The sequence below is a fragment of the Bufo gargarizans genome, chromosome 2, assembly GCF_014858855.1.
Source record: "Bufo gargarizans isolate SCDJY-AF-19 chromosome 2, ASM1485885v1, whole genome shotgun sequence".
In the NCBI taxonomy this organism is placed as follows: Eukaryota; Metazoa; Chordata; class Amphibia; order Anura; family Bufonidae; genus Bufo; species Bufo gargarizans.
In genome coordinates this window covers 231,220,700-231,364,878 of record NC_058081.1, presented here as the reverse complement: position 1 = coordinate 231,364,878, position 144,179 = coordinate 231,220,700, and the positions used below count along the sequence as shown (strand labels likewise).

The following is a 144,179-nucleotide window of genomic DNA, read 5'->3' as shown; positions in this document are numbered from 1 at the left end:
AGCACTGGGTCATCGGCTAGTAGGAGTTGGTGCGCCCAGGTCTGGGGAGGCCCTGAGAGCAAGGAAATTGCCGTGCGTACCTTGACGAAGTCCGTGGCATATGTACGTGGCTTCAGGGAAAACAACAGCTCGCAGGAGATGATGAAGGAGCGGTACTTCCTCCGATCTCCTGAAAACCGCTCAGGGAGGCTGACTGACGGCTCGCTAGAGACCACTTCCAGGGTGCGCGCCGGCGTAGGGGGAGGCGAGGGTGGTAGCGCGGTGCGCTCTGCGATGCGCTGCTCCTGTGTGGCAACCCTCTGCAGCAGGTGCTCATGACTCGCTTGCATCTCCTGAAAGGCCTGCGTCATGAGGTTAAGTTGCTGGGTCATGGCCGTCATGGGATCCACTGCTTTTGCGGGTTCCATGGTGAAGGCTGAGTTATTATGTCACGAACCTCCCAGGGAGCCAGTAGTGGGATGAGGAACCCACTGGCAGTAAGCAGCTGACAGCCCAGAATGCGGTACAAGTTTAGGGATAATCCAAGAGGGGTAGTCAATGTCCAATCCGGGTCGAGGCAGGCAGCGAAGGTTCAAGGCGGAAGACAGTCCAGGGGTCAGTAGCCGGGAAGGATACAAAGAAACAACAGGCAATAGAAGGATCTGCAGGGAGGCTAGGTGTTCACCATAAGGTGGAATAACTCAGCAATGAACCAGAGCTCAGGCCAGGTCTTTATAGCCAGGGAAGGTAGGAACCACCCTCCCCAGGAACCAATGGCAGGCGAGGAAGGTGGAAGGTGTGTACTGGGAATCTCCCTCAGCAAGGCTCACACCTGACAGCCGGATAATGCAGGAACTCTATGCACCCGGAAATGTGCGAGCAGCCTGTGTACTGCGCACACGCCGTGCACCCGCACCTCGGGCACCAGGTGTTCTACCGAGCTGAAGGGGAACCCGTGCCCTGCGCCGTGCCCATGGTCCCAGAGTAGGGGTAACACCCCCTGCTTCCTGACAGACGCGCCCCCTTAGCTGCAGCAAAAGAAACTCCCCTTGAGCTTTCAGCTTGATTATAAATACACTTGAAACCAGAAGTTTACATACACTATATAAAAAGACACATATGCACGTTTTTCTCAATATCTGACATGAAATCAGAATAAACATTTCCTGTTTTTAGTTAATTAGCCATAATTATTATTATTTGCCAAATGCCAGAATAATGAGAGAGAATGTTTTAAGGCATTTTTATTACTTTCTGCAAAGTCAAAAGTTTATAAACATTTCATTAATATTTGGTACCATTGCCCTTAAACTGTATAACTTGGGTCAAACGTTTTGGATATCCTTCCACAAACTTCTCACTATAGTTTTTTTTTTAGAAGGCTTTATTTTTCAATTTTCACAGAAATAAAAAACTTTAAATAGGGTAACAACCCCCTCAACAAGGTACAACCTTGAACATCACATTCAATAGACAGGCAAAATAATAGGATTACATACAAAACTAAAATGTCCACAAATGCAAAGACTATAATGTAGTTCACCTCACATAGAGCAGCATCATTGTCATGAAGTCGAATTGTTCCATTAAGACCTTTCACCATCCACACACACGTTCATACTGGCAGTGACCTGGACATCTCAAAAAACTTCTCCAGACCCATTACACAGTGACCGAGTTTGCACTCCAAGTATCCCAGACTTTCCCAAATTTTCCCGGTACGCCCCTAGCTTCGTAAGTTAACTTGTATACTGATAATGTGGCGTTGATAAGCTGGATTCAATGAGACAATGTTGGTTTCTTGGGGGGATTCCAGTTTAGCAGAATTGACTTTCTCGCATAAAACATCAGCAACCTGTAAAGGTTTGGTATGCTTAGTTGGAATAATATCGTTAACAAGACCTAGCAGACTAGCTTCAGGTGCCACAACTGCCGGGAGCCCAAGACAAGCATCCAGATAGTCATGTACCTGCGTCCAAAATTCAGCAATAACCGGACACTCCCATACCATGTGCATTAGGGTCCCCCTGCCATTTCCACACCTTGTACACGTATCTGAAGCAAGTTTATGCATGCATACCAGTCTCACTGGTTTATAGTAGACTCTGTGTAACCATTTCGTCTGAATCAGCTGATCCCGTGCACAAATCGCCGCCCCTCTCCAAGAGGCCGACAGCTCCTTCTCATGACACTATTCCAATGCGGGAATATCAACTTCTCACTATAGCTGATTGGAATTTGGGCCCATTCCTCCTGTCAAAACTGGTGTAACTTGAGTCATGTTTGTTGGTCACCTTGCTCGCACCGGCCTTTTCAGCTTTGCCCATACATTTTCAATAGGATTGAGATCAGGGCTTTGTGATGGCCATTCCAAAACATTGACTTTGTTATCCTTAAGCCACAAGAAGAAAAACTACCACAAGAGGACACAGTTTTAAATTAGAGGGGCAAAGGTTTAAAAGTAATATAAGGAAGTATTACTTTACTGAGAGAGTAGTGGATGCATGGAATAGCCTTCCTGCAGAAGTGGTAGCGGCAAATACAGTGAAGGAGTTTAAGCATGCATGGGATAGGCATAAGGCTATCCTTCATATAAGATAGGGCCAGGGACTATTCATAGGATTCAGATATATTGGGCAGACTAGATGGGCCAAATGGTTCTTATCTGCCGACACATTCTATGTTTTTAACCAGTTTGGCAGTATGCTTCGGGTCATTGTCCCTTTGGAAGACCCATTTCCACCCAAGCTTTAACTTCCTGGCTGATGTCTTGAGATGTTGCTTCAGTATTTCCACATAATCTTCTTTCCTCAAGATGCCATCTATTTTGTGAAGTGCACCAGTCCCTCCTGCAGCAAAACAACCCCACAACATGATGCTGCCACCCCTGTGTTTCACAGTTGGGATGGTGTTCTTAGGCTTCCAAGCTTCTCCCTTTTCCCTCCAAACGTAACGATAGTCATTATGGCCAAAAAGTTCAGTCTTAGTTTTGTCAGACCACGGGACATGTCTCCAAAAATGTAGGTCTTTGTTCCTGTGTGCATTTGCAAACATTAATCTGGCTTTTTTATGTTTCTTTTGGAGTAATGGGTTCTTCCTGGCAGAGTGGCCTTTCAGCCCATGTTGGTACAGTACTCGTTTCACTGTGGATATTGACACAATCTTGCCAGCTTCCACCATCATCTTCACAAGGTCTTTTGCTTTTGTTCTTGGGGTTGATATGCACATATTGGACCAAAGCACGTTCATCTCTGGAGCACAGAACCCGTCTCCTTCCTGAGCGGTATGATGGCTGGACATTCCCATCTTGTTTGTACTTGCGTATAATTCTTTGTACAGATGAATGAGGCACCTGCAGGTATCTTGAAATTTCACCCAAGGTTGAGTCAGATTTGTGCAAGTCCACAATTGTCTTCCTTAAATCTTGGCTGATTTCTTTAGACTTTCCCATGATGCTACACAAATAAGCAGTGTGTTTCAGGTATGCATTTAAATATATCAATAGGTGTGTCTCTAATTAACTCAGATATTGCCAACAAACCTAACAGAAGCTTCCAAACACATGACAACATCATATGCGCAGTCCAGAATTGTTTAAAGGCATAGTAATCTTTTTTTGTTTCAATCATTTTTATTGGATTTTCAAAAGTCTTGCATGTTACAATAAAGATGCATTTCAGTAACATTTATAATATTTGAGTTATTACAAACATAATAACAGTACATTGACATAAACTTGACAATACATAACCCCACTGGATCTGATGGTCGCCATCCACATCTGGAACCCACATTTGAATACTTTATCATAAGCTTTAACAAGAACAAAAGCCTTACAAATCTGGTAAATAACAAAAAGGTATCCACCCACTCCTCTTTATTACCAAAATATATATTTATGCTAGGTGAATGCAGGCAGTCCAAAGCGCGAAGTATATGCAACTAGAACATAGTACAACATGCATCAAGCACCAAGCATACGTAACCCCACATATCTTGTCATCATCCCATTTTGCAATAAGGGGAATTTATCCACAGTTGCCATTTTCTCATGAATTTTTAGTAGGAACCATTACCTAGGGCAATGATTTTTTCATAGGCAAAAGTGGTGTTTATTGCGGATATCAGATCCTCTATTCTAGGCACTTCTTGAGATTTCCATCTCCGCAATAACAACAGTTTAGCCAAGACACAGAATATGCATACCAATTTCATGTCTTCTACTGGGAAATCCCTATTAAAAGTCCACCTAAACATCTGCAGAAGTATTAGGCCCAGCAATTCCCCACAAGCTTTTCAGTATCCTTTAATCAATGGACACTGCCAAAGAATGTGGAAAAGTGTCCCCCCACATCCACATCCCCTCCATTATTAACCAGACACTCCTGGGTACATGTATTTTAAAGTTTCCGGTCTGTAGTACCAGTGCAAAATTGTTTTTAGAGCCGATTCTACATGGGTGGAACAGTGTAGATGAGAGTGGATTGCTTTTATAGTCTTCTGCCAATCTAATATATGAATGTTCAGAGATCTCTCCCACTTACGCATGGGATGAGATTTCTTGAATTGTGCTGGCTGGAGTAATTCTTCATATAGCAATTTTAGCCCTTTAGTGTTATTAGACAAATAAATCATACCCACTTGGTTGTAGCTTAAGTTAGTAGGGCGTAATGTTTGCAGCAGGTGCCTAATTTGGAGGTATTTAAAAAATTCTGACTTTGGAAGATTAAATTGTTCCTTCAAAGATTGAAAGACTGTAGCCTCCCAATCTCATACAACATCTCCACTCTACCTGTATCTCCCAGGTGCCAAGTAGATAGATCTGTATGAGGAAGCAAAGCTCTAACCATAGAAAAGGGTAAAGAAGTTAATACTGGCTTGTTCCCCTCATTAGCAATGCTATGAAATTGTTTCCAGGCTGCTATGGATGCCCGAATTACTGGAGTAAAATTGCTTGGAATTGGGATATCCCAAAAGGGTAAGTGTAGTAAGTCTGTCAGATTAAAAGGCGCTGCCTGTGTTTTTTTCATCTGTACCCATGGAATCTCCACCCTTTTCTGCCTCCAATTTCTAAGCATAGAAACCAAAGAGGTTAAAGTAATACATTTTCATATCCGGTACTGCAAGACCCCCCCATTCTGCAAGTCCTATGGGTGATGCTTCTAGCTACTCTCGGTTTTGTGTTCTTCCAAATATATTTAGACATCATACTCTGCACCTTATTGAAGAAACTGTTCGGTAACAGCATTGGGATAGTGCGGTACATATAGAGGAAATGGGGGAGGATAAACATCTTAAAAGCTGCAATTCTGCCTAACCATGACGTTTCATGTTTGTGAAAGTTTTCCAGATCTTTACCAATCTCCAGAAGCAGAGATTCATAATTGAGCGTATATAGCTTTGACAGAGAGGGAGTCATATTAGTGCCCAAGTATTTTATGCTCTCCTTACACCAGTCAAAATCCCAGTTCTAACGAAAGGACATAGTTAAGGTTTCTGGGATATGAATTGGGAGTGCCTGTGTCTTGGAGGAGTTAAGATGATAATACGACAAGTCACCATATGTTTTTATCTGGTTCATAACCGCTTGCAGTGATATCTCTGGTCTTGTCAGTGACAAGAGAACATCATCTGCGTATGGTAAAATTTTATGTTCCTAACTCCCAATTTTTACTCCAGAGATCTGGGGATCCAGCCTAATTGCTTGAGCCATTGGTTCCATGGCTACAATTAATGGGGACAGTGGGCAACCCTGCCTGGTGCCGTTCGTCAGTTCAAACGCCTGTGACAGAGCCCCATTAACTATATGCTGGCCGTAAGGCTACTATACAGAGCCTCTATTGCAAGCATGATAGGACCACTAAATCCCATAATAGAAAGCACCGAAAAGGCGAACGACCATCTAATCCTGTCGAACGCCTTTTCGGCGTCCAGGGCCAGGACCAAGAGGGGACTCCTCCTTTGTGTGGTCTGTTGAAAAATACCCAACATTCTCCTAGTATTAAAATAGGACTGACGGGATGGAACAAAACCAGTTTGGTCCGTATTGATTATGGATGGAAGTATTGTAGCTAACCGAAGAGCCAAAAGTTTAGCGTATATTTTTACGTCTTGATTCAGCAAAGATATGGGCCTAAAATTTTGGGGCCTGTCAGAGGGTTTACCTGGTTTAGGCAGGGAAATAATCGTAGCCTGTAAGTTTTCTTTAGGAAAGGCTCCAGAGGAAAATGCGGTCTGGCAAAAATTACGCAAAAAGGGACTCGGTATGTGCGAAAACCATTTATAGTAATGACTAGCAAACCCGTCCCGACCTGGTGCCTTATCCCGGGGTAAGGAGGTTATTACCTTCTCAATTTCCTCGGTTATTTGGGCATTGAGGGCCTGGAGTTGTACACTTGTTAGGGTTGGCAGGTTTAAAGAGCTTAGGTACTTATACGTCAACTCGGACAGGTTTGGGGGAGTTGGTGTTGTTTCTTTAAGGTTGTACAGGTCATGGTAGTAGGACTGGAAACCCTCTGCAATGTCCGACGGTGAGTACATCTTGGTTTGTGTGCGGGCAGCCCACCATTTTGTCTGGCAAAGGACATCAGTTGCTCCTTAGTGGAGTAGAAATGAACCCTAGCAAGAACATCTCTTGGGATATTTTCCTCCAGATGTCTGGGGCGAGGGACTCTGTGAGCCCGATCGATTTCTAAGTCTCTGTCACTACAATGAGTCAGAGCACTTTTAATCAACGCTTTCACATAGGAAGGGATATCTTTGGCTGCCACAGCCTCTGGAATGCCTCGCAGCTTAATGTTGTTGTGCCTGCTGCGGTCTTCCAAATCCGCCATCTTGTTTTTAATTGCCTCAACTTCTGCTTCTAAGGCATAATGGGCGTCAATGAGATCATTATGAGAGCCCGCAAACTCTCCAAATTTGCGCTCCAAATGGTCTGTTCTGTCCCCAATGTCCTCCACCTCCCTCCGCAATGGAGCCACTAAGGAGCGCATGTCATGTAAAAGAGAGCGCCTCTGGATTAAGAGCATGTCCCTCATAACAGCGTCAGTCAGGGCCATATTATTAACTGGCAATGCCAGAATTTCTGCCTCACCCGTGTCCTGTGGGCCCCCTTGTGCTCCCAGAGTACCTGCAGTGGTAACATCTGTCTCGGACGATCGGGTGCCTTTCGGAGTATGTGGAGGGTCCGCTGGCCCCCCGGCCATCTCTCTCCCGGCATCTTGGATTGAAGCTGCCGCATCACTCACTTCCTCCTGGCCGGCATCTAAGCTGTCCTCGGGGAAACCCATACCTCTGACCCCTTCTTAGAGTCTGGGCTTGTAGTTGATTGCGGGCCTTCCGTATGCTCACGTATCATGGCATTTCTGTCCCCAGCGCCATCTTGAGATCTTCCCGCTTCATTGTTTTCTTTTTTCGTCCCGTCATGCTCCGATAAGGTTCCGGGACTGGTTCCTCCACTTTTGGGTGGTTCACCGTGGAGTTAGTCGCTATATAAGTCGCTGGTTTGTAGTGCTATCTCCGGAGCTGAAGCACACTACATCCGCGCGCCTCGGCAGCCAGACCACGCCCCCCAAGACATAGTAATCTTAGTGTATGTAAACTTTTGACATTGCAGAAAGTAATAAAAATGCCTTAAATGCTCAACCTGCAGCCCTACAGCTGTTGGAAAAACTACAACTCCCAGCATGCCTGAACAGCCTACAGCATAGCATTGTGGGAGTTGTAGTTTTACAACAGCTGGAGGGCCGCAGGTTGAGCATGCCTGCCTGCCTTAATACGTTCTTTCTCTCTTTATTCTGGCATTTGGCAAATAAAAATAATTATGGTAATCCTAATTGACCAAAAACAGGAAAGGTTTATTCTGATTTCATGTCAGATATTGAGAAAAACATGCATATGTGTCTATTTATATAGTGTATGTAAACTTCTGGTTTCAACTATATATCACAGCAATGAATTAGGGAGATCTCTGGATCCATGTGAGATACAGGGCTGGTTCTAGCATTTTTAGAAAGAGACTAGCAGAAGGACCTGGCTTCGCACTGGTATATTTAATCTATTTAATTTAATGTTTGTGTATGTCATTAAAGATATCGACAGTATCCCCCTTAACAGTGACCTCTACAGTACCCCGCCCCTTAACACTGACCTCCATAGAGGACTGTGACCTCCACAGTTCCCTGTCCCCTTAACACAGACCTCCACAGTCACCGCCCCCTTATCAGTGACCTCCACAGCAGCTTGCCCCTTTAAAAGTGACCTCCACAGCGGGCGCCCCTTCATTAGTGACCTCCACAGTACCCCATCTCCTTAACAGTGATTTCCACAACACCCCGTCCCCTTAACAGTGGCCTCTACAGCAGCCCGCCCCTAGGGTGGCCAGATGTTCGGTTTTAGGCCGGACAGTCCAGCTTTCAGACTCCCTGTCCTCCGTCCGGCGCAGGGCCTGGATGCATACAGGGATGTTCTTTTGAACCGCTCACTCTCAGACAGCAGCACTGTGCTGTCTGAGCGTGAGCTACAAGGAGAAAGTCACCGTCTCTCCCACCCCTGCAGCTGACAGAAGTTGATTTTAACCTTCATTTTTTCAGTCCCCTCGGCTGCGGACAGGGCGTGGTTTAGCAGGACCTGGGGGCGGGTTTGTTAAGTCTGCTTTTTTAGGGTGGCCTGAATGGCCACCTTTTCTGCCCCTGAACTGTGACCTTCACAGCAGTCCACTGTGTGTATGTGGAGACTAAAAGCCTGTGAGCTTCTATTGGCTGATAAGGGTCATGTGACCAGGCTTCTATTAGCTAATGCATTTTTTAGGAATGTCTCACGCAGGGATATATTCTTTTGAACAGCTCACTCTCAGACAGCAGCACTGTGCTGTCTAAGTGTGAGCTGCAGGGAGAAAGTCACCGTCCCTCCCACCCCTGCAGCTGACAGAAGTTGATTTTTACCTTCATTTTTTCAATCCCTGTCGATTGCGGAGTGGGAGGGAGTGTGGCCTATCCAGATTGGGGCGTGGCTTAGCAGAAACTGGGGGCAGGGTTTTTAAGTCCGTCTTTTGAGGGTGGCCTGAATGGCCACCCTACCTGCCCCCTGAACTGTCACCTCCACAGCACTCTGCTCCCTTAACAGTGTCATCCACAGCTCCCTGCCCCTTTAAAGCTGACCTGCAGCAGCGAAAAAAAATGGCTGGGTTGTTACGGAAACCTGTGTGTATGTGGAGACTAAGGGCGTGCGAGCTTCTATTGGGTGATAAGGGACATGTGACGACCATGTGTATGGCAGTCGGGATATGAAGAGGAAAAACCTGCAGGCTTCTATTGGCTAAAGTACGTCATGTGCCATATTTACATTTTTGGGGAATATCTCAGGAATGGTACGTCCTAGAGAGCTGTGACCCCCATAAGATTTCTTTCCAGGAAGCAAGGGATGTGTATACCAAGTTTCGTTGAAATCGATTGTTGCGTTTTTGAGTGATCGCGGAACATGCATATATACGCCCTTCTATATATATATATATAAAAAGAAAAATGTGTGGCAGCACCAATCTGTACCACAGAAGGAAATTAGGGTGCTAGGTCCAGGGAATTCACTGCTTACCCTTGTATTTAGACGAAAACGGACAGCAACTCCAGATAGTACAAAATTGTATAATTTATTGGGCCACAGTGGCACAGAGGCGACGTTTCGGCTCAAAATCCAGAGCCTTTCTCAAGCATATATATATTGTCATGTACTACATAATTTTCATTTTTTTTTTTTATTAGTCATGGGATAACCCCTTTTAAGAGGGGATATAATGTTTTACTTGTAAAATACTTTTGGTCAACAGGGTGTGTTAATATCTTTGGGTATGTAATGAGGGTGGTTCTACTCCTTTTTCTAGATTCTTCAGAACGAACAACTTGCAGACATCTCTCCTGCAGGCAATGATGAGGTGTCAGCAGTCAGTCGTGCCTGGTTCACCAGCAAAGAAGACAAAGATTCTCTCGCCAACAAAGGTGAGCCTTGTATTTACCTTCATTAAAGGGGCACACTTGATTCATTTTTCCATCACAGTATGCACTGCTCGTATCCACGTGGAAACGAGCAGTGTATAATGTGATGGAAAAATGAATCCAGCCAGCAAAGGAGGCAATATGGACACTCACAATACATTAGTAAGTGCCTTATATTAACTTTCTCTACATGATAAATGCTAATTGCTGACGGGTATTTTAATTACATACTGTCACAAAGATACAGTAACCTTCAGCGCACGAGACTTGAGCTTATACATTGCAGACATAACTTTCTCTACATGATTGATGCCAGTTTCTGAAGTGAGACAACCCCTTTAAGCTATGTTACACACTAAGGAAGTGATCTGGTGGTGAAACTGTTTCATGTTGCCTCGAGTTCACATTGTGCAGGTGTACAGTAACCTTCCCACATGCAGTTTCTGTGCCGTTTTTTTTAAAAACCATTATTGATCCAAAATAAAGTATTAAGGATGGACTTTTATACTTCTCTCTTTTTTATCAACACCTACTGTATGTGTTGCTGAAAAATCCACATGTAAATCTAGCCTTAGCTGGTGAAATCTGTAAAAATAAAGATAAAAAAAACATTCACATATGACTTGGATTTCCTCATGCCTTATCTTTTGCTCCAGCCGGCATATATGTTCATGGAGCCCTGCCATGTTTGCGAGGTTCTCCAGTTAAGTCCCCTTTTCCAGTTTCCATTAACATCTTTTAATAAATTAATTCATGAAGGTAGCTGTAATTTTGTGATGTATTTCTTTTACCGTTATTGCTCCTATCTTCCGTTCTGGGCTGTGGTCACATGACCATGTCCATGCTATTCTTTATTTCCTGTGATGTTATGTCCCTACAGGGGCAATGATAGGGCCATGTCTATGTCACTAGCTGGGTGGGGGGTGCTATAAACTGGCTGGGCGTTGTGAGGGACGGTGCTGGGGGTGTGGTAGAGAAAGGAGAAGCGCATTAAATGTGGCTGGGTGCCGGTGTCGGCCCGCTCCATTCTCCTTACACCACACCAAGATGTAACTGTATATTGTGGTGGGTCTAAGTTTATAAGGAACTTTGGCTCTGATTTATGAAACTAGAGAAAATTGCATCTTTTCTGGGGGGTTTTCACTTGTAAGACAAATTTATTAATAGGCCTAAAGCTATTTTTTGCTCCTGCTGACTCAGTTTCAGAAATTCATCGGTTTTTGGCCTTATTTATCATAGAGATTGTCTCGGCTCCCCTTCACTCCTGACCTGCCGTAGCTTTGGCAGAAGAAAATAAGTCAGGACATCATAGCTTCTCCGTGCTAAATTCAACAAGTGCCGTAATCCACTTTCAGCGCTTTGGCTAAACACAAAAATAGACAAATTTAATAGCTATTTACACCTTTTGAGGCAATTTTTTTATGATTGCATTTTACTCATTTTGGTTTTAAAATAATTTTTTCAGTAGGTCTATATTAAAAGCCGTTACTGAGATACAGGGTTAAATATTGCTCGGTTTGCAGATTGTCAGTTTCAGTTTTCTTTTAAGGGCTTTTTCACACCTGCGTTCTTGTCTTCCGGCATAGAGTTCCGTCGTCGGGGCTCTATGCCGGAAGAATCCTGATCAGTTTTATCCTAATGCATTCTGAATGGAGTGAAATCCGTTCAGGATGCATCAGGATGTCTTCAGTTCCGGAACGGAACGTTTTTTGGCCGGAGAAAATACCGCAGCATGCTGCGCTTTTTGCTTCAGCCAAAAATCCTGAAGACTTGCCGCAAGGCCGGATCCGGAATTAATGCCCATTGAAAGGCATTGATCCGGATCCGGCCTTAAGCTAAACGTCGTTTCGGCGCATTGCCGGATACAACGTTTAGCTTTTTTAGAGTGGTTACCATGGCTGCCGGGACGCTAAAGTCCTGGCAGCCATGGTAAAGTGTAGCGGGGAGCGGGGGAGCAGCATACTTACCGTCCGTGCAGCTCCCGGGGCGCTCCAGAATGACGTCAGGGTGCCCCAAGCGCATAGATCACGTGATCACATGGCATGTCATCCATGCGCATGGGGCACTCTGACGTCATTCTGGAGCGCCCCGGGAGCCGTATGGACTGTAAGTATGCCGCTCCCCTGCTCCCCACTACTACTATGGCAACCAGGACTATAATAGCATCCTGGGTGCCATAGTAACACTGAAAGCATTTTGAAGACGGATCCGTCTTCAAATGCTTTCAGTACACTTGCGTTTTTCCGGATCCGGCGTGTAATTCCGGCAAGTGGAGTACACGCCGGATCCGGACAAAGCAAGTGTGAAAGAGGCCTTATCCAGTCATCTGACAGAAGACTATGGCTTAAATATGTGTTTATGAGGTCAGGAGATCAGCAATAAGAGCTACACTTGAGTTTCCAGATGACTGGATTCAAAGAACTCAGAAACTGACAGCCTGCAAACAGACTGTTTTTTAAACCTGTATTTTAGAAAAGGCCAAATATTGAAAAATGATTTTTAGCACAAGATGAGTAAAATGCAGTCAGGTGTACAAAGCCAGGCAAACTTCAAATTGTCCCCTGTTGATAAATCAGGGCCTTCATTTCTCGACTTTTTTCTCCACTTTCCCACAGAATAAGTTTGACTACATAACAAGGAAGTAATCTTTTCCTTGTCACCCAACAAGGTACTGTGCATGGGCCTTGTGCCTTCCAGTAGATTGGCAGCTACTAGTTTGGTGCAAGTCCTTTGCGCCTGCCACTGTACCATTGTTTGTAGGATTTCTAATACTTTCAGACTGAGCTCCATGCTAGGAAAACCCGCCACAGACAGTTACCATTAACCTGCTATATCCAGGCTTTCCAGTCACCTCAGATAGATTTTGGAGAGGCCCAGCATTGTTCAATGGTAGTTGTAGCATGTCTTTAGATGTCTATTGCTTCCTTCATTTATTGACTTGTGTGATTTTTAAGGTCACAGATGGAAACAAGGCATGTGGTCTAAGGAGGAAATTTCAATTTTAATGAGCAACATTGAACGATACCTGAAGGTAAATTAATATGTGCCAATGTATGAATGCAAAACCAAAGGCACCTCATCCTGCCTGATAACCCTGATACATGATTATTTACTGAGTAAAGGTGTCTTTACATGGGACGATACAGGAAGCGTTCCTTCCCAGCAATCGCCTGCTCATCGGTGAAGGAGACCACTGCATTTCCATGCAGTGATCTCCTCCACAGTATGGACAGGAGTGATCGCTAATGCCATCACTTGTCCCCATACAGACTCGTTGTTTACACAGCATCTTCTGCTGCCAGCAACAAATGTTTTTTGGGTCCTGCATAAATGATCAATTACCCGATAAACGAGCGTTTAGGGCCCTAGCCTTATACCAATCCTTTACTGATTACTATCATTGTTAATTTAGTCTCACGGTATTAAAGATGCAACTGAAATCATTTTTGAGATGTCCAAGGACGAGAGGAAAGATTTCTACCGGACAATAGCATGGGGCTTGAACCGTCCTCTCTTTGCCGTGTACAGGAGAGTGCTTCGCATGTATGATGACCGGAACCATGTGGGAAAGTAAGACTTTTTTTCTTATTGTAAGTATATAGTTAGCATTGTACTTGGTATGACTTATCATTTTGTCACATTATTCTATTCTGTTGACAGATCTGTCAGCAGACTATGCTAGCCTACATAAAGCTGGGCATACACATAGGGTAACTGTAGGCCAAACAGTTATTTTGCCGACAACTCTCTCTCCTCTCCTGATCCTCCCATACATATGCTTGCATAGAGGGGAGAAAGCTGCTGCCCGACATTGCTAACAGTGACATATCTGATCAGAACAAAAGGATCCACAAACCGACCCTAATCAGCCCATTGTTGAGTGTCGGGAGGCCCCATACATATTACATGGTCATTGGAAATCAGTGGGTTCGACTGACATAGATCTAATGCATGTGGGAAAGGGCAGAGGGAGAACCAAATTATGTGTACGGGACAATACTTTTTGTGCGCCATGTTTGTTAATAGGAGAACGGACCTGTACCTTACATAGGGCAGTATAGACTGATGACAGATCCTCTTTAACGCTTTAATGACCAGACCTGAAAGGGCCATAATGACCAGACACTTTTTGCAATTGCGCACGTGTGGTGGATTAACACCTATACCGTTTTTATTTGTTGGGCTGCCAAATTTATTTATTTTTTTTGGCTGCAGAAAAAAAAAAAAACTTATTTTTTTCCGTGACACATAAAGCTGTTTAATAGTATGTTTTTTTTAACCACTTAAGGACCACAGGTTTATACCCCCCTAGTGACCAGGCCCTTTTTTACAAATCGGCACTCCACAACTTTAGCAGTTTATCGCTCGGTCATGCAACTTACCACCCAAATGAATTTTACCTCCTTTTCTTCTCACTAATAGAGCTTTCATTTGGTGGTATTTCATTGCTGCTGACATTTTTACTTTTTTTGTTATTAATTGAAATTTAACGATTTTTTTGCAAAAAAATGACATTTTTCACTTTCAGTTGTAAAATTTTGCAAAAAAAACCACATCCATATATAAATTTTTCGCTAAATTTATTGTTCTACATGTCTTTGATAAAAAAAAAATGTTTGGGTAAAAAAAAAATGGTTTGGGTAAAAGTTATAGCGTTTACAAACTATGGTACAAAAATGTGAATTTCCGCTTTTTGAAGCAGCTCTGACTTTCTGAGCACCTGTCATGTTTCCTGAGGTTCTACAATGCCCAAACAGTAGAAAACCCCCACAAATGACCCCATTTCGGAAAGTAGACACCCTAAGGTATTCGCTGATGGGCATAGTGAGTTCATAGAACTTTTTATTTTTTGTCACAAGTTAGCGGAAAATGATGATTTATTTTTTATTTTATTTTTTTCTTACAAGGTCTCATATTCCACTAACTTGCGACAAAAAATAAAAAATTCTAGGAACTCGCCATGCCCCTCATGGAATACCTTGGGGTGTCTTCTTTCCAAAATGGGGTCACTTGTGGGGTAGTTATACTGCCCTGGCAATTTAGGGGCCCAAATGCGTGAGAAGTACCTTGCAATCAAAATCTGTAAAAAATGGCTGGTGAAATCCGAAAGGTGCAATTTGGAATATGTGCCCTTTTGCCCACCTTGGCTGCAAAAAAGTGTCACACATCTGGTATCGCCGTACTCAGGAGAAGTTGGGGAATGTGTTTTGGGGTGTCATTTTACATATACCCATGCTGGGTGAGAAAAATATCTTGGTCAAATGCCAACTTTGTATAAAAAAATGGGAAATGTTGTCTTTTGCCAAGATATTTCTCTCACCCAGCATGGGTATATGTAAAATGACACCCCAAAACACATTCCCCAACTTCTCCTGAGTACGGCGATACCACATGTGTGACACTTTTTTGCTGCCAAGGTGGGCAAAGGGGCCCACATTCCAAAGTGCACCTTTCGGATTTCACCGGTCATTTTTTACACATTTTGATTGCAAAGTACTTCTCACACATTTGGGCCCCTAAATTGCCAGGGCAGTATAACTACCCCACAAGTGACCCCATTTTGGAAAGAAGACACCCCAAGGTATTCCATGAGGGGCATGGCGAGTTCCTCGAATTTTTTATTTTTTGTCGCAAGTTAGTGGAATATGAGACTTTGTAAGGAAAAAAATAAAAATAAAAAAAATCATCATTTTCCGCTAACTTGTGACAAAAAATAAAAAATTCTAGGAACTCGCAGTGCCCCTCACGGAATACCTTGGGATGTCTTCTTTCCAAAATGGGGTCACTTGTGGGGTAGTTATACTGCCCTGGCAATTTAGGGGCCCAAATGTATGAGAAGTACCTTGCAATCAAAATGTGTAAAAAATGGCTGGTGAAATCCGAAAGGTGCAATTTGGAATATGTGCCCTTTTGCCCACCTTGGCTGCAAAAAAGTGTCACACATCTGGTATCGCCGTACTCAGGAGAAGTTGGGGAATGTGTTTTGGGGTGTCATTTTACATATACCCATGCTGGGTGAGAAAAATATCTTGGTCAAATGCCAACTTTGTATAAAAAAATGGGAAATGTTGTCTTTTGCCAAGATATTTCTCTCACCCAGCATGGGTATATGTAAAATGACACCCCAAAACACATTCCCCAACTTCTCCTGAGTACGGCGATACCACATGTGTGACACTTTTTTGCTGCCAAGGTGGGCAAAGGGGCCCACATTCCAAAGTGCACCTTTCGGATTTCACCGGTCATTTTTTACACATTTTGATTGCAAAGTACTTCTCACACATATGGGCCCCTAAATTGCCAGGGCAGTATAACTACCCCACAAGTGACCCCATTTTGGAAAGAAGACACCCCAAGGTATTCCGTGAGGGGCACGGCGAGTTCCTAGAATTTTTTATTTTTTGTCGCAAGTTAGTGGAATATGAGACTTTGTAAGGAAAAAAATAAAAATAAAAAAATCATCATTTTCCGCTAACTTGTGACAAAAAATAAAAAATTCTAGGAACTCGCCGTGCCCCTCACGGAATACCTTGGGGTGTCTTCTTTCCAAAATGGGGTCACTTGTGGCGTAGTTATACTGCCCTGGCAATTTAGGGGACCATATGCGTGAGAAGTACCTTGCAATCAAAATGTGTAAAAAATGGCTGGTGAAATCCTAAAGGTGCTCTTTGGAATGTGTGCCCCTTTGCCCACCTTGGCTGCAAAAAAGTGTCACACATCTGGTATCGCCGTACTCAGGAGAAGTTGGGGAATGTGTTTTGGGGTGTCATTTTACATATACCCATGCTGGGTGAGAGAAATATCTTGGCAAAAGACAACATTTCCCATTTTTTTATACAAAGTTGGCATTTGACCAAGATATTTATCCCACCCAGCATGGGTATATGTAAAATGACACCCCAAAACACATTGCCCAACTTCTCCTGAGTACGGCGATACCACATGTGTGACACTTTTTTGCAGCCTAGATGCGCAAAGGTGCCCAAATTCCTTTTAGGAGGGCATTTTTAGACATTTCGGTCCCAGACTTCTTCTCACGCTTTAGGGCCCCTAAAAAGCCAGGGCAGTATAAATACCCCACATGTGACCCCATTTTGGAAAGAAGACACCCCAAGGTATTCAATGAGGGGCATGGCGAGTTCATAGAAAAAAACATTTTTGGCATAAGTTAGCGGAAATTGATTTTTTTTTTTTTTTTTTCTCACAAAGTCTCAATTTCCGCTAACTTGGGTCAAAAATTTAAAACTTTCATGGACTCAATATGCCCCTCATGGAATACCTGGGGGTGTCTTCTTTCCAAAATGGGGTCAGTTGTGGGGTGTTTGTACTGCCCTGGCATTTGAGGGTCTCCGCAATCATTACATGTATGGCCAGCATTAGGATTTTCTGCTATTCTCCTTGTATTGAGCATACAGGTAATGAGATTTTTTTTTCCCGTTCAGCCTCTGGGCTGAAAGAAAAAAATGAACGGCACAGATTTCTTCATTCGCATCGATCAATGTGGATGAAAAAATCTCTGCCCAAAAAAAAAAAAGGAGGGGAAAGGCGTCTGCCAGGACATAGGAGCTCCGCCCAACATCCATACCCACTTAGCTCGTATGCCCTGGCAAACCCGATTTCTCCATTCACATCAATCGATGTGGATGAATAAATCATTGCCGGGATTTTTTATATTTTTTTTATATATATACAAAGTGTTTGCCAAAGCATAGGAACGCCGCCTCCTCCTCAGCTCGTATGCCTCGGCAAACGTATCTGTCACTGCAGAGGAGAAAATCCCGTCTTGCAGCGCCGCATACACCGACTTTTGTGTAATCTGACAGCAGCGCAATGCTTCTGTCAGAATGCACATCAGTGCTGCAGCTGCTTGATCGCTTGGTCCACCTAGAAGGTAAAAAAAAAAAAAAAAAAAAAAAAAAAAACCAGGCCGCAACGCAATAAATTTATTAACATTAACTTTTATAAACTTTTGAAACAGAACAATAACTTTTTTGCTTACCGGTGATTTTTTTTTTTTTTTTTTTTTTTTACCTTTATTGAACAAACCTCTCCTTCCCCATGGGACAATGTGCAAAGCGCAAATCGCCCAGAGATGCGGCGAAGTACATTATGCACTTTGTCCCAGGTGAAAGGAGAGGTTTGTGGCAGCTCTGTGTGAAAGGGCCCTAAGACCCCTGTGTGCCTGTCCTGTGTACGCAATCCCTATGCTAATAGTGTACCTGAGTGTGGAACTTGCGAAAACACTCCCCTATGCATAGGGCAGGCTGGTCAGGACAGTCAGGACAAAAAAAGGTGGTGTCACGCCTTATTCCACCCCTGCTACAGACACGACATCTTTTTCTTGTGGAACGTTGAGTTGGGGTACCAGGATAGACAGACGGGAAGTGTCTGCCATGTAGCCGGCTCACTACATCAGGGCCTTGGGGCACGGACCCTCCTGGATACAGGATTTCCGAAATGATCTCTTCCTGGAATTTTAGGAAGGATCCTGTTCTCCCAGCCTTACTGTAGAGAACAAAACTATTGTACATCGCCAATTGGATCAAATAAACAGACACCTTCTTATACCAGCGTCTGGTGCGTCGGGACACTAAATAGGGAGCCAACATCTGGTCATTGAAGTCCACCCCTCCCATCTGAAGGTTATAGTCGTGGACAGAGAGGGGTTTCACAATGACTCCAGTTGCCCGTTCAATTTGGACAGTCGTGTCTGCGTGAATGGTGGACAGAAGGTAAACGTCCCTCTTGTCCCTCCACTTCACCGCGAGCAGTTCTTGGTCACACAAGGCAGCCCTCTCCCCCCGTGCAAGTCGGGTACTAACGAGCCGTTGGGGGAAGCCCCGGCGACTAGGTCGCGCGGTACCACAGCATTGAATTCCGACTATATGTAAGTGCCGAAAGAGGGCCACGCTTGAGTAAAAATTGTCCACGTATAAGTGGTACCCCTTGTGGAATAAGGGTGACACCAAGTCCCAGACAATCTTGCCACTGCTCCCCAGGTAGTCAGGACATCCGACCGGCTCCAGTTTTGAGTCTTTTCCCTCATAGACCCTAAAACGATATGTATAGCCTGTGGCCCTTTCACAGAGCTTATACAGTTTGACCCCATACCGGGCGCGCTTGCTGGGGATGTACTGTTTTATGCCAAGGCGCCCGGTAAAATGTACTAGGGACTCGTCTATGCAGATGTTTTGATTAGGGGTATACGCATCTGCAAATCTGGATGACAAATGGTCTATGAGGGGCCGAATTTTATGGAGCCGGTCATAAGCAGGGTGGCCTCTTGGATGACAGGTGCTATTGTCCGTAAAATGCATAAAGCACATGATAGCCTCAAAACGTGCCCTAGACATTGCAACAGAGAACATGGGCATGTAATGTATTGGGTCTTTAGACCAATATGACCGCAATACATTTTTTTTAGTTAGACCCATGCTGAGGATAAGGCCCAAAAAAATTTTAAACTCGGAAACAGTGACTGGTTTCCACCGGAAAGGCTGGGCATAGAAGCTTTCCGGATTGGCGGTAATAAACTGTGTGGCGTAGCGGTTGGTTTCTGCCACAACTAGGTCATAGAGATCCGCGGTGAAGAACAGCTCAAAAAACTGAAGGGCCGATCCTAAATGAGCCGTCTCCACGCGAACTCCAGACTGGGCGGTGAAAGGGGGCAATACGGGTGCGGCGGAATCAGGGGATTGCCAATTAGGATTTGCCAGCACCTCTGGGAGACTAAGGGTTCTACGGGCCTGTGAACGCGGTGGCTGCGACGGGGGAGTTATTGCACGTGCCACCGTACCAGCTGGAACTGCCCTTCTGGTGCTCGCCACTTCACCAGGGAATACGGCAGTGCTGGTAGAAGGTCCAGGCTGTGCTGCGCTGCTGGTGTATGCCGCACCATAAACAAGATCAGCGCTAGCACCACTCTGCTGCAAATGAGGATCATCATGCAGGGTAGGCAGAACTCTTACATGGGATCGGGTACGTCTGGCCGTAGCAGGGACCTCTACCTCGTCATCCTCACTAGCCGTTAGAGTGCCACTGCTGTCCACAGGTTCATATTCTGAACCACTGGATTCAGCGGATAAGGCGTCCCTATCGCTTTCATCCATCACGGTCAGAATCCTGTAGGCCTCTTCAGCGGAATACCCCTTGTTTGACATTTTGGGTTCACTAAATTTAGGGGGTATTCCTCTGAGACTACCCAGGAAAAAGAGCAAACCTGCTTAGTAAAAAGGAGTGCTTGCGAAGTAAAGCTGCGATCGCTAATAAAGATCCAAAAAGCTCAAAAGTGATCTTTTATAGCGGCGCAGCGATTTTACGTTTTTTGCAGTGATCAGAAAAAAAAAATTCTGTCACTGCGGTGGGGCGGACTGAACGCAAGTGTGCGCACAAGATCAGGCCTGATCGGGCGAACACTGCGTTTTTTGTAGAACCTAAGGTGACCCTAATGTACTTATATAGATCTGATTGCGATCAGTATTGATCACTTACAGATACTATATAGTACTAGTGCTGATTAGCGACAGCGATGACGCTAATCAGCGACTAATCGGTGACTGCGGTGCGGTGCGGTGGGCGCTAAACTACCTAGCAAGTAGCTAACTACCTGGCAGGGGTGAGGGACCCTTACAGGGGGGGTGATCAATGACAGGGGGGTGGACAAGGGGGTGATCAGGGTGATCAGGGAGTCTAATATGGGTGATCAGGTGCTAAATAAGGGGTTAAATAAATGACAGGGTAATATGTAATGTGTAGTGTGGTGTTTGGTGCTACTTACTGAGCTGCCTGTGTCCTCTGGTGGTCGATCCAAGCGAAAGGGACCACCAGAGGACGAGGCAGCAGTTATATCAGACGCTATTTTCAAAATAGCGTCTGACATAACCATTTCATTGGACGATTCAAAAATCTACAGCCTGCCAGCCAATGATCGCGGCCGGCAGGCTGCAGATGAACTTGTGAACTATGCGTTCCTGTGAACGCGCGCTCCTGTGTGCGCGCGTTCACAGGAAATCTCGGCTCACGCGAGATGACGCCAATCGGCGTTAGCGTAGCCTGGGAGCGCCGCAGAGATGACGCCTTTCGGCGTTAGGTGTGCGGTAAGCGGTTAATTTATTTTTTATTCTTTTGTGTTATTTGGAGAAAACGGTACAAAATAATTGTTTTTCAAGTTCTAGCTCTTTAATAAATGTGGAAACTGTTTTCATACATAATATGTATAGTTTAGTGTGAACAGATCGGTGGGAGGCTGACTCCCGGCACCCCCACGGATCAGCTATTTGAAGAGACTGCAGTGTTTGTACAAATGCTGCCTTCTCTTCACGTTTGCCTGCTGTTTACATTGCAGAGGTGAGCAGGTGTAATTACCCCATTCACTTGAACAGGAAGGAGCCACCCCATTGAATTGGAAAGTGGATTTGTAATTCCACTGCTTGCTGCTGCAGTTGCGATAGCAAGTAGGTAAACAATGACGAGAAGGCAGTGCTCGTATGAGCGCTGCGGTCTCTTCATACAGGTGATCAGAGGGGGTATCGGGAGTCAGACTCCCATCGACCTGATATTGATGACCTGTACCGAGGATAGGCTGATATTGATGACCTATCCTGAGGATAGGTCATGAATGTAAAAAAAAAAAAGGGAAAAACTCCTTTAATAGGAAGCCAGCAGAATCTCCATAGACTCCATTAATAAACTATGTGGTATAAAACAGTAAAATCACCCTCTTTTCCAATGTTATTTATAAAAATACAAAACAATAAAAAATAAGCATAATTGTCTGAACTATTATAATATAAAAGTATTTATCCTGCAAAGAGAATGTTATAATGGAAAAAAAAAAATCCAAATAGCTGAATTGCTATTTATTGGTCACATTGCCCCCTAAAAAAAATGAATAAAAAGTATACAAAAAGTCATATGTATGCCAAAATGGTACCAATAAAAACTACAACTCACTCTGCAGAAAAAACAAGCCCTCAAACAGCTCTGTAGATGGAAATATACCGTAAGTTATGGCTCTCAGTCTTTGATGTAAAAAAAAAAAGTTTTTTTCTTTCACGGTTTAAATAGAAAAACAAAAACTAACATAAGAACTATATAAATGTTGTATCACTATATTTGTACTGACCTGCAGAATAGGGTCATCATGTCATTTTAGCACACATTGAGTGCTTTAAAAACAATGGCGGAATTACTCAAGAAAATGTTATTCCCAATTTTATTTAAAAAATATATTGTAATTTGAAGGGATTGTCTGAGTGTTTAAAAGTGGTGACCTATCAGGATAGATCATCATTATCTGATCGTGGGGGGTCTGACTCCCAGCTCTCCTGACGATCAACTGTTCTTAGGCCAGTGATGTCACATGTGCAGCTCAGTCCTATTGAATGGGGCTGAGCCGCAGTCCAAGTGACGATGATGTGCCTGGTAAGCTGCCAGGAGGCTGCGGCGGTCACTAAAGCAGCGCATTCTCTTCTAACAGCTGTTCAACGGGCGTTCTGTACGTCTGACTGCCACTGATCAGACACTGTCCGAGGGGATAGGTCATCAGTAGTAAACACTCAGAAACCCCTTTTAAATTGTGCCATTAAAAAATACAACTTGTCCCCTTATGTGCACTGTGAAAAGAAATGTAAAAAAAAAATATGGGTCTTAGAAGATCGGGGAAAAAGGAAATCAAAAATTGACATGGTCCCGAAGGGCTTAAAGGGGTTGTGCAGAGGTTTTGTATTCAGGATAGGTCATCAATATCAGATCAGCAGGGGTCCGACACCCAGCACCCCCACTAGTCAGAACCGATGACCTATCATCAATATAAAACCCCTGCACTACCCCTTGAATACAATTTTCTTAGATTGTTACTGGGTACATGTCTTCTGGCACAGCATTAGCGAAGGAAAAGTTGTTGCCTGTAATTCCTAAGGCATAAAAGGTGTCGCTAAATTGAGGTGATCTGTGGCACTACCCGGAGCTGTATTTTACTAGGTTGTGTTTGTGCAGCTCTATGGAGTATTTGATGCTGGCACCCTTACCAAGTCTTGAACGGCCAGCTCGTTGTTACCATATTGGTGATTCACTTAAGTCCAAAGTACCAGATATTATCAGACGACATGTATTCGGTATGACATCTCCCGGTTATTTGATGTGATTCTGTTTTGCAGGTACACCCATGCAGAAATTGAAAGGCTGAGAGAGTAAGTACTGCACAAGATCTATGCTCTATATTTTTATAGTTAGGGGTACAATTGAATCTTATTAAAGGGGTTGTCCACTATTAGTGTTGATTGCGAATATTCGAATCGCTAATTTTTATTGCGAATATTGGCACTTAGAGAATTTGCGAATATCTAGAACAGTGGTTCTTAACCTTGTTGGAGGTACTGAAAGGGTTTCTACCACTTGCATATCACATATTTGGTGATCAGACACTAGCGATCCGCTAGTGTCTGATGTAGCATACAAGCTAATTATTACCTTAATCCGTTCGGCCCATACCTCAAAAAAAGCACTTATATCTTTATGCAAATGAGCCTCTAGGTGCTATGCAGGCGTTTTTCCAGCACCTAGAGGCTCCGTCTACCTTGCAGTTTGCCGCCCATCGCCTCGCTCCAGCACGCCCATCTTCAACTCTATTCGATCCTCCCCCTGCTTCTGCCTTCCGAAATCTCGCGCCTGCGCCGTTCGTCGCGGCATTCGGCGCAGGCGCAGTCAATGTCTGACCGCTCCGTGCTCAGACATTTCCACTGCGCCTGCGCCGATGACATCGGCGCAGGCGCAGTGGAAATGTCTGAGCACGGAGCGGTCAGACATTGACTGCGCCGAATGCCGCGACGAATGGCGCAGGCGCGGGATTTCTGAAGGCTGAAGCAGGGGGAGGATCGAATACGGTAAGAGATGGGCGTGCTGGAGCGAGGCGATGGGCGGCAAACTGCAAGGTAGACGGAGCCTCTAGGTGCTGGAAAAACGCCTGCATAGCACCTAGAGGCTCATTTGCATAAAGATATAAGTGCTTTTTTTGAGGTATGGGCCGAACGGATTAAGGTAATAATTAGCTTGTATGCTACATCAGACACTAGCGGATCGCTAGTGTCTGATCACCAAATATGTGATATGCAAGTGGTAGAAACCCTTGAACCCCACCAGTTTCATATGCGCATTCACCGAACCCTTCTTAATTGTAAAAATTTTATATGATTTTTTCAAATTCAAAACATAGGTATATATTTATACATAGGTGCACTCCCATCACGTTCCGTTATACATGTGAATCCATATTGTACATATTCGTCCGACCACTTTCTTTTTTTGCTTGACATAGTTAGTATGAAGGGATAGGCCAAGCGATGTTGCGTGATCACCTGCAGCCAATGATGGACACGCGGGGCGAGTCGGGTGTGTGTCTTCACCTACAGGGCCGGACTGGGGATACAAAGCAGCCCTGGAAAACAAATCTATGTCAGCCCCATAAGTCACTGCGCCTAATATACTACTGCCCCACCCTCTCCACTATCTAATACACTGATGATCCCCCTTCCCCTAATACACTGATGATCCCTCCTTTGCCTAATACACTGCTAACCCCCCTCCAATACAATGCTGACCCCTTAAATACAATGCACAATAGGTCCTCCAAGCTCCTTTACTCTTACCTGTAGTACAACAGGTCAGCTTAGCTCAGTGATGCCGGTGTCTGTGTGCAGGAGGGACAGGATGCCGCCGCCACTATGCTGTGCAGTCACTAGATCCGCCGCCGCGCAGCCGCCGGATATGACGTCATGTCGTCATATGCCGCTCACATCCGGCGGCTGGCGGAAGCAAAATCATTGCGCTCGCTCGGCTCTTCTGATCATGAGCCGCAGCGGGCGCAAAAGGAGTCTGAGTAACAGGAAATAAATATTTTCCTGTCTTGTGGCAGCCACCTATCAAAGCGGCCCCCCAGGGCCGGCGGCCGAACCCGCAAGACTGACTCACCGAACCCCTGGGGTTCGGTCGAACCCAGGTTAAGAACCACTGATCTAGAATATAGTGCTATATCTTCGTAATCGTGAATATTCTAGATTTTTTTTTCCATCAGTAACCATGATCCCTCACTGCTTCTTGCTTGTGGGCCAAAGAATTTCCGTATCGCGAATTTTTATTGCAAATTGCCGATTTTCCAATCAAGGAAATAATGACTGGAGATCAGGAATTCGCAAATATAGGACGAATATTCGCAAAATATCACAAATTCGAACATTGCCCCTGCCGCTCATCACTGTCCACCATACTAAGCATGGAATTTCGCTAGGACAGGTAAAACGTATGGGTTGGTGGTGGCCAGACCGATGGGACCTGTTGCAGCTATTATAAGGAAGAAGCACAGCGGTCTCTGCATAGAACCACGTGCAGCCTGGTGCCGCGCAGGTACTGCAACTGGAAGTGTCAATGGTTGGATCTAGTGGTCAGCAAGTGCTGGCGTATTCATTGTAAAATAAAACATTATTCAGTTTTACTCTCTGTATTATAGTCATTTAGTGGGAATCTTCATAGTATAGTACCAGGGATAAAAATGTGTCCTGGTCATTGGATGCACACACGTGCACAGAACTCTGCTAACTGTACCCAGTGCTGTACCTGGGTGTCCGACACAGGACCAGGTCAGATCTTTACCCACTGAAAGCGAAAACTGTAACACTCTTCTGGGGCATGTCCACATGTGACTGAAATGCTGCAGATTTTCTGCTGGAAAGCCAAAGCCCAAAACAATCCACCAAATGGAGCGGGTTCTGTTGTGGATTTCATCGCTGAACTACTGCTCGTTTGACCCAGATTTTGCTCTTGGCGTTGCAAAGGGTGAAATCCACAATGAAAATCTACAGCATAGATTCACACGCTGCAGATTTAAAATCCGCACCACGGGTTCTGCTGCTGATTTAGGGTCCATTCACACGTCCGTAATTTGGGTCCGCATTCGTTCACTTTCAATGGGTCTGCAAATTTCAGGATCCGCAATTCCGTTCCTGAAAAAAATAGAACAGGTCCTGTTCTTGTCCGCAATTGCGGACCAGAAAAGGCATTTTCTATTATAGGGTCTGTGCGGATCACACAATCACACATTGCAGGTGTCCGTGTTTTGCAGACGTGTAAATGGACCCTTATCCATAGCACGTGGATGAGAATTGCTGAAAACTCCATCACTCACTTTGCTGGCACTGTAGATTTGACAGAAAATCGGCAGCATTTCGGTCATGTGTGGAGAAAGGTAGCAGTTTCCTGGACTTGCTGTGAATGGTCCAGTTGCAGCCTGAAAAAACTGATGATGGAATAGCATTTCTCTTCTGATATTTAGGTGTAGTGCCCCTTTACCAGAGTGGGCAGGGGGTGGGGAACAGCTACATCCTTTCATTATTCCCAGAGAGCAGTCTATTGTATAAAGAAGTCTAACTATTTAAAGGGGTTGTCCGCTTTTTTATACTGATGACCTTGTCCTCAGGTAGCGGCAGCATCCTTTTAGGATTCGCCGGAGTTGCTGCCGCTACCTCTCTTCATTTGCTATATGGTTGACTGCTGAGGATCTGCGGTCGTGGTTTGGCATTGTCGGGGTGGCCGTTTGCGTCCGTAGGTGCTGCTCTACAAACACTTTGCTTTCCTGAGGATAGGTCATCAGTATCAGATCAAGGAGAAGTGACACTGGTATGAACGCTTCTCATCACTGTTTACAAGCTCTCCATCGCAACTGCAGCGGTGAGCAGGTGGAATTACAAGTATGGCATCTCCATTCACTTCTATGGGGCGGTTCCCTCCTACTCACTTGAATACAAAGGAGCCGCCCCATTGAAGTGAAAGTGCAATTACGCTGCTCGCCGCTGCAATGGCGTCAGCGGACAGGTTAACAGTGAAGAGAGGGCAGCACTAGTACAAGCCCTGCTTTCTCTTCAATTTGCCGGGGTGCCAGGAGTCAGACCCCCACCGATCTGATATTGATGACTTGAGGATAGATCATCAATATAAAAAAGCGGACAACCCCTTTAAATCCGGAGTGTGGAGATAACCGATACTACTGTGCCACATGTAACTGCTGGCCGTCTTTGTCATACCCGGCTGTTAGTGATATAGTAGTCAGTAATCTGATACAAGGATTGATGCTGTGATATCTAATTCAGCTCAGCAGCAAGTGCTCAATATTCCTACAGCACCCATTTAATGTGTTTGTGTGTTTTCTGTCATATCTTTTTTTCTTATTCAGGCTTCGTGTGAAGCATGGGAATGACTGGGCTACAATAGGAGCTGCTCTGGGTCGCAGTGCCTCATCAGTAAAGGATCGCTGTCGGCTAATGAAGGAAACATGTAAAACAGGTGCACCTCTTTCCCGACTCTTTACAGTTGCCATTTCAGTATCAGTATGTATACTATGGCCAGCTAGTAAATGTGAATGGCTCAAGAAACACAGCATTTTCTCAACCCGCAGCTGACCCTAGAGGGAGCCTGAGTTATTATTTAGGTCAGTATATAACAGAACAGCTCCTGCACTCCCTCTAGTGGCGACTACAGATAGCCAAGACGTAGAGCACCTTGTTTTCTGTAAGCACTTTGGTTAGTCAGTCCGCAATCAAGCTTAAAGTAGTTGTGCAGGATCCTGAAAATGAAATTTTATTGTGTAAATCTTGTCCAATCTCCTACCATGCATATCAGGTTACAGGTCAACTTTTCCTGAATCTTCACTTCAATCTCCATGCCATGCTTTATTACTTTCAATCCGAAATTTCAGGTTGTGGGTCTAGATGAGCCACACTTCCCATAGTGCTGCAAAATCAGCCAGAAATGTAAACCCCTACCAAACCCTTCCCTGGGCCAAAAACTCTGTCCACTACACCTTCCATCATCCCCTTGCCGTTTCCTCCCAGCATCAATATGACAAGCAGTGGACTCTCACTATCCTGCTTGTGGATTGAGAGCATCGACCAGCCCATTCCAAGATCACCTGGGTCTGACAGAGGAAATACAGATGGCACAGTCATGTGACCAATCTCCCGATCTCTGGAGCAAGATAGAAAAAAGAAGCGCAATTACATTAAAGTAGTGCGCCTTTTGCCATAGCCTAATATGGAGTCGAACCTCTTAACAAATGGTTGGTATTTGGGTCACAGATCATATTCATGAGTCTATGCATGATTTTTAGGGAAATGGACTGATGAAGAGGAAAGGCGTTTAACAGATGTTGTACATGAACTTACTGGCACAGAGAATGGCGATATAGTTACACAAGGGGTCTCCTGGGCTTCAGTGGCAGAACGAGTGGGAACACGCTCTGAAAAGCAGTGCCGCTCTAAGTGGTTGAATTATTTGAATTGGAAACAAAGTGGTGGAACCCAGTGGACCAAAGAAGATGAAATCAACCTAATTTTAAGGTAAGGCTAAAGTTTTTGTTTTGGACACCATTTTAATTACTGTATTTCCCACACCATAAGACACACCTAGGTTTTAGAGGAATAAAAAATAAAAAAAATTCAGCAGGCGTCAGATCAGACTCTTCCACCAGACCTCAGATCAGACTCTTCCACCAGACCTCAGATCAGACCGCCCATCAGACTTCATATCAGACCTCAGATCAGACATAAAATAAATACATGAATTTGCCTCTCCTGCTCCAGGAAACACCGGCACTCCCAGACCCAGCGCTCTCTTCCTGCACTCGCCGCTCCCTGGTCTACTGCCGACGCCTCGCTACACTAGTGACCTTATGTCACACAGCACAGTGCGAGGTGCCAGCAGAAGACGATCAGGGAGCGGTGAGTTCATCCAGCTCAAGGATTCACCGCTCCTTGGCTCTACTGTATACTAATGAATACTTCCATAATGGAAGTGCTCACAAATATTTGCTTCGTAAGGCACGCTGATCCCCCCCCCCCCCCCCCCCCCCCGAACACACACACACACACACACACACACTTTTGGGGGGGAAAAGTGCGTCGTATGGTACAGGAAATATGGTAGATAAAAATGTTTGTTCATTTGCTTCAGCAATCCATCTCCCTATCATTCTTGGAAAACTACAAGAGTCACATAATACCTTTTTAAAAACCCTTGTCATTATATTCCTTCATAACTAGAATAGCAGAACTTGGCGTTTTGGATGAAAATGACATTAACTGGGATTTACTGGCAGAAGGCTGGAGCAGTGTTCGATCTCCGCAGTGGCTCAGAAGTAAATGGTGGACTGTCAAACGGCAGATTGCAAACAACAAAGATGTGTCCTTTCCTGGTATAGTAATTTTATTTCTGCTCTAGTGAATTGCATTTTGGGAAGTATGGTCTTTACACCATGGACTGTACAGTAACATAGGAAATATTGGGCCATTGTGTTATAGGAGATCAGGTAAGCTTGTTGACTTTTTTTGTAACCCCGTCAGAATTGTTAATGCAGCTCTGCGCTATAATGCATGCTGTAAATTAGGATCGGTTAACAATTAACTCATTTTGTATGAAGTTATTTACATTGAATGTTAGACAATAGCGATTCATCATAGAGGCAACTTAAGGTCCCGTTACATGGGACGATACAGCAGCAGACTGTCACCTGCTCGCCGGTGGAGGAGACCGCTGTATTTACATGCGGCGATCTCCTCCACGGTATTGGGGAAGCGATTGCTAATGCCACCTCTTGTCCCCATACTGACTAGTTGTTTGCATGCTGCCGATGCCGTTTACACAGCACCATCTGCTGCAAGCAAATAATCATTTTTCTTACCGCACAAATGATCTATTACCCTATGAACAAGCGTTTTGCTCGTTCATCGGGTAATCGGCTGAACATTTACACCGCTAGATAATTGCTAAAGATCGCTTTTATGAACGCTTGTTAGTTATAATTTGCGGGATTCTCCGCCTATGTAAAGAGCCCTTTAGAAGTTTTGATCATTGAGGGTCCAGGGCCTGAATGAAGTAGTACAAGCTCTCTGTCGAGTGCTGTGTCTGTTTTTGTTATAGTCGAACCATTCATTTCTTTTCGCTGGGGTGAGATGTAGGATTTTACTGCTCTATACAGTCTGACATGGCTGCTCAAGGAGAACAGGAACCAAGGACTTGTTCTAGTGCTCAGTGAGATCTCAAGTCCTGGACCCAAAGCGTCTGATATGTGCATGATGTAGCACACGTTTTCTGAAGGATCAGATGAATAATAGATTGAGTTGTTTAACCATTAGGCTATGTTCACACAGCTTAAAGGGTACCTAAGCTTCTGGCTAATGTTCCTTAAGACCTTTCCAAATGCCATAGACAACATTTTTGTAATGCATTGGATTAACTTATTTTACCTTCCTTTTGCCACAATACCTACCCAAAGGTCCAGCCAGTCCAGAGGCTTTTCAGTACTGAAAATCCCCCTTTTTTCGATGTTGCCTTTTGTAATCCATACATCTTCTCCATGTACAAAGTTGTATAGGTTGCAGTGTCTCCGAGTACGGGGAGTAGGACATGAAAGAGACACAACTGACAGCTCTCTATTGGCGCATGTACAGTTTTCTTTTTTAAATAATGGGCATATGGCATATTGTGGTATATTTGTTTTTGGGGTTTATGTCAGATAATGACAGGTACTATACTCGCTGACAAAAATAAAGCACCAAGAAGTTGTTGGAATCAAATAAACGTAATAATGATATATATAAGTGAAGTTTATTGGGGAAAAATTTACAATTAAAAGGAGGCTTTAGTACACTGTTGAGGCTCCTCTAGCCTGGATACAGTTGGGCATGGAGGTATACAGGCAGGGGCGGACTGAGAACTTAAAGTGGCCCTGGAAATAAACCTGAGAATGGCTCCATGTTGTAGGAAGATCCAGATTGACAGAAGGCAGAGGAACACAAGTAGGAAGGGACAACAGAAGTAGGTGGAGGCCAGCAGTACCTTAGTGCAGCTCACAAAGACCGCCCCAGCATAACCAAATACCACATAAAATACTGCCACCTGCATTGCAGTATTCCACTGTATCACTGTCCTGAGGATGGTGATATAGTTGAATTCAGGAGGGCACCTGTGGATTAATTAATACTGAGAGTATCAGATCATTATGTACACAGCTGGAGGCCATGAGGGGGGCTCGAGCTGTGTGTAGGTGAGAATTATCCTACTGAAAAAAAGAGTGGCCACATGATGTCCTGCACATATCACTGAGCCTTTAGTGTCCCTCGTATCGCCACTAGGGCTGACCGACTGTCATATGCAATGGCTCCCCATATCATCACACCAGCAGTTGGAGCAGTGCGTCCCTCCACAGAGAAGGCAGGATCCTGTCATGTGATCCCAAACAGATCCTGGAACGCTAAAGATGATACAGTTCCAGTCCATACCAGTTCAGATTTCTCATTCACGGCTCCACTGCAAACGAAAGCTGACTGTCAATGGTACGACAAGCAATGGGTGCCATGACACCAAATTTCCCTGGAAATGGTCTGGCCAAAAAAAGGGGTGTGTAATGAAAGTGTAAACTGTGGGAGCTGCTCATGCTTGATCCTTTCTGCTGCTGGTCTGTCTGGAGCCTGTTTGCCGTGTGTGCCCTCATGTGACCCCTGCTCCTAAGACCTCCTAACTGCCAGGTCAGAAAAGCCTAGATGGCAGGCAGTTTGTTGAAATGATCATCCTGCTTCTCTCAGTCCAATGTTGTGTACCCTCTGAAAGTCGGTCATCTGTGCTAAAAATGAGTGTGTGGTAGAGGCATGTCTAGCAGTCAGCGATCTCTCACCATAAGGTACACTACCTAAAAGTAACCCCTGAGAGCCTTTCTATAGGGCGGCAGGGGAATCACGTTTACACCCTCTTGTGTCATCCAGTGTCTTATCAGCCCACACCTGTAATCATATACATATCTGCCTGAAACATTACTGCATCATGAGTTTTGCAGCAGTCCGACTTTTTGTTGTTGTCAATGAGTGTATTATGATATCGGTATGAAGGGGGTGACGGCATGGACGCAGCAGTGATGCCGGGTAGAGGTAAAGGATGCAAGGATGTGAACAAGGGGGAATATAATGGGATTTAGAAAAATAAAAAAGGGGTGATACTGATGTGCAGTCATTGTGAAAGTTTAGGAACACTTTAATTCTGTGCGAGCAAAACCAGTGGCAGATGAGTAAGCTTCCTGCCTCTTGAGAACAGTGCATTTCTGGCGGCAAAAATATGCCAAATACCGGTAGCCGTTATAATCCTTTTTCATTGACTTCAATGGGGAACACAGCTACATACCCTTGAAAAAAGTAACATGCCACTTCTCAAGGGTATTTGGAAACCGTGTTTTTTTGCAGGGTATTTTCGTGACTGGAAACGTATGGATATAACCTTCGGTCCAGTAACCTACAGCAGGACAGCTTGCTGCGATTCAATAATTGTCTGGTAGTTCTTGAAAGACCTCAATAACAATAGTGCATTTCTGGTTTCAGTATTAATAAAAGGACTGAGACAGTTGCATGAAAACCAAACTACTCTCTTGGGGGCTCAGGAGCTAGAGAACAAAGCGGACATCCAGTCCCAGAGTGGGACCTCCGGTGTGCAGCATGTGCAGATACGAGTGGCTCAGCTGGAGGAGAGCCCAAGCCTATTGCAGATCCCTGTACAGATCACCCACCTTTGTAAGTATGGCCACCTTTGTAAACTGTACACACGCATATATTTTGGCACCGGCATATTAAATAGTGTTGGATTCGAATCGCGAATGTCGCCACTTTGAGAATTTGCAAAGATTTAGAATATAGGGCTATATGTTCGTATTTGCGAAAATTCTAGATATTTTTTTTTTTCATCAGTAACCTCCCTTCTTGCTTGTGGGCCAATGAGAAGGCTGCAATGACTTTGTCTGAGCTTAGCAACATCCCTAGCAACCAATCGGAAAGTCTCCTACCCCGTACTATATAAGAACCTCCCCAGCAGCCCTGGTATGCAGATCTGAGAGAGACAGCAGTGTCATTGCTGTGCTCTCTGCTATGCTTCACTACAGATAGTTAGTTAGCTTATACCGTATATATATAATACAGATAGTCAGTGTAGGCTATATCCTGATATAGGTTCTGCTGCCCATACATACATGCTACAGACATAGTGCTGTGATGTCACAACAATACTTAGTGCACCAATCAGTAATATGTAGTCAGACCTGCTCAAATGTGAAGTTGCACGTATTGCGCCAAAATATGCATATCATTAATTGCCGATTTGCGCAATCGCGAATATATTATAGCACTCTATCTGCATATAAAGCTATTCTATTGTTGTTCTGCCGTGCCAGCCATTTTCTCCGGTCTCAGGAAACTTCTAGCAGCTTGAAAAATGTAGGAAAAATGACCCACGTCTGTATTGCGCGCGCTATACGCGCATATTGCATTGCCGATTTTCGCAATCAAGAAAATAATCGCGAATTTGCCAATATATGATGAATATTCGCGGAAATATTCGCGAAATATCGCAAATTCGAATATTGCCCCTGCCGCTCATCACTAATATTAACTCCTTAATCTCTTCTGTCACTGTGCATAGTAAATCCCTTATGGGTAATATGTAGACACAGTACACAACTTACCACCTATAATCTAAGGGGCAGATTCACTATTTACGGAGCCAGATTTCTGGTGCAGAGGACAATCAACACATTGATTCATTTTTATTATGATTTTGTTTACCTCATAGGAAATGAAAGGGGGCATGGCTTAGTGGCAGAAGGGGCGTTGTTTTAGATTGCCAAACCTACCCCAAAATGTAGACCAATCATTCCAGCGCTAAGTAGGCTACCAGCGGGCTGGTATAGATTTCAGTTTAGGCACACGGACATCCAGAGAAGCGCCTAATTTATCATGAGGCATGGGCCCAGTCATAAATTAGGCTCAGTCTTTGGCAGTGCACGGAGATATGCTAGAACGGCATAAAACGCTGGTCTGTGATAAATTCCCTTCTTAACATACATAGGCTAACGGAGAGCCAGATTTATCCAGTATTGAGCCACTCTGATCAATTTTTGTAATTTTTGAAACTATTAGTAACTCTATCTTAAAGGGGTATTCCAGTTTTTATTCCAGTGCTACATGTGGCTGAGACTGAGCTGTAAATCATTCCAGTAGTGAGGGTGCGGTGTGGCTCTTTCCAGTGCCCGGCATGCAGACTTCCAGAAGGGGTCACGTGCACTGCCGAGGCCTTTGTTGTGATGTGTCCCCAAACGGCAAGTCATGGCTGGGTCATGCACCACCTGGGGACACATCACTGCTGAGTGTTTTTTTTCTTTAGGTACAGTGCAGTCCTGACCCATTTAACATTAACGTAACAGCTGGAATACCCCTTCAAAGGGGATTTCCTGGATTTTAATATTGATGAAATCTCCTCAGAATAGGTAATCAATATCAGATTGGCGGGGTCCTAAATCTGGCACCCCCACCGATCAGCTGGTTGAAGAGAAGGCCACACTCCGTGCCCGCTCAGCCTTCCCTTTATTGTTTACCTGCTCGGTGTCGACATCGCAGCGGTGAGCACATGTAATTACTAGTCGTCCCACTCACTTCTACGGGATGGCTCCTTCCTGTAAACTTAAATACTACAGAGCCGTCCCATTGAAGTAATTACGCCTGCTCACCGCTGTGATATTGTCAGCAAGCAGGTAAATAATGAAAGGAAAGCTGATCGGCGGGGGTGCCAGGTGTCGGACCCCTGACGATCCTGAGAATAGGTCATCAATATTAAAATCCTGGAAAACCCCTTTAAAGGGGTTGTCTCATCTCAGATAATGGGAGCATATTGCTAGCATATGCCCCCATTGTCTGATACATCAAGAATGGAGCCCTAAAAGTGGTGGAGGGTGCACTGCGCATGCGCAGCACTGGCTCGACTATTTCCGTTGGGCCCATAGAAGTGGTGGCCAATCATGCGTAGTGAGCTCCCATGCCCTTCAAAGAACTATCTCTTCTCTCACTTTGTCATCTCACTTCTCCCTCGCACACGCTCTCACTTTATTCTTTTACACACTTCTCTCACTATTCTGTCACTCTTTTCTGTAATCTCATTCTCCTTTCCTTTAAGTTTTCTTTATCCTGTCACAAGGTCTCTTCTTTTACTTTTCTTTATCCTCTAGCAGTCGCTTTTCTCTCACTCCCACTCTTCTCTCCTTTCTCTATGCTCTTACTTCTTTCACTTGCTCGTCTCTCCTTTCTTCTCTCATTCTTCAGTATACTTTTACTCTTTCTTCTTTCATTTGCTCTGTTCTGTCACTTCTCAGTGTCCTATCACGCTCTCCCTTCTCTCCTTTCACTCTTTGTCTCGCTCGCTTCTTCTTTCCCCCTGGCTTGTGTAATTTGGGTTGGGTTTACCTGTACAGATGTTTAGCACAATTTGACCAAGCATGGTGGACTTGTAATAAAGTCCTAATGCAGTCCACATGGAGTAAATAATACTAGCTACATAAATGTTTATTAGTAGGAAAACGCCATAATGAGAAAATGGCAGGTGTAATTTTGACACAATGGTAACTGACTATTCCACTCCCACATTAGCAAGATATTTCCTAAACTCATGAAGGCAACGCTCTGTCTGGCCTCCAGATAATGAAATACATAGCTACCCGTCTGAGAAGATGGCGGATTAGACCACGTAAAGCCGGCCCGAGTCTAGGTTACAACTAGTTCTGTGTCAGGTTTTTATCTAAGGAAGGCTTTACGTACATTTTCTAAAGATATATATCATCCAAAGATGTCCAAACCATATTTGGTACAATTCATCTGTTTTCTCAAGATACACTTTTGGCCAGTTTAGGTAATAAGTAGAGAGAGTGTGGCCACATTGCTTTTTTAATCTCTTTTTCATCAGTACACCAGGTGAAATAACTGGACATTTTACACCCAGATTTGCACTTATCACATCCCGATATTAATGCTCCATTTTTATTGCTTCATTATAGCCTCACCTGAACCCTCCTCTCCTAATGCTGACCAAGACACTCTGTCTTCACGAACACTGCAGACATTTGAGATCCTACCAGTAAGTGAATGGATAAATACATTTAAAAATATAAATTTTAAATTAAAACAAAAATACATATTTTTTTGTGGGAGTGCTTCTCTAAAGGGAATCTGTCACCCCAGTCTTGGACTATTGTAGATAAGGAGTCAAGATAACTATTTTATTTTCCTAATGCCTCAATGTTGCACCAAAATACACATTTGGGACCGTTGTGCTGTGCTAATATAATGAAGAGGGCACAGCAGTCCCAACAGTGTATTTCAGTGCAGATCTGAGTGGGGGAACAGGGGGCATTAGGAAAATAAGAAAAAAATAGTTATATGGACTCGTTATCTACAATACTACTCATGTATTAATGCAGATAATAGTCCAAGATCCTGGTGACATATTCCCTTTAAAGAAGCACTCCGACAAAAATTGTTATTCTCTGACCTATTAGAAAGGTACATGATGTAAATTGTAGCAAAGGTAATCCTCTTACCAGTGGCTGTATTTGTGAGTTACAACCTCCCTTCTGATCCTCAGCTGTGTCATGTGACAAACACTCTGGCTCTCCAACTGACACAGGACAAAAAGTCAGTTAATTCTCTATTCTTTTCTATAAGGGGTCATGCACATGAACGTATTTTCTTTCTGTGTCCGTTCTGTTTTTTTTTTGCGGACCGTATACGGAACCTTTCATTTCAAAGGGTCCGCATAAAAAAACTGAAGTTACTCTGGGTGCATTCCGTTTCCATCTGTCTGTTCCGCAAAAAGATAGAACATGTCCTATTATTGTCCGCATTACGGACAAGGATAGTACTGTTCTGTTAGGGGCCAGCTGTTCTGTTCCCCAAAATACGGAATGCACACTGACATCATCCATATTTTTTGTGCACTGCAAAATACATACGGTCGTGTGCATGAGCCCTAAGACTGACATTAAGGCTCCCATAGGAATATATAGAGAAACTGCTGTGTTATCTGGAGAGTCAGAATGCTGGTCACATGCCACAGCTGAAGATCAGAAGGGAGGTTATAAATACAGTCACTGGTAAGAAAATTACCTTCACTAGTTGACATCATGCACCTTTCTAACAGGTCAGAGAATTTTTTATTTTTTTTTGTGAGAGGGCATCTTTAAGAAAGAAGATATAATACCAGTCATCTCCTTTTAAATGACCACTCTTTATCTCTCCCTAAGTCCTTTTATTTACAGCCCAGCGGTACCTCAGGCACCTTCATCCTACAGACAAGTTCTAGCCAAAGTCTTCCATTAACACTGACATCAAACCAAGGTGTGACCCTGACCTCAAACACCTCCCCAGCATCACCAGAGCAGATTATTGTGCATGCCTTATCTGTGAGTAAGAGCATACGTACTGACTGCGTATATTTTATTAAGAGTAGAGTGTAAACTGGTATGGTATGAGGCAAACAAGAGTGCTGCTTTTCAGGTTGTAGCATTTTTGTTAGATTTTTAGAATGTGTATTCGACAGAATGAATGAGATTGGCCGGGGGGAATATGGAAACCATTATTACATAGATCAGAAATGCGGCAAGAAATGTAGTTATGTTATGTAAAATTTCTGTTTATTGGAGTAGATTGAAGTTGCAAACCTTCAAGACAATATGAGTTTCTTAAGGCGGGCATATATACAGGTCCTTCTAAAAAAATTAGCATATTGTGATAAAGTTCATTATTTTCTGTAATGTACTGATAAACATTAGACTTTCATATATTTTAGATTCATTACACACCAACTGAAGTAGTTCAAGCCTTTTATTGTTTTAATATTGATGATTTTGGCATACAGCTCATGAAAACCCAAATTTCCTATCTAAAAAAATTAGCATATTTCATCCGACCAATAGAAGAAAAATGTTTTTAATACAAAAAAAAGTCAGTTATGCACTCAATACTTGGTCGGGAATCCTTTTGCAGAAATGACTGCTTCAATGCGGCGTGGCATGGAGGCAATCAGCCTGTGGCACTGCTGAGGTGTTATGGAGGCCCAGGATGCTTCGATAGCGGCCTTAAGCTCATCCAGAGTGTTGGGTCTTGTGTCTCTCAACTTTTTCTTCCCAATATCCCACAGATTCTCTATGGGGTTCAGGTCAGGAGAGTTGGCAGGCCAATTGAGCACAGTAATACCATGGTCAGTAAACCATTTACCAGTGGTTTTGGCACTGTGAGCCGGTGCCAGGTCGTGCTGAAAAATGAAATCTTCATCTCCATAAAGCTTTTCAGCAGATGGAAGCATGAAGTGCTCCAAAATCTCCTGATAGCAAGCTGCATTGACCCTGCCCTTGATAAAACGCAGTGGACCAACACCAGCAGCTGACATGGCACCCCAGACCATCACTGACTGTGGGTACTTGACACTGATTTCCCTCTCCCCAGTCTTCCTCCAGACTCTGGCACCTTGATTTCCGAATGACATGCAAAATTTGCTTTCATCCGAAAAAAGTACTTTGGACCACTGAGCAACAGTCCAGTGCTGCTTCTCTGTAGCCCAGGTCAGGCGCTTCTGCCGCTGTTTCTGGTTCAAAAGTGGCTTGACCTGGGGAATGCGGCACCTGTAGCCCATTTCCTGCACACGCCTGTACACGGTGGCTCTGGATGTTTCTACTCCAGACTCAGTCCACTGCTTCCGCAGTTCCCCCAAGGTCTGGAATCGGTCCTTCTCCACAATCTTCCTCAGGGTCCGGTCACCTCTTCTCGTTGTGCAGCGTTTTCTGCCACACTTTTTCCTTCCCACTGAGGTGCCTTGATACAGCACTCTGGGAACAGCCTATTCGTTCTGAAATTTCTTTCTGTGTCTTACCCTCTTGCTTGAGGGTGTCAATGATGGCCTTCTGGACAGCAGTCAGGTCGACAGTCTTACCCATGATTGCGGTTTTCAGTAATGAACCAGGCTGGGAGTTTTTAAAAGCCTCAGGAATCTTTTGCAGGTGTTTAGAGTTAATTAGTTAATTCAGATGATTAGGTTAATAGCTCGTTTAGAGAACCTTTTCATGATATGCTAATTTTTTGAGATAGGAAATTTGGGTTTTCATGAGCTGTATGCCAAAATCATCAATATTAAAACAATAAAAGGCTTGAACTACTTCAGTTGGTGTGTAATGAATCTAAAATATATGAAAGTCTAATGTTTATCAGTACATTACAGAAAATAATGAACTTTATCACAATATGCTAATTTTTTGAGAAGGACCTGTATTAGATGAATGTTAGCCGAACCTGTTCATTTTCGTCAGACTACAAGACCATCTATTGTCATCATATCTCCAGATTGGTAGCAGCTAGAGATATGGGTCTAGTCTTGTTTGAAATCTGTCAGTCCAGGCATTATCTCAACATCAGCAATAGATATCACAGTAAGAAATCGAGTTGGGAATAAATACTCTATAATCTGCATTTACTTTCACTTTCAGTTGCATTCACTGCCATCTCAATCGACATTCGGATGTGGTAAAGATAATGCTTTGATTCTGGTATTGTTTGAAAGCTTGGAATGCCAGCTTTCAAACAAGACATATCTCTACCTGCTACCAGTCCAGATATATGAGCAGCTAAAGCCGCCTTCCTGCTGCCCAAGCACTGGGGCAGAACTGTTAAGAGGTTAAAGGGGTGCGTTGACTCTCTCCCAATGGCAGATTAAATCCAACATGCCCGATCCTTTGTTTTCGTGTGAGATAAACCGCTGGAGGTGTTTTACAGTGGCTTATTCCTCTCCACATGAACACAAGTATGCTGGGCTTAACCAAGTGTGCACGTAGGTGACAGCTGAATTACTGTCGGCTCTCTAAAGTGTATGGCCAGTTTTACTCCTACTACTCAAGAAATCAGTGATGCATGCATGCTGCAGTCTTTCTTTTGCATCAGTGTGCAGTGTAGACATGTACACATAAGCCATTAGGTTGTGCATATGGATGTGTTAGTAAAAATCTTGCAGTGGGGGATATGTATATAAACCACATACAGGAGAAAGTGGAGTGGCTGGCTGTTACATATGAGTGATATGATTTTTATGTGGACTATACGGCCTCTTCTGTTAGCACCAGTGGTACATTATCAGTATATCTCCATAGATCCAGTGAGAGAAGGGAAGGAAAAACACCATCCCAGATTTACTAATGCTGTAGATGGTGTAACATTAGACAGGTTGCCTGGACCTGCACCAGATTATCACAGGGGCTCAGGCTGCATGATAGAGGTGCTACAGGGATCGACACCGACTCTGTACGGACTACTGGTTGGCTTACTTTCAGACAGATTTTTATGCCAGAATTGCGGAAAACTGTTGGCGCAAAATGGTGCACCATGGCCCTCGCCACTTAATCATGTCAGAAAAAAGGGTAGAAGCCCCCTTTGACACAGATACCTTAGTAAATATGAGCCTATGCTTGTTCAAGAAAGGCATAAATAAAAGCAAGACTAAAGATTTTTTGGGATGTTTTAAGTGTATAATTTCCGCAAGCTGAAATGCAATGTAAACTTCTTGTATCTGTTCACAGCCTGAAAACCTTCTAAATGCAAGTGATAATGTCACAGTCCACTGTCATACACCAGGGATTATAATTCGCACCTTGGCTTCTGAGGACATCTCCTCCTCCCTTGCTCAGACTGAGCTTTCTGTTGATTCTCACTTACAGCAAAATGACTTACCCAGTTCCTCAAGCTCTCTGAAAGCAGACTGTCTTCCTCAGGAGATGCACAATACGGACATAAGTGTCAACCAGGACTCTTTATATTGCACTGAGCAGTCCATAAATATGGAGAATATGAAACTTGTACATCATCCTGGACCAACCACAGAGGACATTTCAAGTGAAGACATAAAGACAGATGACAGTCATATTGACCTGACAGAAAACTACGTCAAAGTAAGGATATTCTGAAGGAAGTCTTTTCATTTTTTTGCTCTTTTTCTGACAGAAAAATTCTCTAGATAATTTTTTTTTTAACATTTTGAGTGTAACTGTGACAGCGGGAAGAAGAGTGATCTTAACTACTGCAGACAACATGACCTGTTAGGTTACAACCACACATGGAGAAAATTCTGCAGATTCTCCGCAGTTGAAGCATTTACAGTAGCAGCAAAGTGGATGAGCCTTATGGCTCATGTGTTAGGGCTCATTCAGACGGCCGTATGCTGTCCGCAAAGACACAGATCCATTTTTTTGCTGACATTTTAGTATGTCCACAAAATAACGGATTGCATTCCGCATTTTTGTGGACCCCTAGCGTTCAATGGAGCAATGTCCTGAATTTCACTGACAAGTATAGGACATGTTTAATTTGTTTTGAGGAGCTGTAGAAAAGAAGAAAAGGCCCCCATAGAAGTGAATGGGTCTGCATGTAATCCATAAAAAAAAAAACAGATCCACATTTTTGTGGACAGCATACGGCCATCTGAATAAGCCCTTAACCGGAGAGTACCCCTAGAGGGCAGGGCACAGCACGTCCATGCAAGACATGGACAGTTAAATGGATACAGTAATATTTAATGTATATTACAAGCGAACTAAACCCTTGCTGGATGCAAATTACAGCTGATTGCTGGAGATCCCAGATTATTTTCTGGTATGGAGATTCTTCTAGCTGCAAATTACAGCTTATTGCAGGAATTCCCAGATTTACTTCTGGTATGGAGATCCTTCTAACAGAAAAGCATGGTCCAACCTAAATAACCATTTAGCATTCTGTTTGAAGTAATCTTTTTCTAGCATTAAACTTCAGATTTTTCATGCACACAAATATTTAAAATAATCAGCTTTTTTTTGTCTTGATATAGGATCTTAGGCCTTCTGCCCTTGAAGAACACCTTGATCAGCCCACTATTGAAGGAACAGTGTTGATTGTGCCATCGTGCCACAGTTACATACAATCAGATGATATTGATGCAGAATCGGTGCTTCCGCTTACCACGCTTGCAGGTAGTGCTTCCCTTAGATCATGAAATGTTGATTTGGAGGGAGCGGCCTTTCATTCTTAATATATGACAGTTTAGATGCTTCTTTTTACCTGTGACCCCTGTAATTGTCAGTGTTTTATGCACATTCAGACTGCCCATGGACCTTACACCTCATTCGCAAGGTTGTAATGTGGGTCTAATACCATCTAAATGAGTCTGGAGCTACTTTCAGATGCATGTAACATTTTTCTTTATAAGGAACAGTAGTCATGTTACCATTTCTACCTTAAAGCGGTTGGCCATCTCAATACCGGAGAAAAACGCTTCAGTTTTGTCCCCATTTATTGTCAATGGGGGCAAAACGAAACTGAACAGAATGTAATGCTCCAAAATGCATTTCGTTTGGTTGCGTTCCCATACCAGAGAGCAAACCGCAGCAAGCGGCGGTTTTCTTTCCGTCATGGGATGCTGAGCAAAACGGATCCGGCGTGAACCATAATGACTTTCAATGGAGTTCATGATGGATCAGTCATTGCTATGTTAAAGATAGTACGACCGGATCCGCAAAAACGCAAGTGTGAAAGTAGCCTAATGCAGTCATTTGCCCATTCACCCCTAGAGCATTTACACAGCTAATGGCTTGCAGTTTTGTCAGAATCACAAATGATGAATAATTTAACGCTTGGCGTACAGCCACTGCACGCTATTACATGCAACAATAATTTCTCAAATTCTGAGGATTATTGTTTAGTCTAATAGGCCATTACAAGCACAAAACAATAACTTACATTGTCCATTAAATGATTCCTGTTCTTCGAGAAGCTTCCTTCTCTCTTACTGTTTTGTCATTTAAATCAGTTGTAACTAGTCCTCTTGCATAAAATGTGTATCTGAACTGCTCTCACCCCCCTTTCCCCATATCAGATTTTACACCTTGTAAGCATTAGATATGTTTAAAGGGGTTGGCTGAGTTATGTTAAAAAAACAAACAAAAAAAAAAACAACACTGTAAATCTGATGGTCAGCAAAATATACATGCGCTAAGCAAGTTATACCTAGTCCTGTTCTGGCCCTTTGTTGACATGCAGTTGCAGAGCTTGGGGGGGAGACAACAATCTTTGAGGTTTTCCTAATGTATATCTGTGGGTGTCAACAAAGACTACCTCCCTTCCCCTACTCTGCTGCCCTGACTGCTTGGATACTAATGTTGTATGTGTCCCAGCTGTACAGTACAATACAGTACTGATACATACAGGATCTTCCCCCTACTTGGTCTTGTGCAATGCTCTGCAAACACTTCCTCACAGCCAGCAGAAGAGTACAGAGGAGAGAACTCCTCTGGTCTTTGTCAGCAGGGTGCTGAGGGAGGGAGGGAAGATCTTGTACACAGCATTGGTCTCTTCACTGCCTGGAGAAGAGGTAACCCTGCAGCTGCTCAGTACCCGAGGCAGGTCCTCCAACCCAGAGTCTGTAGGGGTTAAGTTTTCCTGAAAAATCCAGTTGGAGAGGAGACACGGCCAGTGCAGGGGCGATTCTTGTCGCTCCAACCAGCACAGCTCACAGTGAGGTTCTATGTACAGACCTGTGCACGGAACGTCAACAGAGCAGGGAAAGAAGCTGACATCATAGGTTATGTGACTCTCAGCTCACTAGAACAGGGCCACTGGCCATGAAGTGAACTGAAAACCCCTTGCATTTGGTTAGTTAGAAACATACAAAGAATAAATACATTGGACAACCCCTTTAAAGGGAACCTGTCACCGGGATTTTGTGTATAGAGCTGAGGACATGGGTTGCTAGATGGCCGCTAGCACATCCGCAATACCCAGTCCCCATAGCTCTGTGTGCTTTTATTGTGTCAAAAAACCAATTTGATACATATGCAAATTAACTTGAGATGAGTCCTGTCCCTGACTCATCTCACGTACAGGACTCATCTCAGGTTAATTTGCATATGTATCAAATCGTTTTTTTGACACAATAAAAGCACACAGAGCTATGGGGACTGGGTATTGCGGATGTGCTAGCGGCCATCTAGCAGCCCATGTCCTCTGCTCTATACACAAAATCCCGGTGACAGGTTCCCTTTAATAACTCTGTTCTGTTTGTTTTCTCTTTCATTAGATCCAATTTTGCAGCACCACAGGGACAGAGTTCACCGAATGGACTCCTCAATAGACGGACCAGATTCCGATGACTCAAAAGACATTGAAGATTTATAACATTCTTTGAATATGCATTCCTAGCAGGCGGCTTAGACTTGCCTCACCTATTCCACCCTCATGCCTACATGTTCATCGCTACAGTTTGCTATGGCACCAAATGTGTTATTTTACCACAACTAAATTTGCACTATATTATCACCAGCTTCTTTAGTCACAGTGTTGAATTCCAGCTTTCCAGTGCCCTCTTCTCTCACCTGTATTTTGGTTAATTAGAGCATGAGGGGGAAGAAGAAACCAGTCTTTATCTGGCAAACATAACATTCCAGTTCTTTATAAAAGTCAAGGTTTCTCAATATGGATCCAAGTATAACGTATCTAAAAATTCTGTACAAGGACCTTACACTAAAGGATCTCTCCAGAACACTAATACCAGACCATGCAGGAGGACAAATGACCTGGAGCTGTGGGCCAGAAGCAATAGTTTCCAGGTGAAGCTGGACATGGGTTACAGGGATGATTTTCTGTTTACAGATGGAAGTGGTCATTAAAGTACAGTACATAAAATAGTGCCATAACCAAGGCGATATAAAATGGTGCTAATGTACATATCTGCTATTTATGGAGGTTATTACAGTATTTAAAAAGGAATTTGCCTTTCATTGTCCACAACATGCCTTGTTGCCTTATGTGTTTTCATGAGGAGCATTTACTGTACAAACTGAAAGCTAAAAGCGCATGGAAATCAATTCATCATAGCTGACCCAGATATAACATAGAACACAAACTGTTACATGAGCAAATAGATGTCGCCAACCACTTCAAGTAGTTTTATTAAAAGGCTCAGAATGGTGTACAATACATCATACTCATTTTACCAGTCCTGCCAGTCCACTCTGATGTTTTTCAGGCCCCCTTTGGGGGGGAGAATCAGTGATTGGCTGAGCGTTTATTTCTTGTCAAGAATGAACAGTAATTAGAGACCAGCATTGGAATGGGGATGATGGGGGTATTGGTAAAGTGAGTAAGGGCTCTTTCACACTTGCGTTATAGTCTTCCGGCATAGAGTTCCGTCGTCGGGGCTCTATGCCGGAAGAATACTGATTGGACAGTCCGTCCTTCAAGATGCATCAGGATGTCTTCCGTTCCGGAACGGAACGTTTTTTGGCCGCAGCAAATAGCGCAGCATGCTGCGCTTTTTGCTCCGGCCAAAAATCCGGAACACTTGCCGCAAGCCCGGATCCGGAATGAATGCCCATTGAAAGGCATTGATCCGGATCCGGCCTTAAGCTAAACGTCGTTTCGGCGCATTGCCGGATGCGACGTTTAGCTTTTTCTCAATGGTTACCATGGCTGCCGGGACGCTAAAGTCCTGGCAGCCATGGTAAAGTGCAGTGGGGAGCGGGGAGCAGCATACTTACCATCCGTGCGGCTCCCGGGGCGCTCGAGTGACGTCAGGGCGCCCCAAGCGCATGGATCACATGATCGCATGGACACGTCATCCATGCGCATGGGGCGCTCTGACGTCATTCTGGAGCGCCCCGGGAGCCGCACGGATGGTAAGTATGCTGCTCCCCCGCTCCCCACTACTACTATGGCACCCAGGACTTTAATAGCGTCCTGGGTGCCATAGTAACACTGAAAGCATTTTGAAGACGGATCCGTCTTCAAATGCTTTCAGTACACTTGCGTTTTTCCGGATCCGGCGTGTAATTCCGGCAAGTGGAGTACATGCCGGATCCGGACAACGCAAGTGTGAAAGAGGCCTAAGAAATATTGTTTTACACCATTTTAAGCTTTTTCTTTTTAAAACAACCCATCTATCCTTGGGGTTTGCACACAGTGCAGTTCATGATAAATGAGATTTTATAAAAACCTGCAGAGAACAAATGTGGATCTCCCCGTTGTATTGTGATTATTAAAGGGATTGTCCAGGTTCAGAGCTGAACCCGAGCATATCCCCATTTTCACCCAGGCAGCCCCCCTGACTTGAGGATCGGAGCAGTTCATGCTCCGATGCTCTCCTTTACCCTGCACTAAATCAAGCAGGGCAAAGGCATTTTTGGGAGTTCCGGTGACGTACCGGGCTCTCCATGGGGACGCCAGGAAGCTTTGTGATGTCATCGACACTGATGGGCGGGTGGGCTTTAGTGCTGCCCTAGCCAGCCAAACAGCTAGGGCAGCGCTAAAGCACGCCCATCAGCGCCGGTGACCGAACAGAATGCCAGACGGAAGCTTCTGCCTGGCAGTGTGTTATTGAAAACAAATGAGCCCGTGCCCTGCACAATCTATCTCAGGGCAAGGAAGCGCATCAGAGATGCTCCTATGCCAACATCAGGGGTGCTGCCTGACTGAACCCGGACAACCCCTTCAAAAACATACACTGCAGAGATAATCAGCAGTGTGTGAACCTAGCCTAATGGTACTACATCTGCCCATTGCCAGGCAACTTTATAAAATGTGTATTTTTTTTGTCTTGCCAATCTTAATACCTTCAAGTATCCCACAAAGTATAATTGAGTGACTGCACACATGCTTCCCCCTCTCTTCTGTAAGCTGGTAACAGGCCCTTCATTCAGGGGTCAGTTGGTGTCCAAGTGGTTCCCCCATTAAACTGTACATCAATATGCCTTAAATGGAACCCGTCACCGGGATAGAGCTGAGGACATGGGTTGCTAGATGGCCGCTAGCACTTCCGCAATACTCAGTCCCCATAGCTCTGTGTGCTTTTATTGTGTTAAAAACACAAAAAAAAACGTTTTGATACATATGCAAATTTACCTGAAATGAGTCCCGTCCCTGACTCAACTCAGGTTCATTTGCATATGTATCATATTGTTGTTGTTTTTTTACACAATAAAAGCACACAGAGCTATGGGGACTGGGTATTGAGGAAGTGCTAGCGGCCATCTAGCAACCCATGTCCTCAGCTCTATACACAAAATCCCGGTGACTGGTTCCCTTTAATGTTTGTGGCTCATTTGCATATCTAATAAACTGGATTTTCAGAAGATAGAAAACAGAGGCACATCTGGAAATAAGGTACTAAGTGCTATTAGGCTATGGCTTTACTTCAATAGCGATTATCCTGGTTAAAGATTTATTTTAATACATCAGTCCTTGGTTCTTCTGTAGGAGAGAAATACAACATTCTTTAGCACATCACTAAAATTACATTTGTGACGTACAGTCAGACTTAATTACTTTTGAGTTATGACTTTTTTCTCAAATAACCTACACAGCAGTTGCATAGGCCAGAGGTGAAGAAATGCATTGAGTTATGAAATTTGCTTCTAACATTGCGACTGTAGTGCATATAGGTTATGGTGCAGCTGAAATTTCCCCCCTTACCATATGGACCTGGGTTTGATGGCTAGTCTTGTTTTACAGTGTTCGGCATTGTTCCCAACCCTCCCACGAGAGGACAACATGTATACAAGAGGGGCATGATTTACATTGTCTTCTACTGTGGCACAAACATTCTGGTCACTTTTGAAGCCTCCATTGGCTTATGGTCACTTTCTTGGCCAGAATCATTGTGCAGCTGGTGTCTAGCTCCAGTCTTGAGCACAATTCCTATAGTTCTCGATGCCTTTTAGTTTAAAAAATAAATAAAAATGTGAACAGACAGGCATGTAAATTATTTATTTAAATCCGCATATTCAAAGTGTCACTTTCTAATATTACAATTTTGGTCTTGTGACAGGACTGACATCTGTTGCATAGTAAAACAAAACTGTATTATATTTAATGAAAATAAAGGATATTTAACATTCTACATTCCTGGTCTTTTCTTAGTTTGTGCTCTTCTGAACTTAAACACAAAGAGCCACCAGTGGCATTTCCCCGATCTGTAAGTGCAACAACGGTTTAAAAAAAAAAAAAAAAAAAAAAAAAGTCTTATGGCAGTAGGTCTCCCTTTTCTAAAAGGGATAGGAAAATGTCTCTTCCAACTTGTGTCTTCTCTGTGGCATTGAAGTAAAACATGCGTCCTACGAATTGGCTGCCTCTTCCCCATGCTTCATTTCCCCACATCATGAAAGTATAGGTTGGCACATATACATAACATGACTATAGAAAATAATATATAATAAATCAGATTCCTGAACTTGGGTTCCAGGTCTCCTTGCCGATACCAAAATATCTGTAAAAAGGGAAAACATTTAGTGTTACAAAACCCAAGCCAAAACTCATGGTTCACATGGAGTATTTTAAGCAAGGAAAAAAATAAATACCTGATACCTAATCTTGATTAATACTAATTTTTTTTTTTTCCTTTTTTGATGTGTTTTGTAACGCAGTTTTGGCGAGAATTTTTATTCCAGGCCATTTTCAATGGGATTCTGGACATGGATTTCATGCAGAAACCACATAAAGAATGAATGGTGTGGTTTCTAAAACCGCATGTGGGGGGGGGGGGGGGGGGGACCCAGTACAGTATGGATTAACATGCAGATTCCCCAAAGCTTTGCATGTTTTTTTGTGTGGAATCTTCCCTCAAAATACTTCATGTGAACCCAACCTTACAAGTAATCTACTGTGCAGAATACAACCCAATTAAAAAGGGGTCGTGCAGTGTCGGGATATTGATGACCTGTCCTCAGTTTAAGTCATCGATATCGGATGGGCAGGGGTCCGACTTCCGGCTGGATCAGCTGGTTGAAGGAGGCCATGGCACTTGTGCAAGCGCTGCATCTTGTTCAAAGTTTTATTTGCATGCCAACTAGCTTGTAGAAGCGGTCCAGTGAATTACCCTACAGTGATGCTACAAGGGAGATAGCATGCAGAGAAGGCAGCGGACACAGGCGCCTCTTCAACCAGCTGATAGGACATCAGACTCCCACCAATTCATGCAGGCGCGTAGCTAAAAGCTCATGGGCCCTAGTGCAAGAGTTCAGCTCGGGGCCCCCTTCCCTCAGTGCTTGTTGGAAAGGGGCAGGGGAGCACGTAGCCTTCCTGCTGCCTGAGGCAAACATTGAAAGGGCACCCCCTCATGCCAAATTCTTCACCTAACCCCTTCCCTCCAGCCAGAGGTGTAAATTGACCAACATGCACGTTCTATAATGCCAGTGTCTTATGTGGCACAAGGGTCTTTGGGCCCCTCAGGCTTGGTAGCGACTGCTACCTCTACACCCCCTATAGCTACACCCCTGAATTCATGATCTTCACTCCCACCAATCTGATATCGGGAGGATAGGTCATCAAAATCCTGACACTACACAATCCCTTTAAGTAATTTTTCAAGTACAGGAGAAGCAGTTTTCAGAAATAATGTAACTTTTGTATTAAAATAAATGGAACCCGTAAGCAAATCATTAGGGCAACTATTGGGGCTTTTGTATGGGTATGGTGGTGGATTTCTGGGGAAAGAAAGATCAGACAGATTTCAACATACCCAATCATTTATTTATTCTCCAGAGAGTCAAGTCACCCATCTGTGCCAACAGATCACCAAAAACTTATTTTCAGTGTTCAATTCAAAAAGTGATACTGATATTATATAAATTACATAAAAAGGGATTTCAAGTTTTTTAATGTTGATGAATATGGCTTACAGTGAATGAAAACCCAAAAGTCAGTATCTCAGAAAATTATAATATTGTGAACAAGTTCACACTCTAATCAGCTACACAACACAATCCGTTTAATAGGCTACACAATCTGCTGACTTGACAGTTGTCCAGAAGACAGTCATTGACACCCTCCACAAGGAGGGGAAGCCACAAAAGGGCATTGCTAAAGGCTGTTCAGTGTGCTATATCCAAGCATAATAATGGAAAGTTGAGTGAATGGAAAAAGTGAGGCACAAAAAGGCGCACAAGCAACAGGGATAACTGCAGCCTTGAAGGGATTGTCAAGAAAAGGCCATTCAAGAATTTGGGGGACATTCACAAAGAGTGGACTACGGCTGGAATCAGTGCTTCTAGAGCCACTACACACAGACGTATCCAGGACCTGGGTTACAACTGTCTCATTCCTTGTGTCAAGCCACTCTTGACCCAGAGATAGACGGGTAAGACGCTTCTGACGTTAAGGAGAAAGAGGACTGGACTTTTGCTCAATGGAACACAGACCTTTTTTCAGATGTAAGTAAATTTTGCATTTTATTTGGAAATAAAGGTACCACGGTCTGGAGGCATAGTGGAGAGGCACACAATCCAAGTTGCTTGAGCTCCAGTGTGAAGTTTCCACAGTCAGTCATGATTTAGAGAGCCATGTCATCTGCTGGTATTGGTCAGTGCAGCCTTCTGCTAGGAAATGTTGGAGCACTTCATGCTTCCCTCTGCTGACAAGCATTATGGAGATGCTGATTTCATTTTCCAGCAGGATTTGGCACCTGCCCACACTGCTAAAAGTACCAATACCTGATTTAATAACCACAGCACCACTGTGCTCGATTGGCCAGCAATCACATCTGACCTAAACCCCATAGAGCAGGGATGGACAACCTGAGGCTCTCCAGATGTTGCAAAACTACAACTCCCAGCATGCCCAGACTGCCAACTGCTATCAGCCTACAGCAGGGCATGGTGGGAATTGTAGTTTTACAACAGCTGGAGAGCCACAGGTTGGCCATGCCTGCCATAGAGAATCTATGCGGTATTGTCAAGAGGAAGATAGACACCAGACCCAACAATGCAGACAAGCTGAAGAACACTATCAAAGCAACCTGGGCCTCCATAACACCTCAGCAGTGCCATAGGCCGATTGCCGCCATGCCATGCTTATATAATATTCAAATATTTAGAGATACTGACTTTTGGGTTTGTTAGCTGTAAGCCATAGTCATCAACATCAAAAGAAATAAACACCTGAAATAGATCACTGTGTGTGTAATTAATCTACACATCTTCTAATTTATTGAGATGCATCTATAGGTGTATGGGGGAGTCAGCCAAGAGCTATCTAACGTGTATGGCCAGCTTTATAACGGAAATAAATAGTGCCAGTGTGAAAGAGGCCTAAAATACACCATTTACCATGTTGCTGCAGGTATCTTTCATCTGTTAGAAGCCCATGAACTGCTACCTCCAGTGCTTTATTAGGGTACTTTCACACTTGCGTTTTTCTTTTCCGGCATAGAGTTCAGTCACAGGGGCTCTATACCTGAAAAGAACTGATCAGTTTTATCCCTATGCATTCTGAATGGAGAGTAATCCGTTCAGTTTGCATCAGGACGTCTTCAGTTCAGTCGTTTTGACTGATCAGGCAAAAAAGAAAACCGCAGCATGCTACGGTTTTCTCTCCGCCGAAAAAAACTGAAGACTTGCCCGAATGCCGGATCCGTCGTTCCGGCATGCGCAGATCGGTAAAAATGTGAAAAAATGTACAAGACGGATCCGTCCTTGCAATGCATTTGTGAGACGGATCCGCATCCGGAACCGTCTCACAAATGCTTTCAGTCAGCGGCAGATCGGGCGGGCAGTTCCGACGACGGAACTGCCTGCCGGATCACACTGCCGCAAGTGTGAAAGTACCCTTAGCTAAAACTCATGGAATGTGTATAAAAGTCTATGGACTTCCCATCTGAGATCTAGGCTAAAAACTAAAATAATACAGCAACCATTCATTTAAGAACTCGGGGGTCCCCACCAAGGTAAAGTAGAGGTTTTAAGACCATAGGTACATGGTTAGGGAGAGAACATGCCAGCTTTGCCAACATGAAACAATTGTATTGTCTAAAGTCCAATACTCACCAGTATGAGACCAGTAATTGAACATAAGAATATGCAAACCGCAAAAAAAACATTCACTGGTTTTGGAGGCGGCTGGGGAAAAACGAAAGCACTGATAAATGTTACCTGTGTGGGAGGAAGAGAGAAAGTATTAGGTCAGGCTCTGACGCTGAAGAGATACTAGGTCAGTCATGACTGTATGTATAGATAATATGCAATACAGAAAATACATAATTATTCATTTCTCCTGCCACTGGAAGCTCTGCAACACCAGCAAGAACTGCTTGGAGAGAAAAAAAATAAAAATAAAATCTGTATACTTTTTTTTGTGGCAAAAAGAGGCCCGTCGAAGAAAGCCACTTCCACAGTCCATGTGTCTCTGTATATGGCAACTATACAGCACCATATTCTCCCTTAGAAGCAACACTTCGTGAAAGAAAGCCTCTGTAATATAGCACGCAATGGAACATGTCCCCCAGGCTTGAACTGGTAAGCTGCCCTACTGGGCAGACTCCCAGGGGTCTGGTCTGTCATGATTAAACAGGAACCGCACTAATACATATCCTGCAGTATCAGTGCAGTCTCAAGGTTACAAGGGCTGAAGGACCTGGTTGTGATGACATCACAGTTCCTTCACTCCTGAGAGTATACAAATTGCGCTGATAAGGGAAGCCCTGCAGCAAAAGGACCTGGCCCGTTACAGGTCCTTCACCCTGAGAGTAAAGAAGAAAAGCACTCTTCATTCATCTCTAAGATCACTGTTCCTGGCAGTCTGCAAGATAGGCAAGTACTGAAATGGGGACAATGTTACTGCTAGTGGGTACGGGAGAATATTGCTGGGAGGTAATTTGTGCTGCACTGTTGAGGAGGTTGGTATCTGATGCTGCTGTGGAGGGATGTGGTGCTAGTGGGAAACTAATAGAAGCATGCTGATGCAGTCAGGATATTTGCCTCAGCATTCTTGGCTGTGTTATAGTTTAAAAATGATGGGAATACATGAGTTTCTAAATGGTATGAAAGGTAAATTTAAAAATGTCTAAATTTGCTATTTATGCATGGGAGACAAAACAGACAGTACACTAGTAATGGTTTCCCTGCATAAAAAGCAACTTCAAAATTATGTAGGCCTACATATTATATATTTCAGTTACTGCCTCTCTCATACTTCTCCTTGGCTACAAATATTCCTCAAAAATGCCAAGGGGAGTATTTTTACTCATCTGGAAAAAATATTGTGCGACCTCCAGATTAGGAATTTCTGTGTTCAACTTTTATTTTCTTCCTTATATTGGGGCATGACCAAGCAAAGCAAAATTCACCACATCATGCATTTTGCACCACTATTTTTACACAATATACAGTTGCAAGAAGAAATATGTGAACCCTTCGGAATGATATGGATTTCTGCACAAATTGAACCCCTAGACTAATGACATCTCCAAGAGTTAATTGGCGTGAGGTGTCAGCCAACTGGAGTCCTATCAATGAGATGAGATTGGAGGTGTTGGTTACAGCTGCCATGCCCTATAAAAAACACACACCAGTTCTGGGTTTGCTTTTCACAAGAAGCATTGCCTGATGTGAATTATGCCTCACACAAAAGAGCTCTCAGAAGACCTACAATTAAGAATTGTTGACTTGCATAAAGATGGAAAGGGTTATAAAAGTATCTCCAAAAGCCTTGCTGTTCATTAGTCCACGGTAAGACAAATTGTCTATAAATGGAGAAAGTTCAGCACTGCCGCTACTCTCTCTAGGAGTGGCCGTCCTGTAAAGATGACTGCAAGAGCACAGCACAGACTGCTCAATGAGGTGAAGAAGAATCCTAGAGTGTCAGCTACAGACCTACAAAAGTCTCTGGCATATGTTAACATCCCTGTTAGCGAACCTACAATATGTAAAACACTAAACAAGAATGGATTTCATGGGAGGATACCACAAAGGAAGACACTGCTGTCCAAAAAAACATTGCTGCACGTTTACAGTTTGCTCAAGAGCACCTGGATGTTCCATAGCAGTACTGGCAAAATATTCTGTGGACAGATGAAGCCAAAGTGGGGTTGTTTGGAAGAAACACACAACACTATGTGTGGAGAAAAAAAAAAGAGGCACAGCACACCAACATCAAAACCTCATCCCAACTGTGCAGTATGGTGGTGGGGGCATCATGGTTTGGGTCTGCTGCATCAGGGCCTGGACAGATTGCTATCATCGAAGGAGAAATGAATTCCCAAGTTTATCAGACATTTTGCAGGAGAACTTAAAGGGAACCAGTCACCGGGATTTTGTGTATAGAGCTGAGGACATGGGTTGCTAGATGGCCGCTAGCACATCCGCAATACCCAGTCCCCATAGCTCTGTGTGCTTTTATTGTGTAAAAAAAACGATTTGATACATATGCAAATTACGCTGAGATGAGTCCTGTCCCTGACTCATCTCAGGGACAGGACTCATCTCAGGTTCATTTGCATATGTATAAAATCGTTTTTTTTTTACACAATAAAAGCACACAGAGCTATGGGGACTGGGTATTGCGGATGTGCTAGCGGCCATCTAGCAACCCATGTCCTCAGCTCTATACACAAAATCCCGGGGACAGGTTCCCTTTAAGGCCATCTGTCCGCCAGCTGAAGCTCAACAGAAGATGGGTGTTGCAACAGGACAACGACCCAAAACATAAGTAAATAAACAACAGAATGGCTTAAACAGAAGAAAATACGCCTTCTGGAGTGGTCCAGTCAGAGTCCTGACCTCAACCTGATTGAGATGCTGTGGCATGACCTCAAGAAAGCGATTCACACCAGACATCCCAAGAATATTGCTGAACTGAAACAGTTCTGTAAAGAGGAATGGTCAAGAATTACTCCTGAACGTTGTGCACGTCTCATCTGCAACTACAGGAAACGTTTGGTTGAAGTTATTGCTGCCAAAGGTGGTTCAACCAGTAAATCCAAGGGTTCACATACTTTTTCCACTAGCACTGTGAATGTTTACATGGTGTGTTCAATAAAAACATGGTAACATTTAATTCTTTGTGTGTTATTAGTTTACACAGACACTGATTGTCTATTGTTGTGACTTAGATGAAGAGCAGATCACATTTAATGACCAATTGGTGCAGAAATCCATATAATTCCAAAGGGTTCACGTATTTTTTCTTGCAACTGTATGTGGGCTGGCAGGGTTTCTGTGCCAGGGCTGCTTTTTAATCCCAGTCTGGCCCTGATGTCACCATTTTTATTTTCACTCAAATCAAAAAGGTACTGTATATGCAGGTAGACTGACCTCATGGATTTCTAGGAGTGCAGGATCATGCTCTGTATAACAAATCCATAACTAGAGACCAAAGGCTAAATATTATTTGAAAAAACTTCTGTCATAGTGACAAGTAAGAAGCTTTGAGTGGACTGGATCCCAAGATCCCTTCCGCCTGTGATCACTGAACACAGGGACAGAAGTGCTCATAGCTAGCATCCATTACATTATAAAGCGAATCGACTGCCTGGAGATGTGCCTCTTAATAAATGTGCATTCTGTGCTGACAGACTATATACCAAGACTGGTACTGATCGATGGGTGTCGCGACTAGTATCACTGGTCTGGGCGGGGCTAAGCTCCATTCAAGTGAATGGAGTTTAGCCCCGCCCAGGCCATTAATACTAGTTGTGACGTCACAGGGCCTGCGGTAAACAGCGAGAAGACCGCGGCGCTGCTGCCTTATCAAACAGCTGATCGGCAGGGGTCCCGGGTGTCGAACCCCCACTGACCAGATACTAATGACCTATCCAGAGGATAGGTCATCGGTATCAAAATCTTAGAAAGCCCCTTTAAAGGGGTTCTGCGCTTTGTTTAAACTGATGCTCTATCCTCTGGATAGATCATAAGCATCTGATTGGTGGAGGTCTGACTCCCGGGACCCCCGCCGATCAGCTGTTTATGAAGGCAGCAGCGCTGCAGCCTTCTCGCTGTTTACCGCAGAAGCTTTCCCCCGCCCAGACCAGTGATACTAGTCGTGACGTCACAGGGCCTGCGGTAAACAGAGAGAAGGCCGCGGCGCTGCTGCCTTCTCAAACAGCTGATCAGCGGGGGTCTCGGGAGTCGGATCTCCACCAATTAGATGCTTATGATCTATCCAGAGGATAGAGCATCAGTTTAAAAAACTGCAGAACCCCTTTAAGTAGTAATAAGTAATGAATAATCTTATGCGACCATGTAATGGATAATGCCATCTATATTAAAGAAAAACCACTTTGCAATATCCCCTCCTCACCGGTTTGAGTATTTACTGTACAATAGTCCTGCCATATTGTGACGTTCTCTGACATTTTCCAAATGCAATAGGTCTGCTAGCTGCAGAGGTTTTTGGTGGATCCTGTGGTTACTGCTTACATGAGTATTACATAAGACACTAATCATACAGTTACCCACAAACAGAACTACAATGTGCTGACACACTTACCAGGACCAGCAGAGACGTTAACCCACCAACAATGAGGTTGATGATTCTATCCTGAAAGTAGAACACATGATAATTCCTTGGGGTCAAAACAGATTTACAACAGAATGAAAACCGCTATAGGCTGCTGACCGGTCTACAGACTGACCTCTAGGCGACTGGGGCCACACTGCAATCTGCTCTAAACCTCTGCCCCTTCATTCCCAACATCAGTGTGGGGGTCAAGCCAGTCATAGAGGTATCATTTATGTCATGAGAATAACCCTCTAACCCAGCCTCCATGATTGATACTTTATTGAAACCAATTTTTGGAAAGCTGGATGACAGTCGATATTGCTACCACGATAGCTTTCACCCAGTCTAAATCATTTTGGGTGTATGAACAGATTTGCAGGCTTGGCTTGGCCCGGGAGCCTCTTGTGATCAGTGCGGTCAGATGCACAAGGTCATGAAAAGTGCTCAGCTAGACGAGAAAGGGTCAAGGTTGAGTCAGACACGGGATGCAAGATCCGCAACAAGTGTCAGCAAAATAATTTCACGATTATTGCCCAATCTTCTATTTTCTACATAGGAAAAGCTCTAATTGATATTAAAAGTGGAATTTAAAGCGACACGGCAAACAAAACAATCATCTTACTAAAGATTTCACAATAACATAAGGGCTCTTATGACAAGACCTTGTCTAACCTTAAAAGCAAGGATACGTCAGTGAAGCCACTCAGACCTGCAAGATTCATTTGCTTAAATTTACTCTGTTGGCTACAGTTAAAGAGGACCTTTCGCTAGTTTAAAAACTAAAAACTAACTATATCAGTGGGCAGAGCGGCGCCCAGGGGTCCCCCTGCACTTACTAGTATGTCTGGGCGCTGCTCCGTTCGCCCGGTATAGGCTCCCAGGCTATGAGCTGTGCGGTGCGATTGGCCAGCGCTGCAGCAAGGGACAACCCTAATACAAAAACTCTGCCCAGTACAACAGAGGGAGCTGCAGACACCGGAGCCTATACCGGGCAAACGGAGCAGCGCCCAGACATACTAGTAAGTGCAGGGGGACCCCTGGGCGCCGCTCTGCCCACTGATAGTTAGTTTTTAAACTAGTGAAAGGTCCTCTTTAATAAGAGAAGAACTCCTCTTTTAGGCTACATGCACACGACCATATGCGTTTTGCAGTCCGCGAATTGCAGAGCCATCCGTTTTGTTTTTTGCGGATCTATTTTAACAAAGCCTGAAACAGACAAGAATAGGACATGTTCTATTTTTTGGGCGGAGCTACAGAACGGACATACTGATGTTTACAGCACACAGTGTGCTGTCTGCATTTTTTGGTGACCCATTGAAATGAAAAGATCCGCATCCTATCCACAAAAAAAAAAAAAAAAAAAAACGGGGACTGACACGGAAACAAAATACGTTTGTGTGCATCTAGACTTAGGTTAAGTGGTTTTTTGCCTTGTAAGAAACACCATGAATTTCACTGACTGGATTCACATATGCTGCAGTTTTTCATGCATTTATTCACCCCTGGGGGCTTTTTGGGGAGACCCCCTACCCCAGCGTATTGGCCAGAACTGTGGTGGAACCATACTTATCTGATCCCCACCACTGGGTTCTGGCTCCTCGGGCCCCCAGGTCCCAATGCAGCTCTCAGGCCACGTGGCAGCTTCAGCCAATGACTGGTTGCGGCAGTGACGTATCCCTCATGCATCACACGATCCAGTGACATGATGTATGGGGGACACATCTGTAGATGCCAGATGGCCTACATTAAACCATATGTTGAGAGCTGTATCGAGGCCAAGGGGGAGAAGGAACAAGAACCCAAGAGTTGGGATCAGGTACTTAGGATTCCCTCCACAGGTCTGACTATGTTGGAGGGGGTGGGGGGGGTCTTCCCAAAAGAAAACCGCTTTAAGAAAACAAAAAATAAAGCAGGAGCGGTTATAATGGATGGAATAGCAGGCTTTTTTAAAAGGGTTGAACCCGGACATATCCCCATCTTCACCCCTCCGGCCCCCCTGACGTGACATGAGCATTTCACGCTGCGATGCGATCCTTTGCCATCAGAGCCAGTGACGTCACCGGGAACCCTGCGCCTAGCAGTGTAATAATATAAACAAACAGCCCTTGCACTGCACCATACAGCGTAGGGCAAGGGTGAGCATCGGAGAAAATATTTTGGATTACTCTAGGACACATATTGATAACTTCTATAGGATTAGCCGTCAGGCCATCACTGTGACTAAATTAGAGTATCACACATTAAACTAATAAGTGCAATACTTTTCTGTGGGCATTTCTATATAGGTCTATCAAAAGAACAAAAGAGTAGTCACTGTTATCCCAAATTCTTTATCTACTATTATACTAACAGATATTTAATGGCATAATACTGACAAAATGAAAAATAAAATAACCAAAAATTCTAAAATAAGTTTTGTTTTCTATGGACAGCGAGTTCAATAAAATGCCCTATTCTGATGCAAGTGTCCATTTGAAGAAATCTGCACGTCCAACCACAGGTCCCTCTTTCAGAAAGCCATATATTTTGTGCTAAGAAAAGAATATGGTATAAAACATACAGAAAACTACTGACACCAGAGCTGAAAATCACCTTACTCATATGTAGTGTCTTATAGACGCTCACGATACCAGACTTCTATGGTGATAAGTACCTACCCTTGCAGAGGTTTCCCCAAACAATGGTCTGTTGTCCAGGCCTCCGGTTCCATAGGTCCTGGTGGTGTAGTCCTCCATTATAAACGGAGTATGTTCTTCAGTCATTAACTTAGTGTTTCTGTGTATTACAGGATACACCTTGCACCTTCAGAACACGGTACAGAAAGAGGCTTGCTCATGAAGTCTGCCCGTAGGAAGCACCAAAGTTTTACTACTTGTGTAAGAATAATGCTTGGAATGTTCACTTCATGGTGACTGGTCTGAAGAAACAGAAAGAACATTGAAAAGTCAAGCGCTGAGGTGAAGAGCTATGTAAGAATGTCCTAGTTATGAAAGGTGTGGACCTACAAGCAAATGTGTGATCAGTGCTCGCTCTACCGTGATACTGGTGTGGTAACAAGAGATCCATAAGTGACCTGCCGATGTTACCAGCTACGTACACAGCATTTCTCTATAAAATAAGACAAATCACCAGTGAAAACAAAATCCTAGATTTGTCTACTCCCTAGGCAGGCAGAAGATCTGGATCTCCTGATCATGTTGCCTTAAGGGCTCATGCACATGACTTTTAGTGCTTTGAGGTCTATAAATCGCTTATCCTGGCCATGTACATGCTGCCACTTTTTTTTTTATTTTTTACTTCTATCGAAATGTCCTATCCTTGTCTGCAAAACAGCCAAGAATAGGACACGTTCCAATTTTTTGCGGGGTCGTGGAGATGAATAAGTGCGGATCGAATAAAGACCAAACATACAGTCGTGTGCATGAGCCTTAGAGGAGTTTTCCAGCTCTTTTTTCTTTTAGTTTCCACCCCTGTCTGCGGTACCTGTGGAAAAACCCCATACTCACCAGCTTTCTGGTCCCCATCCTATCAACTTCCAGGGGGTGACCAATGACTGGCCACAGCAATAATGTGCCCCCAAGCAGAAAAGTGACCCCATGGCCTCGGAAGTTGACCACAAGGTCAGTGAAGAAAGCCCCAGGAGCTGGAGCAGGGAGCACGCCAGTTTGGATTTGTCCACAGGAACCACAGTTTTTTATTTTTTATTTAAATAAATAAAAACTAGGAAACTTGCAGGAGATGAGATTTCTCAGGACTGCCAGTCTGAGGAATTTTCTGTGGCTCCTGAAACCCACACTGCGAAGAGTACAAAAGGTTAAAGGGCAACTGTCATGTTTTCATCAAAAAATCTATTTTAGCATATGTGACTGCTGCAGCAGCAGGGTTTCCCGCAATGCACCCTGAACGCATCCGGCCCTCACCCGAGACGCCCATGTGAAGGGGGCCATAGGGCTTATGCACATGAACATATTTTTTTTTCCCCGTTCCTGTTCTGTTTTTCTTTTTGCAGCCTGTATGCAGAACCATTCACTCCACACAAAAAAAAATTTTAAAAAAATGACTCCGTGTTCATTCAATTCCCATATCTCCGCTATTCTGCAAAAAAGACAGAACATTTCCTATTCTTATCTGTTTTGCGGACAAGGACGGGCATTGTTACAATGGATCCAGAAAAAAAAAAAAAAAAAAAAAAGGATGCAATACAGAGGTCACACGGACATCATCCACATTTTTTGCGGATCTGTGTTTTTCGGACCAGAAAATACATACGGTCGTGTGCATGAGACCTTAGGCATCCATTTTTCAATTGGGAACGGCCAAACCCCAACAGTGCTCTCAATATATATTTTACACCCCCACAGTGCCCAAAAAATAGAAATAAAAATACTCACCTTATCCACTTAAAGGCGAGGGAACACTCGCTCCCAGTGTCAGATCTGGTGCAGAGCAAGTGTTCCTACACATTCAAGTGGATGAGAGATAGACACACACTGTATATATTTTTTTTGCCCCCTGCACTCCTGTCTAAATGGCCATTAAGAGTCCTATTTTTTGGATCACCACTATTAACCAGCTGTTAAAACACGGCAATGTGAATAGCCCCATAGACTTCCATTGGTTCTAAAATACAGCCTTGTGAGGGTTGTTTTTTCTGTTCATGTGAATGAAGCCTAAGGGTGCTCTCGTACAGTTTAGGGGGTCATTTACTATACTGAAATACGCTACTGCGCAGTCTAGTATCTCTGAACATGAGCGCGCTGCTGTCAGCGCACTCTTCTTCCCTCAGCAGCACAGGGAAGAAGGAAGCAGTCTCTCCCTCCCCCCTGTGCTGCCACCAATGGGGAGAGAGGGGCGGGCACACTGCGCCACCAATGATACGACTTTTCATGAGTCCGGACTTTAAGCAGCAGGCTACATAGAGCGGCGCCCAGAGATGTCCCAGCACTTACTATTATTCCTGGGCGCCGCTCCATTCGCCCGCTGTGCGCCTGCGCCCCATTACCGTCTCCTGCAGTCCTGCTCCGTATGCTAATTACTATCGGAGCAATAGGGGAGGAGACAGCAGCTTCTCTAGTGGGCGTTCCTTCTCCCTGGCTGTAGCGCTGTCCAATTGCAGCGCAGGGAGAAGGAACGCCCACTAGAGAAGCTGCTGTCTCCTCCCCTATTGCTCCGATAGTAATTAGCATATAGAGCAGGAGAGGAGACAGTAAGGCCCCATGCACACGGCCGTGTTTCACAGCCGTGTGCGGGCCGTGGAACCGCGGCCTGGATCCCTCCTGAGAGCAGGAGCGCACGGCGTCACTGGTTGCTATGACGCCCTGCACTCCCTGCTGCCGGCACAGTACAGTAATACACTGGTATAGATCATACCAGTGTATTACTGTATTGCGGCGGCAGCAGGGAGCGCACGGCGTCATAGCAACCCATGACGCCGTGCGCTCCTGCTCTCAGGAGGGATCCAGGCCGCGGTTCCACGGCCCGCACACGGCTGTGAACAACGGCCGTGTGCATGGGGCCTAAGGCTAGGTCTACACGACGACATTAGTCGCGCAACATTTTGTTGCAACAATGTCGCGCGACAATTTTTATAATGGCAATCTATGGTGTCGCACTGCAACATGCGACATGCTGTGACTGCGACGCAACAGTCGCAGAAAATCCATTCAAGATGGATTTTTCTGCGACTGTCGCGTCGCAGTCACATGTCGCAGTGCGACACCATAGACTGCCATTCTAAAAATTGTCGCGCGACATTGGTGCAACAAAATGTTGCGCGACAAGTGTCGTAGTGTAGAACTAGCTGGGACGTAAGTAATAGTAAGTGCTGGGACATGTTTGGGCGCCGCTCTATGTAGCCTGGTGCGGCACCTGAGGGGTTAACTGCCGCTGATCTGCTGCCAGCACCCGCTCCTGTATTGAGCCCCCCAGTATTATAATCATTGGTGGCAGTGGCCACAGGGTCCCCTCCCCTTCTCCTCATTGGTGGCACCAAAATATTAAATATAAATCACCCCCTTTCCCAATTTTACATATAAAATATAAAAACAAACATCGCCACGTCCGAAAAGTCCAAACTATTAAAATATAAAAAAATCTGCACGATTCACCATTTTTTAAAATGCGGAATGCACGTGGCTTTTTAGTTAAATTTTTTTGCGTGGTATCGAATATCGCAATACTTTTTTATGGTATCGAAACCGAATAAATTTTGGTATCGCAACAACTCTAATTTCACGGCAGGTGTAAAATTGTGGGTGCGGAGCGGGAGAGTACGGGCTGGCAGGTCCGTCTGACTTACCATTTTCTACGCCTGTTTCAGGCGTAGAAACTGATCTAAATGTAAGATCAGTAGCTGGCTTACATTTAGAAGGAAACGCCAAAGTTATGTAGAGGCCAGTGCCTCTTCATAACTCCAGTGGATCCACCACCAGCGCAGGATCTTTATTAACCACTTCAGCCCCGCTAGGTGAAACCCCCTTCATGACCAGAGCACTTTTTACACTTCGGCACTACACTACTTTCACCGTTTATCGCTCGGTCATGCAACTTACCACCCAAATGAATTTTACCTCCTTTTCTTCTCACTAATAGAGCTTTCATTTGGTGGTATTTCATTGCTGCTGGCATTTTAACTTTTTTTGTTATTAATCAAAATGTAACGATTTTTTTGCAAAAAAAATGACATTTTTCACTTTCAGCTGTAAAATTTTGCAAAAAAAAACGACATCCATATATACATTTTTCGCCAAATTTATTGTTCTACATGTCTTTGATAAAAAAATGTTGGCAAAAAAAAAATGGTTTGGGTAAAAGTTATAGCATTTACAAACTATGGTACAAAAATGTCAATTTCCGCTTTTTGAAACAGCTCTGACTTTCTGAGCACCTGTCATGTTTCCTGAGGTTCTACAATGCCCAGACAGTAGAAACACCCCACAAATGACCCCATTTCGGAAAGTAGACACCCTAAGGTATTCGCTGATGGGCATAGTGAGTTCATAGAACTTTTTATTTTTTGTCACAAGTTAGCGGAAAATGATGATGATTTTTTTTATTTATTTTTTTCTTACAAAGTCTCATATTCCACTAACTTGCGACAAAAAATAAAAAATTCTAGGAACTCACCATGCCCCTCACAGAATACCTTGGGGTGTCTTCTTTCCAAAATGGGGTCACTTGTGGGGTAGTTATACTGCCCTGGCAATTTAGGGGCCCAAATGTGTGAGAAGAACTTTGCAATCAAAATGTGTAAAAAATGACCGGTGAAATCCGAAAGGTGCACTTTGGAATATGCGCCCCTTTGCCCACCTTGGCATCAAAAAAGTGTGACACATCTGGTATCGCCGTACTCAGGAGAAGTTGGGGAATGTGTTTTGGGGTGTCATTTTACATATACCCATGCTGGGTGAGAAAAATATCTTGGTCAAATGCCAACTTTGTATAAAAAAAAAAATGGGAAAAGTTGTCTTTTGCCAAGATATTTCTCTCATCCAGCATGGGTATATGTAAAATGACACCCCAAAACACATTCCCCAACTTCTCCTGAGTACGGCGATACCAGATGTGTCACACTTTTTTGATGCCAAGGTGGGCAAAGGGGCACATATTCCAAAGTGCACCTTTCGGATTTCACCGGTCATTTTTTACACATTTTGATTGCAAAGTTCTTCTCACACATATGGGCCCCTAAATTGCCAGGGCAGTATAACTACGCCACAAGTGACCCCATTTTGGAAAGAAGACACCCCAAGGTATTCCGTGAGGGGCATGGCCAGTTCCTAGAATTTTTATTTTTGTCACAAGTTAGCGGAAAATGATGATTTTTTTTTTTTTCTCTTTTTTCCTTACAAAGTCTCATATTCCACTAACTTGCGACAAAAAATAAAAAATTCTAGGAACTCGCCATGCCCCTCACGGAATACCTTGGGGTGTCTTCTTTCCAAAATGGGGTCACTTGTGGCGTAGTTATACTGCCCTGGCAATTTAGGGGCCCATATGTGTGAGAAGTACTTTGCAATCAAAATCTGTAAAAAATGACCGGTGAAATCCGAAAGGTGCACTTTGGAATATGTGCCCCTTTGTCCCACCTTGGCATCAAAAAAGTGTGACACATCTGGTATCGCCGTACTCAGGAGAAGTTGGGGGAATGTGTTTTGGGCTGTCATTTTACATATACCCATGCTGGGTGAGAGAAATATCTTGGCAAAAGACAACTTTTCCCATTTTTTTATACAAAGTTGGCATTTGACCAAGATATTTTTCTCACCCAGCATGGGTATATGTAAAATGACACCCCAAAACACATTCCCCAACTTCTCCTGAGTACGGCGATACCACATGTGTGACACTTTTTTGCAGCCTAGATGCGCAAAGGGGCCCAAATTCCTTTTAGGAGGGCATTTTTAGACATTTGGATCCCAGACTTCTTCTCACACTTTCGGGCCCCTAAAAAGCCAGGGCAGTATAAATACCCCACATGTGACCCCACTTTGGAAAGAAGACACCCCAAGGTATTCAATGAGGGGCATGGCGAGTTCCTAGAATTTTTTATTTTTTTTGCATAAGTTAGCGGATATTGATTTTTTTTTGTTTTTTTTCTCACAAAGTCTCACTTTCCGCTAACTTAGGACACAATATTTCAATCTTTCATGGACTCAATATGCCCCTCACGGAATACCTTGGGGTGTCTTCTTTCCGAAATGGGGTCACATGTGGGGTATTTATACTGCCCTGGCTTTTTAGGGGCCCTAAAGCGTGAGAAGAAGTCTGGAATATAAATGTCTAAAAATGTTTACGCATTTGGATTCCGTGAGGGGTATGGTGCGTCCATGTGAGATTTTATTTTTTGACACAAGTTAGTGGAATATGAGACTTTGTAAGAAAAAACAAAAACAAACAAAAAATTTCCGCTAACTTGTGCCAAAAAAATGTCTGAATGGAGCCTTACCAGGGGGGGAGTGATCAATGACAGGGGGGTGATCACCCATATAGACTCCCTGATCACCCCCCTGTCATTGATCACCCCCCCTGTAAGGCTCCATTCAGACATCCGCATGATTTTTTACGGATCCATGGATACATGGATCGGATCCACAGAACGCATGCGGACGTCTGAATGGAGCCTTACAGGGGGGTTATCAATGACAGGGGGTGATCAGGGTAATCAGGGTGATCACCCCCCTGTCACTGATCACCCCCCCTGTAAGGCTCCATTCAGACATCCGCATGATTTTTTACGGATCCACGGATACATGGATCGGATCCACAGAACGCATGCGGACGTCTGAATGGAGCCTTACAGGGGGGTTATCAATGACAGGGGGTGATCAGGGTAATCAGGGTGATCACCCCCCTGTCACTGATCACCCCCCCTGTAAGGCTCCATTCAGACATCCGCATGATTTTTTACGGATCCATGGATACATGGATCGGATCCACAGAACGCATGCGGACGTCTGAATGGAGCCTTACAGGGGGGTGATCAATGACAGGGGGTGATCAGGGAGTGTATATGGGTGATCACCCGCCTGTCATTGATCACCCCCCCTGTAAGGCTCCATTCAGACGTCCGCATGATTTTTACGGATCCATGGATCGGATCCGTAAAAATCATGCGGACGTCTGAATGGAGCCTTACAGGGGGGTGATCAATGACAGGGGGTGATCAGGGAGTGTATATGGGTGATCACCCGCCTGTCATTGATCACCCCCCTGTAAGGCTCCATTCAGACGTCCGCATGATTTTTACGGATCCATGGATAGGATCCGTAAAAATCATGCGGACGTCTGAACGGAGCCTGACAGGGCGGTGATCAATGACAGGGGGGTGATCAGGGAGTTTATATGGGGTGATCATGGGTGATCAGGGGTTTATAAGGGGTTAATAAGTGACGGGGGGGGGGGGGGTGTAGTGTAGTGTGGTGTTTGGTGGGACTGTACTGACCTACCTGAGTCCTCTGGTGGTCGATCCTAACAAAAGGGACCACCAGAGGACCAGGTAGGAGGTATATTAGACGCCGTTATGAAAACAGCGTCTAATATACCTGTTAGGGGTTAAAAAATTCGGATCTCCAGCCTGCCAGCGAGCGATCGCCGCTGGCAGGCTGGAGATCCACTCGCTTACCTTCCGTTCCTGTGAGCGCGCGTTCACAGGAAATCTCGCGTCTCGCGAGAAGACGCGTATATGCGTCCAGGAGGAGTAAAGCAACCACCTCCCGGACGCATATACGCGTACAGCAGTCGGGAGGTGGTTAAGACCGGCATCTAAAATGCTTAATACTGTAAATGTGCCCCTTAGTGTTTGATGAGTGATTTCCATCAATAGAGTGGCGCCTCCAAAGAGATCAGGTATAATGGAAGGGTTTGCTCCTGCATCTGGCTTTGGCTCACATTCCCTGACCAAACACTGACTGTGTGAATGAGGCCAGACACAGATGAGCGAGTTCAGTGCGAGAAACTTGCTGCGTGTGGCAGGATCGCAGGGCATTACACAGACAGCATGCTGTCAGTGTAATTCAATAGATTCCAGGTCTGGCAGGGACACGCAGCAGCAGGAGAGTTCAGCGAGCTTCTCGCACTGAGCTCGCTGGTGTGGGTCCGGCCTCCACCTGATCAGAGATTGTCCCGGCACTGGCTGCCACTTTCTTACCCCATGCAGCAAATGGGAAGTGGGAGCAGTTCTTACCATCCGAGGCGGGAGAGATTTGGGAACGTTATCCCAACCTATCCATTTCTGTACGTGGTCAGGTATAAATACGTTATGGATGGAAATGCTTTTACGTCATTACATTAGGCTGGTCAATCAAGGCGTCATAGTGGTGTGACAGTGTGGAGAACATAGGAGGTCTTCTTCATTTCATAGATGTGTAGCCCTCCGGAGCGGTGTAATACGGCAAGCAGCACAAACCAGGTCTATTTACGTGAGGCGGCAGCGCACTTCTAGGGGAGACATACATCTGAGGGGGCATGCATATTTTAATATACGTGCAGCCCAACGTAAATGCATGAACACTCTTCAGGTGCTCCATGTGGTATGGATCCCAAATATACGCCCATAGGCATGAGCCTTCAGCTGCGCTCATAAATACGGCTTTAAAGGGAACCAGTTATCAACTTTATGCTGACCTCACTGAAGGCAGCATAAATTAGTGACAGAAATGCTGGTCTCAGCGGTGTGTCACTCATGAGCTAAAAGTCAGCGGTTGCCGAGAACCAGCATTATAACCATTACAGCTCAGGCCTGGAAAAGAGTCACGGCCACCTGAGAGGAGTCATGCACTCTCGCCCATCTGCTGATGATTGGCAGTTCTCTCCTAGAGAGAAAGGAGAAAACTAGGTAGAGGCCTGTCAGTCATCAGCAGGTGGCAGGGAGAGCAGGAATTCATGAATAACCAGGACTCTTCTCAGGTGGCCATGACTCTTCTCCAGGCCTAATCTGCAATGATTGTGAGGTTGGTTCTCAGCAACCACTTACTTGTAACTTTTAAATGACAGACCGCTGACCTGTCTCTACTTTATGTTACCGTTAGTATGGGCAGCATAAAGGTGATGACAGGTTCCCTTTAAGGCACACTCACAAAAAACATGGGCTATGAAGCACGTGAATGCTTTAACCACTTCACTGCCAGACAGGCCCAGAGCAAGCACACATCTACACACCTCATTATCTAGAAATGCCCGGAATGGGAGACCCTAATATAGGTAGGTAGTCCCCTGGGCACTATACAGATTACATGCCCCTAAGTCACAGTACGGTCACTTCATACGTTACCTTTAGCATCCCGACGGGAAGTACTGTGCCTCCAGGAGACGTCAGCCCCAACTTCAGCACATAGTTACCCGGACAACCATGACCAGAACAGCGTTCCGAGAGCCGCTCTGGGCTGGATGCGTCTACGCGTGCGCATTTGCGTCTCTCTCCTCCTATTGGCTGTAAGTCTATGTCTGGCGAACGTAAGGACACGCCCCCTCGCTTGCGTCACTTGCCGGCTGCCGGAGCGTCTGTTTGTTTATGTTTAGCAGAGCTGCCACGTTATTGGCCGGGATGAGGGGGCGCCTCTGACAGCTGATCGTTCATTGGCTGCTGAGCCCAGTAATGTGCTGGTATTGGGTCATCACAGCACGTGATCATAATCAGTCGGTTTGTGATCATCGAAATCTGGTGTGAACATGGTCAGAGAGAGTCTAGCGTTTCCACTGAGATTGTGAGTTTAGAGGGCGGAGGACGAGTTATTTTCCTCACCACTAGTACTACATGTTCAGTGTAGGTATAATACACGGAATGCTGGCATATAGCCACACGTATGGGCTTTATGGAGTATGGCATAGTCCACTGCTACTGTGAAGAAAGATAGGTCAGTCACCATTTCTCCTCAATGCTTAACCCCTTAAAGGGGTTTTCCAAGATTTTTTTTTTTTTACTGATGTCCTATCCTGGCTAGGTCATCGATATCTGATCGGAGGGGTCCGACACCCGGGACCCCAACGATCAGCTGTTTGAGAAGGCACAGGCGCTCCTGTATCCGATCAGATACTGATGACCTGTCCAGGGGATCGGTCAACAGGAAAAAAAGAGCCTTTGATTTTTCCACCCCACATTTCAATAGCCATAACTTTTTTATTTTTCTGTTCACATAGCCATATGAGGGCTTATTATGCGGGACAAGATGCATTTTTTTTATGGCACCATTTAATTTACCGTATCTTGTATTGTAAAATGGGGAAAAAAATTATTTGGCGTTAAATTGAAAAAAAAAACAAGAAAACAAATGTGGCAAGGACAGCGATACCAAATTTGTATAGTTTTTACAGTATTTAGTTTCTTTACTAAGTTTTTTTATATTTCGGTCTACAGAGCTGTACAAGAGCTTGCTTTTTGTGGGACGTTCACCGCTCAGGGAATTTTTCAAAATACTTTAATAGTTCAGACGCGGCGATATCTGATATGTTTTTTTACTTTTAACTTAATAACTTTCAGCCTCCTTAGGGCTCATGCACTCGACCGTATGGCTTTTTCCGTTTTTTGTTTCAGTAGTGTTTCCGGTTCTTTTCCGTTTTTCCGCATGGCGTATACAGTAATTACATAGAAAATATTGGGCTGGGCATAAAATTTCCAGTAGATGGTTAAGCAAAAACGGAACGGATACGGAAGACATACGGAGTACATTCAGTATGTGTTCAGTTTTTTTTGCGGACCCATTGACTTGAATGGAGCCACGGAACGTGATTTGCGGGCAATAATAGGACATGTTCTTTTTTTTAACGGAAATGGAATGCACCCGGAGACACTTCAGTGTTTTTTGCTGACCCATGGAAATGAATGGTTCAGTATAAGTAACGCTTATGCGATTCTGACGTGCTGAATGCTGAGCTGTGCCTCGTGTACAGCTTAGAAGGCAGGTTACCATGGCAGGCCTGAGAACCTTCACATCCCTCTGCCTCGATCGCTAATGAACGTGGCATCTGAGGGGTTAAATGAGCGGTTTTGGCGTTATCTCTGATCCTGGTCATTGCGGATCAGTGTCTTCTGTATTATACAGTTGGCACCCACTGCGTTTGGAGTGGGCTCAGCTCCTTAGCATTATGCGTTAAGGGAAAATTTTTGGGGGGAAAATGAGGCACTTACTTGAGCGCCACTTCAAGGCAACTACTCGAGAAAAATGGATTCATGAATGAAGAGCTTATTACATAAGAAAATGCGTTTTCTTAGTGCAACATGGCTGAATGCAGATGAGGGAACCCCCAACAATCGACCACTACCACCAGGGGGAAGCTGGCAGCCAGAGGTGGACACGTATGTACGGCCTGTACAGCCAGGGGCGTAGGTGCATAGGTTCAGCTTGGGCCCCTCCCATAGATTTCAGTTGCATCGCTGGCAGCGTTCCCTCCGAGGATTTGTAGCTAGTCAGCTGTGCATTTTGGGACCTGGGCACCAGAATACAGAACTGCATGAGATAAATATTAACATAATGCACCCTATTAGCTATAAGGCATCCAGGTCTACAGGCCCACATAGCATCCAGCAAATAGCAGTACATGGCACACAGGTCTAGAACAGTGAAGGTTATGGTCTTTATACCTGGTAGTCTAGGGTAATGTCAATATTCCTGGTGGTCTAGTAAAGAGGTTTTCCCAGAGTTTCTAAATGATGGTCTATTCTCTGGTATAGGTCATCAGATCAGTGGGGGTCCGACACCAGGGACCGCCACGATCAGCTGTTTGAGAAGGCACCGGCGCTCACAGTAGCATCGCTGCCTTCTCACAGCTTTGCCTAGGCCAAGTGAAGTTATGTTCATCGGAATGGGGCTGAGCGCCATACCAAGCACAACTGCTATACAATGTTTTGGTGAGCTGAGAGAAGACTGCGGCGCCTTCTCAAACCTGTCTATAAAAGCCCAATATATGGATAAAAAAACCTCTGTGGCTACATTGGAGACTTTCCAGGTTGAACACAACACACATACAGTGGGATGCGAAAGTTTGGGCAACCTTGTTAATCGTCATGGTTTTCCTGTATAAATCAGTAGGTTGTTACGATAAAAAATGTCAGTTAAATATATCATATAGGAGACACACACAGTGATATTTGAGAAGTGAAATAAAGTTTATTGGATTTACAGAAAGTGTGCTACAATTGTTTAAAGAAAATTAGGCAGGTGCATAAATTTGGGCACTGTTGTCATTTTATTGGTTCCAAAACCTTTAGAACTAATTATTGGAACTCAAATTGGCTTGGTAAGCTCAGTGACCCCTGACCTACATACTCAGGTGAATCCAATTATAAGAAAGAGTATTTACAGGGGTCAACTGTAAGTTTCCGTCCTCTTTTAATTTTCTCTGAAGAGTAGCAACATGGGGGTCTACAAAAACAACTCTCAAATGACCTGAAGACAAAGATTGTTCACCATCATGGTTTAGGGGAAGGATACAGAAAGCTGTCTCAGAGATTTCAGCTGTCTGTTTCCATAGTTAGGAACATATTGAGGAAATGGAAGACCACAGGCTCAGTTCAAGTTAAGGCTTGAAGTGGCAGACCAAGAAAAATCTCAGATAGACAGAAGCGACGAATGGTGAGAACAGTCAGAGCCAACCCACAGACCAGCACCAAAGACCTACAACATCATCTTGCTGCAGATGGAGTCACTGTGCATCGTTCAACCATTTGGCGCACTTTACACAAGGAGATGCTGTATGCGAGAGTGATGCAGAGGAAGCCTTTTCTCCACCCACAGCATAAAATGTGCCACTTGAGGTGGGCTAAAGCACATTTGGACAAGCCAGCTTCATTTTGGAATAAGGTGCTGTGGACTGATGAAACTAAAATTGAGTTATTTGGCCATAACAAGGGGTGTTATGCATGGAGGAAAAAGAACACTGCATTCCAAGACAAAACACCTGCTACCTACAGTAAAATATGGTGGTGGCTCCATCATGCTGTGGGGCTGTGTGGCCAGTGCAGGGACTGGGAATCTTGTCAAAGTTGAGGGACGCATGGATTCCACTCAGTATCAGCAGATTCTGGAGACCAATGTCCAGGAATCAGTGACAAAGCTGAAGCTGCGCCGGGGCTTGATCTTTCAACAAGACAACGACCCTAAACACTGCTCAAAATCCACTAAGGCATTTATGCAGAGGAACCAGTACAACGTTCTGGAATGGCCATCTCAGTCCCCAGACCTGAATATAATTGAAAATCTGTGGTGTGACTTAAAGAGAGCTGTCCATGCTCGGAAGCCATCAAACCTGAATGAACTAAAGATGTTTTGTAAAGAGGAATGGTCCAAAATACCTTCAACCAGAATCCAGACTCTCATTTGAACCTAAAGGAAGCGTTTAGAGGCTGTGATTTCTGCAAAAGGAGGATCTACTAAATATTGATTTCATTTCTTTTTTGTGGTGCCCAAATTTATGCACCTGCCTAATTTTGTTTAAACAATTATAGCACACTTTCTGTAAATCCAATAAACTTCATTTCACTTCTCAAATATCACTGTGTGTGTCTCCTATATGATATAGTTAGCTGACATTTTTTATCGTAACAACCAACGATTTATACAGGAAAATCATGACGATTAACAAGGTTGCCCAAACTTTCACATCCCACTGTAATTCCTCTGGACTGTCTCATTATAGATAACATTGGAAAGCCATACAAGAAAACGTCTCTATGCAGCCCCAGCCTGAAGTCTGCCATACACGAGGCAATGATCAGCTGAATTGTCCGTGGGACTGTTCATACCACCAGCAGTATGCCAGACGCCCTGGTCTTTGGGCACAATGGCAGATAATTGGCCAATCATGCCATAGACATGCACTTCCAGCCTAACCGTGGTCAAGGTATTCCTGCTTGGCCAATCACATTTCAGTAAACAAAAATCACGAATGATTGCGCAAATTTTCTATATGATGGCTGCCCGAAATGGCAAAAATTACCCATTTCAGTCAACTTTAATATTTATTGTGTATGGCTGGCGTTAAGGGGCATTCTCCTGGTCCCCTGGCCCTGAGACCAGAAGTTCTTGTAGCTCTTTATTCATTGACACAGAAGCTTTCTCTCCTCTGTGTTGAGATGTCATCTAATCAGGTTACCAAAAGTGTTCGGCTCTGTTACACACAGTGTCTAATCCTCACCCCTTTGTTCCTTTCCCTTAAACTACTCACCGGTAAGCAATCCGGTAAAAATTTTTCTTCTCTGGTCCCTTAAAAAGGTCCATGATGTAAACTGTAGTAAAGGTAGTTTTCTTACCAGTGGCTGTGTTTGTGAGTTATCCAGCCGATTCTAGTCCTCAGCTGTGTTATGTGACCAACTCTATGCCTCAATGTCTAGGAATGAGCTGAGAAACTGACTTTTGGCAAGCCAACAAAGGAAGCAATATGGACAATTACAATACATTAGTAAGTGCCTTGTATTAACTTTCTCTAAATAATAAATGCCATTTACTGATGTTAGACAACCCCTTTAAAGTAAAAAAAAAATTGTGACACATTGTACTTCATGTTAGTGGTAAATATGAGTCGATGTCTTACCCTTATTTCTAAAAAAAAAATTATAATTCAAAATTTACAGAAAATTTGGAAAAAAATTCTAAAAACAGATAGTGATACCTCATAAAATAGTTCCATTCACCATATGTTTACATTGTGTTGGCATCATGTTGTAAATGTAATTTTATTTTTTAGGAAATTAAAAAGGTTGAAAATTTTTGAAGCAATCGTTATGCAAAGAGGTATCTCCCAAGAAAGAGAGCCATCTTACCAGCACCACCTATAGGAAGTGGCTCCCTATGAGTCAAAATATGGTTTTCCAATATGCTCTGGGATTTGACAAGGGAATATAGCTAGGCCAGATATCTATCCGTAGACAGCTGTTTTGGGGTGCTTGCCCCTCATCAACATGGAGTAGGATTCTGGCTGGCTCAGTGTGATGCATTGGAAGCAGCTTAGTCAGGTTACTGAATCTCCATAACGAGACCAGTGCTGTATGGAGACTTACAGAAAGAACTCCATGGTACACCCCTCAAATTATTTAAATCTGATGTTTTAAAACTCTGTTAACCCTTTAGGTGTTTCACAAAATTAAAGAAAAACAGGTGAAATTTAAAAATGTAACTTTTTTGGCAGATTTTCCTTTTTATAACATCTTTCCTGTAACACAGCAAGGATTAACAGAAAAACCTCAATATCTTTTTACCCTGATTCTGCAGTTTACAGAAACACCCCATATGTGGTCATAAAGTGCTGTATGAGCACACCACAGGGCTCAAAGAGGAAGGAGCACCATATGTTTTTTTTGGTGGGCAGAATATGCTGGAATGGTTTTTCGGTTCCGCGTCACATTTGAAGAGACGCTAAGGTACCCCTAGTGTGAGAACCCCAAATAGTGACTCCAATTTAGAAACTACACCCAAGGAATTTATCAAGGCATTTCACAGAATTTAGAAAAGCTTGGCTGTGAAAATGAAAAATGTCATTTCTGAGGAGAGGTAATCAATATAGGAGAATTGAAGAACCCCTTTAAAGATTAGCTGGCGAGTCAGGACATTCTTACTTCTTTAAATGCTCTGACAACTCTAGCCACCTGGATCGACCTCCGGTTCCTTGAGCGCGTCAAAGAAGTAGAGAGAGAAAACGCTATTGACTGGCACCAGCTTTTCAGAAGTCGGTGCCTTGCCCACAGTTGTCTTGAGAAGCTGTGAAACCTCAGAGCCTAGGGTCTGTAGAAAAGGCAGCCCTGGGAGAAGATCAGTTCTGTCCACGATTCTCATTGCCAGTGACGTTATCCTGAGCTGGTACCCAGTTCACTGTGTCAGCCTCCTGGATTCTAGTCAGGCAGAAAGCTTTATGCATCAGACAGTTGTGGACATTGAATACCCGACCGACGTTTGGCAAGACCCTTGGTGGTGACATCATTGATGGGAGTGCTCTGTCTGAGTCCATACAGTTTGTCACAGTGCCCTTGGATCTGAAAGTGGATGTACTCCAGTCATAGAAGATTTTCTACTCGTGCTTCCAAGGTTGTCAAGTTCCCTGCTTTTGGGGCTACACTGGCTCCGTATACGGAGTCCTGGATTGGAGTTCTGATCAAATTGTATGTTGAGGGTCATCCTGTTATTCCAAATGCCTAACGTCTGTTCGGCCTGCTTGATCTCAACCTGTACCTTAAAATATGTCAGTAGCATCCCATCTTTTTTCTGATGTCTTTCACAAGAAGAAGGCAGAGTCCCTGGCGTCATATTGTCCTTATGATTGTCTGATTAAGTTGACTCCTGGGTCCACATCTCCGTGTGGCCGTGTATGTCAGGGTTTCTCAACTCCAATCTTCACGACCCCCCCCCCCCCCCCCAACAAGTCATGTTTTCAGGATTTCCTTAAAATGTAGCATCTAATGTAGTCATTGTCAATGTATCAGGACTTATCACAGGTATTCATTCTGTGGGATATTCTCACATCATAACCGGCAGGTGGGACCTGAGGGTTAAAGTTCAGAAACACTGGTGTATATCCTCTGTCTATACTTAGAGACCCAGGCTATGTTGGAATATATAAAAGTAAACTTAGAAGGTTCACACTCTAATCGTCTTCTTCGGATGGACAATAAACAACAATGAAAAATAAGTATCAATTACCTCTAATCCCAGAACTGTTTGACTGTGTGGCGCCAAAATCTACTCTAAACTTGATTCACATGGTGCCTACAACTTGACCTGGATCCAACAAGGTGTTGAATGGAAGTCCACAACACCCGTGCGACTATGTCAATATGAATGTCACTATGAATACCTGGTTATGCACTATGGTCTAAGTAATACTACAGCCTTCTTTCAGGAATTTGTTAATATTTTCAGGGACCTTCTGTACACATGTGTAGTTGTGCATCTAGATGACATTCTGCTATATTCTCTGGGCTTAACATCTTATTGTAAACATGTCTATACTGTACTGTAACAGTTAGGGATGAATAGACTACGCAAAATTTGAAAAATGTGTCTTCGGGACACGTTCCCTCCCATTTCTCAAATATATAATTTCTGATCAGGGCCTACAGATGGTTCCAGAGAAATTGACTGATGTACTGAATTGGCCTTGTTCATCTAGCTTACGCGCAATCCAACTATTCCTGGGTTTTTGAGAACTATTGTAGACAGTTCATCCTGTATTTTTCTACGACTGCACCAATCTCTGCTCACAAATCTCTGGCCCACAAAGGATGAGATGCCAATAAGTGGACTCCAGAGGCAGAATCTGCCTTTCAGACTCTTAAGCAAGCTGCTTCCTCTGCTCCAGTCCTCCATTGTCTGGATGCTACCAGGCGATTCTTTTTGGCAGTAGACGCTTCATCCACAGGGGCACTTCTGACTCAGGCAGGATGGTGAATGGTGGGTTCTTCTCCAATACTTTTTTTGCTGCAGATCATAATTACTCTATCGGTTACTGAGAACCTTTGGCCATGAAGATGGCCTTGGAGGAGTGGCGTTATCTCTTGGAGGGAGCAAGTCATCTAGTCGTGATTTATACTGATCACAAAACATTGATCCTGCCAAAATTGTGAATGTGGCTCCAGTTTGTATTAGGGATATTGATTTTGTTAAAACCTTTGTACCTGAATCCAAGAGGCACCGGTTCTGTCCTGGGGGACCAGTTCAAATCATCAAAAAGTGAAATCCTGTCTGCTATAAGTTATTACTTCCTTTTTTTTTTACGTGTGCCTAATTCCTTTCATGTTTCTATTCAAGCTTGAGTTCTTCATCTGGTACTGGTAAGGGTTCCATCCCTACTACCTCTCCAGTCAGTTCAGAGAGTACTTATGAGGTCAAAAACATACTCATTATAAAGAAAGTAATAGGCAAAATATACTTCTTGGTGGACTGGAAAGGCTTTGGAGAGGTCTTGGGGGCCATTGGGAGTGGCATGCAGAAGAGGGGACGTTGGGGTGGGCGCTACTGTTATGCTGGTGGTCTGTCCCCTCGGTACTTACCCTGCCACCATCCGACCTTTCTCTTCTGCCAACAGCGTTCCCAGTTGCTGGCATCCTTGTCAGCATATGCAAGTTACAACCTGATCATCTTCTGCTAGGCCTCCTGGCCTACTCCTTGTGCATGGTCAGAGACTCTTAAAGGGCCAACATGTACACATCCAAATGTGTCTCCAGGCAGTAGGTGGTTGTCCTTGGGTATTTCAGGCACCCTCCCTAGTAGGAGGTGCCAGAGTTTTAGGTTATCTAATCTCTAGTGAACAGCATAGGTGTCATTTTCTGTCTGATCTCTGTGCACAGACTCCTAGTCGCCTGACCTGACATTAACCTGTTCTTGGATTGCCCTACTGTTGCCTGCCATGATTTCCGACTTGTCTCTCAAATAGGCTAGTACCTAGCCTGCCCTGACCTCAGCCTGTCTCCTGACTATGGATATTGTCTGACCCTATCAAAGGATAGGTGAAAACTATAAGATAGGTGAGGGTTTGAAGGGGTATTCCCATCACAGACAATGGGGTCACCTCTGGGACCCGCACCTACAATTAGAACGGGGCAGGGAGAGCTGTGGCTGGAGGACCCCGGATTTCCTGGGGTCTGCCCACCACCAAGCGCTGCTCCCATAGAAGTGAATGGGAGCGCACCGCGCGGCCCCTGCTCCCATTCATTCCTCTAGGCCAGACGGAAATAGCCGAGCCAGAGCTCGGCTATTTTCGGCTGCCCCATAGAAATGAATGGAGGGCGGCTGCACATGCTCAGTGTGCCCTCCGTTCATTTCCCCGCTCCATTCTCATTGTAGGTGGGGGTGCCAGAGGTGGGACCCGCACCTATCAGACAATGGGGGCGTATCCTAGCGATATGCCCCCATTATCTGTGATGGGAATACCCCTTTAAGGTGCTCCATAAACCTGGAGTTGCAGGTTGAGACAGCGGAGTACAAATACTTGGCTATTTCTGGCAGTCCCACGGCGATGAATGAAGGAGTTGTGCACATGCCCAGCCTACTTTCCATTCCATTCATTATGGGGTCCCCACAGGGTACAGGGCCACCATTCTCATGATCCTGTGGATAGGGAATAACTTATTGCAACCGGATAACCCCTTCAAAACTGTGTACCGTACACACATCAGAATCAGGCCGTACACACGGCCAGACAGACACACATTTCCACTGGGTTACTGAATAACACATGAGGACCATTGGCTCAGTACAATGTGTGGACATTTATTTAGTAGATATACACTTTTACTTTATGGACTTCTTTGTCTTCACATTCTCTGCTCTTGTTGTAGTAATAAAATGTATTGTCTTTCCTCTGCAACTTTTTCACAAATCCGGTGTCTGGCCAGCGATCCACCTAAGAAAGAAAAGGAATATTGTCTCCAGTTATCAAAAATTCTGTGTCTACAGCAACAGTCAGGATTTATAAAAATGATATTACAATTAAAAAAGGTACGTTCTGTATACGTCTGTGTTTGTGCATCTCCTATTCCGACAGTGAAGTAGGTTGCTAGCAGTATAATACCGCTGGCAACCCACAAAAGCCTCTCAGCTTGTATAATAAGTATAATAAAAAAAGGTCAGCAACCGCGGTTTTTAATGGATTCCACCCAGTCTTTGTGCTTTTCTCCTCCTCCTGCGCCAAATCACCCCTCCCTCTTAGGAAAAGGATGAGTAAAGATATTGCCAATTAGGCAGACACCGACGCGATGGTTGTGCCTTGTGCGCTCTCTACAAAGAAGGTGTAGAGAAAGTGGGAGTTATATTTTTGGATGCCTAAGCCGTGGAGAAAAGAGGAGGATGCAATGATCAATGGGACGGATGAAGTCCGCACTATAAGCGTGCACTGTATACTCGCACTGTAGCAGTATGGGCCCTGCTATTTTCTGGGCGAGCTGGACTTATGACTACATTAGGGTGCTATGTAATATATATATTTTTATTTTATTTAATGTTTTATTATAATTATATTTTAAATTATAATTTATGTTATAATCTAAAAGAGTTCCTCTAGCTCCAAAGTATCTTATTCAATTACAATAGTACACCCACAAATGAAGGCTGGAGGCACAGCTCCTTTTCCCACAATATCATTGCACTGTAATTATACGGAGCCTCGCAAGAACCTGTAAAGCAATCTATACTCGCCTGCTTTCCGTCGCTCAGTTTGGGCTCCTGGGCTTCCAGGATGTCCTCACCGGACCTCCAGTCCACGTCTTCTTTCATATGCTCTGCTGAAGCCAATGACTGACCTCAGCAGTGATGTGTCCGCAAGCGACACGTGACCCAGCAGCGAGATGCCGCTTGGGAATATGTCAGCTTCTGAAGCCAGTCATTGGCTGCAGCATTGCACATGACCCCATCAGTGCAACTGTTGACAGACAGGGTTGCAAGTCCAGTGAAGACAGCCCTGAAGCTAGGGAGCAGGCGAGTATCGATTTCTTCACAGGTACCACTTTGGACAAAGAATGCAGCTGAGAAAAGTTTTTCTCAAAGAGCTGAGTGGTTAAAAAAAAAATTAAAAGAAGCAAAACCTCCCCCTGCTGCTCTTGAGCTGATGCTTGCCAGGTCCCGGTGGGTCCACCCGAGTAAATTGAGATTTGATGGGTTAGAATGGCTTATTTTTTATTTTAGCAGGTTCCCTGTTGTCATACACAATTTAAAATCCTGGATAATTTTAACACTCTAAAGGACTCCTTGCTGAATACATACCAATGAAACCTGGGTGGGTGAGCGATTGGAATACTCTGGGGTCATTTACACTACTGCATTACGCCAGAGTAAATAAAAAGGCGCAAACCGTATTTGCGTGGCTTTCCTCCCGGTTCTCCAGTTTCCTTCCACACTCCAAAGACATACTGATAGCGACCTTAGATTGTGAGCCCCATTGTGGACAGTTGGATGCTAATGTCTGTAAAGCTCTGCAGAATATAGTAGCGCTATATAAGTGCATAAAATAACTAATAAATAAATAAACTGCATGGTAATGCTGCTCTAGATTAATGACTCCCCTTGTGGATATAAATGTAAGAATACTAATGGATCTGTACACAAAGCTCTCACCATAGCCACTTGCTTTATATGCCTGTATTCCACTTCATCTCTGTAGCCAGCGGTTTGGAATCTGTACAGGTTTTCTATCTCATCTGTCCATTGCTTTGCACGAGTCATTGATTTTGGTTTAACTTCAGAGTTGAAGGCACCAGATTCTTCATTAGACATTGCTGAGAGGTTGTGGCTGTATTCAGTCTCGTCAAATCTCTAAAGGGAGACGGAAGAAAATGCAGTAAAAACAATTCCTTTTTCCAACATTTCATTACTTCATATGAAACAAGGTTCCTCGCCATGAAGTAATGAGTAACAAGGGGTTGTCCTGCCTAGGAGCTCACCAACCCAATCCTCAGAACCTGTGCCCAACTGAAACACCTAAATACAAACACAGGTGACACATATTCAGAAGCACAATCCACATCCATAAAAATTGACAATATTTAGCAAATACCAATGCCAAGAACACAATTTAAAACATTAAAACCACATACAGTATTTTTCGCTTTATGAGATGCCCCTAGGAGGATAACATTTAAAAAAATATATATTTTCCATCCCACCCCTAAATCTTTATTAAACCTCAGATCGGACCCCCCCCCTAATGATAATCAGACCTCAGATCAGACCCCCCCCCCCCCAATGATAATCAGACCTTATATCAGACAATCCCAATCTTCATTAGACCTGAATTCCCTGTGAATGTAAGATCGACAATATCTACCTGAGAAAGCTGGGTGACCGCCAATATGGCCTTTACCAGCTGTCACCCAACTTTCTCATACTTTCATCAGACCCCCAATATTGATCAGATCCCCAATGTTAAGCCTCATGCAGACATCCGTGGAACATGGTCCGTGAGATACAGGACTGGCATTGCAGGAGCGCACAGCGTCATAGCAACCAATGACGTTGTGCGCTCCTGCAATGCCAGTCCAGTATCTCACGGACCGTGTTTCACGGACGTCTGCATGAGGCTTTAATCAGAACACAGAGCAGACCCCCAATGTTAACCTGACCTCAGATCAGATTCCCAATATTAATAAAATCTCAGATTAGACCCCCTCAATGTTAATCAGACCTTAGATCAGACCCCCCCCCCTCCCCAATCTTCATCAGACCTGAATGCCGTTTGAATATAAGATTGACAATATCTACCTAGGAAAGTTGAGTGACCGCCAATATGGCCTTTACCAGCTGTCACCCATCTTTCCCAGACTTTCATCAGACCTCCAATCTTCATTACACCTTAGATCAGACCCCCAATGTTAATCAGACCTCAGATCAGACACCCAATGTTAATCAGACCTCATATCAGACCCCCAATGTTAATCAGACCTCAGACCAGACTCCCAATGTTAATCAGACCTCAGACCAGACTCCCAATGTTAATCAGACCTCAGACCAGACACCCAATGTTAATCAGACCTCAGATCAGACCCCCAATGTTAATCAGACCTCAGATCAGACCCCCAATGTTAATCAGACCTCAGATCAGACCCCCAATGTTAATCAGACCTCAGATCAGACCCCCAATGTTAATCAGACCTCAGATCAGACCCCCAATGTTAATCAGACCTCAGATCAGACCCCCAATGTTAATCAGACCTCAGATCAGACCCCCAATGTTAATCAGACCTCAGATCAGACCCCCAATGTTAATCAGACCTCAGATCAGACCCCCAATGTTAATCAGACCTCAGATCAGACCCCCAATGTTAATCAGACCTCAGATCAGACCCCCAATGTTAATCAGACCTCAGATCAGACCCCCAATGTTAATCAGACCTCAGATCAGACCCCCAATGTTAATCAGACCTCAGATCAGACTCCCAATGTTAATCAGACCTCAGATCAGACCCCCAATGTTAATCAGACCTCAGATCAGACCCCTAATGTTAATCAGACTTCAGATCAGACCCCCAATGTTAATCAGACCTCAGATCAGACACCCAATGTTAATCAGACCTCAGATCAGACCCCCAATGTTAATCAGACCTCAGATCAGACCCCCAATGTTAATCAGATGCTAGTCTCATAGACATGGCTCCCTGTAACTTTCATCAGACCTCAGATCACACAAAAAAATAAAAATAAAACTTACCTTTCCTGCTCCCTGCTCTTACTTTTTTGGGGTAAAATTTGTCTTATGGAGCGAAAAGTATGGTAAGGCTTATGGTGCACAAACGTGTACGCTCAGTGGCCGTATTGTGGACCACATTTGTGCTTTTCACAATACACGGGCGCCGTTCCGTGGGCATTCCGCATCACGGATGCGGACCCATTCACTTGAATGGGTCCGCAAATCCGGAGATTCGGAACGGAAGCACTACGGGTGCTTCCGTGGGGTTTCGTCTCGTACTTCCGTTCTGCAAAAAGATAGAACATGTCCTATCTTTTTGCAGAACGGCCGGATCGCGGACCCATTAGGGTCCATTCACACGTCAGCAATTCCGTTCCCGAAAAAATAGAACATGTTCTATTCTTGTCCGCTGTGGCTGCCCCATGGTGGGTGTTCGTGCATTGCGGCTCACAATTTGCAGGCCGCAGCACGGCCACGTGTCGTGTGCAAGAGGCCTAATACATCCAAAGAGTGGTATGTCGTAAACAAGACAAACAACCCTAATTAAGTATAATACAAAGCACGTGACAACGTACCACACAGTGAGATAAAAAACTAATTGCATAAATAGTGAAATGAAGAACGCAACCCGAGTAGATGGTGGTGACATCAAAATATGGGAGTTGTTCACCAAAAGGCACACAGGGGGAGATTTATCAAAACTGATATAAAGGAAAACTGGTTTAGTTGCCCATAGCAACCAATAAGATCCCACCTTTCATTTTTCAAAGCTTCTTTAGAAAATTAAAGAAGGAATCTGACTGGTTGCTATCTGCAACTAAGCCAGTTTTCCTTTATATCAGTTTTGATAAATCTCCCCCTGTGTGCAAACATAAATAGTGGTCTAGACAGAACGTATAGTAAACACTGTGTTAGGAGGAAAAGGAGGAAAAAAAATCTATTTTTTATGAATGCCCCCCCTTCCCCCACCAAAAATGAAGAGGCTGAATCTTCTATAATGTGACATCCAACCAAAAAGAAAGTGCATAATGCATACCTGGATGGGTAAATGAAGCCCACCTGCAGCGTGCCCTGTGTTTGTATTTGCACAGACTTATTGGGCACATTGGTAACATACCCCTTGTAATATATGGAGGGTTATTTCGGTGGTGCCTGCTTTCTGTTTGGGTATCAATTAAAGCACCCATCCACAGTGCTGCTGTTCCCGCCCCACAGCTCCGTTCCCAGCCACTTGGTCCCGTGGCCGACGTGGCCAATCACTGTGACTGACAAGTTATACAAGTAACAAAGTTACATTAGATGTACCTTAAAATGGGGCTGTTGAAAAAATACAACTGGTCCTGCAAAAAACGAAAAAAAAAAAAAAAACACCCTCAGGCCTCATGCACACGACCGTTGTTTTGGTCCCCATCCGAGTCGTGCTCGGATGGGGACCCATTCATCCATGTGCTGTCCGCATCCGTTGCTCCTTTGCATGGCCCTGCTAAAAAAATATAACATGTCCTATTCTTGTCCGTTTTGCGGACAAGAATAGGCATTTCTACAATGGGCCGCCTGTTCCGTTCCGCAAATTGTGGAAGGCACACTGGCGGCTTCCGTGTTTTGTGGACCGCAAAAAACGGAACGGTCGTGTGCATGAGGCCTCATAGGGCTATGTTGATGAAACAATAAGGGAATGCGGCTCGTTAAATGCAGAGATGAGGAAATGTAAAAAATCATGGCGTCCTTAAAGGGGTTGATTATTTTTTTAGCATACTCTCCCTCCTGGGCAGTTCTGCAAAGAGAAGCAGGTCACTTCTGCGTCCAGCATCAAAGCGGGGGACAGCTGAGGCCAGGGGGCGAAGGAGCCCAGATCCAGTGGCAGGGAGCAAGTAAGTAAGTATACTTCCCTTCAGCCTGGGAAGGGGGTACCAAACCACCCCCAAAAGGTGGCCAACCCCTTTAACTCCAACATAGGCCACGTCCTGAAGGGGTTAATCATGCATGATTTATAAGATGCCTTGTGTGATCTAACGTGGACCAGAATACAAGTCATTGGATAAACTGTAACGACATGTGATGTTCCCATAGGATTGTATGGTGGCCCTGAGAATAACGTTATCCCTGCCCTGCTATAAGAAGAAGTCCGGGAATTATTCGTCTCCAGTCCTTACCCAAAAGCACCGATCAGCAGCAGTTACAGATCTCCGGTCTCCTAGCGACAACTGACGCGCAGCTTCAGAAGATGAGGCCAAAAATGATTGCCCTAAGTTTATGGGCGTGGCTAACATGCCCTAGAGATGGTGGACGTTGTAACATTTCCCTGGGAAACAGGCTCTGCCTTGTAATACAAGCATTCTCACCCAGTTCTTATCTGATTGGCTGCTGACTTCAGACAGTACAGCGCTGATTGGCTAGAAGGTCCGCTCCTGAAGGGCTTCTGCCCTAGTCCTGGCTAGCAAACCACTCATAAGCCCGGGAAAACCACTGTGCTTCTTGCAGACTCCACACTGGCTCCGCCTACTCCAGAGCCTGGTCACATGGGCATGACATCATCAGAGGTCCTTTAGCTGGCTAGGACTGTGCAGCCTCGCACTGCTGTTAACATGAGCTCCTTCCAGGGCCGGATGAAGGAATACCCTTCCATATCCATCGACAGGTTTGACAGAGAGAACCTCTCCGCCAGAGCTTACTTCCTGTCCCACTGCCACAAGGGTGAGAGTCCACAGAGCTGCATACAGACTACAGCAGGGAATCAGCTGCTGTGAAACTACAACTCCCAGCATGCAAAGTGCCGTGCTGTTCTGTTAACTGCTGGAAAAGCGCATGGAGCATTCTGGGAGTTGTAGTTTCGGAACACTTGGGAAGTGATGGCTAACCGGCTGTGGTGAAACTACGACTCCCTGCATGCTCCATTCATTAGCCATGACAGGATAGGAGACAGCGATCTCATGCCAGGGTCAGAGGACAGCCTAGGGCAGGGATGGGCAAACTGCAGCTCTCCAGCTGTTGTAAAACTACAACTCCCAGTCTGCCTACAGCAGGGAATGATGGGAGTTGTAGTTTTACAACAGCTGGAGAGCCACAGTCTGCCCACCCCTGGCCTAGGGCACCTTTCTGACACAGGCCATAGGGGGCGCACTTTTATTGCGGGGTTGTTTTGCTGTCTTCCTGCGTCTGTGGGGGGGGGGGGGGGGTGGGTGCTGTCTTCCTGCGTCTGTGGGGGTGGGGGGGGGGGTGGGTGCTGTCTTCCTGCGTCTGTGGGGGGGGGGGTGGGTGCTGTCCTGCGTCTGTGGGGTGGGGGGGGGTGGGTGCTCTTCCTGCGTCTGTGGGGGGGGGTGGGTGCTGTCTTCTGCGTCTGTGGGGGGGGGTGGGGGTGCTGTCTTGCGTTGTGGGGGGGGGGTGGGTGGGTGCTGTCTTCATGCGTCTGTGGGGGTGGGTGCTGTCTTCCTGCGTCTGTGGGGGGGGGGGTGGGTGCTGTCTTCCTGCGTCTGTGGGGGGGGGGGGGTGGGTGCTGTCTTCCTGCGTCTGTGGGGGGGGGGTGGGGCTCTCTTTACTGCGTCTGTGGGGGGGGGGTGGGTGCTGTCTTCCTGCGTCTGTGGGGGGGGGGGGGGGTGCTGTCTTCCGCGTACTGTGGGGGGGGGGGGGGGGGGTGCTGTCTTCCTGCGTCTGTGGGGGGGGGGGGGTGCTGTCTTCCTGCGTCTGTGGGGGGGGGGGGGCTGCTGCCTGCGTCTGTGGGGGGGGGGGGGTGCTGTCTTCCTGCGTCTGTGGGGGGGGGGGGGGGGTGCTGTCTTCCTGCGTCTGTGGGGGGGGGGGGGGTGCTGTCTTCCTGCGTCTGTGGGGGGGGGGGGGGTGCTGTCTTCCTGCGTCTGTGGGGGGGGGGGGTGCTGTCTTCCTGCGTCGGGGGGGGGGGGGGGGTGCTGTTCTTCCTGCGTCTGTGGGGGGGGGGGTGCTGTGTTCATGCGTCTGTGGGGGGGGGGGGTGCTGTCTTCCTGCGTCTGTGGGGGGGGGTGCTGTCTTCCTGCGTCTGTGGGGGGGGGGGTGCTGTCTTCCTGCGTCTGTGGGGGGGGTGCGGTGCTGTCTTCCTGCGTCTGTGGGGGGGGGGGGTGGTGCTGTCTTCCTGCGTCTGTGGGTGCTGTCTTCCTGAGTCTGTGGGGGGGGGGGGTGCTGTCTTCCTGCGTCTGTGGGGGGGGGGTGCTGTCTTCCTGCGTCTGTGGGTGCTGTCTTCCTGCGTCTGTGGGGGGGGGGGTGCTGGTCTTCCTGCGTCTGTGGGTGCTGTCTTCCTGCGTCTGTGGGTGCTGTCTTCCTGCGTCTGTGGGGGGGGGGGTGCTGTCTTCCTGCGTCTGTGGGGGGGGGGGTGCTGTCTTCCTGCGTCTGTGGGGGGGGGGGGGTGCTGTCTTCCTGCGTCTGTGGGGGGGGGGGGTGCTGTCTTCCTGCGTCTGTGGGGGGGGGGGGTGCTGTCTTCCTGGTCTGTGGGGGGGGGGTGGGGGTGCTGTCTTCCTGCGTCTGTTGGGGGGGGGGGGTGCTGTCTTCCTGCGTCTGTGGGGGGGGGGGGGGTGCTGTCTTCTGCGTCTGTGGGGGGGGGGGGGGGTGCTGTCTTCCTGCGTCTGTGGGGGGGGGGGGGGGGGTGCTGTCTTCCTGCGTCTGTGGGGGGGGGGGGGGTGCTGTATTCCTGCGTCTGTGGGGGGGGGGGGGGGGTGCTGTCTTCCTGCGTCTGTGGGGGGGGGGGGGGGTGCTGTCTTCCTGCGTCTGTGGGGGGGGGGTGCTGTCTTCCTGCGTCTGTGGGGGGGGGGGGGGTGCTGTCTTCCTGCGTCTGTGGGGGGGGGGGTGCTGTCTTCCTGCGTCTGTGGGGGGGGGGGGGTGCTGTCTTCCTGCGTCTGTGGGGGGGGGGGTGCTGTCTTCCTGCGTCTGTGGGGGGGGGGGTGCTGTCTTCCTGCGTCTGTGGGTGCTGTCTTCCTGCGTCTGTGGGTGCTGTCTTCCTGCGTCTGTGGGGGGGGGGGTGCTGTCTTCCTGCGTCTGTGGGGGGGGGGGGTGCTGTCTTCCTGCGTCTGTGGGGGGGGGGGGGGTGCTGTCTTCCTGCGTCTGTGGGGGGGGGGGGGTGCTGTCTTCCTGCGTCTGTGGGGGGGGGGGGGTGCTGTCTTCCTGCGTCTGTGGGGGGGGGGGGGGGGTGCTGTCTTCCTGCGTCTGTGGGGGGGGGGGGTGCTGTCTTCCTGCGTCTGTGGGGGGGGGGTGCTGTCTTCCTGCGTCTGTGGGGGGGGGGTGCTGTCTTCCTGCGTCTGTGGGGGGGGGGGTGCTGTCTTCCTGCGTCTGTGGGGGGGGGGTGCTGTCTTCCTGCGTCTGTGGGGGGGGGGGTGCTGTCTTCCTGCGTCTGTGGGGGGGGGGTGCGGTGCTGTCTTCCTGCGTCTGTGGGGGGGAATGCGGTGCTGTCTTCCTGCGTCTGTGGGGGGGGGGGAAATGCGGTGCTGTCTTTCCTGCGTCTGTGGGGGGGGGGGGAAATGCGGTGCTGTCTTCCTGCGTCTGTGGGGGGGGGGGGAAATGCGGTGCTGTCTTCCTGCGTCCTGTGGGGGGGGGGGGGGAAATGCGGTGCTGTCTTCCTGCGTCTGTGGGGGGGGGTGCTGTCTTCCTGTGTCTGGGGGGGGGGGTGCTGTCTTCCTGTGTCTGTGGGGGGGGGGTGCTGTCTTCCTGTGTCTGTGGGGGGGGGGGTGCTGTCTTCCTGTGTCTGTGGGGGGGGGGGGGGGGGTGCTGTCTTCCTGTGTCTGTGGGGGGGGGGGGGTGCTGTCTTCCTGCGTCTGTGGGGGGGGGGGGGGTGCTGTCTTCCTGCGTCTGTGGGTGCTGTCTTCCTGCGTCTGTGGGGGGGGGTGCTGTCTTCCTGTGTCTGTGGGGGGGGGGGGGTGCTGTCTTCCTGCGTCTGTGGGGGGGGGGTGCTGTCTTCCTGCGTCTGTGGGTGCTGTCTTCCTGCGTCTGTGGGGGGGGGGGGTGCTGTCTTCCTGCGTCTGTGGGGGGGGGGTGGTGCTGTCTTCCTGCGTCTGTGGGGGGGGGGGTGCTGTCTTCCTGCGTCTGTGGGGGGGGGAATGCGGTGCTGTCTTCCTGCGTCTGTGGGGGGGAAATGCGGTGCTGTCTTCCTGCGTCTGTGGGGGGGGGGGAAATGCGGTGCTGTCTTCCTGCGTCTGTGGGGGGGGGTGCTGTCTTCCTGCGTCTGTGGGGGGGGGGGGTGCTGTCTTCCTGTGTCTGTGGGGGGGGGGGGGTGCTGTCTTCCTGTGTCTGTGGGGGGGGGGGGGTGCTGTCTTCCTGTGTCTGTGGGGGGGGGGGTGCTGTCTTCCTGTGTCTGTGGGGGGGGGGGGGTGCTGTCTTCCTGTGTCTGTGGGGGGGGGGGTGCTGTCTTCCTGCGTCTGTGGGTGCTGTCTTCCTGCGTCTGTGGGGGGGGGGGAGTCTTTCTGCGTCTGCTGGGGGGGCTTGGCTGGTAAAGCAGAGGTTTTTGTTTTTGTTTTTGTTTTTTTTAAAGCATACTTTAGAATAGGGGAGCACAACCTGCGGCCCTCAATTCCATTCTGTGCGGACAGGAACCATCTAGTGACAGACACGTAGGTCTATGTCTTGTGCCTTCTCACCGTGCATTTTTCATGTATTCTCCCATTAGAATTGGGAATCCCGGAGGTGTAACCAGACATTTATGATATATACTGTTCAATATGCCATAAATATAGTATTTCAGTTGATTATACCCCTTTAACGTTTATTTTCGGTCCTTGGGTTTCTTTCAGTCTGACAGTGTGGCCCCCAACCAGAAAAAGTTGCGCACCACTGCTTTAGAATGATATTCCATCTACATGAATAACTTTTATTTTAGTATACTTGTTCTAGGTTTTCATGTTTTTTGTCCCTTCTGTAGATCACATGAAAGGGCTTCGCTCTCCTTTCTTGAAAAGACGACTGGAGTCCTGGTATGTTAAATATTTTATGCAAATGTCCCATCTTTGTCCTAACTATAAAGGCTATGGACACCAGTGGGGGGATTCTACCGTACTTATCTTGGGCTAAAATCTTTTTTCCATTCGGTCTTCATAACAAATTGTCGACACTTTGTATTCTACAGTCTTCAGTTTACACTCTTTCTGAAGACTGTTCCTTCTGCTTTTCAGTAAGTCTTTTCAGGGAGCTGCTCCTATATATGAACTCCTGACAGCTCATATACACTCATTTAAGTTTAATCATAACCTAGTTTAGATAAATGTATATCTCAGCTTTTTCCCCCCTCTGTGAAGAGCTCTCAGTACAGGGAGGAGGTGTGATCAGTGATTGGTAGCAGTGTGTGCATAGAGAGATAGCTGTCAGTCACTGATAACACCTCCCTCCTGTACTGATAGCCGTTCACAGTAGAGATTTACATGTATAAATTGCACGTTTTACTGAATCATTTCCCACAAAACTCTACATCAATTTGCTCAGCTTCTCCTGCTCTATAACATGGTGCTGTCAGATTGCATAGCATTTCCTGCCCAAGCCTCCGATCTATCCAGATCCCTCTGTAGCAGTATACTGTCCTCTTCAGTGTTAATTACTTTACACAGTTTAGTGTCATCTGTAAACATCAATATTTTACTATGCAAGCCTTCTACAAGATCATTAATACATATATTGAAGAGAATAGGGCCCAATACTGACCCCTGAGGTACTCCACTAGTGACAGTGACCCAATCTGAGTGTGTACCGTTAATAACTACCCTCTGTTTTCTATCACTGAGCCAGTTACTTTCCCACATACAGGCGTTTTCTCCCAGTCCGAGCATTCTCATTTTATATACTAACCTTTCATATGGTACAGTGTGAAATGCTTTGGACAAGTCCAGATATACGACCTTTGACTCACCTCGGTCAAGTCTAGAACGTACCACCTCATAGAAACTGATTAGTTTGACATGACCGATCCCTCATGAAGCCATGCTGATACGGCATTATTTACTTATTTTCACGCAGGTACTCCAAGATAGCATCTCTTAGAAAACCTTTAAACAGTTTACCCACGACAGATGTTAAACTTACCGGCCTATAGTTTCCAGGCTCTGTTTTTAACTCCTTTTTGAATATTGGCACCACATTTAAGGGTCTGTCTATGACATTACTTAATTCTCTTAGAATACGGGGATGTATGCCACCTGGACCCGTTGATTTGTCTGTTTTTATGTTTTATAAGATGCCGCTGCACTTCCTCCTATGTCAGACAGGACACTTTTAATGGGGAGTTTAGTTTGACACTGCATTTCATCTGACATTTCATTTTCCTCAGTGAATAAAGTGGAGAAAAAAAATATTAAATACATTTTCTTTCTCCTCATTTTTATAACTCCTCCCTCATCACTCTTTAAAGAACCAACACTTTCAGTTTTTTTTACCATTTATATAATTGAATCTGGCTTGGCTGCCTTTATCTGTCTTTTACATATTCAACTTTTTCCTTATAGTTTGGCTTCTTTGCTGCCTTCCTGTCTTAGTAATGTAAATGCCGCTTTTATCATTTATTGCCCCCTTTACATTTCTATTTATTGTGTCACATCTAAAACCACAACTCCTCCGTTGCTAATTCATCCTCCTTTTCGCTCCCCAGTCAGCCAAGGCAAATAAGTGTCTTCGGATCATGGTACATTTGCAGTACTGAATCTACCCAATGTCCTTTATATGCAAGTGGACACAATTTGCCATACATTCTGTATAGGGCCTAGAAATATAATGTCTCTTATGCTTTCTATTTTCCAGTCTGAAAGTTTACCTGTACTGTTCTCCAGTCACAAAGGAATTGCTGCTAACAAGTCCAAAGTATGCGTTCTGGGAAAAACGCATGGTAAGTGTTCCTCTTCATGAACGCCGCAGATTAGATGCTACTGTCCGGAGTTTTCAAAGCTTCCAGTTCTAGGAAAAACCACTTTATAGACAAAGCATTGCACTCAGATGATATAAGATGTGATTGGCTCTGCACCGGCATTTACACCATATCTTTTGTGTTCAGAGGGCTATTGAAGTAGACACCCCAACACAGATTTCACTGATCGACGAAGCTTCTGGTGATGTGAGTATTGCTTGACCTCTTACAATGCACTTACTGGCAAGAAGCCCAACAGAAATGCTGTAGCTACATCCTTGGGGTCCATTCACACAACCGTAAGTGTTCTGCGGATCCGCAAATTACACATCCGCAAAACACGGACACTGGCAATGTGCATTCCGCAATTTGCGGACCGCCCATCGCCGGCTCTATAATAGAAAATGCCTAATCTTGACCGCAATTGCGTACAAGAATAGAACTTGTTCTATTTTTTGGCGGAAACGGAAGCACGGATGCGGAAGTACGGATCTGCGGATGCGGATAGCACATTCCGGCCCCATTGAAAATAAATGGGTCTGCACACGGATGCGGACCCATTTTGCGGATGTGTGAATGGACCCTTAGACACATGAATTTGGACCTGGTGTTTGTTTGTTTTTTTTACTTGTAAGACTGCCAGAATAAGTGCAGACTTTTTTTGGGCACCTAATGATTTTTTATTTTTTTTTAAATTGGCAGTTAGGCCTGTTTCACACGAACGGATGCCGTGCGTGGCATCCGCTCCGTGAAAGAGTGCCAAGACCCAATGCAGACTGCAGAGGCACGGAGCAGTAACATGACTGATAATGCTCCGTGCCTCTCTATGATCTCTTTACTACGAAATCACAGCGAGATAAAGTTGTCACTGTGATTTCGTAGTAAAGAGATCAGAGAGAGGCACAGAGCATTATCAGTCATGTTACTGCTCCGTGCCTCTGCAGTCTGCATTGGGTCTTGGCACTCTTTCACGGAGCGGATGCCACGCACGGCATCCGCTCGTGTGAAACAGCCCTTATTATTCTGGTATTTTTTGCACACTTTGGGGAGGTTTATCAAAACTGGTGTAAAGGAAAGCAGCCAATCGGATTCTACTTTGCGTTTTATCAGAACTTCCTTTGGAAAATGTAAACTGCAATCTGATTGGTTGCTGTGGGCAACTAAGCCAGTTTTCCTATACACCAGTTTTGATAAATTGTGTTTTTCCCCTATAGAGAGATGCCTGGAAGAACACCAAGAGCTCCAGCATGCTGTGTTTATTTATTTATTTTATTTAAAGCTTTAAAAAGTTAGACAAAAAGGAGATTTTTGTGAAACTCACCTGTAAAATCTTTTTCTCGTCTTTTCCATTGGGGGACACAGACCATGGGTATAGCTTAGAGGTATTAGTAGGAGGGACACTATGCAAATGAAAGAGCTCCTCCTCCTCGGGCTATACCCCCAGACTCCACCAGGAGGAACTCAGGCGTTGCACAAGCAGTAGGAGAAGGAGCAAGAAAAAATCATGGAAACCATCGGACCAAGCCATAAGGTCCAACCAGAAACAGAAAAAACTGAACTAAAGACCCCTCCTGCAACAGGAATAATGGGTGGGAGCTGTGTCCCCCAATGGAAAAGACGAGAAAAAGATTTTACAGGTGAGTTTCACAAAAATCTCCTTTTCTCGTGCTTTTTTCTATTGGGGGACACAGACCATGGGACGTCCAAAAGCAGTCCATGGGGTGGGAAAAAATATCAGCACCGCCAGGAGGAACGCCCCAACGGTCAAACAGGAACCACAGCCTGCAAAACCCTGCGGCCAAAGCCGCATCAGCCGAAGCCAGTGAATGCAACTGACAAAAATTTGCAAAGGTATGCAAGGACGACCAGGTGGCCGCCGTACACAGCTGAGACGCAGAGGCACGACTGCGTCTTGCCCAGGAAGCCCCCTCCGCCCCAATGGAGTGAGCGGCAATTCTAGCCGGGGGAACTCCACCACAAGCGTGACAAGCCGCGGAAATAGCCAAGCAGATCCAGAGCGCCAAGAACGGCGGACGGAAGCAGTAGCCGCGAGACACACCTTCAGGACCCGTACAACATCCAGGGAATGCAGAGTGCGTTCCTTGGGGTTAGCCGGAGAAGGACAAAAGGAAGGCAGGACAAGATCCTCATCAAGGCGGAAGGGAGAGACCACCCTGGGCAAAAAGAAGGGGACTGGACGGAGCACAACTTAATCCTGGAGGAAAACCATTAAGGCTCCTGACAGGAAAGAGCGGCCAGCTTCGACACCAGTCTGACCTAAAAGCTCGTGATGGGACGTGAACTCACAGCCACTGCATAATAGCCCAGAACTTTAATCACTACGCTATGTAGCTGTATCAGAAGCTATGGTCACAAGGAAGTCCAGATGAGAACAGTCAGAGAGACCCTCCTCAAAGGCTCGAAGGGAGCCGACTGCAGAGCGCGCAGAACCAAATTGAGATCCCAAGGAGACAAAGGGGGAACATACGGGGAACCGAATGCGCCACCCCCGAAGAAAGGTCACCACCGGACCCTTAAGAGCAAGGGACCTCTGACGGCCCGCGCCGAAACCTGACCTTACAGGGAACTAAGCGACAGTCCCTGCACAAGCCCAGACTGAAGAAAAGACAGTACCATCAAGATGGAAAACCGAAGGGGAGGGAACCCCGAACCCTCAAAAAAGGATAGGAAGGCCATCCAGGTACGATAGTAAATCCGGGAGGAAGAAGACTTCCCCGGACTGATCATGGTCCTAACCACTGAATCCGAGAACCCCATCTTTATCAGGATGGCGGTTTCAACAGTCACGCCGGTAAACGAAGAGACCGCAAATTCCGGTGGAAGAACGGGCCCTGAGACAGTAAGTCCTGTCCGTCGAGAAGAGGCCATGGGGCGTCCGCCAGCAACCGAGCCACGTCCGAAAAACCACGCGCGGCGAGGCCACTCTGGGGTGATGAGAACGGTCGGAGTCCCTTCCGCCTCGAACTGGCGTAGACCCTTTGGTAGGAGAGGAAAACAGAGGAGGCTGAAGTCCTGCCACGGAGACACCTGCGCATCCATCCGTACGCCTCCGGATCTCGGGCGCGAGCCAGGACCACTGGGATCTTGTTGTTGAACCCGGACGCCATTAAGTCCACATCCGGACGGTCCCATCTGTGGCAGATTTCTTCGAACCCTTCTGGATGCAGAGACCACTCGCTTGGATCCACCGTGTTGTGGCTTAGAAAGTCCGCTGTCCAGTTGTCCATTCCTGGAATGCAAACTGCTGACAACACCGGAACGTGAGTCTCCGCCCACGTCAGAATTCACTTCACCTCCTGCATCACCATCCGGCTGCGGGTCCCGTCCTGATGGTCGATATAGGCAACGGCCGCGGCATTGCCCGTTTGAACCCGCACTGGGAGGCCCGCAAGGAGAGAGGTCCAATAGGAGAGAGAGAGCGGAAAAAATCGCCCTCAATTCCAGAAAGTTGATTGGAAGGCGAGACTCTGCCGCCGGCCAAATTCCTTGAACCGTGCGAGACTGGAAAACGCCCCCCCAACCCAGGATGCTGGCATCGGTGGCGGCGATCGCCCAGGAGAATGCGAGAAAGGAACTCCCCGACCTCAGGTTCTTTGGGAACAGCCACCAAGGGAGAACTGCCCGAACCCGCTGAAAGGTAAAGGATCTCCTGTTGCGCCAGGCGAGTGTGAAACTGGGCATATGGAAAGGCCTCGAAAGAGGCTACATAAGACCCAGGACCTGCAAGTATTCCCGAATGGAGAGGCACGGGGAGCGCAGCAGATGCGACACTGCCCCCTGGACCTGGGAGGACTTGAAGGCTGGTAGAATACTTTGGCAGCCGAGGTGTCCAAAATCACCCTCCGGAAGGAGAGCCTCTGGGACGGGAAGAGGCAGGAGTTTGGGAAAGTTACCAGGCAGCCGAACCGTTCCAGGGACTGAACAGTGATCCGGACGCTGTCCGTGGTCTGCGGTAGAGAGGGGGGCCTCTATCCGGATATCGTCCCGACAGGGCAGCAAAGGAATGCCCCTGGTACGAAGAAGCGCCATGAGCGGTCCAGGACCGTGGCAAGGACCCGCGGGGTGGACGCCAACCCGAAGGAAGGGCGACAAACTGACAGTGTCGACCCATAATGGCGAAGCGCAGGAATCGATGGTGGGATTCCGCAATCGGGACATGTGATAGGCCTAGGAGCAGCAGGGCGGGCTGACTGGGCCCTCTAGTGCCGGGAAGGCTGGTGCAAAGGAAGGCCTCTTTGCGGGCGACCTGAGACCCCCGGCGGAGGAAGCAGGCGACGGCCTACCAGATGAGAAACGGCAAAAGGCATGCAGAGACGAACTCGTCCAGCTGATCCCCACAAGGCCTGGAAACCCCAAAGGGGAGATTAGCAAGGGAACGCTTGGTGTGTCAGCGTCCCACACCTTCAATCAGATCTCTTCGCGCTGAGTGACAGAGATGGCCAACCTGCGGGCAAAGAGGGAAACAATGTCCCTAGAAGCTTCGCAAAGAATGTTAGAAGCCTGAGACATCTGGAGAACCAACTCCAGTGTGTTAGTAGCCGCATCTCGTACCGCCAGTTCCTGGTGGTGGTGTTGTAACCACACCGAGAGAGCACTGGCTACCCCTGCTGAGTGAAAGGTAGGTCACAGGGACGCGCTGCCAGCGAAAAAAGGACCTGGAAGAGAGTCTATGCGTCTGTCTACAGCATCCTGGAAAGAGGAACTGACTAAGACAGGAAGGGCCACATAATTGGCTAATCCGGCCACCGGAGGATCCACCTTAGGGGGAGGAGACACCTCTCCTCGCCGTCAGCAGGGAAAGGAAAGTATATTCATGCGCTGGGTGGTCGAGAACCTTATTAAGACCACCCCAGGCCCTGGACATGACCGTGGAAAAATCCCTCATGGACCGGGAACATGGTAGTCTCCGACTGCCTGGACGGAAAAAGGGGGAACTCCTGACCAGTGGAAGGAGGAGAATCCCCTTGGAGAATAAAGGTGTCTCGGACAGTCACCACTAAGTCAGCCACCCTGGTGGAGAGCTTAGGCGAGGGGTCCCGCTCCATGACCTAATCAGAGCCGGAAATTCTCCTTCAGACTTGCGCTCCCTAAGGGAGGGGAGAGTTGCCCGAACGCGCCTCTAGACGAGGGGGGGGGGGGGGGGGGGGAGAGCCAGAGCCATCCGAGGAGGGATGCTGCTGCTCACGCTCCCTGTTAGTATTCGGGCGTCTTCTGTGGAAAACCACTTAGAGAGGTGGTTGGCGTCACAGGATTTGAAAATGCCCTATAGTCCAAAAAGGACGTGGCTCGTCCGAGCCGGATAATTCTCCTTCGGAGTACTCTCCCTAGGGAGGGGGAAGAGCAGTCCGCAAGCGCCACCGGCGAGGTGAGGGGGGTGGAGAGACAGAGACATCCGAGGTGGGATGCTGCCGCTCACGCTGCCTCTTCGTAGTCAGTCACCCACTGTGGGGACCACTGAGAGAGATGGAGTCGTTAGCGCCACAGGATTAAAGGACATGGTTGCCTTGGTGACTAAGACCAATTTAGCGGCCGCGCTGGACATGGCAGATGCCCAAGCGGGGACCGCAGGCCCCCAGGGACGTGGAGGAGGGGTGGAGGAGGGGGGTAAGGCAGGGATGCAGGTAATACTTATCTGCTCCTGCAGAACTTCTCCCTCGACTCCAGGACCAGCAGGGATGCACCTCTTCAGGCGTCTGACTCCTTGTCCAGGAGTGCAGTGTTCTGGTGGAGGGTGGCAGCAGGAGACCCAGTAGCTGGTGGGATACCGGAGCTGCAGGTCGAGCCCGGATCCACTTGTCTTCTTTGGGGGGCAATGGAGGCAGCCAGGCAGCGTCCAAGGACGGCAGCGGGCATTCCACGGGGGACCAGGAAGGCGCCATGCCGACCTGTGTCCCCATCTAGAATAATATAAACAATTTTTGAAGGCTGAAAGGGGCTTTGAACTCAGAAAGCCTGGACATGGGGCAACAGCAGCAGTACCACTGAGCTACCAGCTTGCCTGGCACAAAACGGAGTAGAGTGATGAGGAGCTGCACGGCCATGAGCAAACAGAGTCTCCGGTGTAAGGAGAGTCAGAGCGGCATGCCGAGGCTCCGCCTCCCCTAACGCGTCATTATGGCGCGAAAAAAAGCGCGCGAAAATAAGCGCGCGCACGAAAAATAAGCGCGCGCGAAAATATGCGCACGCGCGAAAATATGGCGCGCGAAAATATGCGCGAGCGCGAAAATATGCACGAAAATAAGCGCACCACGTGGAGGAGCGGCCTGCCGGCGGGCGCTGAGGGAGCGCAGCAGCCAAGGCCCGACGAGAGAAGCGCTGAAGCCCACAGTTTAAGGGGAAGAGATGCCAGTACTCCAGTGCCAAAATGAAGAAAGTGCCCCATCAGGATCCTTCTTCAAGCTCACCCAGGCAGCCACAGACAAATAGACACAGAGGGAGGGGGAGGGATTGTGCAACACTTATCTGCTCAGCATGCTCCCTCGATGTCCAGACCAGCAGGGATGCGCCTCTTCAGACTTCTGACTCCAATCCAGGAGAACAGTGCTCTGGAGGAGGGTAGGCAGCAGGCGTCCCAGCAGCTGGTGGGATGCCGGAGCTAACAGGTCGAGCCCGGATCCACTTATCTTCTTGGGGGGAAATGGAGGCAGCCAGGCAACGTCCCAAAGACGGCGGCGGGCACTCCACGGGGGACCAGGAAGGCGCCATGCCGACCTGTGTCCCCATCTAGAATAAAAATAACAAAAAGGAGTAGAATCAGAGAGTGTCAACCTCCTTCACCAGACACTAAGCAAAGACTGAGTTCCTCCTGGTGGAGTCTGGGGGTATAGCCCGAGGAGGAGGAGCTCTTTCATTTGCATAGTGTCCCTCCTACTAATACCTCTAAGCTATACCCATGGTCTGTGTCCCCCAATGGAAAAAAGCACGAGAAAAAACACCTTATTAACAGAAATGGCTGTAGCAAAATAAGCACGTGTGTGTCCTGCATTTTGTAATTTCCCATTTTAACATCTGGAGGTGGTGGTTTTACTGCAAAAAAACACCACAAAAAGTGGGGCAGAGTAACCCCACTAAAACACTAGATGTCACAGCACCTAAAAATACTATTCCCATCTCAGTTACCACTTGAAATGTTTTCGAGGGGAACCTGTGGTATTTTATTTGTAGACCGTGTCCACATGACGTCCTGTCTCTGGTCAGACTGTTAGGCCTTGGTCCTGGGTGACGGGGAAGGATTTTCCATGAGGCATTTGAGACCTGTTCCTAGAATCGGCTGCACAGCAAAAGGCAGTATCGGGGCCATGTTATCATTTGTATAGTAGCCTTTATTCAATATGATTTAGTGCCGATGGTTGTTGCATAGACTATAATATACATTAATATTTCTGTGCTTAATTAGCACCAAAACCATGCTCCTTATGGAAATCTAAGGCCTGTCTGCTTTAGTAAATACTCACTAAATAATAATAATAATGGACTGTATTTTCCTTTAACTTTGTTTCTGCTGTTCCTCAGTTATTCCTCATAGAAATGTATGAATAAACTGACAACTGGGTGTTACCAATCCCCTGTGTCGACCCAGTTGTCGATTTTGGCCTAACATTCTGAGAAGCGCAAAAGAGGAACAACACAATGCATAGTTATTAAGTATAGCATCTCCAGAATTACTGTGGGCAGTACAAGTGGTTACTAAACAAGCAGGTCACTCTAAGGGCTCATGCACACGACCATATGTAGTTTGCGGTCCGCACAAAAAACAGATCCGCAAAAAATATGGATGAAGTCCATGTGCATTCCGTATTTTGCGGAATGGAACAGCTGGCCCCTAACAGAACAGTACTATCCTTGTCCGTAATGCGGACAATAATAGGACATGTTCTATTTTTTTATTTATTTTTTTGCAGAACGGACATACAGAAACGGAATGCACACTGATTAACTTCTGTTTTTTTTTCGTGATCCCATTGAAATGAATGGTACGTTTGTGTGCATGAGCCCTAAAATGTATTTACAAGACACAGGGCCTGTGGCTAAGGTGATAAATGCTATTTGTGGAAAAACTCTTTTAGATCGGTTTCACACGATTAATACTCAAGCGCATTCCTGCAGCTTCACTTCTGCAATTCCGGGCCCGGCCCCAACCTGATGACTTTTAGTGAGCTTGAGGGCTCATACACACAAACGTATTTTCTTTCCGTGTCCGCTGCTTTTTTTTTTTTTTTTTTGTGGGCCGTATGCTGAACCATTCATTTCAATGGGTCCGCAAAATAACAGAACTTACTCCATGTGCATTCTGTTTCTGTATTTCCGCATGTCCCTTCTGCCAAAAAAATAGAACATGTTCTATTATTGTCCGCGTAACGGTCAAGGATAGGACTGTTCTGTTAGGGGCCAGCTGTTCCGTTCCACAAAATACGGAGTGCACACGGACGTCATCCCTATTTTTTTGCAAACCACAAAATACATACGGCCGTGTGCATGAGCCCTCAAGCTGAGATTTGCAGCTGTAATACCGATGCAGAAATGACTTTGCTTTATATTCGTAGCATTAATAAAAATAATAAAAAGCCTTTGCACGATATGTGTATTTCTAGCAGTCAGATGTGTTTCTATTCCAGAAAGAAGATGTCCTGATCACACTCTTACCGGCGGGTCATTGTCCAGGTTCAGTAATGTAATATTCACCATATTCCTTATTACTATGTCTGATCTGCATAGATCACATTTACGGAGATGAAAAACAGATAATGAAGGGGATAGAGATTCCTGACCATTTTACTCCAAGTTCCAACCTGCCTTGGATTGACCGCTACTTTAACTGCAGTAGTTTTCTTGTTTTTAGTGGGAAAAAAACTAATCAAATTTGAGATGGATAGGACATTGTTTGAATGGAATTTCAAAATTCCATGTATTACAGAACGACATGTAACCACTGCTGTCTATTAACACTATGACCAAATTACAGTGATCCCTCAAGATACAATGGCCTCAGGGTACAATATTTTCAACATACAGAGGTCTTTTCTGACCCATTGTAAGTTGAAACTGTTACGGTATGTGTAAGGACTTGTTTTATCTGTCTTGGTTATCTGCTTATGTTTCTTAAATCTTCATTTTCTCTCATCTTGGATGACATTTTGGGGCTTTGGAACCGATTACTAAAGTTACAATGGCTTCAACATACAATGGTCGTCCTGGAACCAATTAATATTGTCACTTGAGGGACCACTGTACTTTGTGACTATGCCCTGGAGAGAAATTTGACCATAAACCTATTATAGGATATGACTGAAATGCGTTGTCAGTGGTAGCACTCGGCTGATATGAGTACGACAAGCTGCTTACTGTATCTTGATGAGAATGCTTATTCTTACTTTGTCAGTTGAGTAGTAGCAGTAAAAACAGGAAGAGGCCCTTAGGAGAACATCATTTTAGCTCCTGGTTTCAGCAAGGGACATGTCTACATAGAGCCAGAATAACCTACTGAAGCTGCAGGTGTTGTAGCTAGTGACGCAGATAACCCCTAATGCCATGGAGAGCAGGCGTGTGTATAGTATATGTTCTAATAGCCTAGGCTCCACTGACGTATGTGAAAGAAATTACTGTACGTGACTGCTCAGCATCCATGCCTGCCAGATGGATGTGCACAATGTGCTCAGTTCTGTTATATCAGGCCTCTGGGATGCCATAACAGGCTAGAGTTTTCATGCACTGCTTTGACTTGTAGTTCAATAGCTGAATATCCACAGGTTGCAAAGGGGGGGGGGGGGCGGTATATTATATATAGTTCTATCTGCTATGATGATAATGATTTCATACAATGATCAGGTTACAGAGATATTAGACCCATGGAAACCAACATGTCTGTCGGGACATCTTCTTGTATTAGACACTAAAGGCAGGAGTAGTCGGAAGCTGAAACGTCTAAAATACGTAGGTTTTCACCTGCAGTTCTTCTGCATGTTCACGAGGGTTAACCACGTGCATCCAGCAGAATGGTGGGCACATCAAACACATCTTGTAAAGTAGATTAGGTCACTTTGACGTCGGAGCTGACACTTCCAGTAATGTTTGAGTAAATTCTAGGCAAAATCGAGATATCACGATATCACATGACCCCCTTTCATTGGAACAACTTGAGCTGAAAAATGGCAGCCCAAAAAGTTTTCACCACCAAATGATGCAGAATTCCTCCCAATTAAAATTTTGCCTTGCTCTGTTTATTGATTTCAAACCTTGATTATAAATGTTTTTTTTTTTTTTTTTGTCCAACTTTAGTTTATTTCCACACATTTGAGATTTGGTCAGGATTTGAGTGCAGATTTCACGCCTGAATCAAGACCCAATCTACAACCATTTCTATTATTTTATGCCCCATTGACCTTCGCCAGAAAAAAATAAAATTGCCCACAGCAGGTTCTTTATTGGCACATTTCTAACTGAAAAGCCGTGGATTCACTACTGAACTGTGTAACCTAATAAAAGCATCTAATACTACAAAGTAGAAAAAGATGAGAAACCCTGGAAAATCTCCATCCAAACCAGAATGTATAGAGACTAAACTGATCTGTATTCAGGTGACGGCAAGAAGGAAGCAGAGAGAAGGCCCATATTGACATGCATGTCCTGACCATTTAACTGTATTTTATGTTATTTTTTAAACAATAGACATATTTAGATTTTTACTATTTCCATTCAATGCCTAACCCGCTCGTTCTAGTGTACTGTGAATATGACTTGATTCTGACATGAGATGATCTTGTTTTTCTTTAGGTTTTTATTCCAAGGACAAAATGGCACTGTTCTCTATACCGGAGACTTCAGACTAGCGAAAGGAGAAGTCGCCCGTATGGAGCTTTTACATTCAGGAAGCAGGTGTGTAGCGTATATACAGTATGGTGACATACGCTTCCTTGTGTGGTACTGCACATCCGCCAGTGCAGAAATGGTTCACATAAACATGGGTTCCTAGATGAACCTCTACGGGTATTCAGTCTGGTTTTGGAGATATTATTGGGCGTCTACAGCCAATTGTCTTGTTTAAAATTCCGCTATTTTGCCTGTACTGTAGCGGAAAGTTGTAACATACCAGGAAACATTAGATCGCATTATATGTTGGTAATGGACATTGCATCTTGCTCATTGAAAATCCACGTGCCATTGTTTTTTCATGGGAATCTGCACTGCATCAGTCAGCTGTTGTACCAAGTACAGTGACCCGTACTGAAAGAGCAATAGGAAATGTAGCTACGGTGGCAACGTTCCTACAGATCATGCATGCTTTTATTCACAGAACCTTCACAGGGTGCTATTCTAAAATAAATGGGCACCTCATGCATCTCCCATCTATCTTCATGATCAGAACCCCAACCATAAAAGAATCTTTGGCTTGTGTTCTACAAAATGTCTTATATTCATTCTTTCTTTTTCCTCTCATAGAGTGAAAGACATTGAAAGCGTTTATTTAGACACCACATTCTGCGATCCAAAATATTTCCAGATTCCCAGTAGGGTAAGTCTTGCTGACATGCAACACTGAGTTGCTTCACAGCCCCTGCCCTCTGGTCTCCTGGTTGGATGCTATAAGGGAGAGGCTGGGAAGACGCTCAGTACAAAGAGCACTTCACAGTGAAACCTGTACTGGGCACCTAAAGGGGTTGCCCGAGTTCAGAGCTGAACCCGGACATATCCTCTTCATCACCCAGGCAGCCCCTCTAAGATGAGCATTGGAGAAATCGTGCACCGATGCTCTCCCTGACCTGCGCTGAACCGTGCAGGGAAAGGCTCTTTTCATTAGACCCGTTGATGTATCAGGTCTCTGCTAGGCGAAGGCCTTTGCCTAGCAATGTTTCCAGTGACGTCACCAGTGCAAATGGGCAGGCTTTAGCGCTGTCCTACCCTGTAAAATGGCTAGAACAGCACTAAAGCCTTTGCTCTGCACGATACAGCACAAGGCAAGGGAGAGCATCAGAGCATGAAACGTTCTGGGGCTCATCTCAGAGGGGCTGCCTGGGTAAACAAAGGAATATGTCCGGGTTCAACTCTGAACCCAGACAACCCATTTTAAGAGAGCAGGATTTGGCAGAATAAAACTTCATATTCTCACTACTCGTTATTAGAGAAGATCCACAAAAGATATATGTGGATGCTACACGCATTTTATCCGAACAGAAAAGTCGCTCATGTGAAAGAATAGCCCTTACTGTTTTCCAGCAATCTGCTAGTGAGTCATAGGAAACATTTTATTCTTTCTTCTAACACTGCGCATACGCTAGTTACCCATGCTGTGCCCAGTGTTACCTTTTAGATGGCATGGTCAATAGGGACTGTGGCATCTTTGGAGTTTGATAGAGTGGTGGGCTCTCTGTCAGGCTATCGGTGCTCTATTACACAATCATGGGTTGCTGATCGATTAACAAGGAGCCTAGCAAAGAGGTAAATGCCATTTTGTTTTCAAATTGCAGCTTGCAACTGGATATAGAGTTTTTCCTGTAGACTTCTCTATGATGTAATATAAAATAAAAATAACAAGTGTTTAAAATGCTGAAAAATAGTGTGTCAAGAAGCCCTTACACTGACAGGCAGGAAGTATTCCAAAGCATAATATATGCGATAAACCAATCCGTTTCCAGTACCCTAGTCTGACTAAAAAAGGAAAACGGGGATACAGTTAAATTACAAAATCTCCCCAATTAAATAATATCTGACAAAATAAAGTTTTGAAAATGGCAGAGCTGCAGAATATTTTTTCTATTACTACACCTTACAAAAAATCTAAAAAGATAATCATTATATATACTCATTAATACTCGGTGGTATCAATAAAAACTACAACTCGGACCACAAAAACAAATTACTGTATTTTTTTGCTTTATAAGACATGCCTGTTGATAAGATGCACCTATGTTTTAGAGGAAGAAAATAAAAAATATATATTTTGAACCAAAAGGTGTGCTAAGTTGCTCGGCCCTGAAGGCCCAAAACAGACCATTTTCCAAGGGGTTAATTTAATGCAATGGGGGGAATGTGTCATGAGGGCAATATTTGAAGTCAGTTTTGCTTATGTCTGTGTTTGAGTACTTTTTGCCGCATTTATGAAATGTCACATGTCTTGTCTAGAGAAGCTACTCCAGTTTTCCTTCTACTGGAGTTAGATTGTGACTCTTTTATAAAGTCACAATGATAAATCTGGAGTGAAACTCATTAACATAGATGACCACACCCACTTTCCAACCCACATTACAAAACTGGAGTGAGTGGTGTAAAAATACAAAAAGTCACAAAAGCCCTATTTTCCGACTTTATGAAGCCAAAATTCTGGAGTGAAGGTATGATAAATCAAGGCCTGTGTTTTTCCTTTTTTCTTTCCTTCAGGAAGAATGCTTGGCTGGGATTTTAGAGTTGGTGCGGAGCTGGATAACGCTGAGTCCTTACCACGTCATCTGGCTCAACTGTAAAGCAGCTTACGGTTATGAATATCTATTCACAAACCTGAGTGAGGAATTTGGAGCAAAGGTAAAGTGGCGCAGATTGGATAGTAAATCTCATACCAAAAGTGTAATTTTGGCTTCATTCAGGCTTTTTTTTTTTTTTTTATTCTGATTATTTGAAAGCAGAATCACAAGAAATATAACACAAAAGTCATGTATCCAGACAACATACATTGTACATGCTTTCCCCCCACGACCTTCAGGGAAAGCCAGGGAGCCAAACACAGTATCACATGGAACATGAGTACAGCACTTACAAATCTGACTGCATTTTTAGTTTTAACTAAACGAGTAGGTGAAAACAAAAGTAATAGAGAAAAGAAGAAAAAAGGGAAAGAAATGGGAGGGGATAGACAGGGGGGGGGGGGGGAGGCAGAACTATACTGCCAGGGGTCCCAAGGTATTACCCAGAGATGCTTTAAGATACCACGATGTACACTGAAATGGTTTGACCAATTCCCTAGTCTCTGTCGGACTAAGATGCACCTCAATAAAAGCACGCCATTTATTGAAGAATTTGGAAGCCGAACCTTCCTTGTGTCTAGATGCTTCAATCCTCTCAAACCCCAATAGAGTCCTCAGTTCAGAAACCACCGCTGGAATGTCTGGCATGGCATCCGTGAGCCATCTCTGGAGCAGTACTCTTTTAGCTACCAATAAGACAGAGTGTACTATAATCGGTATCTTAGTCGGTGTCTCTGGACGTATATAATGGAAAATCAGGGTCTGGGATTCTGCAGGCAATTCCACCGACCAGGTAGTCTTGACATACGCAATCACCACAGCCCAAAACTTTACAACCTCAGGACAGGTCCACATGCCATGCCAGAAATCCGTGGCCGCCAATTTGCAATTTGGACAATGCGTGATGCGGTCCGGAAACTGAGGCGTGACTGGGAAGTTAAAACCATAGATCGCTCGATGCATCATTCTAAAAAAAGTTTCACGCCAGGTCTCACTGATCACACACTGACGTACCTTACTCCAACCTTCCAGGATTTTCACCCCAATCTCATCATCCAAGGTGACAAGCTCCCATTTCCTAAAAAGTGTAGACGCTTTGGCTTTCGTGAAATTGCCCGAGAGGGCCCTATACAACCTAGAGAGAGAAACTGTTTGGGGGGAGAAACTAAGAATCTCGTCAAAGGAATTTGAGGCCGCCTCCTTTGATAGATCACGCAGTCTACATGAGCAAAAACCCAAAATCTGCATTATTTGCAGAAAATGGGAGTCCGGTAGGGTGAATCTCTCCTTCAATTCCTTTGGAGTCAGCCAGCGCTTTTCCCCCGGGTGCATCAGATGCTCCACCTTGGTCAAACCTCTAGATACCCACAGCTCCGGGGGTCTCAAACTAGTACCTGGCGGAGACTCTGGATGACCCCACAACGGTAACCATTTTGAGATTGCATGAGGCAAACCCATTGCCTTCCTAATCGCCTTCCAGGCTGCCATCGTATCTCTCAATAAAAGCGAGGATTTAATATCCCCAGGCAACGCGGCCATGTTAGAGTGAAGACACGAAACCAAGTTCCAAGGAGCTACTAAGTTTTGTTCTAATTCCCTATTGGAGAAAAGATCGGTATCATGTACCCAGTCGGATATGTGGCGCATAAGACATGCTAAATTGTAACCCCGTACATTTGGGAATTTCACCCCTCCTTCTGGTTTCCATAGCATAAGCTTCGAGAGAGAGATACGAGGGCGCCTGCCCGACCACAAAAACGTGGTAAACGCTTTGTTTAGGGCAGTGACGTCAGAGTGTTTCAGTAGGATCGGAAGCGTTTGGAGGGGGTAGAGCAACTTAGAGAAACTCATCATTTTAATAAGCTGACATCTTCCTAGCAGAGATAAGGGCAGGGAATGCCACTTCTGTAGTTCTGATAGTATTTTCGCAATAAGGGGAGGGTAATTTAGCGAGTATAGTGACCCTGGGAGCTTCCCTATTTTGATCCCTAAGTAAGTGACATACTTTTTAACCACAGAGAGAGAGAAACCCACGTCCTGCCAAATCTGCGGAGGGTTAGTGGCATGTAACTCCAGAATCTCGCTTTTGGTCGAGTTTATTTTATAGCCCGAGAAAGACCCAAAAAAACTCAGGAACTCCATTAAGGGGCCTAGGTGTCGCTGAGGAGCGTCCATGAAAATCAGAAGATCGTCAGCATACAGGGCTAATTTGACCTCCTTCTTACCAATCGTGATACCAGAGTATAAGTCAGAGTCCTCTAAAAATCTAGCCAGTGGTTCTATGGCTAGGTCAAAGAGGAGGGGGGAAAGCGGACAACCCTGTCTAGTCCCTCTCTGAAGAGGAAAGATCTGAGACAGGAAACCACCCGTATGGATGCGCGCCGCTGGGCTGGAATAAAGACCCTTCAGAAAAGTGCGAATATCCCCGAAAATCCTGAATTTATCGAGCACCACCCCCAGCCAGTCCCACCGCAAGGAGTCAAAGGCTTTTTCCGCATCCAAAGCCAACAAAATAGGGGCCGAGGCTGGCTGAGGGCGGCGCCGCACCCAATCCAAAGTCGCCAATACCTTCCTGATATTGGCCACCCCCGACCTCCCTTTAATGAAACCTACCTGGGAGGGACCTATCAGGGCAGGCATTAGTAAGCTCAGCCTGTCGGCCAAAATTTTCGTCAAGATCTTTAAATCCTGGTTAATAAGTGAGATTGGGCGGTACGAGCCTGGATCTAGTGGGTCCTTGTTAGGTTTAAGTATCAATTTGATGTGGGCAACATTTACATGGGCAGGAAAGCTACCTGTGTGTAGTAAGTGATTGAAATATTCCGTTAACGTGGGGGCAAGATTGTCTTGAAGCACTTTATAGAATTCCCCTGAGAATCCATCAGGGCCTGGCGCCTTTCCATTATGCAAGGAGCGTATTATGCGGAGTACTTCCTCATCAGTTATTTCCGCATTTAGAGAACCCAAGTGTTCCTCAGTCAGGGACGGCAGTTTGACCCCAGATAGAAAGCGCGCACCCTTCTCCGGGTCCTCTGGAGTGTCCTTGTAGAGACGCTCATAGTATGACCCCAGCAAATCATTTATCAATTTAGGATTGGTTTGGACCACTCCCCCCTCCCCCCTCAGAGCTGTTATGACCGTAGGAGCTCTCCTACCCCGAGCTAGGTTAGCCAGCATTTTGCCTGACTTATTGCCAAATCTGAACAGATCCGTCTGGAATTCTGACCTATACATTTCCTCCCTTTTGTCCACCCATACCTCGAAGGTGTTCCTAGCTGCTATCCAAGCCTCCTTGTGCTGAGCGGTAGCCACCCTGAGGAATTGAGTATACGCCTGCCTAAGGGCCGCGCTAGCCTCTTGATATTGTTTTGCCACCACCTTGCGCAAATTACTAACATAACTGAGAATTCGACCTCTCAGGACCGCTTTAGCAGTCTCCCAATGGTTCGAAACATCTGATGCACCCCGAGGATTGTCACCCTGAAACTCCCACCACCAACCTTGTAGCGTATCTTTAAAGTTGTCATCTTTGGCCAGAAAAGAAGGAAAGCGCCACAGAAAATCAGTTCCTCTAGGGTAAGAATCCTGCATAGAAATGGAGACAGGTGAGTGATCAGAAATAAGCAGGTCATGAATTTTGGCAGATACCACCCTAGATGACATATGCAAGGGAAGGAAGAGGTAGTCAATACGCGACCATGCATTGTGGGCATGCGAAAAATGTGTGTATTCCCTGTCATCAGGATGCAGAGAGCGCCAAGTATCATACAACCCTGTAGAGGTTAGAAGGGGAGGTATAACCTTGTCAGAGAGCCTTTGCACTCCACCCGGCCCCCCATCCCTCTTCCGGTCTTCCACAACAGATGCGACTGAATTAAAATCACCACCCACAATTTTATTGTGAGTTCCATCTACCAGCAATCTGTTTTCCAGAAGAGCGTAAAAGGGGGCGTTATTGTCATTTGGGGCATAAACATTATGAATACTATAAGATATCCCTCCAATCTCAACTAAAAGCCTATGCCACCTGCCCTCACTATCATGAGATTCTGAAAGCATTTTCCCTGAGAAATTTCTATGCAATAATGTGAGTACTCCAGCTTTGCGTTCTCTGGCCGAGGATCCATATACCGAACCTACCCAGAACTTTTTCATACGAAAAAAATCTTTGTCCTCCAGGTGCGTCTCTTGCAGGAGAACCACGTCAGGCCGAAGACGCTTCAGGTGGCGCAAAATTTTGGACCGTTTCTGTGGGGAGCGTAACCCCTTGACATTCCAGGAGATGATTTTCATTTCAGCTCTGGTGTGCCCGGATCCCCGGACAGAGAAAGCCAAGGGAGAAGGGAAGAGGGAAGGAGAGAGGAGGGAGGGAGAGAGGAAAAACAAAAAGCAAAACCAATAGAAATACAACAATAACCCTGCCTAGGTGTGTGGCAGCAAATAATATCCTGCTAAGCAGGTTACAACTAGATGGTATCAGTCGTCACTTAATCTAGTTATAGACTTTCCTTTTTTCCACCATGGCAGAGCCCCTGCATACCTAGCCTAAACAATGGCAAACTGTACGACTGACCAAAAGAAGGCCCCAACATGACGCATGGAGCAGAAAACACATATCCATGAGCTAGGAAAAATGAGCAGCATTAACAGATACCACCCCTCAGGAATAAGTCCCGAACAAAAAGCAACTTGAGGAGTATCAGCGCCCCCTTCTGGAGGGCCTATCCAGGTCAGATTGCGAGCGGTCATTCCCTCGGCGAACAGCTGGTCCCAATGAGTCCTTCAGATTAGGCCGCTGAGGAGATAAGGGGACATCTCGCAGCTCGGAATCCACAATTGCATCCAAGGCCTCCTCTGCTTCAGAAGGGGATCTAAAGGTAATAGTTTCGCCGCGCGCTCTGTGGATCTTTAGAACCGCAGGGAAAAGAAGTTGAAACCTGATGTCCCTTTGGTAAAGTGCAGTACAGACTGGGCTGAAGGCCTTGCGCTTCTTCGCCACCTCAGCCGAAAAGTCCTCAAATAATAAGATTCTGTGACCTCTGATAGTTATCTGGTGCCTTCTCCTGCGAAAACTGCGAAGTAGGGCCACCTTGTCATTGAAGTCCAGCAATTTAAAAATTACTTGACGAGGCCGTCCATCCCCCCCCTCGTGGAGATTCCTTATTAGAGAGCTTAGTAGCGCCCCTATCCGGGCCAATCCTGTGGGCCCGCTCTACCCGACAGAAAAACTTTAAGCCCAGGGCCTCCGGCAAGTCCTTTTCACATATATTCAAAAGGTCTGGTTGCGTTACGGACTCAGGCAGCCCCACCAACCTCAGATTGTTGCGGCGGGACCTATTTTCCAGGTCATCCACTTTAAATCTCAAATAATCCAGGGACTGCTGTTGGGCTTTTAACATGGATTCAGCGTCCCCTGCTTGCTGCTGTAAAGAACGCAGCTCTTTCTCCAGGGCCCCCACTTGCACGCTGGTTTGATTGACCTCCTCCCTCAAGGAGTTAAAAGAGGCCATTATTGTCGTTTCCAGCGTTTTCTGGATATCCGGCATGATCCGCATTGCCACTTCAATGGCTAGCTTGTTTATAGTCTAAAGGGACCGAGCCACCCAGGGGGGACCCCTCACCCTGAGAACTCTGGGAGCCCTCCTCCCGAAAAATCAGTGGCTGAGAGTCCGCCATTTTTGCCGCGCTCTGTGAGGCTGCCATCTGCGCACCTGTAAACTTCTGCCCGCTCCGGAGAAGATATCTGTCCATCAGTTCCTCGGTCCACGCAAGCGGTGCCAGTCGGACGTCTCCTAGGGCCGAAGATCAGTGCCCTGCGCTGCAAAATGAAAGCGGTGGTCGGCGGTAAGCAGGAGCTCCGTGCACTGCGTCCTCACATGGCGGCGCCGGAACCGGAAGTCCCATCTTCATTCAGGCTTTCATACATCAGTAAACTTTAGTTTTTTTTCTTCATTGTGTGGTAGGGTGACTGTTTTATCCTTTACAGAGAAGTCCGGTATAGTCTGTGAATCATGCCTGTGCACATCAGACATATCTCAAGAGTATTGCTTGTGATCAGGCTCTTAGATCACCTCTATATGCAAATCTTGATTGTGATCTACTCTAAGACCAGATCTAACGAGCGCTTCTGTGTAAGGCTTACCGGTATATTGGACGTACAGATGAAGCAGGTGATTGTCGGGAAGGAAGCGTTCCTTCCCAACGATTGCCTGCTTGTCAGCAGAGGAGATTGCTGCTATTACATGGAGTGATCTCCTCGCTAATGCCATTGCTCGACCCCATACTGAATCGCTGTTTGCCGGCAGCAGAACGTGATCACACAGCGTGATCTGCTGTCAGCAAATTAGGATTTGTATACCTACTGAAAGATTCCAATTACCTGAGGACCCTTATTGTCCATCGGGTAATCGGCGGCAGTATTACACTGCCAGATCATCGCTAACAGGAGTTCATACAAATGTGCAATATAAGCTTAACGTCACGTATCAGGAAGGACTGCACTTACACCTGAGAGTCCGTCTCGTAAGGTATCGGTATGAAATGGATATTGTCTGTGACACGCTTAAATATAATTGAGAATCATCAGATCATATTAACTCTTTGTTTACAGGTCCATGTGAATAAACTAGATATGTTCAGGAATATGCCGGATATTCTGTGCCATGTGACAACTGATAGGCGGACGCAGATACATGCATGTCGTCATCCAGTGGTAAATACATTGCCATCTCTCCTCTTATCATTTACTTCTTATTATAGATACTCCTTCAAAGATTGACTTTTATTTCCTATTGATTACTTGTAGCAAATACATAAACATAAATTTTTGCGTTAAACTGCGCTTTGTCAAGCCTCCCGTGACGACGAGGTGTACTTATACATCACTCCCACGTCATTGTCAAACAGGTGAAATGATCACTTCAATCTACATACTGATGTCCTTATAAAAAAACATAGATAAACATAACATAATCTAAAACCATTTCATACAAAAACAGCTGTCCTCTTTGTACTTTAATCCCAGAGGACCCATGGCCTCAGTTTTGATAATCCATGCGGCCTCCCTCTGTAATAGAACGCGCTTCCTATCTCCTCCTCGTTGTGGCACATGTCGGCCGGTGGCAGTGTAGACCTGTTTCACAAGCAGGTACTCAAAGAAATGAAGGCCTTGATTTTACCCGACTGGTGAATCCAATTTAAAGGAAGGTGAAAATTAAAGCTCTGGGTTGGCTTGCGAAACATGAGGATATAATTGTCAAACTGGTCGACAAGGGTGGAAATATAGTGGTTATGTATAAAACCAGTTACATAAAAGAAGCTGAACGACAACTGAGTGATAGGAACACATACTCACTTCTTCAATCTAACCCCACATTACATTATCAACAACAACTGAGAGCGTTCTTAAGAAAATATGTCGATATGGGAGTGTTGTCAAAACGAACAGCGGAGAGACTGTACCCCTAGTTCCCTACTAAACCAGTCTGGTACTGTGTACCCAAAATCCACAAGTCACTGATGGACCCACCTGGGCGTCCTATTGTAGCTGGGATCGGATCTGTTACCGAGCCCCTTTCCCAATACCTGGATTGGATGTTACATCCATTGCTAAAAGGGATTCCCTCCTATTTGGAGGACACCAGTGATTTTTTTGGGAAACCCTCAAAGATAGAGTGGCAAGATGATGATTATTTTTTTTTGGGGGCATCAATAGATGTGGAGAGCCTATATACTAGAATCCCCCAGGAACTGGGAGTACAGTCAATCCGAGATATAGTGGAGAAAACAGGCAGGAGTGCCCCATATATTGACTTTGTCACCCAGGCGTTATTATATGTACTAACACACAATGACTTTATATTCAACCAACAGCGATGGGGACTCCAGTCTCCTGTACCTTTTTGCCAATTTATTTCTTGCATCCTTTGACGAGAAATATATTTACGACGAGGAATCCTTTTGTGCAGTATATTAGATTGTTCTTGAGATATATCGATGACGTGTTCACCGTTTGGACGGGTGACATAGTGTTGTTTAATGCATTCGTGGAATATCTGAATAATACAAATGATATGAATATATGAATATGCGATTCACTAGCAGAATAGAAAATGAAGAACTTGAGTTCCTGGATGTTAAGGTAACGGTCAGAGATGGGAGTTTGGATACTACAGTACATAGAAAACCTACTTCCACAAATGTATTGTTACATTCTGAAAGTTTTCACCCGCCCCATGTCAAGATAGCAGTCCCCTACAGTCAATTTATACGCTTGATGAGAATAGTGAGGTACCAAATAGAGTTTGATGAACAATGTAAAGAGCTGAAGAGACGTTTCCTCCAGAATATATCATAGACAGAGCTTATGTGAAGGCACGTAAACAGAAGCAAAACAATGTATTAACACTAAAGAAAAGGGAAAAACAAAGAAGCAGTGAAAACGCTAGGACAGTGTTCATCACGGAGTGTGATCCTCAATAATTGGCATATGCTGGAACGAGATGATAACTTGAAAGATAGGATTGGCCTGTGTCCTATTAGTTTCAGAAATAGTGGACCCATAGGGGATGTTATCACCAGGAGTAACTTACCAAGGACTGACTTAAATTGGTTAGGGAAATGTACACCAAAAGGGAACTTCACATGTGGACACCGTTCTACGTGATTATATGTATAGACGGAAGTATCTGCAAATTGGAGGAGTGGGACATATAGTGAAACACTTCATATACTGCAAGACGCAGTTTGTAGTATACGTGATTTTCTGCCCATGTGGGAGGTTTTATGTGGGCAAGACCTTCAGACCTCTATGTGTGCAATTTAGGGAACATAGGAAAATCAATAGAAAGCAGAATTGGAGCTACTTGACTTATCGAACATGGAGGCAGAGATGATGTGTTGAAGTGTGCAGGGGTAGAGGTAGTCCATATGCCAGAACGAGGAGGAGATGGGAAGCGCATTCCATTACAGAGGGAGCCGCATGGATTATCAAAACTGATGCCATGGGTCCTCTGGGATTAAATGACTTCAGTGAGTAGTGATCATTTCACCTGTTCGACGATTATGTGGGAGTGATGTACAAGTACACCCCCCACCACGTCACGGGAGGCTTGACAAAGCGCAGTTCAGCGCGACACGGCTGTTGCCTGATTTTATCTGTGCGGTAATTTTACTTATAATAAAGCTGCAAAAAAATAAAAATTGACGGCGAGTGCCGCTATTTTTTCTTCTTTCAATTATTTGCTTATACATCTGCTCGGCAGAGCACCACCGAACGGTCGCATAATAACAGTGCAGGTGTGAATCCTGTTGGACATTGACCACACTAGGCAGTGCCGACTGCGGTTTTCTTTATACGGACAATAAATAATGAAAATGTCCACCAGTATAAAGCAGCCTCGAGATCAGTAAAATGAAAGTTAAATGAAGATGACATGACTGCATGATTGTGCTATTACTATGGCTGACCCGGGCTCTCCTCCTTATAACACTGCTGTGTCTGCCATTATTCAGTAACTAAAATGTGAATAACACAATTTTCTCTTGTTACTTAACATTTGTTTAATATGTTCCCCCATTTAATCTAATAAGACAATTCCTCTTTAATTGAAAGAATGAAGAGTTTCTGCGAGGAAACAGACTTCCGTGTGGAATGTATTCATGTGATGGGTTCCCTTTGCGTATAATCAGTATTAAACCTTCGACCATGTGGTTTGGTGAGAGGACCAGGAAAACCAATGTCATTGTGAGGTATGTCCAATCATGCCATTTATTGTCATATTATTTACTTGGGAGTCCATCTACAATACTGTAACAAAATGGCTAAAAACCCCAATAGTAGATACAACGTTAGAGCTTTGCTTATAAGAGTTTGCAGTTGTAACACAGGTAGACCACAGGGTTGGTATCAGTATACCTTGTGCCATATTAAAATGTAAAAGGAAGGAAACTGCATAATGTTCAGATCATTGCTGTTTGTATAATGTCTTATTAACACTGCAGTTATAAATGCAATTTGGACCTTAGCGAAAATCCCCTTGTTATAATAGTTTTGTGGGAGAAGATTCAGTATAATTTGTATTTTTTTCAGCCTTCCCTCTATGACTGTGTATACAGATAGCTGTCAGTCACTGATGGGACCGCCTGCTGGACTTTGAAGCCCAGAATGAGCAGAAATTTGAATGTATATATTGCATGTTATACTGAATCTTTCTCCATAAATATATATATCTGTCTGCTCAGCTCCTCCTGCTCTATAACTTGCTGCCTTCAGCTCAGACACCATGGTCAATGTAACAGGTTCCTTTAAAGAGATTCTGTCATGACATTTGAGGCCTATAACCTAAACATATGGCCAGGTCCCTACTAATACCCTGAATCCGAAACTGACCTTATTAAATGCGCCTGTGGCTCTATTATCATATAAAACAGGTTTATATAACCTGTCACTCACATACCAAATGTGTCCAAGGGGACGTCTCATCATGCAGGGTGCCTGGCTGCAGCCATCTCCGTCTGGTGCCCAGCGCTGCCTTCCGACTAGAAATCGCCGCCCTCCCTTTAAATAGAGCCGTCTACCTCACATCATTGCAGCCTCCCTCACCTCAGCGCCGAATCCGAAATCGTCCGCTCTCCTCAGCCAGATCCTGAGCGTGCGCACTAGGTATAACCTGATGCGCCAGTGCGGCCTCATTGAGCGAAGTGCACAAGCGCCGGCCGGTGCACTTCGCTCAAACCTGCCTTGACCGCCCTATTGCACTTGCAGCCATCCTCTCACAGCCGCACAGGATCTGGCTGAGGGAGCGGACGATTTCGGAGCCGTGCTGAGGTGAGGGAGGCGGCGCTGATGTGAGGAAGGCGGCTCTATAGAAAGGGAGGGCGGCGATTTCTAGTGGGAAGGCGGCGCTGGGCACCAGACGGAGATGACTGCAGCCGGGCACCCTGCATGATGAGACGTCCCCTTGGACGCATTAGGTAGGTGAATGACAGGTTATAAAAAAAACAGTTTTATATGCCAATAGAGCCACAGGCACATTTAATAAGGTCAGTTTTGGATTCAGGTTATTAGTAGGGACCTGGCCATATGTTTAGGTTATAGGCCTCAAATCTCATGACAGAATCCCTTTAAAGATACTTGCAAGTTGTGCGCTGGTTGCACCTGTCAAGTTATTTGTTGCATCACACTGTTCGTTCGTAAAAGATTGTAAATGACCTGCCTTAGGCTTCATGCACACGGCCGTGTTCCGTGGCCGAGAGCGGTCCATGGTAGCACGGCCTGGATTCCTGTTGAGAGCAGGAGCGCAGGGCGTCATTGGTTGCTATGATGCCGCTGCTGCACTACAGTAATACACTCGTATAGTGTATTACTGTAGTGCAGCGGTGGCATGAAGCGCATGGCGTCATAGCAACCAATGACTCCCTGCGCTCCTGCTCTCAACAGGAATCCAGACCGTGTTACCACGGACCGCTCTCGAACACGGCCGTGTGCATGAGGCCTTAGTGTCATTATTGCTATCCATCTGTAACTTTACACGTGCATAAAACTCATGACCTTCACCAATTTCTGGGCAGAAGGATTGGTAATAACGCCACAATACACCCCTGGACCTTTGTTCCCAGACTGACCTAATTCCCGGTGATGGAGTCATCCCTACTGTGCATTATACATTCACTGGCTCAGGTGGTTATTCTTGACGATATCCACCCCATGCGAATGTACTTAAAGGAGTGAGGGTGGAGTTGCTACGTTTGTGCTAATATGCAAAATGTTTGATATTTGAATTTTCTTTATACCATGTTTGTGTTGTGTATTTTTCTATCCACCTGTAATGGATCAGTGATTGTGGGCCCACTGTGCAAACTAACATTATCTGGCCCTTCACTGGTATTTACCCTTTGACCCCTGTACTTCGCTGCAGGGGAGCAACCAGACTGCTACCTCTTGGAATAATGCCAGTATAGTTGACCGCACCAAAACTGCAGGACCAGTCTAAACAGTCACTTAAGTTTGAATGCAAGTTTTAGAGATCCAGGCAGAACACTTGTAGTGTACATGAAGGTAGACGGGACGCACTTGTAGAGGACGAGGCAGGCCAGCATAGTGAGTAGTGCAGCGGGCACACACCTCCAATGTAACTGCACCGTGTTGGTGTACAATGATTTAAATAACAAATTCTGTTTGAGGAATGTCAGAGTTGGTAGGTAGTTTTCCTGGGATACAGTTGGCAGATTTTCAGAATCAAATGTCAAAATTTGTATGCATGACTACCATCGCTATGTGTTGTGTGTGTGTTTTTTTATTTTTTTTTCCCTGTTTTTTCTTTCTTTTATGAAAACCAATATTGCGTAACAAAAATCTGTGCCAGTCATATATTCCTGCACAAAATAAAAACATCAAAAACCACAAACTATCTGAATCATTTAAAGGGGTTTTCCGAGACTTTTTGATTGGTCGCCAATCCTCTTTGGATAGTTCATCAGTATCTGACACCTGGGACAACCACCAATCAGCTTTTTGAAAAGGTACCTGGTGATCCTGAAAACTCAGCGCCATACATTGTACAATGCCTGTTCTTGGTGTTGCAGCTCAGCCCCATTCACCTGAATGGGCTTAAGCTGCGCCTAGGCCATGTGACAGTTGAACGTGACGTCGCTGACCTAGGGAAAGTTGAAAGAGTCTTTCTCAAATAGCTGATTGGCAGGGTCCCAGGTGCAGTTTTTTTTTTTCATCACCACGTTCTAAGAGTTCTAAGATTTTATTTTAATTTTTTTTCCGTCGATGCAGCCATATGAGGGATTGTTTTTTGTTTGCGGCGCTGAAAACAAGGTCACAAATCCCAGCGCTGTACAGCTGTGCCCGCCCGATCTGCTGCAGGGGTCCGGCAGTCACTGATAGCCGGACACCTGTTGTATGAGCCAGCTTCGGTGAAAACACTGATGCCGGCGCATTAACCCTTGCACTGTCTGGTAAGCGCTGACTGCAGCACGTGCGGTATCCTGCTGGGTGCGGGGTGTCCATCGGGTCCCTGCTGTGACAGGGACCCGATGGCTTGGAGGGCAGCCCGATGCCTTCCTTAGACATCGTGGCTGCCATCCGTGTCAGCCTGTGAGATCCAGCCCCGTGGATCTAACAGGAAGTAGGCTGAAGTGTATTACAGTGTGTAATACACTTACAGCCAATGCATTACAATACAGAAGTATTGTGATGCATTGTAAAGGGGATCAGACCCCCAAAAGTTGAAGTCCCAGAGTGGGACAAAAAATAAATTTAAAAAAGAAGTAATAAAAATGTTTTACCAAAAAAATTAAATGTTTCAAGTAAATTAAAAGTGTCCTTTTCCCAAAATAAAGTTAATTTAAAAAAAAAATAATAGGGAAAAAGACCAAAGTAGACATATTGAGTATCGCCGCGTCCGGCTCTTTAAAAATATCACCTGATCAACCCCGCCAGGTAAATGCCATTAAAAAAAAATAAACGTGCCAAAACAGCCATGTTCTGGTCACCTTGCCCCACAAAAAGTGTAACACCAAGCGTATGTAGCCCAAAGTGGTACCAATCAAACTGTCATCTCATCCCACAAAAGATGAGACCCTACCCAAGACCATCGCCCAAAAAATGAAAAAAAGTATGGCTCTCAGCAAATGGCAACACAAAAACAAGATTTTATTCTGTTCAAAAAGGCTTTCACTGTGTAAAAATTACCAAAGAAAAGTTTAAAAACTATGCCAAAACAGCCATTTTTTTCACCTTTCCTCATAAAAAGTGTTATACCAAGCAATCAAAAAGTCTTATGTACCCCAAAATGGTACTAATGAAAAACGCCACCTCTTGCTGGGATAAGTAAAAGCGTTCCAAAATTGTTACCACATAAAGTGACGCATGTCAGATTTGCAAAAATCTGCCTGGGATTTAAGGTGAAAAGTGGTTCGGTACTGAAGGGGTTAATGGCACCATAAGTGTTTACATAACAAAATTGAGTTTCTACTTGTAAATTTAGCATTATTCACTTTGTGTCATGATTAACATAATTTCACTCTGAGTACGATTACAATAATACCAAATACATAGCGTTTTACTACTATTACTGCACTGCATCACCATTTTTTCAAGACCCAGAACTTTTTCTATTTTTCATTCTACAGAGATGTGTAGTTTTCATTGGTACCATTACTGGGGTACATAACACTTTTCGTGAATATGCAAAAAACAGCAATTCTAACATTACTTTTTGAGTTTTACATTTTTTTTCATGGCGCTCACTGTGTGGGATATATTACGGAATTATTGTATGCTGCAGATCATTATGGATGTGGCAAATATGTGGATGGATAATTTTTTTTATTTTTCAATTAAAAAGCATTTTTTTCAGTAGAAAAGGTGTATATATTTTTTTTATTTAAAGTTGTTTTTTTTTTATTTATTTTTTTTAATACATTTTTTTTATTTATTTATTATTTAAGCACCATTCATTCCATGGCATTGGACATATATAATTTTAAAACAATGGCAATAAGCATTAACAAGACAATTTACAAAGGGAAACAGAAGGAGAGAGGACCCTGCAGGGGCTTACAATCTAACATTTATTAGTTCCACAAGGGGACTTTAATTGCTCACACAGTGCAAAGTACTACATAAGCAGTACTACATACTGTCAGGCATGTACTGTAGGCAGACCTGGGGGCCTTCATTTGGCCCCTGGCTGCAGTGTACAGACATAGGCACCCCCACAATCTTATTCTTGGGGTGCTGATGCCTAATAGAGGGAGGCCCTTGTTCTAAACAACTTGGATGATGAGTTTGCTATTGACTGTAGTATCTAAGGGGTTAAATGGCCCAAATCGGCACATCTGCCAATCTGGGCCATTAAAGCAGGAGCCCGGCCTTCATGAGAGACAGTTTCCTGCTCTCTGCTGCATGGAAGACCCGCTTTTTGTAGACAGCCATAAAAAGTTAGTGGCGTAGAATAAAACTCCGTAATGACCACTGTAGAAACGTTTATCGTTGGACGTTAAAGAGGTTCTCTCCCTTCAGTAAATGGCATTAATTATGTAGAGGAAGTTAATACAAGCCACTTACTGATGTGATTATCCATATTGTCTCCTTTGCTGGCTGGATTCCTTTTTCCATCACATTATACACGGCTCATTTCCATGGTTACAGACCACCCTGCAAATCCATCAGTGGTGGTCGTGCTTGCACAATATAGGCAAAAGTGTCAACCTCTCTGGTGGCCGGGACCATGGGAGCACATAGGCTAGTGCTTTTTCCTATAGTGTGCAAGCATGGCCACCACTGATGGATTGCAGGGTGGTATGTAACCATGGAAACGAGCAGTGTATAATGTGATAGAAAAATGAATCTAGCTAGCAAAGGAAGCAATTTGGGCATTTACAATACATTAGTAAGTGGCTTGTATTCACGTTCTCTACATGATAAATGCCACTTGCTGAAATGAGACAACCCCTTTAAGGGGTTAATACATGTTTTTTTAATTTGGTCACCAGAATAAGAATTCCCAACAAGATGGTCCAAAATCTAACAAAAAGAGGCATGATTGAGGGAAGTATCTCAAAAGAGTGGTTACCCGGTCTTGGTGTGGGCATATAGTGGTTCACAGTCTTTGATTCTGTGTGATAAACGTCCAGATTCCTTTGTTTTCAATCTGAAAATCAGGCGTATTCTCTCATATTTTTTTTTTATTATTTTTTTTTTTTTTTTTTTTTTTTTTTTTTTTTTTTTATTCCAGGGCAGGAGAGAGCTCATATCGGGCCTGCTTTTCTTTCCATTCGTCATTTAGCGAGGTATGTTGATAAAGGTTATCCTTAAATATACAGTACAAAAATATTTCATTCCTTTTTCTGTCAAGTTTTATTCACCTGTTTCTGTACCATCCCTCATTAATTAATGGCCACTATTAGGGCTCTGCCCCATTAAGTCTTTTTTTTTTTTTTTTTTTGTCATGGTTTCAATTTAGTTAAAGGCTCATGCACACAACCGCTGGCTGTTTGCAAATTGCGGATCCGCAAAACATGGATACCGGCCGTGTGCATTCTGCATTTTGCAGAACTAAATGGCTGGCCCCTAATAGAACAGTCCTATCCTTTTCTGTAAAACGGACAAGAATAGGACATGTTCTATATATTATTATTATTATTATTATTATTATTATTATTATTATTATTATTATTATTATTATTATTATTATTATTATTATTATTAATAATATATATATATATATTAATATAATATTTTTTATTTTTATTTTTTATTTACTTTTTTTTTTTTGGGTGGATCTGCAGAACGGACATATTGATGCGGACAGCATCCGGTGTGCTATCTTCATCATCTGCGGCCCCCTTGAAGTGAATGGGTCTGCATATCAAACCGGCAAAAAATGCAGGTCGGGTGCAGACCAAAAATACGTTACACTGAAGTCTTATTCATCCAAAGTAGAGACAGATAGAGAGAGAGATCTCTCTCTCTATCTCTATCTCTCTCTCTATCTCTCTCTCTCTATCTCTCTCTCTATCTCTCTATCTCTCTCTCTATCTCTCTCTCTCTATCTCTCTCTCTCTATCTCTCTCTCTCTATCTCTCTCTCTCTATCTCTCTCTCTATCTCTCTCTCTCTATCTCTCTCTCTCTATCTCTCTCTCTATCTCTCTCTCTCTCTCTCTCTCTCTCTCTCTCTCTATCTCTCTCTCTCTCTCCAAGATACGGTGAAAAAACGACCCTCTTTATTCCCCTGTGCGACGTTTCAACTGCTCATTGCAGTCTTTCTCATCTTTGAAAAATCTATAACAAATTGACCCGACAGCCTAAGGCCAGAGGATTTTTTGCACTCGGCTCCACCAGTTAAGTAGTGCTGCTGCTATTTTCTTTGTGTTTTATTTATATATATATATATATATATTATATTATATTTATTTATTTTAGTGGAGTTTATGTATTAATATTGCTCTTATCATTTTTGTAGTTGATTTAACATCGGTAAAGGGTGAGACAAATATTTGACAGTATAAAAATTGGTTAAATAACCTGGATTTTCTTTTCTTTTTCAGATTAAGGACTTTTTGAGTTACATCAAACCTAAGAAAGTCTATCCAAATGTGATTCCAATTGGGAAAACATTAGCACATGTCGAAGAAATGTGAGTATACATATGATTTTTTTTTTTTTTTTTTTTTTTTTTTTTTTTTTTGTCAGATGTATTAAAGCATCTTCTAAGGTATTGGCATGATGATAAGATATGTCATCACTTTCTGGTCAGTGTTGGGTCCATCCTCTGATCCTGAGACTGAAGGGGGCACTGCTGGTTTAATCTTGTGTTCCCTTCATTCTCAGAATCACAATACATAGTTTGTAAGAAAAAGGACATGCGTTCATCCATTTTGCCGTATCATCCTGCAAAGTTGATCCTGAGGAAGGTAAGAAACCCCATGGGGTAAATGCTAGTTTTCCTTATTTTAAGGGGAAAAACTCCAGTCTGGCAATAACTCCCTGGATCAACAACCCTTCTCCAGAATTCTAGTAACTATAACCTCTAATATTACTCCCCCAAAAGTAACTAGCAACTATAACCCCACTATTATTACACCCCCAAAAACATACAGGCCCCTCTGAGTTCACAATAACAAGCTCCTCTGGCAAAGGTTTCCATAGTCTCACTGCTCTTACAGCAAAGAATCCTGTGATAAAAAGACTGCCTATATTGTAACCTTTATTATATGTGATTTTATGAGTTCTAGCTCATATTATACAGGATATAAAAGGCTCGTTGGCTCTGCTTAGTCTGGGAGGCTGGGTGATGGTGGGCACAACTGCCTGTCAGATGCCAATACCAGGTGGTGAGTTAACTTGCCCTTTTGGCACGGTTTAATTAGGTAAGCTCTGATCCTCACACACGCAAATCGCTCAATCCCATGGAAAAGCATGAAGGCCTAGACCAGGGGTCAGCAACCTTCAGCACTCCAGGTGTGGTAAAACTACGACTTCCAGCATGCACACTTGCTTGGCTGTTCTCAGAACTCCCATAAAAGTGAGTGGAGCATGCTGGGAGTTGTAATTTCACAACTGCTGGAGTGTCGGAGGATGCTGATCCCTGGCCTAGACATGGAGTCTCTGCTCACAGCAGATAGTCTAGAGGCTGCAGGTCTACAGAGGAAATATATCATAGGTGTAAATCGTGAGCTTCGCAGGCCAAAACCACATACCTTATTGCATGTGGTCCCACGTAACAAGGATCTCTCTGTAAAGTTTACATATTTCTTATTTGGTATCAGTTTGATGAAACATGAATTATGGAAGCATCTCAGTTTGCGAAGGGTTGAAGACGTGTTATGTTCATATTTGTTATCTGCCACTTAGATGGGGAGTTGGGGGTAAGCATAAATAATGAAGTGCCTCCCCCAGGGCTGAACCAGGACGGAGCAGGCTGTCCCCCAGACCCACCCCATAAAAATATGTGATCGTGGATATTTTAGTTGACACATGTTGGGGACCCAGTCTGATTGGACTGTGTACACCTTTCTTCCCTGTCTCCAGGACAGCAAGGACTTTTACCATGCAACCCGCTAGGTCCATCTACAGAAGCAGCACTCCAGTGCAACAAGGATGTTTAATCACCCGATGTCAGGCTGCAGTCTTGTCCCACTGGGGTGCCGCTTCCTCTCGTTTGTTCATGGATTCATTGTAGAGTATACAGTTAGTGTTACTGTGTGAGCGCAATGGTTGGGGCACCTCTTGGCCCGGAATTCCACAGAAAGCCATAGGTGGTGGCAACGTGTATCTGGGGTGTGTGGACTGTGCTGGGTGTCATTTATGCTTAGTTTACAGCCTGAATCAAAGGTGAATGCAAGATTGAGTGAGTGGAGTAAATTAACCCCTTGCAGTCATCCTAATTACAGGCCAGGGCAGTGTGCACGTGACAAATCCCTTTCTACATTGAAAGAACTTATTTTCTGAACTAAATAACACAAATTTTGATCATCTTTCTGGGTAATCTTTCTGCAGTCCACCCATTCAATTAATTACTTTTGTAATGACCCTCTCAAGCTCTGCTATGTTTTTCTTATGCACAGGTTCCTGAAATTGTGCATAATGCTCTATGTGCAGTCTAATAATTTGTAAAGTGGCAGAATGATGTCTTCATGTGCATCTATGCCCCTTCTGATGCACCCTATTATTGACCTTGGCAGCAGCTGCCTGACAAGGGTTGCTACAGTTTAGTTTTACTGTCAACTAAAAGTCCTTTTCCATGTCAGTGTTACACAGCGTTTTACCATTTAGTATGTACAGATGACTTGCATTTCTCCTCCCCATGTGCATAACCTTACATTTGTCAGTGTTAAACCTCATCTGCTACTTATCTGCCCAAACTTCCAATCTATCCAGATCCATCTGTAGCAGTATACTGTCCTCTTCCGTGTCCCCCCCCCCCCCCCTTTATTTTATCTTTATTAAAGCAGTGGAATTATATCACATATATTAAACATCTGATTACTCAATAAAAAACCCTGCCAAATAATGACTGATTCAAGAACAAATCCCCATAGTTCCCCTGGTGGAGAGGGGTAAAAAAAATAAAAAAAATAAACTGCAACCGTACACTCTACCATAAAGACAATATTTTGGACCATTCTTCCCACTTATTTTGAGAGGTATATCTAATCTTTTCATATTCCTTCCCTTTGTTAACCAAGTTGACCCAGTTATTGATATCAGGGGCGGCTCTAGCCATCCAGCCACATGCTATGATCACTCTAGCCAACATACACACAATAGAAATGAGTTTAAGCTTGTAAGCTGGACCCTGGTCTTTCACAATATCCCCTATTATGGCCACTCGAACATTGAAAGGCATCTGTACCCCGATCCTTTTTTTTAACAATTCCATATACACCTTGCCAAAATACCTGAACATAACTGTAATGCCAGCAAAGATGCATAAAGTCGGTGAACTTGCGGTCCCCCCTGGGGCAACCTGAGTTAAGCCCCCCATGCATCCTTGCTATCCGTGCAGGAGATAAATATAGCCTGTGTACAAAATGAAATTGTATTGCAGTATAATTAGTTTAGTTTTTAAAATATTTTATTGTGAAAACACAAAAATGTCATCTTCATACATACTTAAGATATATTATAGTGTGCATACGCACACAGCAAATAGGAATCTGACAAATACATTGACACATTATAGCGATAATTTTATAGAACAATAGAAACAATGTAAACTACAGAGATGACTTCCTAGCCGTTGTATAGTAAACCATCTACATCCGAAACATCTTTCGTAGTATCTTAAACTAAGGTATTTCAGGTACTAAAAGCGATTCCGTGTCCCAGCATACTCTCCTCTTTTAAGCAAAGTTGTGAAAAAATTTCCAAACCCCCCCCATACCTTTTCAAACAAAGGGAAATATTACAGTATAATTAGTAGTCACTGAACAACTCCTTCTGAGAGTCCTATAATCCTGATATTACAACGTCTTGATCTATCCTCTAGGTCAGTAAGTTTTACTTTTAGGGCTCCCCTTTTCTCCTTTAAAAGCAACATTTGTCTCGTTTTATAGTATGGATCTCGGACCTCATATCTGAGGTAACGGCATACTAATTCTTGAAGTTTAGATCATGTCTAATAAGCGACATATCAGTTTTTACTGATCCCATTTGTGTTGTAAAATTCTCTAAAACCTCATTAGTTCTCTTGACATGTATAAGAATTTTGCCCAAAATGTGCCCATCTTCATTATTTCTGACGGATTAGTGGAGGTAACTAGTGATGCCCCCCAACTGACCCAATTCCACAGCTTCTGCTTCAGCAAGATGGTCATGATTATTTTCTTTAATGCTATCCCCCTGGATATTGTTAGAGGCAAGCCTTGTTTTGGCCACTGGGGATTTTAAGTATTTGTTAATCTTAGATAGGCCCCCTTCTGGTCTGCCCCCTGAGCGACATCTTGGGGAGGACAGTTCACCATATTTTCTACTATTTTTAGGGGCCATGCTCTATCAGCCAGCTTATAGATATAACTTGGAGAAGTTTGTAATATCCCAGGCTTTCCTGCTATTGAATCTTCAAAACTTCTATAAGCACCACTCCAAAGGTGCAAAACTACTCATGTCCAAAACACCCCAAACACGTGAGGTTGAGAACATAGGCTGAGTGAGGGTGACTTCAGAAATGACTTCAGAAACGGTGACTCTTTCTCCACTTTAGACTGGACACTCCAAGCCTTCAGCCGCCACTGCTACTTCTGAATTCCTCCTCTCTTCCTCTCCTAAGATTGTGCTCCCTTCTCCTCCCCCACTTACCTACCCAGCGACACAAACGGCACAATCAAAATCTGCTGGAATCACAGCGGGGGACAAGGAGGCAACATATTTCTTATTCTTGTAGTGGCGGGCGCTGGATTAAACCTTAACTGTCCGCCATGAGCCGCCCCCAATCGCGTCTTCTCACACTTGGGCCAGGGGACGCCACCAGTCTTTTTCAGAGGGAACCAGGGACAAACACCGCTGAACACAGCCGCAGTCCCGAACATCATACACTGCGTGCACTCGCAGGCGGGCGTGGTGGTAGGGAGCGTGGCACGTACCAATTACGTCATGCCACTACATTCAGCCGCCCGTCCTCTTTCATGTTAATTACTTTACACAGTTTAGTGTCTTCTGCAAAAATCAATATTTTACTGTGCAAGCCTTCTACAAGATCATTAATAAATATATTGAAGAGATTAGTGCCCAATACTGACCCCTATGGTACCCCACTAACAATGGTGACCCAATCCGAGTGGGCACTGTTAATAACCACCCTCTGTTTTCTATCACTGAGCCAGTTACTTACCCACATACAGACGTTTTCTTACTCACACGGAGCAAGGCCTTCCAATCAACCAGCGGACCCCTGCCGATCAGATATTGATGACCTTTCCTGATGATAGATCATCATTATTAAAATCCCGGAAAACCTTTTAATCTTTGATACCACTGCACTTCTTCCTGAGTCAGATAGGCCACGTTTAATGGGGAGTTTACTTTCTCACTCTGCATTTCCACTGACATTTCTTTTTCCTCAGCGGGTTCCCAGAGGTCCTAGCGATATACAGGGAGTGCAGAATTATTAGGCAAGTTGTATTTTTAGGATTAATTTTATTATTGAACAACAACCATGTTCTCAATGAACCCCAAAAACTCATTAATATCAAAGCTGAATATTTTTGGAAGTAGTTTTTAGTTTGTTTTTAGTTTTAGCTATTTTAGGGGGATATCTGTGTGTGCAGGTGACTATTGCTGTGCATAATTATTAGGCAACTTAACAAAAAACAAATATATACCCATTTCAATTATTTATTTTTACCAGTGAAACCAATATAACATCTCAACATTCACAAATATACATTTCTGACATTCAAAAACAAAACAAAAACAAATCAGTGACCAATATAGCCACCTTTCTTTGCAAGGACACTCAAAAGCCTGCCATCCATGGATTCTGTCAGTGTTTTGATCTGTTCACCATCAACATTGCGTGCAGCAGCAACCACAGCCTCCCAGACACTGTTCAGAGAGGTGTACTGTTTTCCCTCCTTGTAAATCTCACATTTGATGATGGACCACAGGTTCTCAATGGGGTTCAGATCAGGTGAACAAGGAAGCCATGTCATTAGATTTTCTTCTTTTATACCCTTTCTTGCCAGCCACGCTGTGGAGTACTTGGACGCGTGTGATGGAGCATTGTCCTGCATGAAAATCATGTTTTTCTTGAAGGATGCAGACTTCTTCCTGTACCACTGCTTGAAGAAGGTGTCTTCCAGAAACTGGCAGTAGGACTGGGAGTTGAGCTTGACTCCGTCCTCAACCCGAAGGCCCCACAAGCTCATCTTTGATGATACCAGCCCAAACCAGTACTCCACCTCCACCTTGCTGGCGTCTGAGTCGGACTGGAGCTCTCTGCCCTTTACCAATCCAGCCACGGGCCCATCCATCTGGCCCATCAAGACTCACTCTCATTTCATCAGTCCATAAAACCTTAGAAAAATCAGTCTTGAGATATTTCTTGGCCCAGTCTTGACGTTTCAGCTTGTGTGTCTTGTTCAGTGGTGGTCATCTTTCAGCCTTTCTTACCTTGGCCATGTCTCTGAGTATTGCACACCTTGTGCTTTTGGGCACTCCAGTGATGTTGCAGCTCTGAAATATATGGCCAAACTGGTGGCAAGTGGCATCTTGGCAGCTGCACGCTTGACTTTTCTCAGTTCATAGGCAGTTATTTTGAGTCTTGGTTTTTCCACACGCTTCTTGCGACCCTGTTGACTATTGTGAATGAAACGCTTGATTGTTCGATGATCACGCTTCAGAAGCTTTGCAATTTTAAGAGTGCTGCATCCCTCTGCAAGATATCTCACTATTTTTGACTTTTCTGAGCCTGTCAAGTCCTTCTTTTGACCCATTTTGCCAAAGGAAAGCAAGTTGCCTAATAATTATGCACACCTGATATAGGGTGTTGATGTCATTAGACTACACCCCTTCTCATTACAGAGATGCACATCACCTAATATGCTTAATTGGTAGTAGGCTTTCGAGCCTATACAGCTTGGAGTAAGACAACATGCATAAAGAGGATGATGTGGTCAAAATACTCATTTGCCTAATAATTCTGCACTCCCTGTACAATTATTTTTTAAGATAGAAACGCGCTTCCACACTGTCAGAGTAAAACGGTTAGCATTGTTTAGCCAGTTTTTGACCTTTCCTGCAGACAAATTAGAGGTATCACAGAAAACATTTCAAAACATGCATTCTGCAAATCTGGATGTTATGATCAATTTCCCTTTCACGTCCGAAGGTTTTTACCCACCGCATATGGAGGGTGGTATAGGGAAGCTGCAGCTCATGATCATTAAGAACTACCCTGCATGCGCACAACATTGTGCAGGATACATCATCCGCTTCCGCTGCAGGGTGTTATAATGAAAATTACAGCAAGCTATCCAGTAAATCCTATACCAGTGGAATTGGGGTAGGTTGTGATACCCTCGCCTTGTAGCATAAACCTGGTGATAGATTCCATGTAATATTCAAAAAAAGCAGTGTAAATTTTGAGAAATAATGGCAGGCAACTAGTTTTCTTCATGTTATGTATTGTGGTGGTTATGTGCATTTAACACATGCCTTGTATTCGACAGCTTGAAGCCATTTTATAGGTCTTATTCAGAATGCACAGAAGTGAGGTATAAACCACTGGGAAGTTTGAAAAGATCAAGAGACTTGATTTCCAAGGAGACAGGTGAGACTGTTCATAGTAATGTATGTGTGTGCACAGGTTAACTTCTGGTATTTATTCTTGGTGGTAGAGGAACAACCAAAAATAATATTCATATACTGGGAGTTTGGGTCTACCAATATTATTATTATTATTTATTATTATTATTATTATATATTTTTTTTTATTTTATTTTTTGTAAAATTTACAACTAGCATGTGAGGGTTAATTATATCAGCATTTTACATTTTTGCCTACCTGTTCTTTATTTCGGAATCTTCAATAAGAATAGTTGCAGCAGAAATAACTGGTCGGTACACCTCAACCAGTCGTTTGCTGTTAAGAACGTGTCCAATTTTAGTTGGACATAAGAAAAAAAAAAAAAAAGCATTCACCTATTCATTGCCACTTCCAGTGCCAAGGCTCCTGTCCCTACTCCTTCCTTCCCCCAGTGGAACTGTAATGTTCCCTCTGTGATTACATGCACTACTGCAGCCATTCACTGTCCTCAGTGGTGATGTGTCCCCAAGCGGCATGTGACAGCGGAGTCTATGTGGTCATTTTCTGCTTTGGGGACACGACATTGTGAACGGCTGCAAAGATGTGCATGACCACGGACGGGGCAACACACTTCCTAGCCACCAGGGACCGAAAGAGGGGAGACGGGAACCTTGGCACTGGAATGAAGTGGCGAATTAAAGGTAGTTTTTCTTTTTTTTCTTTCTTTATGTTTAAACACTTTGCTGGGCCTAACTATACAGGTGAAACTCAAAAAATTAGAATAGCGTGCAAAAGTTCATTTATTTCGGTAATGCAACCTAAAATTAGAATGTTGTGAAAAGGTTCAATATTCTAGGCTCAAAGTGTCACACACTAGTCAGCTAATTAATCCATACCCCCTGAGCAAAGGGTACCCGAGATTGTGACTTTGGGGTTTCATAAGCTGTTCTGGTTCTGACAAAGCTGCCAGTTCAGTTGATGTACTGCTCCAAATTAATTAATTAAGATACGTGCACGGAGAGATCAGACAGACAACTCACTACATGGAGTTAATCAGTATCTCTGGTTTATTTCTGAAAACAACATGGGTTTCATGAGAGGAGGGAGTGGGAGGGGGGTGAAAGATAAAGTATATATTTTCTATTGGCTATGAACTCTCTACTTTTCTGTAACCTTGACGGCCAGAGGAAATTCCTTCTCCCTCCCCCCTGGGTGAAACCGTTACTTCTTTCTTTGTAGCTGCTTGCTTGAGCTGAACAGAAACCACAAAGAAACACATGATAAAAACACAAAGTAAGATTCTAGTTTATAGGTGTTGGCTGAATGCCTGGCCACCATCTTAGCTCAACAAGCAAGTATCCATTTTGTATCAATAGTCCATAACAGTCCCCCCTTGGAGACTTGATTGTAGACTTTCCCTTCGCCTAGCGAATCCCCTGGGCATACCATTCGTATCCTCTTCACCCGCAGTGGCGACAACCTACCCCTTATAGGTAGGCTCCCGGTTGCTCGGACTTGTGGTAATACCCTGGGATTCATCTCACCCTATCTCAGCCAGGCATCATTGTGAGGAGGGGGAGCTGTGTTGAACGATGTTTCCTTCTGTCCTTCTTCATCATAGAGGAGCATAATAGGTCGTTCATCAGTTTTCTTCATTCTTTTTGAAAAGCGGGTCACACAAATAAGAACGAGCTTAATCACTACATATATCACCAATATTATTAGGGCTACCTGCAATATTACCTGGACAATTCCCATGAGCCAACCCCCAATACCTTTGAACCAGTTATTGGGGTTAAGGGAAGAGAAGGTATCAGACCACCATGTATCTTTATCAGCTTTATGTGCATCCAGCCATTTATCTCTTAAATCCGCCATTTTCTCTATACCCACCTTAACTTGCAAATTACCCTGCGGGTCTATGTAATGGCAACAAGAGGGTCCCACAACCTGGCACATACCTCCATCTTTAGCTGTAACATAGTCTAGAACTAATGTGTGTTGGTTGGTGACAATGATTAACTGGTTTTGCACAATGTTTGAGGTATTCATAAGTCTCATCTCTTCCCATATTTGGTCATCCAGGTAGTCTGTTGCTACTACCAGATGATCCCACATCTGCACTATCATGGGATATATGAAGATGGAACTAACAATTTTGTTGGTAATGCTCGTCTCTACTACATGTGGCTTGCCATTTGGTCTGGGTGTGTTATCTTTGGCCCTACGATACAAGGTGTGTTTAGGTACTGCATTTATGTCAATTTCAGAGTGTGGTCCTATAAAGGTGGCAGGAGTAAGCCTGGCGATGGTGCACAGTCCTGTGACATTCTGGGATAACCATTTGTACACTTTGTGTCCACAAACTAAGTATATGTCGTCTGGAACTGCTACTGCTGTGCCATTGAATAATCGGGTAATTAGTTTGGCTAATTGTGTCCCTTTCACCAACTCATATCCTTTTGACTGACTTTCGGTGTCGTTAGCTAATATACCTGTCCGGAGATCCTGTACAGTACGGTTGTTACAGGGCAGATCCTTTCCGTTCTCGGCATCTACACCAATACACTGCACGTGGCTGTCTGTTTTTGAATCATTGCAACCTGAGTGTATGTGTTGACTAAATGTCATACCTTTGGTTTGTACTTGGAGACAATAACAGTGTGTCCAGCTAGGAAAACATGTGACATTAGCCCAGTGTCCTATTCATTACCCAGTGGTGTGAACACTGCTGATATGCCCACTGTCAAAGTCATGATCAGTATGTGAATCCTCGTGGCTTATTGTTCCAGGGTCGTCGGGACAGCCTTTACTCTTTTACAATGTGAGGCATGGATCCAGGTAAGCCTCCCTTCGAGTTTCACAGAGGTCGGGGTAGTCAGCAACACCTGGTACGGCCCCTCGTATCGTGGTTCGAGGGTGTTTCTAACGTGTTTCTTGACCAGCACCCACTCTCCAGGTTTGAGAGTGTGTATTCCCTCTAGGGAGTCAGGATCTGGAATGGAAGAGAAAACTTGTGCACATATGTTAGACAATTGTTTACTATGGGCAATCACATATTTAGCAACAGATTCATAATGCATTTGCAATTGCTGTGGGAAGTACTGTCCCATCCTAGGCCGTGTCCTAAACAAAATTTTGTGTGTGGAGGCCTAGGGGTGTGTCTAACTGAAAATAGTGCTATTGGCAGGCATTGTACCCAACTGAGCCCTGTCTCCCCAGTCATTTTCAGCATCTTGGACTTCAGTACCCCATTCAGTCGTTTGACTTTGTCGCCGCTTTGGGGTCTGTAGGGTGTGTGATAGGCTAAGTGTGACCCTACCATCTTCCAGACTTCTTGGGTTAATCTAGCAGTGAATGCTGGGCCCTGATCACTCTCAATGACCTCAGGTACTCCGAACCTACAGACAAGCTCCTGCATCAGTTTTTTTGCAGTAGTGGTTGCTGTCTGGTTTCGGACGGGGTAGGCTTCTGGCCACCCAGAGAACAAGTCTATCACTACTAGCACATATTGAAACCCTTGGCACATTGGCATCTGGATGTGGTCAATTTGAATCCGTTGGAACGGGTACTGGGCTTTGGGGAGACATTTGGTTGGTGTAGGCTCAGGTCTTCCCGGGTTGCACTGCGCACAGATGAGGCAAGACTGAGTATGCCTCACCAGGACAGGGGTTATACCTGGGGCCATTGTCTATTAGTTCTTTCATGATGGTCTTAGATTGATGGGTGGGCCCATGAGCTATTGAAGCTATCAGAGGATAGAGAGCTTTGGGCAGAGATGCTCTCCTTCCTTGGGTCCACAGTCCAGATTCTTTCTCTTCTTGGGCTGACTCTTTTAGCCAATCCAATTTTTCTTGTGGCGTGTACCTGTTTCTGTATTTGTTTCAGGAGGTCCCATGTGATTTCTTCTTGTTCCAGGTCTTCCTGTGTTATCATAATCTGGTCTGACTGGACTCTTTCCTCTTTCACTGCTGCTTCCTTCGCAGCTTGGTCAGCTAGGGCCTTTCCTCTGGCTTCAGAGGTGTCAGCTCGAGTGTGCCTGTAGATCAATAAAATCTTCAGATTCTCCAGTATACTCCCCCCTTGGAAGAGGAAGGAGTGCTGCAGGATTGAGGATGTGGCACCTCTGAATGGTGACATTATCTGGCAGAAGCAAACTACACTGAAGCCGGAGGTGGCGCTGTGCAGTGAGGTGTTCAGGTTGAGTCTGCTGGAGGATGGCAGAAATGTCATGGGGAGCCAGAATAGTGAGGGGATGACCCAGCACAACGTCAGATGTGACGTTTAGAAGAGAGCTGGCAGCATGGATAGCGCTGACACAGGAAGGGGCTTCTCTGGCTACTGGGTCCAGTCTCTTTGTATGGTAGGACTTTGGGGTCCTACAGGGTCACAGTGACTGGTGGGACATTGAGGTATCCAATATCCTGGGGTCCTCTGGCCCAGAGAGTATTGGGGATGAGGTGCAAAATGGTTTGCAGCGAATCCCCTTGCTCATATAAATCAGTGCAGAATTTTATTGTCAGACATCCGGCAGCCGTGGGTGTCACATAATTTGAGTGAAAACCACAAAGACCAAGAAGCGAGACAGTTTCTTATCAGAAAGAGGAGCTTAAACTAACACAGCAGAAACTAACATTTCTGTGAAAAAAAAAAAGGTGGGGGTCAACTGATCCCCCGCAGCTGTCCTGCAGTGTGGTGAAATGATCTGCTCATTTAGCTTTTGTCCATTTCTGTAGTTGTTCTAGAAAGAATTCTCCAGACTCATGATCCCGGGGGTCAAAGTTAGCACCTTTAAGTTCAGGGATGTGGATTTGATCCATTATCAGTGAGGAGTATTCACCTGTCTTGTTTTCCACTATACTTTGCAGGTCCGACCATGTGCACCCATAGGTTTGATGCACTTGGGACAGCTTCCTGAAAAAGGGCATGGGATGGGTCTCAGGGTCAGGCAGTAAATTCACTATGGTTAATAACTGTTGTGGGGTGAAAGACACATATTTTGGTGGTCCCTGAGGCCGGTTAAGTGCTAGGGCTTCTTTCAGTGTCTCAAGGTTTCCCTGCTCAATTTTCTGTAAGTTCTTTTGTAACTCTGTAATCTGACCCTGCAGTATTTGATCTTGTGAACGTCGTGATGGGCGCACGGTCATGGGTACAGTCCACTGTGGTGCCAGGGGTAAAGTTGGCGGATCCCCGTAGTCTGTCGGGGTACCCCGCGAAGGAGTCTGCATATTACCCGGTGCATTTTGTATGCCCATTGTGGATTCTGCAGCACCGTCTGCATCCCCCTGTTCTGCTTCATCAGGTTGCCCCCCTACCATTATAGGAGTAAGGGTGGCAGGTGAGTGGGGTAGCATGAATGTACCGTCCGGGTTTATCATCGGGTACAAGGTAGTAGGAAGGGGCAAGGGTGACATAGGAGTGACGGGGGGGGTCCGGACCGAATGATATTAAAGGTCCGTTCATGGGCGTTGCCTGGGGACAAGATGGCGCTGTAGCTAACACGGGAAGTGATGGGACGTGCCGGGGAGTAGTTACCAAGGTGTGGTTTTGTGGGTGGGGAACCCCACAGGGAAGGCACGTATCACGGGAGGAGGGATTCTGTTGACCACATGTTTTGCAGGTCCACCCACCTGCTTTCTTCCCGGCGCCATTATAGGGTGGTGGCAATTCATGTATCAATGCAACACCAGGCTTACAGAAATATCTCTGTCTTTTCTCATCAAAATTTAGTTCCCCCCCGGTCTGTTCAAATTCTTTACTACAGTCCAACCACACACGGACCATGTCTGTCAATTAATCATCTTCTAACTTCCCTCTCTTCTCGTTTAACAGCACTTGCCAGGTAGCACTACATAGGATGCCTCCTTTACAGACACCTTTATCTCTTCTCCAACTTACTTAATCCTTTTATGAGGATGCCTCCTTTACAGACACCTTTAACTCTTCTCCAACTTACTTAATCCTTTTATGAAACGTTTGCCTCTCCTGTCCGCCACGTACTGTTCAGGTGAACAGTAACCCTTCGGGACACTTTCCTCATTTCCCATTATCTCTCGTACCTACTGAAGCCGCCTAAAGACCTCTGCATAGAGTAATCACTGGACGTGAAGACCTTTGAGTCCCGGTCAGCACACTCTGGGCTACCGCGAACCGCTCTCCACCCATCTGTGATCGTCCCCTTTATGGAGATTCGAGTCAGACACCGGGCTGAACTCCGATACAGGAACACAGGAGAACTCCGTGTCTCAGTCAATGATACTTGTCAACAGGGTCTTCACAACTTATAGGCACAACACAGTACATCAAGACTTTAAGAAAACATATGGGGTTCTTACTTTCATGCCCTCGAGGACGTCCCAGACTGCTTCCGCACCCCTCCCTCAGACGAACACCAAGAGGCTACACCAGGGGACACTTTATAGGCAAGATGACTCAATTTTCCTACCTCATATCACGGGTTGCGACCCCGGTGTCCGTTAGTGCGCCTCTCCTCGTCTGGTCTCTGGGGGTACGGGAACAGAGGGTCCAATCCTCGAGCCCCACGATTGGCGCCAAAATTGTTCTGGTTCTGACAAAGCTGCCAGTTCAGTTGATGTACTGCTCCAAATTAATTAATTAAGATACGTGCACGGAGAGATCAGACAGACAACTCACTACATGGAGTTAATCAGTATCTCTGGTTTATTTCTGAAAACAACATGGGTTTCATGAGAGGAGGGAGTGGGAGGGGGGTGAAAGATAAAGTATATATTTTCTATTGGCTATGAACTCTCTACTTTTCTGTAACCTTGACGGCCAGAGGAAATTCCTTCTCCCTCCCCCCTGGGTGAAACCGTTACTTCTTTCTTTGTAGCTGCTTGCTTGAGCTGAACAGAAACCACAAAGAAACACATGATAAAAACACAAAGTAAGATTCTAGTTTATAGGTGTTGGCTGAATGCCTGGCCACCATCTTAGCTCAACAAGCAAGTATCCATTTTGTATCAATAGTCCATAACAAAGCTGTAAGCCATAATCATCCAAATTATACCAAATACAGGCTTGAAATATCTCGCTTTGCCTGTAATGAGTCTCTCATATGTTAGTTTCACCTTTTAAGTTGCATTACTGAAATAAATGAACTTTGCACGATTTTCAAATTTTTCTAAGTTTGACCTGTAATTGGGGTTGAAATGGACGATTTCTTGTTAATGTGTCGGGCTTTAGACTTTCTTTTTGCATCAGTAATGTCCTCACTATATGTATACTGTTAGAGTGGCTGTCTGGGGTTTTAATCACCAATGGCAGTCTGACTCTCAGCACCCTCATCGATCAGCTGTTTGAATAGGCCGTGGCATGTGAGCACTGTGGCCTTAGTTTGTTTAGTACACTCAGCGCTACATACATACAGTAGCAGCGTTGCTGCATTAACTTGAAACAGACAACAATGGAGTACTGGAGAAAAACTATATCTACTATATGCAATGTATAATGATTGTACTAAATCAAGAGGTCACAGCGTTGCAGCCTCTTCAATGAGCTGATCAGCAGGTGTCCCCAGACCCCACTGATCTAATATTGGTACCTCTTCTGAGGACAGGTCATCAGTATTAACACTTTTGAAATACTTGTTCCTAAACTAAACTAATGCTGGCTTTTCATTCTTGCATGGCAATTTACATGAATATTTTACAGATGAAGACAGTATTGAAGAATTATTTGACGATTATCCATTGAATCATTGGAAGCACAAGATTCTCAAATACCACAAATGGACATCTGAGAATAATCTGTCTGTAAGTTGTGAAGGAGATAGCAAGCCAATAGTGATCTCCACTACGACCCCAGTGACTATTGCTGTACTGGAAGATTTTCTGGAGTGTGAAGAATCCAATGGAGAAGAGGAGGAGGAGGAGGAGGAGGAGGAGGAGGAAGAAGCTGATTATCTAAAATCAGTTAATACAACTGATAGTAAAATAGGTACAAGGGCGCCAACAGAATCTTCAGATGAAATAAGTCGACCAATTGAAGAATGTTCATTGCCAGAAGCTGTCCCCATGGCAGAGAAGGTTTTACCTCAGTGGAATTTCTTCTTTAATTCTCGTTCAGCTGAGGGAGATGGTGAACACAACCCTGAAATCTCTGAGGAGGAAAGAGAAAAAAATTCTCAGTCTCCAAAACTATTCAGTGAATCAGATGATGATGATTCAACTCATATATCCTCTGTAAATTCCTCCCAGTCCACCCACATCTCCGAACAAGGTAGTCAAGGATGGGACAGTCAGGGGGACACTGTTCTGCTGTCCTCTCAAGAACGGAGAGCTGCTGAACTGCACTGTATGAACAGAGGTTCTTATCTTCTCACAGCCATTTCAGGGAATGCACCAACTGGAGATTCCAATTCCGAAGGAGCACAAGGTGGCAGCAGTAATGGAGAAAGGAGAGGAACAAGTGAGACCAGAGAAAATGACTTGTGCGTACAAACAGAGGACAAAACAACTCTTAAGACTGATGGTAGAGTAGACTCACAGAGTTCTTCTGACTTTGAGATTCCATCAACACCAGGAGCTGAGCAGCCTCACCTTGACAAACTGCGCTATCTGTATGAATGCCTGGCCACAGGGGACGTCATCACCACAGCGAAGCAAAAGTGAACTTGTGGACGTCCGTGTAAATCATCCATTCCCTGGCTACTCTTAAGATTATTGATATCACTTAACATTCACTACTGCTATTTTCTGTTTGGTTGGAATAGAAGTATATTTTTTTATGGTATCTATACAAGGGGTTTAGTCATTTTGTGTTCTTGTGCCTTACCTTTCTGATACATTTTCAGAAGGAATTCATATTTGTAGGCATTCAATAAGCTTGCTGTGAGATAGCTGTCGCCCAAAATAAGTGTAACAAAGGTTCGGCAGCACCTCTCCTTACTATAATATGAGTGTTCAAGTGTGTGAAAATAAGTGAATCCTCTCAAAGCTTTTCCACTTTCCTCTGCTGATGGTTTTCTATTTTTCCATGATGGGATCTATTCCTGTATTATACACGACATAAACCAAAATCGCTTCCTCTCCACACAAGCATTTCCATGGTTTTTGCAGGTTCTTACAAATAAATGGCAGGATTATGCACCAAAAAAGACACCTGTCCTTGCTCTCGTTGGTTAAAAAGGGACCTGTAACCTTTCCTGATGTCAGTTTTGGCAACTGCTTGCATCCCCCATGTAATAATTCTGGAGCATCTATTCTTATGACATTATGTTGTGCCATTCCTGTATTAGAAGTTCCTCCAAATAAATTGCAAGCAGTCTGCAGTAAAAGTACTGCTGGGTGTTACCATTAGCGCATGTATCTGACTGTCCAATCAGTGCTGCTGGTGTTAGACTGCAGGGACACCCCCCCAAAACTGGTAACACCCATCTGTACCTTTTACTGCAAGCTACTGGCAATACATTCATACCTTCTAGTAGAAATAACTAAGGAATGGCACAACATAGTCATAAGACCTAACGCAGGGCAAGTGTCAAGTACTGACCCCTCGGGCTCTGATCTAGGTGTAACTCAGTGTATAGGTTTTGCCCCAAGATTTCCTTTTTAAAGGGGTATTCTAGTAGGTACAAGTTATCCCCTATTCTGTGGACTATCAGATCGATGGGGGTCCTACCCACTGCAACACTGACCGATCACAAGAACAGGAGCCCTGTGGCCCTTCTGCTCCCCTAAATAGATTGGAGCGGCTGGTTGAACATGCACATGGCCGTTCCATCCATTTCTATGGGATAACGAAGCGCTGTACTTGGCTACCTCCGGAACTCCAATAGAAATGAATGGACCGGGTGCATTGGTCATTTTAGGGGAGCAGCAGGAGGCACGGGACCCCCACCGATCTGAAAGTTATCCCCTATCCTGTGGATATGGGATAACTTGTACCTGTCGAAATACCCCTTGAAATTGGATGTCATAGAGAAGGATCCTCCCTCTCAGACCCCCATCCATGAGACCACTTAGTGCCCACTACCTCCTGTTGACCATAAAGCAGCATGGTAAATACTAACAAGTAAAAGCTGATATAATGGTGTTTATTTTATTTTTATTTTTTTGTGATCAGCAAAAATTGAGGTTTCTATGTATACCAGGGGCGAATGCATCCATGTAAAAGAAAAAAAAAAAGTATTTTATTATGTTTAGTTTATCTTGGGCTACTTTGACACTTTCATTTTTGCCTGATCCAGCAGGGTTCAGCAAAAAACAGTTCCGTTACAGATAATACAACCATCTGCATCCGTTATGAACAGATCTGGTTGTATTATCTTTAACATACCCAAGACGGATCCGTAATGAACACCATTGAAAGTCAATGGAGGACGGATCCGTTCTCTATTGTGTCAGAGAAAACTTTCCATCCACATTGACTTGCATTGTGGGGTCACGCTGGATCCTTTTTGCTCCGCATCCCATTAAAGAAAGAAGCTGCGGTTTCTCTCTGGTATGGGAACCCAACCAAATGGAACAGAATGCATTTTGGAGCATGTTTTGTCCACATTGACAATGCTGTACCTGCGCTCCCTGGACTTTATGTGGCTGTCATGGCCCATAAAAGGTAGGAACTAGTGTTAGGGACCACTCATGAAGGCGACCTTGACGTGGTGAGTGGCTTATTACGCTTTGGCCAAAATGTACACCAATGCCTTATTCAACATCCAGCATAAAGGCAGGGCAGGGTGCTGGTTGCAGTGTGCGATTGCATTTTGTGTTTTTACGTTTGTATCTGTATTTCGCCATAGCAATCTGCACCTGCTAGGGGTTGTGCGGGCTGAATCTTCCATATTTTTTCATTTATTTTAATATAGACACTGTTTATTATAATATGAACTCCGTATTATAATATGAACTCTGTGTATTATAATATGGATTCTGTGTACTTTAATATGGCTGCCAGCTGTCACCACACTCCCTTTTAGGAAAAGTGGCAAGTTTAAAAGGTTGCAAAAACACTGGAAATCTGGAGTGAATGATAAATTCCCCCTTAGTATCATAATAGTGTTTAGAATTATTTCACTCACTTATGTAGCATTGACATATTCCGCAGCTGCTTACAGACATTATCACTTAACCAAAAAATAGATATCATAATCATTGCTACATCTGAAAATGCCCATGCAATAAAAATATAAAAATATTTTTTGCGAATGGCGTAAGGGAAAAGAAAAATCTAAATTGTCGTTTTTACATATTTTGTCACTTCATCTCCCAAAAGACTCCAAAATGGCATCAGTAAAAACTACAGATCATCTCACAAAAAAGTTAGGGAGGTCAGAATATGGCAAAAAAAAAAAAGTTTTGATTTTTTTTGTACTAAAACACAACCAAAAAACTATATGTTATGTGTTAGGCTCCATTCACACGTCCGCAAAGTGTTTTGCGGATCCACAAAACACGGAAAGCGTCAATGTGCGTTCCGCATTTTGCAGACCACACATTGCTGGCACTAATAGAATATGCCTGTGGACAAGAATAGGACATGTTCTATTTTTTTGAGGAAGGGAAGTGCGGATCCGCAATTCCGTGTCCGGGCAGCACATCGGAATGAATGAGTCCGCAATTCCGGAACGAAATTGCGGACGTGTGAATGGACCCTAAAAATTTTTTTACAGTCGTACTGTTCCAAAGAATAAACATTATGGGTCAGTTTTACTGGATAAGGAACGCCGTAAAAACAAAACCCATCAAACAATTGTGGAATTGCGTTTTTTTTTTCCAATTTCACACCATTTGGATTTTTTTTCCATTAGAAAGTACAACTTGTCCCACAAAAAATAATCCCTGTTACAGCTATGTGAACAGATAAATAAATCAAAAAGTTAGGGCCCTGGGAAGGCACAGAGTAAAAAAAATGGTCTGGTCCTGAAGGGGTTCATGTTATGATGGATCCATGTATGATTACTGTTTGGTACGGAAGCAGAACATCCTGTGATGTCATCACATGGAACGTCTAGGTGGGGAGATTCTACCATACTCTGTATGATGTCATATTCAATGCCTGGTCTGGCCATACTTACTGTGATGTCATAATGTGTAGAATCTGGACAAGGTTAACCTCTTGTGATGTCATAATGTAGAAAGTAGGTAATACAGGCTCTCTCCCTGGCACCTGTGTCAGTCTTTGTCTGGCTTATCATGTGCTCATGCAAGCGACGCAGAATGGATGCAGTTTAAGTGGAGGCTATTTTGCTCAAGTTATCAAAAGCAGAAGAGGTCATCCAGCGCAAGCGAAGAGGCTTAGAAATGGATGAAGTAGAGGATATGGAGGTTGGAGAATGGCAGTATGCAGATGTCATCGAGATAAAGAATGCCTATAAAAACACAGAAAAACCAATGGAGGTTAGAGAACGGCAGTATGCAGATGATGTAGAAATGATTGATGTTGAGGAAAAATACAAATTTGACAAGGATGGAGATTGTATAATGACGGAAAGCCGTAAAAAGAAAACCCATAAAACTGTGGTGGCATTGTGTTTTTCCAATTTCACACTATTTGGATTATTTTTTTCATTAAACATGCTTATCCACAAAAAATAAGCCCTGTTACAGCTCTCTGAATAAATAGATAAAAAAAAAGTTAGGGCTCTGGAAAGGAGTTAGATACGAAAAAAAAAAAACATAAAATTGTCCCGTCCTGTAGGGTTTAACCATTTCCCATCTGGGCCATTTGCCCCCTTCCTGACCAGGCCTAATTTTGCAAAACTGACATATCTCACTTTATGTGGTAATTAACTTTGGAACGCCTTTATTTATCCAAGTCATTCAGAGATTGTTTTCTCGTGACACATTGTAATTCATGATAGTCATAAATTTGAGTCAAAATATTTCACCTTTATTTATGAAAAAATCCCAAATTTACCCAAAAATTTAAAAAATTCGCAATTTTCAAAATTTCAATTTCTCTGCTTTTAAAACAGAAAGTGATACCTCATAAAATATTTATTACTTAACATTCCCCATATGTCTACTTTATGTTGGCATCATTTTGGAAATGTAATTTTATTTTTTTAGGACGTTAGAAGGCTTAGAAGTTTAGAAGCAATTCTTCAAATTTTTAAGAAAATTGCCAAAACCCACTTTTTAAGGACCAGTTCAGGTCTGAAGTCACTTTGTGGGGCTTACATAGTGGATACCCCCATAAATGACCCCATTGTAGAAACTACAACCCTCAAGGTATTCAAAACCGATTTTACAAACTTTGTTAACCCTTTAGGCGTTCCACAAGAATTAAAGGAAAATGGAGATCAAATTTTTAAATTTCACTTTTTTGGCAGATTTTCCATTTTAATCAAATTTGTTCTTTAACACATCGATGGTTAACAGCCAAACAAAACTCAATATTTATTACCCAGATTCTGCGGTTTACAGAAACTCCCCCGCAGGGCGCAGAAGAAAAGGAACTCCACATGGTTTTTAGATGCCATGTCCCATTTGAAGCCCCCTGATGCACCCTTACAGTAGAAACTCCCAAGAAGTGACCCTATTTTGGAAACTAGGGGATGAGGTGCCAGTTTTATTGGTACTATTTTGGGGTACATATGATTTTTTGATCATTCATTATAACACTTTATGGGGCAAGGTGACCAAAAAATTGGTTGTTTTAGCACAGTTTCTATTTATTTATTTTTACAGCGTTCACCTGAGGGGTTCAGTCAAGTGACATTTTTATAGAGCAGATTGTTACGGACGTGACGATACCTAATATGTATACTTTTTCTCATTTATTACAGTTTTACGCAATAATAGCATTTTTGAAACAAAAAAATTATGTTTTAATGTGTCCATGTTCTGAGAGCTATAGTTTTTTTATTTTTTGAGAGATTTTCTTATGTAGGGGCTCATTTTTTGCGGGATGAGGTGACGGTTTTATTGGTACCATGTTGTGGGACATACGCATTTTTGATCACTTGGTGTTGCACCTTTTGTGATGTAAGGTGACAAAAATTGCATGTTTTGACACCGGTTTTTTTTTTTTTTTTTTTCGGTGTTCACCTGAGGGGTTAGCTCATGTGATATTTTTATAGAGCTGTTTTTTACGGACGCGGCAATACCTAATATGTATACTTTTTTTATTTGTTTCACTTTAACACAAAAATAGCATTTTTGAAACCAAAAAAATGATGTTTTAGTGTCTCCATGTTCTAAGAGCTATAGTTTTTTTATTTTTTTAAGAGATTTTCTTATGTAGGGGCTCATTTTTTGCGGGGTGCGTTGATGGTTTTATTGGTACCATTTTGTGGGACATACGCGTTTTTGATCACTTGGTGCTGCACCTTTTGTGATGTAAGGTGACAAAAATTGCTTATTTTGACACTTTTTTTTTTTTTTTACGGTGTTCACCCGAGGGGTTAGGTCATGTGATATTTTTATAGAGCTGGTTTTTACGGACGCGGCAATACCAAATATCTCTATTTTATTTTATTTTTTCTATTTTTAACATTTTATTTTATTCCTTACTTGGGGAATTTTTTTTTTTACATGTGAAACCTTTTTTATATTTTATTTTTCAACACTTTATTTTTTTATTTTTTATTTTGCACTTTTTGTCCCCCATAAGGTCATACAAGACCTCTGGGGGACATTTACTTCACTTTTTATTTTTTTATTTATTGATTTCTCCTGTAACTGGGGCTGACATAGTAGCCCCAGTTACAGGAAAAATACACCCCCCAGAGAGGCTGTACAGCGCTGTACAGCGCTGTACAGCCTCAGTGCAGGGCTGATCGAGGTCTGTGAAAGACCTCACACAGCTCCTGCACGCTCCGGTCCCGGCGGTCGCATGACCGCCGGGCCGGAACAGGAAGCGCATAGCGCTTCCTGCTCTGCATACACAGCGCTCGGCGAGCGCTATGTATGCAGCGATCTAGAAGGCAGGGACACCTGGGAACTGTCCCTGCCTTCTCTCTGGGTTGCCCTGCTGTCACTGACAGCGGGCAACACGATTGGCGTGCAGCTGCAGTTTCTGAACGGACGTTTTAAAACGTCCATTCAGAAATAGAGATCCACCCATAGGACGTTTATATCCTATGGGCGGACGGAAAGTGGTTACTGTTGTGATGGATCCATTTATGATGACTGTTGGGTGTGGAAGCAGAACATCATAGAATGTCCAGGCCTGGAGATTCTACCATACTCTGTATGATGTCATAATCAACGACTGGTCTGGCCACACTTACTGTGATGTCGTAATTTGTAGAATCTGGACAAGATTAACCTCCTGTAATGTCATAATGTAGAATCTGGGTAATACAGGCTCTCTCCCTGGCACCTATGTCAGTCTTTGTCTGGCTCATCATGGCTCAAGCAAGCCATGGAGATAGTCCAAATGGAGGCTATTTTGCTCAAGCTATGGAAAGTGGAAAAGGTCATCCAGCGCAAGCGGGGACGCTTAAAAATGGATGAAGTAGAGGATATAGCGGTCGGAGAACAGCAGTATGTAGATGATATCGAGATAAGGAATGCCTATGAGGACACAGAAAAACCAATTGAGGTTGGAGAACGGCAGTACCCCGATGACGTAGAAATGATTGATGTGGAAGAAAAATACAAATTTGACAAGGATGGAGATTGTATAATGATGGATGACAGCACCCCCCACACAGTGAGCGCTGAAATGAGGTGCAGTGATTTTTCATTGTGTTACATTTTTATTGTAACATTCATGAATGCTTGTACTTATCTTTTTCTTTTATAGGATCTGGCTGTACAAAACGGAAGATTGCCGTGAAGATACTATACTTTAACTAGGATAAAGCAAGAGATGAAAAGCATCTACCGGTAATACCGGCTCTCTGTCTGGCACCTGTGTCAGTCTATATCTGGATCATCATGTGCTCACGCAAGTGACGTAGAGT

General features: G+C 44.7%; 4 protein-coding genes across 6 annotated transcripts in view; 2 read left to right on the top strand and 2 right to left on the bottom strand.

Moving 5' to 3' along the window:
- The window catches only part of DMTF1 (cyclin D binding myb like transcription factor 1), a 58,693-nt gene extending 13,564 nt beyond the window's left edge, over positions 1 to 45,129 (top strand). Inside the window, exons 4-16 of the mRNA XM_044280109.1 lie at positions 9,857 to 9,971; positions 12,923 to 12,999; positions 13,381 to 13,538; positions 23,126 to 23,158; positions 27,190 to 27,299; positions 28,123 to 28,351; positions 29,054 to 29,205; positions 32,378 to 32,566; positions 35,869 to 35,948; positions 37,114 to 37,272; positions 40,432 to 40,800; positions 41,712 to 41,853; positions 43,956 to 45,129. Coding sequence (XP_044136044.1) covers positions 9,857 to 9,971; positions 12,923 to 12,999; positions 13,381 to 13,538; positions 23,126 to 23,158; positions 27,190 to 27,299; positions 28,123 to 28,351; positions 29,054 to 29,205; positions 32,378 to 32,566; positions 35,869 to 35,948; positions 37,114 to 37,272; positions 40,432 to 40,800; positions 41,712 to 41,853; positions 43,956 to 44,053 — 1,911 coding nt within the window. The 3' untranslated portion in view covers positions 44,054 to 45,129. The remainder of the gene's footprint in view (positions 1 to 9,856; positions 9,972 to 12,922; positions 13,000 to 13,380; positions 13,539 to 23,125; positions 23,159 to 27,189; positions 27,300 to 28,122; positions 28,352 to 29,053; positions 29,206 to 32,377; positions 32,567 to 35,868; positions 35,949 to 37,113; positions 37,273 to 40,431; positions 40,801 to 41,711; positions 41,854 to 43,955) is intronic.
- Positions 45,130 to 47,853: 2,724 nt separating this feature from the next.
- On the bottom strand, positions 47,854 to 68,051 carry TMEM243 (transmembrane protein 243). Its single transcript, XM_044276762.1, has 5 exons — positions 67,911 to 68,051; positions 58,798 to 59,057; positions 56,129 to 56,179; positions 51,691 to 51,795; positions 47,854 to 48,137 (listed from the first exon to the last, which is right to left on the bottom strand). Exons 2-5 carry the CDS (start codon positions 58,900 to 58,902, stop codon positions 48,015 to 48,017), a joined length of 384 nt encoding a protein of 127 aa, XP_044132697.1. The 5' UTR covers positions 58,903 to 59,057; positions 67,911 to 68,051; the 3' UTR covers positions 47,854 to 48,014.
- Positions 68,052 to 77,812: 9,761 nt separating this feature from the next.
- On the bottom strand, positions 77,813 to 84,220 carry MEIG1 (meiosis/spermiogenesis associated 1). Of its 2 annotated transcripts, none has more exons than XM_044280108.1 (3): positions 84,082 to 84,220; positions 79,672 to 79,869; positions 77,813 to 77,965 (listed from the first exon to the last, which is right to left on the bottom strand). In XM_044280108.1, exons 2-3 carry the CDS (start codon positions 79,828 to 79,830, stop codon positions 77,837 to 77,839), a joined length of 288 nt encoding a protein of 95 aa, XP_044136043.1. In that variant the 5' UTR covers positions 79,831 to 79,869; positions 84,082 to 84,220; the 3' UTR covers positions 77,813 to 77,836. The 2 variants fall into 2 exon arrangements, with proteins under 2 accessions (XP_044136043.1, XP_044136042.1); XM_044280107.1 differs by lacking the exon at positions 84,082 to 84,220 and adding an exon at positions 83,893 to 84,027.
- A 72-nt stretch (positions 84,221 to 84,292) lies between these two features.
- Positions 84,293 to 137,425, top strand: DCLRE1C (DNA cross-link repair 1C). Of its 2 annotated transcripts, XM_044280105.1 has the most exons (14): positions 84,293 to 84,433; positions 88,608 to 88,659; positions 90,470 to 90,554; positions 90,720 to 90,779; positions 99,209 to 99,264; positions 101,364 to 101,465; positions 102,030 to 102,102; positions 103,965 to 104,105; positions 110,655 to 110,756; positions 113,658 to 113,794; positions 119,794 to 119,848; positions 121,107 to 121,195; positions 128,229 to 128,329; positions 135,980 to 137,425. In XM_044280105.1, exons 1-14 carry the CDS (start codon positions 84,325 to 84,327, stop codon positions 136,936 to 136,938), a joined length of 2,121 nt encoding a protein of 706 aa, XP_044136040.1. In that variant the 5' UTR covers positions 84,293 to 84,324; the 3' UTR covers positions 136,939 to 137,425. The 2 variants fall into 2 exon arrangements, with proteins under 2 accessions (XP_044136040.1, XP_044136041.1); XM_044280106.1 differs by lacking the exons at positions 84,293 to 84,433; positions 88,608 to 88,659; positions 99,209 to 99,264 and having other exon boundaries at positions 90,487 to 90,554.
- The last annotated feature ends 6,754 nt before the right edge of the window (positions 137,426 to 144,179 follow it).

What these genes read in the sequence shown, in the direction of transcription:
- MEIG1 (XM_044280107.1), bottom strand. Translation starts at nt 84,009, where the DNA reads ATGTTAGCCACGCCCATAAACTTAGGGCAATCATTTTTGGCCTCATCT. An exon ending in CTGCTGATCGGTGCTTTTGG is followed by an intron (nt 79,870 to 83,892) that starts GTAAGGACTGGA and finishes GTCTCCCTTTAG; the next exon opens with AGATTTGACGAGACTGAATA. An exon ending in ATATAAAGCAAGTGGCTATG is followed by an intron (nt 77,966 to 79,671) that starts GTGAGAGCTTTG and finishes TTTCTTTCTTAG; the next exon opens with GTGGATCGCTGGCCAGACAC.
- DCLRE1C (XM_044280105.1), top strand. Translation starts at nt 84,325, where the DNA reads ATGAGCTCCTTCCAGGGCCGGATGAAGGAATACCCTTCCATATCCATC. An exon ending in AAAAGACGACTGGAGTCCTG is followed by an intron (nt 88,660 to 90,469) that starts GTATGTTAAATA and finishes TCTATTTTCCAG; the next exon opens with TCTGAAAGTTTACCTGTACT. An exon ending in TCCATTCGTCATTTAGCGAG is followed by an intron (nt 119,849 to 121,106) that starts GTATGTTGATAA and finishes TTTCTTTTTCAG; the next exon opens with ATTAAGGACTTTTTGAGTTA.
- TMEM243 (XM_044276762.1), bottom strand. Translation starts at nt 58,902, where the DNA reads ATGACTGAAGAACATACTCCGTTTATAATGGAGGACTACACCACCAGG. An exon ending in TTGGGGAAACCTCTGCAAGG is followed by an intron (nt 56,180 to 58,797) that starts GTAGGTACTTAT and finishes TTCTACTTTCAG; the next exon opens with GATAGAATCATCAACCTCAT. An exon ending in TAACGTCTCTGCTGGTCCTG is followed by an intron (nt 51,796 to 56,128) that starts GTAAGTGTGTCA and finishes CCTCCCACACAG; the next exon opens with GTAACATTTATCAGTGCTTT.